The 132893-nt window shown below is 39.0% G+C and overlaps 4 protein-coding genes across 11 annotated transcripts; all 4 read left to right on the top strand.

Annotated features, from left to right (window-relative positions):
* The first annotated feature begins 15328 nt into the window (after window positions 1–15328).
* TLR3 (toll like receptor 3) lies at window positions 15329–27693 on the top strand. The gene is made up of 5 exons (XM_032110038.1): window positions 15329–15458; window positions 18809–19257; window positions 20455–20646; window positions 22233–24058; window positions 24844–27693. Exons 2-5 carry the CDS (start codon window positions 18814–18816, stop codon window positions 25070–25072), a joined length of 2691 nt encoding a protein of 896 aa, XP_031965929.1. The 5' UTR covers window positions 15329–15458; window positions 18809–18813; the 3' UTR covers window positions 25073–27693.
* A 1553-nt stretch (window positions 27694–29246) lies between these two features.
* Window positions 29247–55720, top strand: FAM149A (family with sequence similarity 149 member A). Of its 2 annotated transcripts, none has more exons than XM_032110048.1 (14): window positions 29247–29681; window positions 43485–43595; window positions 44548–44680; window positions 46183–46325; window positions 47108–47233; window positions 47391–47567; window positions 49003–49193; window positions 50607–50761; window positions 51872–51975; window positions 52182–52400; window positions 52714–52834; window positions 53510–53638; window positions 54024–54105; window positions 54953–55720. In XM_032110048.1, exons 1-14 carry the CDS (start codon window positions 29422–29424, stop codon window positions 55024–55026), a joined length of 2025 nt encoding a protein of 674 aa, XP_031965939.1. In that variant the 5' UTR covers window positions 29247–29421; the 3' UTR covers window positions 55027–55720. The 2 variants fall into 2 exon arrangements, with proteins under 2 accessions (XP_031965939.1, XP_031965938.1); XM_032110047.1 differs by lacking the exon at window positions 29247–29681 and adding an exon at window positions 41407–41507.
* A 7496-nt stretch (window positions 55721–63216) lies between these two features.
* LOC116444541 (cytochrome P450 4V2) lies at window positions 63217–76951 on the top strand. The gene is made up of 11 exons (XM_032110049.1): window positions 63217–63520; window positions 65814–65926; window positions 66491–66576; window positions 68086–68276; window positions 68681–68750; window positions 69738–69864; window positions 71646–71837; window positions 73601–73703; window positions 74042–74176; window positions 74341–74520; window positions 76088–76951. The coding sequence occupies exons 1-11, from the start codon at window positions 63307–63309 to the stop codon at window positions 76261–76263; spliced, it is 1587 nt and encodes a 528-aa protein (XP_031965940.1). The 5' UTR covers window positions 63217–63306; the 3' UTR covers window positions 76264–76951.
* A 447-nt stretch (window positions 76952–77398) lies between these two features.
* On the top strand, window positions 77399–99342 carry KLKB1 (kallikrein B1). 7 transcript variants are annotated; one of them, XM_032110039.1, is made up of 17 exons: window positions 82085–82176; window positions 82678–82771; window positions 82881–82926; window positions 83391–83449; window positions 86088–86250; window positions 86918–87021; window positions 88566–88725; window positions 89297–89406; window positions 92339–92498; window positions 93342–93451; window positions 93533–93692; window positions 93819–93937; window positions 94282–94456; window positions 94835–95010; window positions 95317–95412; window positions 96691–96830; window positions 98059–99342. In XM_032110039.1, the coding sequence occupies exons 1-17, from the start codon at window positions 82135–82137 to the stop codon at window positions 98212–98214; spliced, it is 2070 nt and encodes a 689-aa protein (XP_031965930.1). In that variant the 5' UTR covers window positions 82085–82134; the 3' UTR covers window positions 98215–99342. The 7 variants fall into 7 exon arrangements, with proteins under 7 accessions (XP_031965935.1, XP_031965930.1, XP_031965932.1 ...); XM_032110041.1 differs by having other exon boundaries at window positions 82087–82176; window positions 93822–93937; XM_032110040.1 differs by having other exon boundaries at window positions 82088–82176; window positions 82884–82926.
* The last annotated feature ends 33551 nt before the right edge of the window (window positions 99343–132893 follow it).

The raw sequence follows: 132893 nt of genomic DNA, 5'->3' as shown, positions 1-132893 counted from the left end.
GCATTCCCCACCACACTCGCCGGCACTAGAAAGGTTCCCTGCCCCTGGTGCGTGGCAGGTCAGTGCAGTGAGGCAGCACTGTGATGCACTCTGCAGTGTCCTGAACCTTCTTTCCATCAGGCATCCTCACTTGCCCTCCAGCTCAGGAGCCTATCATCCACTCTCTTTCCAAAGGATTCTGCTTCAGTCTGTGTAGAAGATACAAACATAATAGCTCATACAAGAAGTAAAGTATGTCAAAAGCAAAACATCCCCGTAAAATGTCAAACCCTGCAAGAAGATACATCTGTATGTGTAGGTTGAAGTAAATAAAAAAGGCTTATACCCAATCATGCCTTTAGTGCCTAGCTTGTTTGCTTGTTTCTTTTACTGAAACTGAATATCCACTGCATTACATTAGCTTTCCCATTCAATATCATTTGACTGGAGCTAAGTGAATACTTCTGCCATAATTTTTGTCCATTCTTTAAAGTAGCATTTGAAAGTAATTTCATAGGGATGAGTGATTTAAGCTACTAGCTTAATGACTTCCCATGACTAAATTAGTGAATTTATTATGCAGTGAAAAAAGGAACATTATGTGAATACTGAAGTATCACAGTCAAATTCTACTTTTGCTCAGTTCCAGTTACAAGAGTAGACTTTGTAGAAGAGTATGAATAGTAAGTTTGTGCTGGGGAATGCCCAGGGCTGCCCAGCATTCGGCGCAGTGTCATCACTATTTCCTATTTCACAGCTATAAGTCTGCCTTTTATCTTGGCACATAAACCTTTGGCAGACTTTCATTATTTATGTTTATCACAGCCCTTATGCCTTTGCATAAATCATTAAGATTGGTTTCTAATGTGACCTAGATAAACAGAATCTCATTGTACATCGTAAGAAATTTCAAGGTAGAATCCTGTTTCATGAATACCTGTATTCAGAAGCTACACAAATATAACATTGATGCTTGTCACACTCATTGCTTTCATGTTTCCAAAGACAAGTTTGGAAAGGTATGCATGAGAAACCTACTGCTGAGACCTGGGGTAGCAAGTTTCCCATAGCATTCCTAGAATAACAGAGGAAGAAATATGCAAATCACTTCAAACCCAGACACTTTGGACACAGCTTACAAATTAGTCTTTTTGGCATAAATCCTAGTTCAATAGCTTGATTATTCAACTGTAGTTTTGCACTCCTGCTACAAAAGGAAGGAATTTCAAGCACGTTGTTTGTGAGCTGCTTACAAGCCCTCCCCTGTGAACCCTGGACCTTTTTCTTAACTGCAGCAAAGCAGGCTGAGAACATACCACAGAGCAGTGTGCTGGAATAGTTTTTAAATGTTAATGAATAATATGATTACTTTATTAGAGAACCCTTCTGTGATGTGTTTCCAGGCACTGTTCAGGAATGTATTTATGCACATAATGTTTTATTTTATTAAGAGAACTAATCTTTTTTTTTTTATATCCTTTGACCTTCCCCCCCACTCACCCTTTTCAACTTTTCAAGTTGTTGATGTAAAACTTCTGTGAAACAAAGCGGGGTAACCAGAAGAGAACAGTGTTCTAATGTCTGCTATAAGTATTTTTGAAAAGTCACGATCTATTCTGTATCTAAATGATTAAGGAGATCCTGTCTATGCAACAGCATTAATCATTCCTTCAATTATGTCCCTGAACTGCTTCCAGAGCTCTTATATCTTATTTCTTTATCTCATATTACATGTGACAGGAATGAAAAGTGGTTGTAAAAAAGAAGTGGGCACTACTTCCTATTCTAGTTCCTGGTATACATAAAAACATAATCCTACTTATATCTGGCATTAAAAATCTAGATAACATTCTCTTTTGTGGAGAGAATACAACAAGATCGATGGGAATAATTCAGGCATATTTCTTTAAAGCAGGTTGACAACTTGAAAAACTGTGCTGTAAATTAAAACAGCTCATCCGAGCAGCTGTAAATTGCATGACTAGCACTTACTCAGCAAATGACTTCCTGTGGACCTCACTGACCTTGTCAATATTGTGAGGGGCATGGCTTCAGATGGAGAGAAATTGCTTTTGAATAGCTGCTCTGAGAATGTACAAACAAGTATCTCTGTAACAGGAGGCATGACATAACTTAAAAACACATGAGCATTGTTAAAGTGTAGAAAGAACATACAAACATTTTCTGTATATTTGATGCTCCTGATCCATAGCTTTCTTGCTTGTCTCACTGTTTGGTGCTTAAAGCTATAATTTTAAGAATAATTCTTAAAACAAAACAAAACAAAACAATTTCATCTTCTTTGGAGGGAAGGTTATTTATTAGCTGCCATATTTATGTAAGAGCTCCCAGTTGTCAACTTAATTGGAATAATATGCAAAATAAGGCTTTCTTAGCCCGAAGTTTTACTCCTGGTGTAAGGTCAATTTCAAGCCAAGCTAAGTTTTTCTGAGAATCTAAATTATGTGTGTGTCATGGTTGCAGTTGGCAATACTGGGGAGATGTGCTGCTCTGCACTAGATTAATTTTTGTACTTGTTTAACTTAAAGTAAATATTACCTATTGAAAAGACATTATTTCAAGGCATAGAACTCATGTTAGCTTTAAGACCCTGGATTCTGTGAAATTTATCCTTTTATTTTTTTTCTCCTAATAACTGTTTGTAGCAAAAATTTATCCAGGTAACTTAGTAGACAAAATAAGATTTAAACCACCTTATTTTTAAGTTTGTAAATATTTTGTCTCCCTCCATAATTTCTTTTTTTTTTTGCAGTTCACCTCTGAACTTGTCTACAAAGCAGACAAGTTACAGAACTGTACTGTGAACCGTCTTGCTTCTCGACAGAAGTGATTTTATTGGCAATCTGAAGGATTTGCTGTCTCTTACATATTGTTTCCTGAGTAGCTAGTGTAATGGCCTTGGTAGCAGAATTGATTTGGAAGTTAAACAGTATAGCTCAAGTGAGCACCATTTGACTCAAACAGTTTTGCTGTGTGCTAAGATATGTCCAGCTAAGATACGTGACTCAGGTAAGACAGCTCAATGCTGCTGCACACCCTGAAGTGTTCCTGGACTATAGAACTTGCAAGGACTGTAGAGCTTGCACTGTGGATCTTTTGCAGATTTTTTTGACATTTCAAATTTGAATCTTTCAACCAGCATTAACACTTTGGTAATGTCCAGAATTTAAGGATGTCAGGCACTCTGTAAATTCAGATACTCTCTGTGCTAAAGGACTTAATTCACACAATACCCAACTGTCTGTAACAGTCTTTTCAATGGAACAGGAGAGAATGGAGAAAAAAACAATATAATAATCTGCTTAAGGAAGCTGTTAAGGCCTCAGATTTCATGGTCAGTTCACTTTCAACACAGGTGGGAAAAATTTCATGGAAGGAACTGATTTGGAAAACTAGTTCAGTCCTAGGCTGCTCATTCCTGACTGCATGCACAAATACAGGTGATAATATGCAGTACATTCTATCTGCAGGTGCCCATACTTTCTCTAAAAATGAAAAATAAATTTTATCTCCACCTATAGGATAGAGAAAATGATAAAAAGGTAGTAAAATAGCCATCCCAGGCTTACACTGTAGGGGAGGATCAAAGGATAGAATTTCTTATGATCTGCATACTATTTGCAATACTCTTACCCTTATCTGCAACTAAACTAATAACATGACTTCCTACTGAGATTATTTGGAACTAAAGTATTAAATCAAAATTATTCATCACTTTTGCCTTCAATTTATGTCTTCTTAGATACAGTAACCTGTATTGAAATTCAAGTACAAAAATGTTCTACTACCTATACTACCAGTTCAAAACAATTTATCATTACCATGTATGAATAGATTTCATAGCTGGCTTTGATGAGCAGTGTAAAAGTCTAGATTCCAATACCAAGTGTTCCTACATTGTGAATTTTCACATTTGCTCTTCAGATCTGCTTGCTTCTACAAATTGGCACAATAATTCAGAAAGGAAAAACAGGTCAAAGCCATTTCAGTAATTCATATATCCTCATGGCAATAAGTAAAGTGAGCAGATAGAAGAGACACTTAGCTGAATCAGGAGAGAAATTGTCAGGCACTTTATTGCCAAAAAAACCCCCTCCCAAGTACTTGCAGATTTCTGGTTTGATGTTTTGTTGTTGTTTGTTTGCTTGTTTGTTTTTTCATAATTGTAATTAATCCACCACCAGAAAATCATATGAATAGTTTGTGGGCAGACTTGGGGAAGGTTAAGGCTTTTATCTTAGGAATAATAAGCCATGTATATTTTAGGTATCTCAGCACTGTCATAATGACGCACCTCTGAATTTTACAGGACATAGTCTGTTATAAAACTGTTAAAATGCTGTTATAAAACTGTCCATATGTTACTCCTTATGTTATTTGGATAAAATTCTGGTAAATTCACTAGCAGCAGCAGACGGCTTATGAGTAGTGATTGCAGTACATATATCAGATTCTATAGGCTGTGGTCCTGCCTTTTTTTTTTTTTTTTTTCTTGGGGTAGCTGAATAAAATGACTCATTCTAGGTATATTAAATGTTCAGTTATTAAGGACAAGATTGTGGAATTTCTCGTAATTCTAAATTTACAAATTGAGTTATGCCAGCCATGTAGCCCTGACTCTGAACCAGTTCCAGGATCAGTCTTTAAGTTACACATTTTCCGTAAAGAACTTTGGACTTAGTGAGTTACTTTAAGGGTTTGTACTGATTTCTAAATAGAAACCAACCGGCTCGTTTGCATTTTTCAGAAAGCTACTGCTGACATCTAGTGGTGTTCTTTAAGAGTACTAAACCCTGACAAATTTGACACCTTCATGAGTAAGGGCAACTGCTAACCTGATACATCTATGCTGCCTTTTCAAAATAATAAAATGTGACATTTCCTGTTATAAATAGCTTTCTTTGGGAGGGGTGGGGTGGAATAGTGCCAATAGCACCAATTGCAGCTCTATGCTTTTGAAATTATTTTACTCTCTTGTACAGAAAAAGTGATTCAATGCATTTCTCCTAACTTTCTTATAATTAAAATACCTAAAAAAATATATTTCTCATAGTGCCATTACTAGGTCAGTTGCTAAATAATGCAGTATAAAAACATTTAAAAACTATTCTGGATCCATTATTTTTGTATCTATCTATTTGTATTTCAACTATTAGCCATAATAAAGCAGTGACTAATAGTTTCAGGTCTCAAAATCTCAAGGAATTTCAAGAAACCTATTCAGTATTTGTATGAATGCTTATATATTTGGCCAGGTAGAACTATCTGGGATCAAATCTGCTGTCTTTACTGCCTCCTATGGTTTCTCCAAATGAAAAGCTCATTTTTTGTTTCAGAGCTTTAATTTAAGGTTTTGGTTTGTTTGGGCTTATTATTTTTTTTCCAATACTGGTAACACAAGGAATTCAGATCAGAAGAGATGCGCAGTATCCACTGTCTCTTTATAAAATACACTAAGGGATATCACTTTCAAAGTAGATTCTTAGAAGTTAGAGAAACTTCAGTTATGTAGTTTGGAGGATACAAGTAACTGTTTTGAGACACTCTGGCTGATGCTATATACACATGCTTTTATTTTCATTGCAGGTACAGATATTAGGTATACAGATTAAAGATGCTGAACTTCAATTGAAGAGAAATTAATTTGATTTATGGTCATATTTATGTAGATAGATGAACCTGATTTTACAAAGTGTTTCCCAGTGTGACCAGGAGCAGCCTGGCATGAGGAACATAGTACAACACCTAACATATGTGGTGTAATTTCAATGAAAAAATAATGTGAGGTCACCAAAGGCAACACAGCCTATATACTTTATTTCCCCAATATGGATTATACTTTATGCTTGACACAGCCATGCATGCTGAACTGAAGTAGGTTACTTAGATATACTGAGACTTCATTTCTCACCTAAATTCCAGGATGTCCAAAAGGTTGGAGCTATTAACTAGACAGGTGCATATGATGGCAAAATTATAATTGTAGACAATCTTTGGACAATTAATAAGAAATTCCTGATGGGTTTTGTTTATTCAGTTGGGTAGCATTAGGGCAAAGATGTAAGAACTCCTACTGCCTAATACATAACTGTCTTGGGGTGACCTTATGATGTGTATCCCATATCGCTGCCTATGCCCAGAAATTAATTTTTGGGCCTTTCTATGCCTCTAAACTGAGCCTGAGAGGGGGAAGGAAAGAAAAAAAACCTGAGCAAAAACTTTCTCAAAGCAGTTTGCAGCTTGTTCAAGGGCACAAAAAGATAGCAGGTTTTTTTTTTTCCCCAGCTGGGGCAGGGGAGCGAGGAAGCACCCGGCTTGCGGCTTTCCAGTCAGCTTTTGGCCAGTTTTTTTTCCAGTTTCTTGTTCTCCGGAGAGAGACTGAGAGTTGAACTTTTCCTTCTCTGGAATTTCGGATTTTCTCCCATTTTCTACTGGACTGCTTGATTGCTGTAACATCAGAGCACATCAGGAGGACTTTCTACCAGGCGCAGAGGGCCTGGCCCTGGGCCAAGCCCCAGCTCCAAGGAGACCAAGGACTCGAACACTTTCCCAGGTTTTTCCTCTACAGCGAAAGATTTTACCATTTAACATTATTTTCCTTTCCCGTGTGTTTGTTAAATAAATAGTTTTATCTTCTTCACTTTCCTTCCAGGAAAATTTATTTTTTCCTGAACCTGGTGGGGGGAGGGGTGGTTGTGCCTTCTCTCAGAGGATATATATTTCTAAATTTGGCCAAACCGGAACAATGACCTTCAGAAGGTCAGCCTATGTAGTAAATTTAAACTGTCAATGATATTTGTGTGCAAATCCTATTTTCACATGTGTACACGATCAGAAACAGTACAAACATGGGAGCGAAACATTGTAAAGAAATTGCACTAAGGCTGAGGCAGTCAAAAAAGGCAATATTCCAAAGGCAATGGCTCCAAGGAAGCTGGAACACAGGTATGGTGTTTTGGCTACATGTTCTGGGTTTACTTTCCTCATCTTCAGTAGTGATGTCAGGGCAACGAGCTGCAGGCTGGTGAAACCCATCAAATCTTTCTCAAAATTTTCAGCCTGCAAGACACATGCAGAAACTGCTGCTTCAGAAGCTTCTAGATAGTCCAGAAAGCACTGCCTGGCAAGTTGCCCTTTTCTTTTTTCACTGTCGTATTGCTTCTACAGACTGCAATGCTATAAAATTAATGTAACAGTTTTTCACAGAACTTTTTCATTCTCTTCTCATAATTTCCTGTTGCTGTCTGTCTTTTTACACTTGCTTTCTCCTTAAGCAACTTCCAAATGAGTAGCCTGGCATTTATCATCCAATAAGCAGAAGACAGAATTGAAACCTTAACAAAAAATACTAAACTAAATCAGTGGATAGAGAATTTTTTTCAGGCTATCTTCAGGCTATCTTCACATCCAGAAAAATATCAGACTGCTAGTTTTTGCTTGTTTTCTGTTGATCAAATGACAAGAAGCCTATAAACTTTTTTCTAAAAGACAGTTTTTGACTGTGCATAATGTGAATGACATAATTACAACCAATAGATTAACATGTTACATGCTTGCATTTTCCTTTTTGAAGAAATAGAATATAGGGATTCTAAAATCTCACATTCTTCTGTTAAAAATAGCTTTAGTTTCCTGGAAAAGTAATACTTCAATCTCTGTATTGTTGAGCAACCCAGAAATTCAAATAAGTGTATGGTGTAATATCTGTACACCATAAACAAGCTATCAATTGACAGGAGACAATGTCTTGCTTCATGTGACAATTTTTCTAATAATTCTATGCCTTGTATATATTATAGACAGGCCTATAACAAATTTTCTTACTGTAGGATGCTACTATGTATGTAAATGTATGTTCTCATTCCTGCACTCTTCCCCTGGAATATTCTCTTTGCTTTTAAATTTGTACTGCAGGTTTGGGGTTCCTTACACTGTGGGTAGTGTTTCACAGTCTGTGACAACGGCCTGTGCAGATGTTTTGCAGATCCTCCTGATCTAGACTGTAAAAGCAGGAAGCAGATCCCAATGACATGGACTGTCACTTACAGGTTTTATTTGGCTTTGTTGCTTGGCAAGATTTTTTGCAGAATATAAAATCATCTCTTGCCGAATCTTTCTAGCTCCCAGTATCTTTTTTTAATTAACAATGATCAGCAATTGGTTGCTGACAAGGTTTCACATGGATATTAAAAACTCATTATGCAGATTTAAGCAGTCTCTGTGGTGACCTTCAATTGTCAGATCATCTTGCATATTTCCTGTGTTACTAGCAGCGAATGATAAATCCTTATTTCTGGTAAATTAGGTCAGAATTGACCCAATGTATCCTGCTGTGGAGCAAGATGCCAGTCTTAGATGGAATTTTTCTATATGCTCTGTTCTGATCCCTGGTCCTTATGCTTCTTATGTTTCTGTGTGCCTGGGTGGCCTCATTACTACAGCAAGGACCCATATTTTAAGTGTATAAACTCTATCTCATTTTCTGTTGTCTGCACAGATGCACAACACACTGCAGGATTTCTTTTTGCCTTTTCTGCCCATTTATATTATCCTCAAGTACCTCCTGATACTTTAGAAAATAGAAACCTGGCAAATAACCAGTTTCCAATGTTACAGACATGCTGTTTTAGCTGTGCTGAACAGAGCAGTGACTCACACTTCCCTGACATGGTTCTGCAGTTTTACTTTCCCTAATGCAAATTAGACTGAATGTAATGCTGTTATTCCACTAAATTCCCCACTGGGTTGAAATTACAGCCAAGTTATTGGTGCATTAGGTAATTAAATCCCCTGATCAGGATGGCTAATGGAGAGCAGCACAGCTATTACCATGCATGGGAACATATTTATATGCAAATGCCTATTTGTATTTACAAACAAATGTTTTCAAACTTATTTTGTATGTTCAAAGCAATAAGCTTCAGGCAAGAGGAAACTGACCTTAAGGAATGCATTTTGTGCAATACAGAAAAAAAATTGTAAAAGTCTCTAGTTTCAAGGTATTGAATCAGGACCTGTGCTTTATAATTTGTTTTAAAAATGTTTTCCTGAATTTCACAAATTTTAATAGATAAATTGCTGTCCAAAATAGTCATATTTCCACTACTTACATAAAACTTGTCTTACTAATTAAATGAAATTTTAAATGTGTATCTACTGTTAAACCTAGTATTTTTTTTTTAGCCAGTTACAATAAGACACACTTCTCTATTTTTGTGCCTTTGTTATGGCTAGGAAAAGGAATTGAAAGATATTGTTCCATGATTTATTTATAGATAAAAGTTTTCACATTCTTAATCTTAGAAAAACAATAGATGTTTAAGATCTGTAGATGAATTTGGTAATAATCTAATGCACAATCTAACAAGATTATAGTTAAAGCCTGATATTTTTGCTAGAAGTTATGATTGACTATTACCGCAGGCCTGGGCCCTAGGGTATATCACCGTGTCCCGCAGCCATAGGGAGGAGGAGGAGAGAAGATCCAGCACGCAGGAATTGTGCAGCAAGATTGTTTTATTTAATTATTTTACAAACTCTTTTATAGACTTTTTTCTTCACAGTCTAATTGGACAAAGGATCAGCCACCCCTTGGGGGTAATTGACTAAAATCCTAAAACATCCATTATCAAAATATTTTTCTACTATACCATAAACAAGACGTCTCAAGGTTGCAGGTGTTTGGTTGTTTACATAACTCTGCTACCTCTTCTGTGAGAGAGAAAAGTCTCTCACGGACTTAGAAAATAGCAAGAAAATCCTTGCTAGCAGCATTTTTGTATCTACAATTGACCTTCCTTTTTTTCTTTGTGAACGATTTTCTAACTGTTTGTCTTGCAAAGAGTGGGCTACAATGGCGCTGTTGACAATGGACCTAAAAAAGCTGTTCATTGGGTTCAAATAGCTGCTGTGTTCTCTTGGATTCAGAATGAAAAATAGAAATTTTAAATACCTGTAGAACACAAGTTTTGTTTTAAGAACATTGAATCATGGTGCTTCATCCTATATTTTTACTGAATTCATAATTTTTGTGTTATATTTGTTACATTTAAGATTATATACATCACATTTACCACCACTAAAATAAATTCCAACATGTCAAAATTTAATGAGGAAGTTGAAATTATTTGGTATTTCTTCTTCAAAAACTTTGTCCAAATGGTGGTTCAGATACCAGAAAATATCTGGTTTTCTAAGGAGTGTTACAATTTCTTTGGCTATCCTGCTCAGCAACCTCAAAACTACAACTAAAATTGTATTATGTTGATTTTAGTAGTTAATCTAAGACAAAAAAAACCTATTGAGAGCAATGTGCAAGTGTTCTTCACAATAAAACAAGGCGTTGCCAAAAATCCCACACAGTTAGGTAGAATACACAGAAGAAGGATCATCTGTGTGAAGTCCATGTAAACAGTGATATTTGCAGAAGGCTCACAATCAATATTCACTGCATTTAAAAGCATGCTCATGATTTGCTTGCTACCTTCTAAGTGAAGTTAGATGCAGCAACTTGTGTATGTGTCTGTTGTGATACACCTTAGAAACTTTTTAATACCTAGCAGCTGATTGTGTCTCCTTTCATACCACTGAAATTTGATAGGGTATGAAATATATTTATTTTCATGAGAAAAAAAATCTAAAGAATAACTTCTTGCTACTGTTTCCATATTTTCATGAGACACATTAGAAAATAGGTGTGGACAAGACATGTACTTGGGCCATTTTAAAGAAGCAATTTTGGATTTGAAGTCAGCTGTCAGCCTGGGGGTGAGGAATTAAACAGTGTGGACAATCTGGCTGTGTTTGCACAGTTATTTACTTCTGTGCATCTTACCTTCTGGGAGCTCGAAGGGAATCTGAGCATTTAGGGCTTTGAGGCCACACCGACTCCTCAGGAAAAAAAATCAGTGCAAAAATATACTGGATATAACTGGATAGAGGTTTTAGTAAATGGAAAGCTAAAATGCAGCTGTGGCTCTTTTAAATACAGCTTACTTTCAGAAGACAGAGATTACATTGCCTTCAAAGCATAGTGGGAAAATATTTCTAAAAGTGGTAGGCTTGTCTTAATGTTTGCTATTTGTATTGCAAGTGTGAGTATAAATCAAATGATGGAATTTCTACTTTATTATTAAAGTTTCATGTGTTCACAGTGAAACCACTTGGCATGGCAGCCACTGTATATAACCTGCAATGGGATATAGATTTCCTGTTGGAAATATACTGTGAAAACATGCATGACAATGTGCCAGAAAAAGGAGGAACAGCAAAAAAAGGAAGGGATTCTGAAACCAGACAACTAAATACTGTGGGGAGATGCTGTTAAATAGAAACTATTGCAAATCAATGTTTAATATGCATGCTTAATTGAGAAATCTGGATAAGAACAAGATTTTAGGAAGGCTGTCACCTTTTAGTGAGAGTTCTTGGCGGTACAAAAATATTTCCACAACACAAGAATATCTAAGTCCTAAATTCTAGCTTCTTTACTACTTCCTTATGAAAAAAGGCTAAAACATTTAAGAGCAATTCATTTATGCAATGAATCCATTGTTGCAAACATGAAACATTGAGAGACCTCTTTTATAAAATGGTGACATAATGAAGTGAAATGTTTTGCCCTTCTTTAATCCTTTCGATCTTCTCTAATCTAAAGGGTTAACTTAAAAGTTACTGACTTCTCCTTTGTCCCGCTCCAGGGTTCTCTCTTTGGGATTAGAATGCACTAGATGGAAAGCAAAGGCATTGACATAATATGTGTGCTAGTATTGATGCATCCTTGCTGGAGCAGTGGAAGATGAAGAGAAAAGGGTTGCAAAGGTTGCTTTTGTAACTGTCCCAATAAAGAGAGGAGAGGTGGTGTTTGAACAGGAATCCATCCTAGAGCTGAATTCTCAGTTCTCTAATTTGCCTCCTGGCTAGGCTGGGCAAAGCAACCTAACTGTAGTGAAATGAGCTTTTGTGAATGCTCTTACAGGCCAGAATATTTCAGATACCTGTTCTGCTCAGGTAATGTGACCTATTCTGCAGTTGCAGTTGATCTTTTCAGTCAGTGCAACACATCAGAAAAGTGTACACCACAGTGTCAAAGCTGATGAGTCAATGCTGTACTTTATCTGTGCATGTTCACTAGCAGTTTGAATGTTGCTTCCAGGTGACAAACACTTTAGTCAGAGCCACTGCTCTTGGCTGGCTATGAGATAGTTTAAATCCCAAACAATGGGTGGAGTTCTCAGCTACCTGCCCAGGTCATGTGATTTTATTCACAAACTTTTTTTTTTTTATTCCACAAAAGGAATTTTAAAAAGAAATTCATGGAAGAAATTCTTCTGTCTTTGAGGTTTGGGAGAACGCTAATGAACACATTCTGTCTGTGAATCCTCACATACTCTTTTCCACTTTTGTGTCAACAAAAAGGTAATGAAATTTAATTCTTGCAACTCGTAAATTAGCAGTATTGACTGAGCAGCCTTAGAGGAACCATTGCAACTAAAAGTCATGTGACCTGCTAGATACTTCAACAGTAAGTTAACTTAGCCAAATTCATGTAATAACAAGAGAAGAAGCATCTATTCTTGTCTCGGGAGGCAGATCCAAGCTAAATCTGTCTGCCACACTGTCCTCCCTTCTAGCTGCCTTGCTGTTGCAGGAAGTCTCCTGTCAAGACTGTTCAGGTCTGCTCTTTCCTGCTTCCTTTCTCCTGGTAGCTGTGCTCACTTCCAGATGTCTCTAAATTCTGTTTCCATGAACCTGTCCATTGCTGCATAGGATGTCTGAATCCAACCACAATGCTTTCACCTTTTGAGTGGCTGACAGTCACTGGAAGAGTCGACATGGGTTCCCTCATTTTGGGTCTTCCTCCTGATGCTTGCAGCATGATTTGCAGTTTACAAAAACACTGAAGCCCCATCAGCCATGTGCTAAGCTAATACACTTTTTTTGTATCTGAAGATCAGGTAAGATCTGTAGACTTCCTTTTTTCCTCGGCTCAGTTTTGGAGGCATGTTAGCTCCGGGAGTGTTCTGTGAGACACTGCACATACGTCCCCACCCTTCTGTGTTTATAGCCCGAATAAGCTTAAGCTGAGTCTGTGCAGCTGCTGGTTACTCTGCTCTTAAACACCTAAGTGAAATGGCTACATCTCCAGTTGTTTGCCTGACTGTGTTTTGTCACTATTCAGAACCACCTCACTTAAGCTTACCGCGAGCACAATGTGAGAGCCTTGCCTAAGTTTTGTGCTGCTTTTGTATACTAAATTATTCTCTGGACATGTGAATTGCTTCACTATGCCCTTCACTATGTGATGTCTTGTTCTTTTCAGCACTTGAAAACATAAGTATGGGGTAAAGTAAGTTACGCGGGTGAGTTATGGCAACTTGGGAACCTGATGAGATTGCACACCACTGAAATAGGCACGGATGTATCCACTTTGTTGTCTGCCTCAGAACTGCCAACCATGCTTGCTGGATCTGTACTGGTTCCATATGCCCCAGAGTGTAACTTGCACAGTACTATCTGCTGGCTCTTGTAAACCACACTGCAAAATGTTTACAAGACCTTCATTGCTTTGAAATTTTCTGTACTAAAAATAAATGTTCTTACCCCCAGTGCAAGAGCTCCAAAAGAGTGGAGCTTTTGAACATCCATGTGCTGTTCTCTCCCTGAGCCACTGATATTTTTGTAAGGCTAGAGTGTTGAAAAGGCCTTACTGAAAAAATTAACAGCTTCATCAGCATTAGATGGTTTTCCTCCATTGTGCCTGGGACAACTGTAGCTTCCTAATAGTCTCCTATGTGTACAGGGAAGAGAGGTTTGAGAAGCAATAAACTGTGAGGTGAGATCAAAGAGTACATTTTATCTCTAGTATGAGTAGGGTGTAGGGAGAGATAAAATACCCGACAGTATTGCTATGCTGGAATAGTGATCTGAAAAGGCTGTTAATTATTATGTTTCTTACCATCAATGTGATCTTCTATGTTCTAAAGCAACAGAATTACAATACACAAAGCTAAAATCCTCTTCAGATTAACTTAATGTGACTTCAGGTGGCTGTGCTTCTGATCAAATGACCTTATCCTGACACAAGCCCACAGGACAGCATGGAACAGAAATTTACTCTTCCCACAGCAAGAGGAAAGAGAGGATCAAGGTTTACTCATGAAATGGGAATGAAAGGCTTTAGAGCCTTTCAGCTCCAAAGGAACTTGGTTCTGGTCTCAGTTTGCATCCCAACTCCAAGAATAAAAAATAATTTATATTTGGCAATTGCTGAAAGAATTCAGAGAAGAGAAGCAGGAAGTAAGGGCTGCAACCTCTTAGTCACCCAGCCTATCTCCCAGCCAGCCTCCTTCACAGCAAATCTGTTGATAGATAGATTTAATGGGATAAAGTGTAGAAACCAGCACAAGGTCCCTCCCTCCCCAGAGCTCCTGATGGGCAGGCAGTTAACACATTCCTGTAGGTTATAATTTCAAACACTTCCAATGAAGAATTAAAGCCCAAGTTTATTATTTTCTGGGTTAGTCTGCAGCTACTTGCTCTTCACTTAAAAGGGGACCATGTAACTACCTAAAAATGTAAGCTGACCTCAGGTGTTGGTGTGTCCTAAGTACAGCTGGATGAATTCGGCAGAATATTTATGAATACCAATGTAGTTGAAGCAATAGCACTTCTTGTCATGTCCAGAAGCTGGTACTGAGAAAGTCCCCGCCAGGAAACTGATGGTCAGGTCCTTGGGAAAGTAGGGACACACAAATTCACAAACAGTATGAAGACAACACACATCTGAAAGCTGAACCTGAAACTTTAACTTGAACTTTTAAAAACAATTTGTTGGTTTGATCTTTTTAAATACAAAATATTTTATTTTCTCTCTTGGAAAAGAAATATACTTCTCTCTCACATAATCAAATTCCCTTTTAAAAGGAATACTGTACATGGCTCTGTAGGAAACATTGGTGCTGCGTTTCTACTTTAAAAACTAATATTCCTATGTCAGTAATCTGTTGGTCAGGATATCTGCTTTCAGGATATGCCCTTGAGGATTTTCAGAGACACTGGAAATAGCCAGGAATAAATTGTAACTGAGTTTTAAATAGGATGGTGAGATGTGCTCACTTGTGCACATCTGCATGCTTAAATCGGTTTCCTTGTGGTCAGCAACCACAAGCAGCAGCCCAGCTCTGAGGTTAGGAGCCATCTCCCCCCTCAGCACCTCCGAAACCGTTCATGCCAGGACGGCTCGGGGCGGATGGGGGAGCCGCGGCTGCCGCTGCTCGGGGGATGCTCGTCCCGCCAGCTGCGGAGCCGCCCCCCCGCTCGCCCGCTGCCGACGTCGCGCCCGGCCACACTTTCGGTTTCACTTCTTCCGGCAGTGGGCAGAGTGTTTCCTCATGGTTTTCGTGTGCTGAGGAACTAGTGCAGATGCTTCCAGACAGAAGGAGATAAAGCCTGCAGAGGTGAGTCGGTAAAATTCTTCACTTCTTAGTAATAAATGTGAATATCGAGGTGCAAAGGCAAAGTGCTGCTCAGGAGTTTGGGTGATTTCCTTGATCCTGGATTTTAGCCAAGTCTGTGCCAGATTTTAAAGTTCTTGTTCGTAATGCTAAATCTGTAGTTCTTTCTTTTGCCCATCTGAAACGCTGTCCTTGAAGTTTGGTAACGGATGTGTGCTTTCTTCATTGGATCCCCAGCCAAAGCTAAACCACCGAAAGCTGATTCCAGATTTCTTGCAATGAAAAAAAACAGGAAAAGGCAACCCGTTGCTGGAAGTCAGCTAAAGAACCCGTTTTGTGATTGTGCAGTACATTTCTTCTGCCTTTCAAACTTAAAGATGAGCTGGCAACAACTGCTGCAGAACCCAGCAGCAATCACTTCTGGGTGATTCTCTGATCACCCTAAAACAAACCCTGAGAATTATGCAGATCAGGATGCAAGCTTCTGTCACAGACAAGCTTCTCTTTTGTTTTCCTTAGTGTTTCCAGCAGTTGGGGTGCAGAGGAAAGAGGTAGGACAACGGTCCTTTGTTTTCTTCAGCTACAGGGGCAGGGATGTTGTGTTTGGCAGCAGCTGTAGCAGGACTGAGAGTTTACTGCTCTTCCCCATTAGCCAGTGGCAGATGAGTGGAGAACCAGGCTGTAGGAGCTGCAGGATGTGGGTCACCCTGACATGCAGTACCCAGCAGGGAATTGTTTTTTCATTAAGGTTTATTTTAAACCATCTTTTGTAGTCCTTTGTGTGTGTGCCTTTGCAATGTTTCAGGTCCCTCTATCCCTTGCTTGTATCCCCATTCCCACTGGATTTTACAAATGTTTCTCCTTAGATGGCCAGGTTGCTCCCACAAAGGCAGTCATGTGGTTCCCCTCTGGCCACTATAATGTGACGTTTTGTCACCGGAGCAGTCCTAATGTGTCCCTTCTGAAAAGGCAGGTCAGCTATGGAGTCAAACTCTGCTGGGATCAGACCTGCTCAGCTCCTGCTTGGCTGCAGGTTACAGTGTCAATTCCTTAGAGTGTTTTGTTATGCTAGTGGAAATCCATCTCTTTAGAAAACATCAGTTATGAAGAATTTTTCTTTTTTTCTATACAAATGTGTTGGTTTAATTTCTCTTCTAATTTCTTGTTTCATTGTTTGCTAATGTGCAATACTCTGTCAAGGCTCGATCATATTAATTAAACACAGGTTCCTAGTGTTATAAACATATATTATAATGTTGGCTTCTCGCAAGTATAAAGGTAGATATTATATAATGTTAGAAATGCTTTTTGCTGTGTGGATGTAGTTTTCTCTCTTTTTAGCAAGAATGTTAGCAAGTGTGAGCAAGTAAGATAACCTCCAAGCGAGCAGAGGATGAGGCCCGAGAAGCTGCTAATCAACACTTTGTCCAGAGAACAAAAGGGCCCAAAGGCTGCTCCGCCAGGAGAACGGGCGGCCAGGAGAGTCTGAGAGCCCTTATCACCGCTCTGCCCGGGGGGCAAAGAGGCCAAAGCTGCAATCAGCCCTGACTGTCTGGGGAATTAAGAGATCCACCCTACCATCCACTTTTACCTAGCGAGCCCAACCCCAAGAATCAAAAGAAATAAAACCGCGAGGCAGAAGACTACGCATGCTCTAAAAAGGCGGAACCAAGGAGTGGCCATGCAGAACAGCTCCAGGAAAAGTTTGAATATGCATAAAGAACAGACAGTAAAAATGGTATAAAAAGGACTATCCCCGAGCATCAGGGGTGTTCTTGGCAGAGCGCCAAGGCACCCGGCCGTTATCCCTTTGCTTTATTTTATGTGTCTCTTATTGTCTTTATATTAAATCCTTTAAATTCTCACAGGAGAGTGAACCTAGTTTTTCACACTAGCAAAGGAAAATGGGAGTTGTAGAAGTAAGAAAGCTCACAATTCCTGTGAATTAGTCATTTGAGAAGCTCTTCTAGCTTCCTGTTAAGTCTAGGAAGGTTTATTCCCATCTATAGCCTGTTCTGTACTGGGGCACTAATGGCCTTCTCTGCCTGGGAGCCCATCCTGCTGAGACTGAACTCATTGGTAAACTGAGGTTGTTAGGTAGGTTCCAAGTTTATTGGCAGAAGGCCATACAGATATGTGTGTATCAAAATTGTGGAGACACTTAAAGCTTCCGAATTGAAATTATAGGCGTTTTATTTTTTAAAAAAGAAAAAATTGAAGACAGGAACCTAAGCTTACTGTGCTCTGCTAAAGCATGAAAAAACCATTCTGCAAAGCACTCACAAAATATGTTGTCCCTCTACTAAAGATTAATTCTGTAGAGAAAAATATGGAAAATACAGAGGACTCTTCTTTTGATTAGCAGAAATGCCATTTAATTAGACAAGCTCTATGACTCAGAAGGCTTGTCAAACCCTTCTGCGCTCTTACAGCTTCGTTCTGGTCAGAATTTATATGGAATTAATTTTCTTCCTTGTGCAGTAGTCTCGTTACAAGATTACCAGGTGAATTTAAATCTAATGGATACTAAATTGTCAGTGAACAAACTATGAAAAAGCCCAAGATTCATTAGAAATGTAATGACCAAACAGGTAGAGCCATTGAAAATTAGTTTCAATGTTGATGTAAATGACCAAAAGATATAGGGTGGAGTATATAAGTTCTCAAATGTGTAAGTTTTCCTGAAAGTATATGGATAAATGTATTGAACCTATGGGCAGTGTCTTCTCTACACCTTGGCTCTTCTCCATTTCTTTCTCTGATTAGGTTTGTACTGATTTATTTTGTGTGCTCTTACTGTCTCATACATGTTTCTATAGCCTGGTATTCCTTCTTTCTCTATAAGATGGAAAGACAGAATTTTGGGTGATTGACTTGTAAAATAAACACTGTCAAGAACAGTAAAAGAAATAAATGGTATACTATGTATTTTTACTGCATATAAGTATAAATATTTTACATGCAGTTAAGCTCAGCTCAATGGCTAACATTGAGAGGCTTGTGTAGAATTTGTCATACTTGTATTTTCTGCATGTTAAAGCAATGCAAAATTAATTAGAAAAGAGAAAGTGATTGGAAATTTTCATTGATAATAGATAAAGTTGGCAGCTTTCTGAACATACCTGTTTTTATGTAAGACTATATTATTGCTTTTAAATAAAAGTCATTATTTAGAGAGATTATTAAACATAACTCTTCTGCAGAAGTGAATGCGACTATATGGGTTAGAAACACCGAGTGTTTGCTCAGTGTGAAATTATATAGTTTTTAAGCCTTGCTTGCTTAGCTTTCAGTTTAAGATGCAAGTTGTGTCAAAATGATTGTAATTTGCAGTGTTCATTTTGCCTTTGCAGATAGAATGATGCGAAACACCATTCTTTGGTGGAGCAGCTTATATGTCAGACTGATGTTTGTCTTCTGGCCATGTGCATCAGTTGGAAAGCAATGTCATATCCAAAATGAAACAGCTGACTGCAGTCACCTAAAGCTGACTCAAATTCCCTCTGATCTTCCAAACAATATAACAATTTTGGACATCTCTCATAATCAGCTAAGACAGCTAGGTCCTGCAAATCTGACCAAGTACAGCCAGCTGGTTTACTTGAATGCAGGCTACAACAGCATCTCTAAACTGCAACCAGAATTATGCCAAAGTGTGCCCCTGCTGCAGATTCTGAAGTTACACCATAATGAATTGTATAAGCTCCCTGACAAAGTCTTTTCTTCCTGCACCAACCTGACTGAGCTCAATCTAGGATACAACAGACTAAATATAAATAATGATCCTTTCAAAACCCTGAAGGTAAGATCATGTAAATAAAATATAAATGGGGAATTTATGGTATTTTCCAATGTGTGTACAGAACTGCTGCCTTTGTATCTCAAAATACCCAACATATAAACTTCCACTGATTTTTTCTGAAGCAGAGGATTTGTGGCTTCTTCTGTTAAAGCACGTTGGAGTCTCAGTAATCTTTGTGAGTCAGTGCTCTCCATTCCCTTTTCCCTATTGCATCCTTTTGAGACACCTCTCCATACAGGATATGTGCTGAGAGAATAACAGCAGCATATGATAACAGCGAAGTGGATGGTGTGGAATCTCAGCTGCCTGGGTAGCTGGAAGCCTAAATTCTCAAGGTTGAGGTGTAATTATTCAAACCAGGAAGGCCAGTGCTTAGGCTGAATGTAGTATCTGTCAGGACTTCAAGAACTGAGAAAAAGTAAAAAGGTTTTTATTGTACCTTCATTTTCCCTGGTAGTTCATATGGGGTTAAATATTCTTGTCTGTAGCAGAGATTGGGGGACCACCACAGAAGGCAGGAAAGGACTATTCCACTGTCTTTGCACCAGGCAAGAAATCATGCAAAAGGAAGAGCCTAAGGACAAAAGAAAGTAAAGTAAAGACAATGTGTGGGTACTAATTGTCACTCAGTGTTCTAATGAGTGTGCATGTGATTTTGAGTAGTCTGAACTTTTCTGCTAAACTCAGTTCAGTTACATAAAGTGTACCTGCTTGCATTGTAGGACTGCTGACACAACTAAATACGATTGAGTGCAGCCAGCCTCCATGCTGGGAACTTCACCTTCCTCATGTCCATTTACTGGGCTGGACCACGCTGAAAAAGGGCGGAATGTAATGTTCAGTACTGCGGTAGTTATAACAGCAGCCAGCTGTAGGCTTCTGCATTTATCATTTTATCTGAGGCAGGAGGGCCTTCAGTGAATTAAGGAACTTTAGCTAAAGTAATTTTTTGGTTTCCAGTAGGTACTTTAACAGGTTAATACCGTGAATACCATGAAAGTTACTGGTGTGAAAGATACAGAATACTTCTTCGCAGGAGCTTGAAAGCTGCCATTTCTCTATTACAAATCTAGTTTAAGTGTAGTATTGCAACAAATTTCTGATCAGTTATACTCTAATGAAATATTTCTAAATTCGTTGCGTGTATTATATATATAAAAAAAAATTGTACTTTTTTTTCTTGCATCTTCTCTCCAGAACTTGAATATTTTGGACCTATCTCATAATTCTTTGAAGTCAGCCAATTTAGGATTGGAGCAACAGTTGGAGAAACTCCATGAGCTCATGCTGAGTAGCAACCAAATCACTGAGTTGAAAGAAGAAGACTTCAGTTTTCTTAGCAATACCTCATTGAATAGTCTTGATTTGTCATCAAATCCACTAAAAGAGGTAGGAAGCATGTTAACAGAAATTCAATAGGTGTAAGTATAAAATGAAACTATCCTGATTTACCCTGTATGGTTGTATGGCATTTACACTACAATTTTGATCCACTGAGGTCCAAAACCCATTCTATTTTATACAGCATTACTCCTAACCTCCAGTAGTGATTTAGAGAATTATTGTTTTGCCACTGAAATCATCACAGGCTAGTTTCATAGAGGCTTGTTCCATGTAGATCAGAGGTCTCAAGCAGACTTAGATGCTCTGAGAATCCTTACTGGGTGTTTTCTATGCAGAATTTTTTTTGCACGCGCTGAAGGTGAAGGGCTGACATACTCTCCAAGTGGGTAAAGATCTCACTTCCCTGTTAAACAAAGAGAGCATTCACTTGTATCTATAGGAACCCCAGAGAAATAATCACTCCAGAAAAGTATACTCACTCCTTTTAAAAAAACCCACAAGGGTGTTTATTTTCTCTTCCACCTACCTCACTGTGCTCTCTGATCTGCTTCTTGGTGTTATGATTCTTTGAAGAGTGATGGTAAGTATGACAATTCTAAATAGGTTGATTATCAGCATACAAATACTGAATATACATTGAATTTCCTCGGTTTGTTTGTTTTTTGTTTGTTTGTTTTGCTCTGTTTCCCAGTTGGCTGATCTCTAAAGAATATGTACATTGAACCTACAAGAATATTTTAAGGTAGTGTAAGTTTGTAGCAGTGCTAAGAGTGAATCGCACCATCCTCCTTCACTTGGCCGCTTCATCCCTCCCTCTCTGATACCAGCTTTTATGAAGCTATGCACTGGATCACTGGGGAAACTTTACAGATGTTTTGGCTCAGTTAGCTTGTAGTCACACTGGTTCTTACCTGGTTCACTGTGTGACTTCATGTAGGGCTGTTCTGGCACAAGGATACAGTGTGTGGGTAAGTAAATGGCAGTACTCCTTTCTTGGGCACTGCTACTTTGTGCCACTTTCAGCTGCTCTGGTTTTACAGTACTGCTATCTAAAAAGCAGCCTTTATGCATTTGAATCATTCTGACAAATGGAGTATTCAATCACTCAGCTGATCTCTTAATCAAGATGAGGGCTGAGCACTATGAGCGAAGCTTGTGATCCATATTGTGAAAGCAAGTGTGTAGTATTAGATTTCATAGTAGCTTCTGCTTGCAAAGAGAAAGTGGACTTCTTCTTGTCTGTCTGCTGACCTAATAACTAGTAAATTAGTATACCTAGCAGGTACCAATAAAAGAAGAATGATATCACAAATTTTAAGATACTTCTAGAGAAAGAGTTTCGGTAGTTGGATTCAAACTTGCATCTCACTAAGCCGCTTTCTATCTTCTTCTAAAATAATACTACTCAGATTTATGATAATCATGTTATAAGTGATAGAACTATTGTCACAAGAAGTGTAAACTCCAAAAAGTGTTTGTCTGAACTTGGGTGTGAAACAGTCTGGGTGTAGAAGTTCTATTCTGCTTGAAAATCTCATTTGAAAACCTTTTCAAACCAAATGTTTTGTTAGTCAACTTTTTTACATAATCCCTTTGTTTAGGCCAAGACTTTTTTTCTCTTGTCCTTTCAGTTTCACACAGGATGTTTACATACAATTGGAAATCTGTTTGGCCTCATACTGAACAATGTTGAACTTGGTGAAAATTGCACAAAGAAACTTTGTACAGAATTATCAAACACAACGATTCGGAACCTCTCACTGAGCCATGTGAAACTTTCCTACATTGGCAAGTCAACTTTCCAGGGTCTGCAAGGAACAAATCTTACAATTTTAAACCTTTCCCAAAATTCTTTCTCTGTCATAGAAAATGACTCATTTCAATGGCTTTCAAGTTTACAATACTTAAACCTGAAGCTTAATAATATTAATGTATCTTCACGTTTATTTTATGGATTATCTAGCCTTAAATATTTGAATCTCATGAACTCACTTACTGGGAAAATCGAAGATTTTTCTTTTCATTGGTTATACCACCTGGAGTACCTTATAATGGATAATAACAATTTTCCAGGAATTACTGCTAATATGTTCACAGGTCTGAACAACTTGAAATACCTGAGTCTCTCTAACTGCAACCTAAACTTACAAAGAATAACTAATAAAACATTTTCATCACTTGCTAATTCTAGCTTACAGGTTCTCAACCTCACAAAAACCAGAATCTCTACAATAGAAAGTGGGGCATTTTCTTCCTTGGGACACCTGAAAATTCTTCATATTGGTCTCAATGAAATTAATCAACAGCTCACAGGTCATGAGTTCAAAGGTCTCAATAATATACAAGATATTTATCTTTCCTATAATAAAAACTTGACTTTGCAAAGTGAATCATTCATTTTTGTCCCAAGCCTTAGAAAACTGATGCTGAGGAAGGTAGGGTGCAGTAATCTGGCACTTTCTCCTTCACCTTTTCATCCTCTACGAAACCTGACTATCCTGGACATCAGCAATAATAACATAGCAAACATAAAAGAAGACTTGTTTGATGGACTTGACAATCTTGACATACTGGATTTGCAGCACAATAATTTAGCCCGACTTTGGAAACATGCAAATCCAGGTGGCCCTGTTCTTTTTTTAAAAGGTCTTCCCAATTTGCGAATTCTTAATTTAAAATCAAATGGGCTGGATGAAATTCCAGTTCAGGCTTTCAAGGGTCTCTTTCAATTAAAACACTTGGATTTAGGATCGAATAATTTGAATTTGCTTCCAGCAACTCTGTTTGATGACCAAGCCTCTCTGAATTCGTTGAACCTTCAGAAAAATCTGATTACCTCAGTTGAAGAAAAAGTATTTGGCCCACCTTTCAAGAGCTTGAGAAAACTAGAGATGGATTCCAATCCTTTTGATTGCACCTGTGAAAGCATTGCTTGGTTTGCTGATTGGCTTAATGTAACCCAAGTAGATACACCTGGACTGAGGTCCCAGTACATTTGCAACACTCCACCTAAATATCATGGTTCTCTGGTTTTGTATTTTGATAGTTCAGCCTGCAAAGACAGTGCTCCATTTAAACTTCTTTTTGTGATCTCTGCCACTATTGTGACGCTACTCATTTTTATTGTCCTTACCATCCATTTTGAAGGGTGGAGAATAGCTTTCTACTGGAATATTTTAGTTAATCGAATGCTTGGTTTTAAAGAATTTGAGAGACAACAGGAAGAGTTTTATTATGATGCCTATGTTATTCATGCAAGAGAAGACAAGAATTGGGTGTCTAAAAATTTCGTGTCTCTGGAAAAAAATAACCACTTTGAAATTAGGTTTTGTTTAGAAGAACGGGACTTTGAAGCAGGTGTATCTGAATTTGAAGCCACAATTAACAGTATAAAAAAGAGCAGGAAGATTATTTTTGTTGTGACTGAACACCTCTTACAGGATCCCTGGTGTAAAAAGTGAGTAGGATATAAAATTTTATCTCTACGGGGGAAAATTTCTTAAGAGATAATTTAACAAGATCATTTTTTAACTGTAACTTAATTAAAAAATAGCATTTAATGAAATACACCCATGCAAAATCTACTTTAATACATTTACCTAATACATTGTAGCTTCAGAATAATTCCTAAATTAATAAAGTTGTTTCACACATACAGTAGTGGACATTTGAATACCTCAGTCAATGTTTTAGGCATTTTCTTGGGTGTTTTTTTGGGTAATTTTTGCTTGTTTGTTTGTTTTGGGGGGTTTGGTTTGGTTTTGTTTGGTAGTGTTGGGTTTTTTGTTGGTTTTCTTTTGTTTGGTTTCGTTTTGGTTTTTTTTTTGGGGGGGGGGGGGGTTGTTCTATTTTGTTTGGTTGGGGGTTTTTCCAAAAGTCAGGCTGCTACCTTTGCAGATTGCTTTCCTTAAAATTAAACATTTGAAGAAGAACAACAAGTGAGACCAGTAACATCGAATGATGATTTTTGTTTTCCTTTAAATTAGTCTTTTCACCATTCTTGTGTAGTGGTCTTGTAATGAAAGGAATTTTGCTAAAAAATCTGTATCAAGACAGTAGACTTAGGTTATATTTTTAGAGCATGAATTTATTGTTATTTAATTAGACACAACTAATTTAAGAAAAGTAATAACAATTGTATATAACAAAATAGACACTTAAGACCCCTGTTAAGAACTGCTTGACTTTCCTTTTTCCTTCACATAAAAGAAAATATTGATTTTTTTCTTATTTTTGCTTCAGTTTCAAGGTGTATCATGCTCTTCAGCAAGCTATTGAACAAAGTCGGGACTCCATCATACTGATCTTTCTTAATGATATCCAAGATTACAAGTTGTATCATGCACTTCACCTGAGAAGAGGAATGTTCAGATCTCGCTGCATCTTGAACTGGCCAGCCCAGAGAGAACGAGTCAGTGCATTTCATCAGCAATTAGTGATGGCACTTAAATCTAATAGTAAAGTGCACTGAATTTTCAACTACAGATTTGAATTATGGGGTCATTTTATTGTATATTTTCTACCATTGGAAAACTAGCAAGCCTTCATGAAAATCTGAAGAAGTTTGTCATTCTGTAAAGATATGTAAGAGTCACTACAATTTGAATTTATTTGTCTATATTCATGTTTTTGCTGATATTTTATTTCAGCTGTACTGAAGTGATGTTAAAAGGGATCATGGTTGATAGTGTATTAAAAATGTGGTAGAAATTCTGAAAAGCAATGAGAATGACTGATATTCTAGGAAATTATGTAGGGTAGAAAAGACAGACTCTCTAAGGGGATATACAAAAGAAAATGCATTAATGATAAAACAGCAAATTCTTTGTAGAAGGTAGAGTGGACACTACTGCTTGCTTTTGAAACATGGGGAGATTCAGTGCATCAAGCTGGAAAGCTTTCCTTTTGAAACACAGCAAGTAACATGGCAAATTACTTCTGTAATTCAAACCAAGAAACATAGCAGTTTCAAAGTGAGTTTTAAAACCTTCGTGGTTATGCCTTCTGGGGTGGCTTATACTGGTTTGCTATCAAAAAGTGACTTTCAGGCTGATGAGTCAACTGATTTAATAAATTTGGTATTTGGAAAAAAAACCTTTTTGCTATTCCCTGATGAAATTCAGAGAGCTGGCAGGACATTAATACTGAGACATGTATTTGATTCTTAGAATGCACATAAAACTGCATGTGGGCCTGTACATAGAACTTGAAATCAATGTGAAACATGGCTAAGGCACAGCTGCTGCACCTCTATAAATGAGAAAAGGCATAGATATTTTTATAATCAGAAGACAACTTTGTGGAGAAAGTGGTGCTACTGCAATTTAATTACAAAAAATTTTGTTACTGGTGAAACAACAACAACAAAAACAAAGTCTTCCCAAAGAAATAGTTTTAAATGGTATCAGAAACATTATTGTGACTACAGTTAGAGGGAGAGTGGGAAAAAATTTCAAAACTAGATTAATTTCAAATATTTTGTTTCCTTTTACACATAGTTTTGAATTTGATAGCTAAAAAGAAAACTGTAAAGAAATAGATAGAATTCTGTAGTTTAATTTCTTGTATATTAATGTAGTGTGATTATTTCCTGAAAATATTTTACAGAAATGTGGGCTCGTTGGCAATTGCCAGGACATAAAGGTTCAAACATACAGGCTAGCAGCTTGATCTGGAGAGAGAGCTGAGACTGAGCAAAATGTGCTTTGCAAGGGTGTTTATAATGTTTAGGACTGGCTAAAATGTTATGGTGAGTCTGAGCACAGGTTATTATAAATTAGACACGAGGCAGTCATTTGTATATTTTTGTTAATATTTAATTGCTGCTTCAAGGACCTTTTAAAACCGTCAGCTTTTAGTAGGTATGTGATCCTTCAATAGCTCAGTAATATTTTTAAATTGCTTTGTCCCCCTAGCATTTCCCTCATCAACTTCAATACCACTATTGCTACAAGAATGCTTTTTTACTGCTTTAGAAAACAACTTGCAAATTGTTCTATACTTAGCATTTTAAACAGCTTTTCTCATGATTTGCTATATGCATAGATGAGGTTTTAATAGGTTTCCTATGTCCCATGATGATATAAAACCTAAACAAGACAAATAATTAGTGAAATAGATTTTTCATGCACTGGAATAGCAAAGGGGATGCAGATGTCTTCACTTACTTGGGAAGTCCTGAGTGAAGACAAAATAGGCTTTGTTTACAGCTGAAGTGATAGGTGATGATTCCCTAATTACAGTAACAGGATTATCCCTATTGTGATGCCTTCCTCTCATCTTTCTGACCTTTTCAGGCAAAGTGACAAATTCTTTCTTCATGCTTAGGCCATGAAAGTTGAGGAGGCAAGTTGGTAATAATGGTGTACCAGGTATGCACCATGTCAGTTGTTCTTTTTCTTATTTAAAGACTAACCTGTGACAGAGTTCCTATGTTTCCTAAATCTGCAATGACACATAGCAGCAGAATTTCTCTTTCCACATCAATATAGATTGTTTAGAAAATGCTAGTAGTTCACATGGATATTAAAAATGACATAAAGGTGAAGAGAAAGCGTGGAGAAATGCTGGGGTGAAATGTGATGCAAGAGGTCAGATGAGATGATCAAACGGCCTTTTCTGACCCTAAGAGCCTGACAAATGACAGTATGTCTAAATTCCTAAAGATTTTTCTAGATACTATGAATGCCCCCAAAATTGGTTTCAGAACAGTGAAAAAAATGTTTTGAATGCTTAGTTTTGTAATATGGCTAAGAATACAAACAAGAAGTACTTGGTGATGAGTGAAAAATCACTTTAAATTATGAAAATATGATGAATACATTCCAAACAGTTATTTCAGTACCTAGATTCAGTTTAAAATAATTTACCACAGAAAAAGACATTATAAAGGTTCACAATGAATATTAGACTAATGTTTAAAAAAAAGCGCACAAAAGTAATAATCACAGGGCCAGTGGTAACCATCACTTATACCAGAAGTAAATTCTTCCTATAATTTTTCCCTCTTTTTCTGGAAGTTACCCACTTCTGCTCTGCTCCTGTACATTTGTTTGACAATTTTATTGAGAGTAAATAAATGGGCTTACCACAGCTGAGTTGTAAGTACTTTCAGGATTCACAGTCTATATCTGAGCTGGGCAGTCTCTTTGCAGTGGGCAGAATCAGATTTTATTATGCTGATTTGCTGATGAGTTGAACACCAAATAAATGAAAAGTAGTTCCAGACTCGTCATATCAAAGATATTACCTAGGACTAAAGAGGAGCCATTTGTATTGAAAGCAGAATATGTAAAGGACTTGAGAGAGGCAGAATGCTCAAGTCTGGAGGTTTGAAGTGGAACCCGACTGTTTCTGCAGATCTTGAATGACAGGGTGTCACGGTTTAGGAATAGTATTCCCCAATTTAGTGTTATAAACCATGTGCTGCTCACTCACTCCTCCCTCCCCCTGGCAGCCTGGAGAGCAGAACTGGAGGCACAAAAGGTAGAGATTGTGAATTCTCACCACGTGGAACACGACCAGAAAGGACCCCTGCTCCCTGAGCATGATGTGAGGTGATATAGAACAATCTCAAGGTCCTAGCCATGCCCCTCCTTGCTACTGCAAACATTAACCCCATCCTGGCCAGAACCAGGACACAGGGAGTAATGAACAAGTTACAGACAGTGATGTTCATACATAACTGAGATAAATATACTACCCACCGACGAGCTCAATTATGCTACCTTCACTGAGGCTCAGTCAGGGGTTTTTGCCATGGTAGGAATAAATGCAGATTGTGCTGCTGTTAGATTTAAGTGTACCTATTCCATAAGGTTTTTTCAGAACACATTTATTCCAGTTTGTGAGAAAAAGGCCAGGAATATCCCAATTTCAAATCTCAGTCCTCTACTTGGTGTTCTGTGTGCTGTCTCTGCCAGCTTATTGCACTCCTTGATGTGCTAGGAAAACAAGGATAAAATTCCTCACTTTGTACCCTTGGTTATTGGGGACCAGCAGCTGCCAACTTAAAATTGAGAGTACAACTAGTTGCTTGATGTGTGATCCTGGGGCTCATATGTATAGAGCAACCGGGCTAATCTTCAGCCTGTATTGTTCTTTGGGGCACTCCAAGGGCCACGTGACCGGTTGTATTCTGAGCTGGCACAATGTTTGCCTTGTCCATAATACCAAGCACTACAGTGTTCCCAAACTGCTGCTGGTGTGGTCACATTTCTCTTCACCCATGCAGACAACCCAATGTTGGAAAGCTAGGGCAAAGTTAATTATTCCCCACTCGTGTGCCTCCAGCTGTCTGGCTTGTGCCACTGACACCCTGTACTGCTCTCCAAACCGCCTAGGATGGTTGGGAGCATCTTCAAAAGCAGTGAGTTGTTGCTTCGACACAGCTCCTTTCTGCGTCTGCCTGGCGTGGTGATAAAGATGTGCTGGGTTGGGTCGCTCTCACTCCCCACTTCTGTTAAGCCCTTCCTATTCACAGATGTGTGAAGAGGGCCCTGCTGCCTTGGCAGGTGGCCTTCGTTTCTGTCCCTTAATATTAGATGGTATTCTAACTGGAGGGGAAATCCCACGCTGTATTTTGCCGGCTCGCCGGCCGCAGCAAGTTGCTGCCGGGCGCCCCGCAGGTGCGCAGGCTGACCGGGGCTGCTCTCGGGTCTTCCGCCGGCGCCGTGCTCCCCGCCCAGGGCGGTGCGTGCCCGGCGGGGTTTGTTTCGCTTAGCAACGCCTGCCGGGCCGCAGGCAGCGGGCAGCTCCCGCCCGAGGCCGCTGGTCCCTCGACAGGGCTTGCGGCGCCGGGAAGGGGGTCCCGCCCCTGCCATGAAGGTAGCGGCCCTGGGGGCGGGCGCGCTTCTCTCCAGGCTGCGCCGCGCCTCGCCGGCCCCCAGGCGGCGACCACCCTCCGGCGGGGGCCGCGCCGCGGGCAGCAGCGGCCGCACCCCGCGCCCGACGGCCGGCGCGGCGGACAAGGAGCCCGGGGGGCGGGCGGCGGGCAAGGGGCTGCTCATCACCCTGCCCGACATCGGGGAGGAGGCGGCGGCCGAGGGCGAGGAGGCGGCGGGTATCCCACGGCGCCCCGCGTGAGTGAGCGCCCCGCAAACCTGGGGGTACGGGGGAGGTGTGCGCCGCTCACTCCTGTGGCTTCCTTCCACCTGGCTTTTTTTGCCTTTGGGTGTCCTGAGAGGTACCGAACATCTCCCTGCGCAGGGTTTTCCTCCCCCGGGTGCATTCCATAGGTAGGGACGCGCACCTTCAGTGGCAGGAGCGATGGCTCGCGCGGGGCTGTGTGCAGCAAGGGGCGAAGAGCTGGAGAACGCTCGGGGTTCCGCGTGGAAGGGGACGGGAGTCCGAGCACGGCCCCGCATAGGCAGAGGAAAATTGCTCCGTCCTCACCTCGGGATGCGCAGGGAGAGAAGCCGAGGTCCAGAGAAAGCGCAGGGGATAGTGAGCTTGGGTAGGCATCGTAAAGATACCTCATGTAGGTGTGTGAGTTTTATCAAGTTCTGTCCCGAAGCTGCTGCTGCAAATTAAGGCAGACATTTCAGTCACTGCCTTGTGGAATTCTAAAATATCAATAACAGGTGTGATACTTGGTTTTGAATGTTTTTGTGTTTAATTTTAAAGTCTCACCTTGAAAAGTTTAGGGTTTGCTGCAGAAAAAAGAAAACTGTTAAATATGTGTGCTTCCGTTTGGTGATATTTTGCTACAGCAAAGGTATACTGAAGTGGTTTCTTAGCACATTTAAAGCAGAAGAGCTGATAAAAGTGAGCAATAGTTGCATTACTGTATTGGTGGAATTTTTCATACTATTACAAAAAAAAGAGAAGCTACTGTACATATTATATGAACATCTATTATTGCTGCTTCTGTAGTACTAAACTGTGCTAATCTCTATTACTGATGATCAGAAGAACAGTAATGTTTTGTTAGGTGTGATAGAAATGAATGTATATTTGAATTAAGTTTTTAACTCTTTAGGACTGAAATCTCTTTAGTACACTGTTGAATTTTCAGATGGATTTTGGAACCTCTGCTTTAAGTTCAGTTTCCATGTAGCATAATATTTAAAGTAGGACCACAAATCTTCCTTGATGTACTTCTTTTATTTCCTCCTACTCCAATCTAGAGCTTTTTATTTTGTTTCAGAATATATTGTAAGCTCTTTCAGGCTTAAACCTTTACTGTATTTGTCTAAAATAGTAGCCTTTTGGGAACAGGGAGGTTTATCTGCTTTAATATGCATTAACAGAGTTCTGTTTATAAGATGTTTGGTGCTTTATATAAACAATACCAGAACAAATCCGTGTTATGTCCCTGTAATTTCCCCCAGCTGCTTTTTTTTTCAGTACCAAAAATAAAGACAAGTAAAATGCCGATGACTTTTATCATTAAAAAAAATAAAGAACGGAGTTCACTCTCAAAACAACCTGATTGTATTGGGATGAAGAATAAACCAAATTACATTAAAACTGGTTGTGTCCAGCAAAATACTCATTTTGACTTGCTATTGAACCACTTCTAATTGATATCACCTAATTATCCCCTAACTTATTCTTTTGTATGCATGGTGGCATTTCAAACATTTTATTCATAGCAGTAAAGGTTATACTGATTAAGGTATTGTCTTCAAAAAACCAAAAGCAAACCAGAAAAATGTTGAAGAAGGAATAAGATACATCCTTTGACAAGGAAAGTCTATACCTCCACATTAGCATTTTTTTAATTAGATGGCTTCACTTAAGCTTTTAGAAGAAGCATCTTAATTAAACATTGAAAACTTTAGTATTCCTTGCATAGAGTTGAGATTAGAATTTGTGAGTTATAGAATATGATAATATATTATTGATAGTTACACACAGAAAGCTTTTGCTTACCTAAATAAAGTTCCTTCATGACAAATTTTATTGCTGTTCAAAATGTTTTAGAAGACATCAATGGCCAGTGTATTTTCACTGATAGCAATCTATGAGTACTTGGTTAATAAAAGAAAGTATCCATTTTATGTCTTAGTATTTTTTTCTTAGGTACTGACAAATTGATAGCAATGAAAATACTTGAAGAGTGCAGAACAGTGAAAATCTGGTACTGATTTCCTTCTATCTTTCCTGGATATGCTAAATTTTCTGATTTCCACAACTACCAACAACTTGTCCTAATAGTGTAGAGGGCTCAACTATGGCAGTACTTTGTGAGAGTTTACATTTACTATTTATTTACCTAGAAATTTCATATTTATTAAACAAATTGAAGGAGGATTTATAATGAAAAATATTTTTCTTCATATTTTAATGGAGAAAAAATTTCATTCTTTTTTACTCTTATTTGAAAGAAAATATATTCTGCTATAAAAGACCATGAAATTTCTTGAAAGGATAAGAAGATGCCTTATGCTACACTTACAACAATGTGCTAATGATACCAAGATACATAGATTCCTTTTCAAAGAAACATTATTATTGCTATTCTAACATTTTGCAATAGGAAGGGGAGATAACAACCCCTATCTGGTCTAAAGATAAACTGGGCAAGGCTTAACTTACGTTTTTTTGGGAGTGGGTAATAGTTTGTAGAAACTAATTTTACTGCTCCCCATTTTCAGGATGATTCTGACACATGGAAAAAAATGTTTGTGAACTTGGTATTAGAAGTATAGCTTTATCTGTGATGTACAGGTATCAAGCTTTGGGTTTCAAAATTATTAACTTTGAAAACATGGATATAAGTAACCTGATGAGCTGCAGAAGAGGGTGGAAAGTCTGATTCCCTGTCTCCTGTTTTACCCACTAAAAGCAATAGATCTCTTTCACACTGTAATGCATACGAACCTAGGTAGGGCATTGTAGTGTTACTAAGCTGGTCACTTCCACTATACTGATCTAAAAGAGTAAATATAGTAATGTGGTGGTCTGCCATGGTCTATTTTTTCATTGCAATTAAGTGTACCACAGCTCAGAAGTAAATTTGAATTTCACATGGTACTACACATTCATCTACACTCTCCAGATGGATGCAACAAAAACCAATTACTAACGTTTAGTAATATTATATATAAACTTTACGTTTTGCAAAACCTTATGGACTTTCAACAAGTCAGAGAATCATAGAATGGTTTGGGTTGGAAGGGATCTTAAAGGTCATCTAGTCCCAATCCCCATGGGCAGGGACACCTTCTGCTAGACCAGGTTTCTCAAAGCCCTGTCCAACGTGGTCTTGAACACTTCAAGGGATGGGTCATCCATAATGTCTCTAGGTAACCTGTTCCAGTGCCTCATCACCCTCACAGTAAAGAATTTCTTCCTCATATCTAATCTAAACCTACTCTCTTTCAGTTTAAAGCCTTCCTCCTTGTCCCATCACTACATGTCTTTGTAAAAAGTCCCTCTCCAGCTGTCCTGCAGGCCCCCTTGAGGTAACAGAAGCCTTCTCTAAGGTCTCCCCAGGCCCTTTTCTTCTCCAGGCTGAACAATCCCAGCACTCTCAGGCTGTCCTCATAGGAGAGGTGTTCCAGCTCTCTGACCATCTTCATGGCCTTCCTCTGGGATTGCTCCAAGAGGTTCACATCCTTCTTATGCTGGGGGTCCAAGAGCTAGATGCAGTGCAAGCCAATCAACTAGAGAATAAATGTAAAACAAAAGCAACCACAAAGCCCCTAAACCCAAAGAATCTCATTTAGCTCTAAGTCCTTTAATTGTTTTTAGAGGCAGAGGACTTGTGTTGTTTATAGGAAACTAAGAAGATATGTTTACAACCAGGCATTTTATTTCTGATCCTGTGCTCAATAAACAAGATTACTAAGTCAACCATGAAAAGAAGAGGAAGGGCCCTCAGTCTATGTTGTAACTCTCAACATGAACCCCTCTAAAATTTTGTGGGTTAGGGGACTATTTCTTTTTAGTTGTTTGTTAATGTAGAGTTCAGCATGCATTGTTCGTGGGGTCACACTTTCAGTTAAGGTTTGGGCCCATAATGGGCATTTTTTTTCTTCATCAATATTTTTGGTAAGAAAGAAGATTCTTGGATACTGCAGTAGCTTAGTGAAAATTTGTGACCTTTTCAGTGGCGAGATCATTCCTGTCAGTTTTTTCAAGTGCTAAAGGAATTAGAGATTTCTTGTCTCACAAAATACTGAACCTGAGACTGAATCAGTCAGTCTTTTCTCACTGTTGCTACAGTCTTGTTGGAAAAGTTTCGATGTGGTGTGGATGTGTACTTGTGCATGTATGTACACTATATGGATAACAAGAGTGGGGATTTCTGTGCTGTTTTGAGTCCATCACTTGAAAACATATGTTCATAATGTTCACAAGTTGACATGGGATAGTTTTTACATCCTTACTCTGATGATTTCTGTCTCCTGACTAGATGCTGTGTTTTTAATTCAGTATGAAAATGCTGTTGATAACACACTGGTGTTTGGTTGTTGCTAAGCAGTGCTTACCCCAAGTCAAGGACTTCTCAGTGTCCCAGGCTCTGATGGTGAGCAAGTGAGCAAGAAGCTGTGAGGGAGCATGGCCAGGACAGCTGACCTGAACTGGCCAAAGGGATATTCCACACACTAGTGTGGTGAGCAGTGGTACTGTGCAATTGCTTGTTTTTTGTCTTGCATTTTATTTCTCCCTCTCCCTCTCTCTCTGTCTCTCCCTCTTTCTCTCTAGTTTTTAGGAAAAGAGTTGTGGTTGTGGGATAAATAAAGGGTCATTACTTTGTTTTTCAGTAGTGCCTTTCTTCCAGTACACCACCATGGAAGTCACATTATAGCAAGAATAGAAGAAAATTTTCAGGTCCTCAAATCTGTTTGATTACAGAAGCTTTTAGCAATATGATGACACATCTTGACACCTCAAGCCAGGAGTGTTTATGGTTACAGAGGAAGGACAAAAGTATTTAGTATGCCTGAACATATGCAGACTAAGGTCTCCCCACACTTGCATTGCTTCACTCTGTACTATAGAATGGTTGCCACACAACATTTCAGATTATCTTTGGTTTTTCTTAAATTCACTGTTCAGAGAGGATCAAGTTCTGCACCTGCTCTCAGTGATTCATTATATATGCAATTTTCTTTAGAGATCAATGACCAGAAGGGAAAAAAGTCTCTATGACATTATGTTGCTGAAAGAAGTCTGTTTTTAAAAAAATATTTACTGGATTTCCAAATTTACAAAAAAGAATACACAGGGAAAGTCTTGTGGATCACTTCCAACTGTTTTGTTAGGGTGCTACTCCCTTCTACTCCCTTCCTGTCTGTTCAGACACTTGATCCTGCAGCAGTAAATGCCTCCTGTCAGATCCAAAGAAATAAAACACCTTCTCTAAGACACTAATTAGCATTCTTTACTATTGCAGTTAATTAAGATGATAGTATTTTTCTCAATGTTGATTCATAATTTATATTAAAAATTCAGATTTACTTCTATAGTATCTTGCACTCAGAAATTGTTTATATTTCCTATAAACAAAAATTATACTTGCAGTAACATTTTTACAGTGAATCAAAATTACAAATACATTTAAAATTATATATATAATACTTTGCAAGCTCATGCCATCTTGAATACCTTTCAAAATTATAAAGCCTTTAATATTTACAGAAGAATAAAATTATTATATACAAATAAGTCTGTCTTTAAAATTGGAACAGCTTATTCTTAAGTTGTTTTATAAAGATAGGAACAGAAATCAACACAGATCATGCTTGGAAAAACCTTAAATCTGTTTCAAGATTCAATATGAAAATGCCTAATAGTAGGCATTGCACTTATGTATATGTACTACAAATAGTCACCTGAGATGCTGTGCTGTATGTACACAGGTTGAGATTGTATTAAAAATGATGGCCTGCTTTTAAGTGTTGTCAGTGGTTTAAGAAAATAATTACATTCACTTCTTTATTAATTTTCTTCACTCCAGATGCAATAACAAGTGAAGACCTTAACCCTAAGGGGAAGTAGGTCTTGGGTAGAAGAGGTGATTTTGAGTGCACCTAGTGAGCACTCTGTGCAGGAGGCTGCCACAGGGGACTGACGAACTGTAGATGGTGATGCAGGCAAACACAGAGAAACTTTCATGCTTTAGAATTCAGCTTCTGAGAGAACCTACTGGTACTTGCAAGCAAAGACGAGTGGCAGTTCTGAGCTGCAGTGGGCCCTACTCTTAACATACTGCTGACCAAGATTTTTTTTTCTTTTTTTAGCCATTGTGCAATTGTTCCCCCAAAACTGAGACAGAGGATCAAATCCTAGTCTTGGAGGCCATTTGCCTACATAAATCATAGTCAGTGCAGTGTTACCATGGGATAATGAGTATGTATATTAACCAGCAGCATTGCTCTGATGAGCAATGATATTCCATTGGCAAAGTCTTTCAAGATTACCTTCTCTCTGGAGCTTAAGACAATGTATTCCAATGGTACCTACTTTTTGAACCAAGTGAGACTTTCATGTTTATTTAGGAATAGAATTTTAGCAATATATGGATAAAACTGGCATTGTGGCAAATTATGGTAATTTGGTCAGATCAAAAAGACAGTCACCTGAAAAACTGACCAAGAGTTCAACTGTATGAATGCTCCCCAGGTAGTTTGATCATCAAAGCATCAGTAATCCATACATAGCTTCAAAGACAGTAAGTGACATTTTTGTAAAAGGAAAGGGCCAATCAGGTGGTATGATTAAACATTGTCAGTGGAAAAACTCAGATAAAGATTTGTATTTTCATGCTTCAGATATAGTAAGTACTTCATTGACCAACAACCACGTGACTGAAAGCACTGAAACACTTCTGGCAGTGCTCATGAATAGAGATGAGAGCAAAATGAAAATTATCTCCAAGTCTGGAGTGACACTTACCAACGGAGACGTGCTATCCGTTTTGGAGTGTATTTTTGCTAGCTGTCAAGCCTCTGGCATGTTCAGTAACAGTAATGGTAAATATGATGTGTTGCTAGAAGCTAAGAATGTCAACATTTACTATATGACCTTTCAAGGCAGGTTTTCTTTTTCCTTCTCCTTACTGAGCCATGTCATTTCTAAGCGAAGAAGCCAAACATATTATAGCTGCCCTAAAATAATTTTCTGCAGAAAGCTAGATGAAAGTTCTATTAAATTTCTCATGATTCTGCTTCATTTACAATGCACCTACTGGAGTTACGTCAGCTAAACTATTTCAGGGATGCCTTTTTAAGATATGCCACAATCATCTTGACTTTGAGAAAGCTGAGGCAGAGAGGCTATAAGCAGGGACAGGCATTGTTTTCAACTACCTGGATTTTCTTTGTATTGCTGCAGTAAGTGCTTAAATGGTGAGCCAAACTAACTGCTTTCATGAGCTGTAAAAGTCACTGGATATGTCTCATAAAAGGTCCAGACTACTGAAGGAAGAATTTGGTGCTGCTGTATTAACCAAGTGTAAGAATGCTCAACCCTGAGCACAGATCAGGGTTACATAAGAGTCTTCAGAAAGTACGACCTCCTCTAGGATCTGCCAATGACATTCAATACTGTCTGTTATACTTGGCAGTTTGTGGTCACTGAAGCTGTTAGAAGAGAGTAAAAGTGCTCTTATCTTCCTAAAGATCCTATCAATCTTGAAAAAAAAGTGTTTTGTCAAGCAATAGAGGGAGATCTTACCATGGTTGACTGCAAACAAGTTGGACAGATGACTACCTGACCTAGAGGGAAAAGGATGTGTGTATTTCTTATGAATTTAGGCTTTTCTGTGGTATAAATATTCAACTACAATACTGCGATGCATGCCTGGAATGTCGTACATCATGGATGTGGAAAGTAGTCATGTCACGTCTGCTTCTTGCTTGCTCCAAAGATGGAGCAGCATTAGCTGGTGAACATGTGGAAGGACCATTTTGTGCAGTGATGGTTTTTCAGTGTTGCTTGTAACAAAGTTTGTACATTCTGCTCAGTGAACAAGACACTGACCAGGAGTGGTCTATTCACTTCCATGAAAACGCCCCTGACAGGTGGGCACTGTGTTGAGAGTAACCCTTTACGGAGGAATATTTGAGCAGGCTGGATTTGTGGAGTGACAGCTTCTGTTCACTATACCACATCAAAGAAGAATAAGAAATAGACTTCCATGGTAATTGTCCCAGACCAGCGTAGGAAAGGTTGGTGGGATTTCAAAATCTATTTTTTCCCACAGATGTATTCCCACATTTATGCTAGAGAGGCTAGAGAAAGCTTATAGTTTGATTTTTTTTTAATATTCTCACTCATATCAAAACTTTATAGAAATCTGGCATAAAAATAATAGTTATCTCTCGGTTTTACAAACCAAGTGTGTGTCTTGATTTGAAAGACAGGTGTCTGCTAAGGAAGGCAGAAGCCTCCCTTGGAATGGCAGATGCAACCCCCTTCCCTCTGAGTTATTATAATTTGAAATCAAGGGGCTTTTAGGCAAAGATGTGGGAAATAGGAATAACAGTTCTTTACTATTATATATATAACCAGTCAAACAAACAGCAACAACTCTGGCAGTAACAGCAAACAATCACAAACCCAGTGCCGGCCTTCTCGGCTGTCAGGCCCTTTCCCCTCGGGTGCAGTTCCGCTCGCAGCCGGCAGGGGCGCTGGCGGCTCCCGGTGAGCAGGGCAGGTGCGATGGTTCCCCCGCGGCTGCAGGGGGCGCTCCGGAGCGAGCTCGGGGAGCACGCGGCAATGGCGCCCTGGGATCCCGGGAAGGGATGGGACAAAGGCTTCACAAACCCCAGATGGCTGGCCCCGGTGTCCGGCTGTACCCTCGGGAACAGCAGGCTGGAACGGCAGGCTGGAGTGGCAGGGACGAGCACAAATCCCGGGTGGCAGACGCAATGTATCCAAACGGAGAACCCCGCCCCGGAGGTCTGGGCAGGCAGAGCGAGCAGGGCTATAACGTAACGAAGGCTCGAAGCAACAGCGGGGCAGGGCGGCCACAGCCCGGCTTCTAGCGGGGCAGGGAAGGCGGGCTTTGAGATCGCAGGGCTTCTCCCGCAGAAGGACAAGCAGCTGAAGAAAAAGCAGCTTCCCTCTCTGTCCAAATGCTGAGACCGACTGCCCCCACACACTCAGGTGAAAACAAAAGAGTAGCCAGATGCGCCCCACTCTGTAGCCAGCTCTTTTGTTTTTCTTAACTACCCAGCCATTTGCTCCCCATGCAACCTGCATGGGCAAAATTCCTTTAACAGAAGAAGAAAACCAGGAGAGCTCCTAACACCCCAACTGTGTGGAATAGAACAGCAAGCGGATGAACATAAAATCATTGAGGTTGGAAAAGACCTCTAAATCATTAAGTCCAACCATTAACCCAGCACTTATGTGCTCACCATTAAACCATGTCTGCAAGTGCCACATCTACACTTCTAGGGATGGTGTGATTCCACCGCGTTCCTGGGCAGCCAATTGCAATGCTTGGGCACCCTTCCAGTGAAAAATTTTTCCTAATATCCAATCTAAACCTCCTCTGGCACAACTTGAGGCTATTTCTGCTCATCCTGTCACTTGCTACTTGGGAGGAGAGACCAACCACCACGTGGCTACAAACTGCTTTCATGTAGTTGTAGAGAGCAATAAGGTCCCCTCTGAGCCTTCTTTTTCTCCAGGTTTAACTGCCCCGGCTATAAATGGTAGGTTAAAAGATAAAGCATGTCTCATGTTATGAGAGCATGATGTGGTTAATATGTTTACATTTGTTACAAATCATGCTTCCAAAATAGTAAAGAACATATAAAGATGTGAAATCTGAGAAAATGAATTATTTCAGAAAACAAGGCAGCAACTTTATTAGAGATCAGGATATTATACATTGTTGGCAAGGGAGCCAAGCATAGTAAATATTTTCTATCAGAGGCTGTGGCTACAAAATAGACTTTGAACCATCTGTTAAAGAGGTCTCATAGAATGTATGACAGATAATAAAGTTAGCATTTTTCTCTGTTAATTTATTTTTCTAAACTCCTCTGGTTGAATGCTTTTTGGCATGTCCTTTGATAGTTCTCTCCAGTTTCGAGTTAGAGTGATGGGAGTAGTATTAGTACTAATAATATACTCCTTCACAATTATTTATCCATGTAATTATCATTGTGTTGATGGAAAGGAGGAAGAAAGGACTTGGTTTAGAGAAATGCAAATGATATTGTGGGTTTTTGTGGTGGTAAGGTGTGGGGGGTGACCAATGGCTGAATCTTGTTACTGCAATGACAAAAAAGCCTTCCAACAGGGTTGCACTAAATTTAACTCTTGGTCTCAGTCTTTACACTGTGGAAATGTAGGAGAAGGTAGAAGGTTAAAATAGCATTTTCTTAACCAGGACATAACTTGCTATTCTAGATTTCATCTGCTTGGATAAGTTTTGCTTGACAAAGGACTCTATTTTCCTATGTGGTGCACATGTGTCTGAAATGTTGGACAAACCTGCTCCTGTAGAAGAAGGATTGCTAAGGATGGTAAGATTGGTCAATAGTTAACTCATGTAAGCACAGTTAACTATTGGGAGACAGCAAATGTTGATCACAAAACCTAAGAAGAAGGATTCACCTTAATCTTGTCAAGATAAGAGGATCAAGAATTTACTTGAAACCAACACAAACTGCTGAATCATTCTACAAAGGACTGCACATGCTCCAGAAATAAAAGTGAAAAGTGCATTGTGATGAAGACTACTGACCTTCATCAGAAAGACCCCTGAGGAAGAAGAGGAGCCTTCCCCAGTGCGACCACCAGGACACACCACGCACGTGTGACACATATGCTAATAATATTAATGACTTCCAAGAACTAATTTGTATAACCACTCCTATCCCAAGGAACGTGATGACTATTCATGAATTTTACCCATAGTATTGTGTTGTAGGAAGTGCCGTGTGTGTTTGTTAGGAGGGGCGATTCCCCACGCACCCAGCGCCGAATAAAGCAAATATCCGCTTTCTTGGACTCTGTGTCCGAAGTGTCTCTTGGCCCGGTTTGGGCTATTCAAGGAGGAGGAAAGTTGTTTTTACACATGCATGATTTACTGACACAGAAGAATGGGGCTTTGAAGAATGTGGAACTTTTCTTACCAAACATAGGTTAAAAAAAAATGTTTTATTATCAGACAACAAATGCATAGTCATTTTCTGTATACCTTCCTTAGTGAGTAATGTTTTGTTTGGTTATGAAACTTTAAATGTCATTTAAATGCTGCTCTTTGTTTTCCTGTAAGGCAAGGCTTCATATGCCATGCTTTTTCAGTCTTAATTTTCAGCATATTTAATGTTGCTTTTCTTTTCTTTTATTTTGTCTTTCTTTTGTTTTCTACTTATTGGCAGATCTGCTTCCTCCTTTAAGAGAGGCTTTCCGCAAAATATGCAGACGGCAGAGTTTTATGTACTGGAGCTAGAGATGAATGGAGGTAGTGGATTACTGGAGCTAGTGTAAATCTGCAGCTGACAGCCTATGCTGTGCGCTGGCACATGTGCTGAGGAAGATCGGTGATGTGCAAACGGGTAGTTCAGAGGAGAACTCGATTAACAAGGAAAAAATCTTTATTTAAGTTGGCCAGCACTGCATAACCCTGCTCATCTACGAAGCCGAGGGAAACCTCGGGTCGGAAAGACCAAGCTCGGCGTTCTTTGGCTGCGTGTTGCGAGGAGAGAAATGGGGGAGATTGCACCGCTCCCGCCCAGGCTGAGGCTTTAGCTTTTTGGGGGGAGGCCCGGAGGGATGCGAGGCCTTGCCGCGGCGCGGGGAGCCCCGCGGGCGGGCGGGCGCTGGGTGCGGGCGGGCGGGCGCTGGGTGCGGGCGGGCGGGCTCTCGCCGCGCTGCCGCCGCCGCCGGGGCGGTGCGAGGGGCGTCCGCGGCTCCCGCCGCGCCCCCATGCGCAGGGTGCGGGGACCCGGCCCGCCGGGGGGCTGCGGCCGGGGGCTGCTCGTCCTGGGGTGAGTGTGGCGGCGGGGCCCGGGGCTGCTCGTCCTGGGGTGAGTGTGGCGGCGGGGCCCGGGGCTGCTCGTCCTGGGGTGAGTGTGGCGGTGGGCGGGGCGGGGAGAATGTGGTGGCGGGGCGGGGGCTGCTGGTCCCGGAGGGAGTGTGGCGGCGGGGCCGGGCGCTGTGGCGGGGCCGGGGGCTGCTGGTCCCGGGGAGAGTGTGGCGGCGGGGCCGGGCGCTGTGGCGGGGCCGGGGGCTGCGGCCCGCAGCGGGGCGGTGTCCGTGGCCCGCCTGCCGTCCTCATTTAATGCCCGTCACTGCGGAGCTTTCGGTAAGCAGCCGGGAGCTGCTCCAGTTCCTGGCGTTCGCTTACCAGGGCAGGGGAAGTGATGCTATAGATATGATGGGAGGGGTTTTTATTTTCGTTTTATTTTATTGCAATAATTTCCTGGCACACCTAATGGCATGTGATCCAAGGAGTCAGGAGATATAGTACAACATGCAGTGGAAAAACGTGGCAGAAACACTATATTGCTCCATCTCACATCAAGACAAGAAGACACAGCCTCAAGTTGCACCTGGGGAGCTTTAGCTTGGATATTAGTAAGCAGAAAAGTAACAGTAAATGGTTTCCTCCTCCAGTGGTGTTTCATGGGAATCTGACCTGGGCGGTTTGAGCAGGAAAAGTCATGAGCAGTGAAGTGTGAAACCTTGGTGGTGGTATTAAGCTGTGGAAAAATACTGAGAACAAGGGTCAGCTATGAAAAAAGTTGAAAGATCTTATAAGGCTGCCTGAACAGTAACATGACAAATAAAGACAGAGAGGGATGTACAGGAACAGAAGAAAACATGTAGAAGGTGGATTGTGAGCTCACTGTTACTTCGTGGGAGATAGATCTTGGTATTACCACAAAATGAGACTCAAGTCATGGGACTGGACTGCATGAATATTCATAGAGCCTCCTGGTGCTTACTGGCCAAAAGCAGATGCTCAGGGAATAGATAGGATATGTAGTGCAAACACATGGAAATGCTTTCCACTGCTGTTGTACCAGCCTCCAAGAAATTGAAATTTAAGGTCTTCCCTGATAAGAAGTTCAAACTTACGGTAGGTTTTTGGTGTCTTCATAACCAAGACATAGGAGTTGGATGTGTGATTGGTCCATTTGAGTGGGGAGTTAGATTTTGACATATGTGTAATGGCAAGATAAATATCACAAAGGATAGAAAGAAGACAGAGCAATCCTAACTGTTGCAGGGCCGCTCTACAGTTCTTGTCTAAAGAAATGAAGAAAATTCCTGAACTGTGAGCTGTCTTCTTGTAGTTACTCATTCATGAATGTACTTCGATGGAATCATGCTACTGTGAGAGTTTTATGGCATGAAAATAGGTGAAGCAATCTATTGTTGTAGAAGTATTTCCAAGGAACGCTCACACATCTGTGTATGTTCTGAAGAGGTGGGTTTAGCGTATTAATGACCCAGCTCCACATATCAAATGTAATATGTAATTATAAGCAGTTGTGTAATTATAAACAGTTTCCATCTAAAAAAAAACCCAACAAAAAGCCCACCCCAAACAAAGTAAAAACCATTCCTTCATTAAACTGCTGTATGGGCAATTACTGGTTTGTGCCTTTGCTGTTGCAGTAGTGAGGTGCTGCTTCAGTTGTGTGTGTGCTTCTCGCAAAGTTTGAACTGCAAAATCTAAGGAGTATGCCAGTGGAGTAAAAAAAGTCTCAAAGTAAAAGTACTTTGTTTTTTTTGGAACATACCTTTGTAAGTAAGGTAAATAAAAGCTATTTTAAAACAAGGTAGTTTGTTTCAAGCAAATGTTTGTCTTGATGGATAGGATTGAAAAATTGAAAAATTCAACAGAGTAGCTGTCTTCCTCCTCTCCTCCTCTCCCCTGCCCACCCCAGCCCCTCTTCCAGTGAGATGTGAATTAACTTTATTTAAAATTATAGAATATTGTGTTTCTGTATTTATAGGAAAGGACTGTCCAGAGGTTCCCCAAATCGGTGTTTCTCTGGAAAAAGTGGAGTGTCTCTTCCATCAGTTTTTGCAAGAAATGTGCAAGAAGCCATTGACAATTATACTTGGTATGCATGTACTTCTGAAATAATAATTAACTCACTTTTGACTTAGATATTTTCAGATTGGAATTAATTTTCACTAATCATTCTTTTAGTCATTCTTATGGATAATAACTATTGTACAATATAATGCAGGATACAAATGGACCTAACCTGCTGTTTAAAGGGTTTGAACTTTACTCCCGGTTTGTGGTATGGATTTGAGTATTTTTAGACTGTAGTAGAGGACACTCATTAGCTCTGGAAGGGAAATCAAACTTCTTGATTAAATTGAAATCATGCTCACTAATGTTGCAGGTTAGTTAACTTTCAAGAAGTTTCAATCCAGATGACACTGGTTAGGATTTGCCTGGCCTGCACACCCAATTGCCATTGCTTTCCTGGCATCCCGGGGTGGGTTGTAGCTGGAAGGGACCATCTAGAACTTTGGGGGCTTGAATTGCTGGAGATCAAATTTTAAAGTGCACATAAAAAACACTGCATAGAGACATATAACTCAGTGCTATTTGAAACATTTGTAGAGATCTTGTGCTTAGTTTTGCAAAAGTTTTCTTGTGATAGCTTTTAATGTTAAAGAGTTAAAGAAAGCTTATGTTATCTTTAATGTGTTTTTCATGTGATCACTTGCTGCTGTGGAGAAACCAAAATAATTGTTAGAGCTGGAAATATAGATACATGTGTATATATATATTCAAATACATACATACACTTTAGGGTATGCCCATACAGTTACAATGGTGTATATACATACAAAAGCTTAGTAGTGTAAAAGGAATCGCCTTTATGTAAATGGTACTAATAGGAGCATGTATTCACTCTGCTTGAAAATATATGCTTGCACCTCTTCCCCTCAACAGGAATACATATTACTGGACATTTATTTGATTGGTTGCTTTATTTAAAAAATGCTTATACAGCAAATAATTGTATTCTTCATTTTAATTTCTCATCTTTTCAGTGAAACACTCTCACCACTTTCATGTAGTGGTTGTACAACACCCACGGAGTTGAATAATTCTTGGTCTGGAATAAACAGCTATACTACTAGTTTGTCTATTGAAAGAAGTTCGGTTTACTCCTGGAGAGATGATGTATGTCATAGAAACTTTTACAGTACTCTTTTTCTAAATATTGTAGAAAAAATTAGTTTTTAGTGATATTGGACAAATAGCACCTCATCCATAATAGCCTTATGATTAAGTGCATTAATTGAATATTTAAAAAAATAGTTTTGGTTGCGAGTTGGTATTGGTGCAGCTAATGTGTAGCAAAGGAAAACAGAATAAAATGATAAATGATGAAGTTTGGGGAAAACAAACCTGTTTCACTGAAGAAGGTAGGCTTAGGTTTCTGAGTCCAAGTGAATGATAAAGCATGCCTTTTCAAACACTGCATAGTGCAGGCAATGTCTAAATTGAACTGTTCTCAATGTTTTCAGTTATAAAGCACATTCATGAACATACATATAAATTTCCCAGTCTTGGTAAATATTTAGCTCTTACGTAAACTCAGTTCTTTTTTGTAGATGATGCAGAGAGAGGTCGTACCTGTTATAAAGGCTGACCTCTGAGGCATACCTGGTGCAGGCTGGCAGTGTTGAATAAATCCAAAAGCATTGCAGTTGTTGCCACTTTCATTTTAGAAAGCCTTCTGTGGCTTGTAGCGGTAGTTCTGCCGTTCTTTTTGCATAATGTCCTAACTTTTAGGGTACTGACCCCATCTGTCACTGTCAATCCTACAGGAGAAAGTCTGACTGGATTATACAGTAACCTGTGTGAGAGTTATTTTCTCATTCCTTTTCAGTGTGATCCTTTCTGTAGCTTGAAGTGCTTTAAGGCATTCAGCTGGAAGTGAACAAGCATAATTTGGGCCTTGAGTATTACCAGGTTTTTTGGTGTATGATATTATCTAATGTAAGTGGCAAATGTCATTACGAACAGTGCCCCAGCTGAGGAACCCTCAGCCAAGTGCTTGTCTCCTCATTACTGGATAAAATCAGGCACTTCTCTACTATTTTCATTTGCCTCTGTGTTAACCTAGTCTCTAGTTGCACTGAGTTGTAGGTTCAGTGAAGAAGTATGGAAGAGTCTTTCTCACACTGACAGCTGTTTCCTAAGCACCAGACTGAGTGACACAGGCATAAGGCGCCTCCTCTTTGCCCTCTTAGCTGTGGTACTCAGAAAGGAAGAGCGCTTCTTGAAAGAGCCGGGAGCTTTGGTGTCCTGGGTCCCAGAGATACAGTGTGTGTGCTTCACATTGGCACAGGGAACAAGCTCAGAGTTCAAACACCTTATAACTGTTTCTTTTTTTTTAATGTGGGCTAATCCTAGGCAGCTGTATATGTTAATGTCATAGAAATGTAGTCTTGTAGTTCCTTCTTGCCAAATCAACTTGCTCAGGCCAGCTATATGGGATCTTTTTGGGGCTTTTTTTTTGGCATTGTGGTATATAAATTGTGTCCAAAATATATAGTCTGAACATGCATTCTGATACTCTCAGCCAAGTTGATTCAAGTTGTTCTGTTCTTTAAATATCATGGAATTTTTAGTATACATGCATATTTGCTAACACCTATTAACTTTATAAAACATAGGAATTTGATAAAGCTAACACACAGAGAGTGCATCAGTTATTTTGGGAGATTGATGAAATGCTGTTTGAAGGAAAAGTGACCTCCCAAACAGAGAACCTGCAGGCAGAATGTGCAGATTGGAGTGAGCAATTTCCTCATATAAGGTAAGGAAATTTTTGCTAATACTAGTTTTAATCAGTTACCATTCTAATTTGAATTTTTGGGGTACCCTCGTATGATTTGGGCATCAGCAATACTTGTGCTTTCGGATCTCTATCTCTGGGGCTGAGCTGTGCCATAGGTGTTCAGTAAATCTGGGCAGTGGTGCTTTAGCAACCGATGCCCCTTATTTTGCTTAATAAAATGATTTCAGGCAAAGGTGTTTACAAATTATTTTATAGCATAATTTTGTGTATATTTATTAGAGTTGCTTTCACCTTTTCTCTGTTCCTCTCTACATCATGCATGTTGGAGTTTGCGCATTTTCTGAACTTTAACTGTAGCCTTAACATTCCATGTAAACATTTTTGATTCGCCCTTTTTACTCACACTGATGGATACTCGAGTTGGATAAGTGATGTCACAGCAGGCGATATTTGTCTTCTGCATCCATTTTTAAATGTATCCTACAGAGTTTTTTGATAAGAAAGGAAGTGTGTTTACTTTTGTCTGCCTTTAGAACAATCTAACAAGTTTTACTATTTGCTCTTAAAATTTATAAACTAGAATCTCATTCTTGTGTAAATCAGCTTAACTTTAATGACTTAAATACTAGGTGATGTTAAGGTAGTACATGAGGCTCTGGCCCCTCCATGAGTTGCTTTTCAAAGCAGATGTAAGGCGTGCTTTTGCATTGCCTCCCATTTGTAGGTGTTTGTATTCTGGATATTTGCATATGGCTTAGGTTTTCATCTAAGATACTGCTTGTTCTCTCCTTTTTATTCAGGGTTCTAGGAAAGCAGCTCCTAGTGCCAAAGGATGAAGGCTTTCAGCATTTTCAAAGCAGAAGTGATGCCCATGTTGATACTAAGTGTGTGCCTGGCCTCCTTGAATGCACTGGTAATACAAAAGAGTATGTTAATTTTTTTCAGTTTTCTTTTTGGTCTTCCCCCTTCAGAAACACGTACAAATATTACTTTTGTATTACTGAAATGTGTCAGTATAATTAAATATGCACTTTCTTTTTTCTTTGAATGTTTAATTCTCATTTTCTTGATGTTTTTTTTCAGGCTCTGCATCTCAGGCTCTAAACTGATCCCAACAGCGTCTCCAATACATAAAACATTGGATTCAAGTTCCACTAGGATTTCTGCTTCAGACTCAGCCGTGTATTCCTTCCTGGAAGAAGAAGTTTATGATGAGGATGGAAAAATAGAGGAATATCTTGCCTTTGACAACAAGGAACTGTAAATAACAGATATATGTATTTTTTAAGAATGTAATGAAGAATTATCAGTGAACTGAGTCAGGGTTCATAAACTGTGTTTCTCTTCTGTAAGATACAGTTCCTTCTGTCCCTGTGTTCGGTAGCACAGTGGTCAGAACTCTTACTGGGCATGAATGTTCCAGGAGCTAGGCTTCTGGGTGGATGAAAGATCATAATGTGCTGTTTTCTAAAAGGCTTGTCTATAAGGGGAAAACTTTGGTAGGACTAGTTGAGCACAAAGCACAGCTTTTTGTGCTAAGGCCTTATGCACACTCAGAACAAAGACATGGTTGTTCTGAAAACCTGAGGAACCAGACAGAGACCCTTTCAGTGCTCTTTTGGAAAGAGAAGGCTGGGGTTGCTGTATTTTTGGGAAGCGTCTAAGTGTAAGAATGCTCTCAAGTAGTCCTCTCTCTTTGTTTTACTGAGTAAGCGAACTTAATTTGGGAGGGAGACTTGTGTGAAGGTGTGTTTCTCTCTTTTGTGTCCCTCATATGCTTCTTGTTTCCTAAAATTCTGAAAAATCTTGTTTTCCATAACTAAAACATTAGGTTTTAGTTCAGTCCTGACAGGTTTAGTTTAGTCCTGACAGGAGAACAGCTTCGTCATTTTGTCAGTTGGAACCACTCACTCAGCCACATCTCACTTAGAGTTAAGAATTATGCAGTTTGGTTTGAGGAGGAAGTGAAGAAGTGACAGAGAAGAGAAAGGGAGTAGAAACTGGTAGGAATTTGAAATCATCTTTGTGATCACAAAAAAAAGAAAAAAAAAACATTCCTTAGAAAAAGATATGATGGCATTAAAAAAAGAAAAAGGTTAAAACTTTCTTATTGAGAGGGTGTATTAGGAGACCAAGCTAGGAAATGTTGCTAAAACATGCTTCCCTAGATAAACAGAAAAAAAATTAAAAAGCATAACTGTCCTAGCTGTAGTGGAGAGGAAGAATGTATGTGTAAGGCTATGGGCTCTATTATTCTTGTCAAGCTGAAGAAATCCTTTAAAGTTATTTCATCTTCGATCAGTGGTGGAAACTTGCAGATGTGTGCAGGTACACAGGGCGTGCTAAGAAAGAAATTTTCTATGTGAGAATCCTCTTGACAAATACAACAGTTGTTACCTATGTTATTGTAAAAAGCAGAGGATTTAGTCTCAAATAGAAAACTTTTTCCTAGACCTGCAGATCTTTCTGTTGTAATGCCCTGTTGGGATTTTTAAATTTTTCAGCGGCAAGCAAATGAAAGAGAAAATCATTATATGTATTTGATAAGTTCTCTTCCCTTAGGTGAATTTGAGTTTGAATTTTTTGGTAATCTCCAACTGACTGCCTTTTCTTCCATATGTATGTTTCTGTATTGAAGGAGAGGGGGAGAAGTCAAACCCCATGGGAATTCTTTTGAATTTGTTTCCTTTATTAGTGACGATGAGATTTGGGAACAAAAGAAAATGCGTCTTTCTGAGAAGAGGTGTAAGCGTGGCATTCCCCCTGTTTCTCCCAATGCCTGTATCAAAGATGCTGTGGCTTCTGAAGTATTTGATCATATCTGGAGTAACGTCATTGGAATATTGGAGGAACTGATTAAAAAAATTTGGGAAACTAGTGTCCCAGGTATTTGATATTTTCATTTGAAAATATGGTATTTGTTGAATCTAATTCAGAAAAGTCGTCTTCTCCTATCCCCTTAAATTAAGCAAATTTTCCAAGCTTTAGTTAAGAGAACCATTGCTGTAGAATGGTAACATATGTAATGACTTGCCATGAGAATGTGTGCACACACATGCACCTAAAATGAAACTTTCTTTAAGATTTTCAGGGAGTTTTGTATGAGAGGTGTAAAAAGAAGAATACTGACTGAAATAGCTTCATTGCAAGAGAACATGTTTAAAAAAAAATTAATCACTGGCTTGAAGATGCAAATTGATGCTGTTAGCAGGATATCACTGACAATGTGATCTGAATTTGGAACCTAGGAATCAAAAAGTCTCCTAGTCCTCATTGTTTAAGCTTTATTAATAAAAAGAACCCTTGGGTAGTCAGACTGTTGAAGTGAGATAGACAGTCTTGCTGATGTGCCAGACTTCATGAGTTTACCATAGGATGAAGAAAAGGTGATGGATGTAATTTTATTTTATGTTTTCATATTCTAACAGACTGTAGTGAGGAAAAGAAAAAGCTAGGAAAATTAACTAGAAGTGAAAACCTATTCAGTGGGTATGTGTTATCTTTGGAAGCTGAGGGAAATTTCAGTTCTTTCAATGTATTTTAGAGGGACAGAAGTAACAGAAGAATACCTGAGGGTGGGTTTTGGAAGTTACCTCAAATGTAAGGCACACTCAGGCTCAAATATAAGAATTCAACAAAGTGAGAAATGGCAAAATTTCTCTGAATGGTTGCAGCATCAGAACTTAACATTTCAGGTTTTAGTGTAATTTAAAAGTTCTTTTTACACCGCAGGTGGATTGTTTAGCTTTCAGTATTATAGTTTAGGGAGGATTGTTTAGCAGTATTATGATAGGTTTGCTCTTTTATCCTTTTGGAGGTCATAAGCTTATGACAAATAACTAGTATTTCAACTAGGAAGGAAAAGAATTTGGGTTTATAATAGAAATAAGATGGTAGCATATACCCAAAATGAAACAGTATACAGCTGCTGTCAGACAAGGATAGTATCAATAGACTTTTTATTAATACATATTTTTAATTTTTTTTTAATACTTAAAAAAAATGTCTGGGGATTTTTAGACAGCATTTCTAGGGTCTCAGCTGTATTTTTTTTAAAGAGGCACCTCAAAATCTACCTGTATTGGCTAGCTTGTATGTCAGTGTCAGAGAAAACATAGACGCAAAAGGAAATGTTTTCAAAAGCCCATAATTTATTTAGATTTTTAAATATCATGGAAACTTAAAGCTATATGAAAGTCTTTATTTACTGTGTAATATTGTTTGAATCCCAACAAATGATGGCTGGTAAACATATAAAAAATACTTCTTATTCCCTCTACTTTTTTTGCTCTTGTGCAGAGTGTGACAAACAAATAGAAAAACTGAAAACTGTTACAGCAAAACTGCCGCATTTGCCTGTCATTCATATTACAACAGATGCTGGGAGCATTCCTCTTTCCAGAGGCTCTGAAGTACGAAGTGTATCTTTTGGGGCTCATTCTATTTCATCACAGGTAAAAATAAAACAAACCTTTCTGTCAAATGCTATTCTTTTTTTCTTCAAACCTTGGACAGTCTTAGTTGAAACATGAAAAGGCTCCTTGTCTTTATTTCCTCTTTTTCTTCTTTATACCAATTAGGTGTACTTAAAGTCATCTGATTTAAAATAAGGTTTAATTAAATGTTCTTTATTTTTTTTATTGTCACTTGTTTTTCTTTGGTGGTCCTTAAAGGTACAATTTATCACTCAGGCATTGCTCCCATTGATTTGCAAAGTCTTGTTAAATTCTATTCTGTCCTTAAAAACTAATTTGCTTTTATTGTGGTCCAGTCATTTCTTCATGGTAAAATTAAGAAGACTAACTGGGATGTGGAGTTGCAACTTGAATTGCTTTAATCCCAATCCTGCGAGTTTCAGACTCTCCCATTCCTTTTCTTTTCCTTTGCCTCTCGTGAAAGGGGATTCTGCAGTACATCCACCAGCACATTGGCACAACGCATTACCTGTCTTTGTGGAAGCTCATGCTTATATTGATAAAATGTCCTATTTTGTCCTGCTTGCTGTCTCCTCCCTCTGTCTCCTGATTCTTGTTTAGCACATTTGATTCCTTTTTCAGCCACTGCTTCTGTTTGTTTTTTTTTCTCCTGTCTCTTTCTATTGAGTTCAAGCAACTTCATTCTCTTCCATTGGCTCTTTTTCCATGCTTGCTAAACAGTGAGATAAGGAACACAGAAAAGATAGCACAGCAGTCTTGGTTCTCCCCATTGGCGTGCTTTGTTCTGTAGCGGTCTCAGCAGCCAGAAGAAGTAAAATGCTTCGATAAATCATGCCCCTGTGCTGAGGGAGAATGGGGAGTTTGAAGAATCAAACTCTGGCTTCAGCTGAAACTTATATTGTAAATCGAGTTGCAAGTCAGTAACTAAATTACGCAAGTTGTGTTTATAAAACCTGTTTAAAATAAGCAAAAGAAAAAAGGATAGTTATCCCGTCTACTCCTGAGAATTGTACTGAACCATCTTAAAAGGAACTTTTGTAAACAAGTAAAACACCTCTTAACTATGTGCTTTTTGAGGTTTTCCTTCTAAAAAAGTAAAGCTTAACACACAGTTGTTTCTTTTAATAGGGTCACCATTTCTTCAGCAACTTCTGTAATGATTTGGATGGTGTGATGACAATTCAAGCAAAACCACTCCAACAGAGGCATGCTGCCACAGCAGAAAAAATACCGTGGGTGCTGATATTGACATTTTAAAAATGTGACATAATTCACATTATATAAAAAATGTTTTGCAATTAGAAAAAGGCAATAAAAAGGCAGTGATCTTGTTTGTGTGGATCACTGATATGACAGTGATTTGCAGAGGTTGAAATGATGCACTGTTAAAGCCTTGCTTTTCTTGATCCTAATTCCTTATTTCTTTCTCTTTTCCTAGGAATGAGCAAGAAGACAAACAGCATAGCATTACCTCCAGTGCTCCAAATTCAGCACATGCTAGGCTGGGAAGAATTTCTGATAACAGTGTTCTTTCATCATCTCCGGCACTGCTGGCATCTTCTAGGAAACTACCAAGGTTACCTTCTCTCACCTCTGACCAGCCCTGCTCAGAAGTTCCTAATATGTACAATGATGAAATCCATAAGGGGATGAAATTGTGAGTTTTTCATTTTATTATTTTCTTTTCTCAAACTTTACTGAAATTTCACCACTGAAGGATTTTGCAAAATACTTGAGAACTAACCCATGATTTATTACTAATTGTAGAATTCAGAGGGAAGAAGAAAGCAAGCAGAGCCCTGATATTTTGAGGAAAAGCATTTGTTTTTTTTTTATTGCTGTATTAGGTGCTGTTACTTTCTGTAGCTGAGCTTTATACAGAAATGTGCTACTTAATAATTTCATGTTACTTCAATGAAGAAGTCTGTAATGTGAATTCTTCTAAAAGAGGAACCCTTAAAATTCTGTAGGGTTGGTGGCTGGGATCGTTTATCTTCTGCTCGTGTGCCTGCAACCCGGAACAAGTTACCACCCATAAACTCTGAGGCTGTTGAACAGTATGTTTCAGTACCTCGAATGCAACCCAGCTCTGTAAGTTGTGTTCATGTTTTTTACTGGTGAAGAACTTCAAGCTATTTAGAAATAAATTACTCTATGTCACTGCTTGATGTGAGTAATTTTACAGCTTGTGTTGGCTTGTATTTAATACATAGATTTAACGTGCTAATGTGTGTTACATTGGGGTACAATTACAATGCAGGAGAAGGCAGTGTAAAACCTCACGTCACAGACAGATCACAGTGGAAAGACTTCTCTGACAACAGAAAAATCTGATTAGAAAAAAAAAAGATAAAAAGAACCAACCAACAAGATAGTAACCTTGCACTTCTGTGCATCTGGATTTAAATAACTCTTTTCAGTGTTTTATTCACTAATGTTAGATTATAAGAATTAGAAAATTATGCTAACTGAAGTAGAAAAGGATACCAGCTGAAAAAAACAGATCTTATATTGGCCTATTTTTGAAGGTTGGGGAATTAATGAATCACCAGAATGAAAGTAAATTGGCATGTTGATATGTGAATGTGCCAACATAGAAACAGTCTAACAGCTGTTTAAGAAACAGGCAAACCCTTAAATTGGTGCTTTTGGTTATTGAAAATGTGTTTTTCTTTCCTTCTTGTGAACTTTTGTATGTCAACAGAAAAAAATATTTTAATTTATTCAATTGCTGCATTCTCTTAATGTTCTTTTTAATTCTCTCAGCGTCAAGAACGATATGCTCATAGCAGAGTGTCAAGTGCAGTGGCTGGCAGGACAGAGCAACATCCACTTAGAGAAAGAACTGTTACTGTTGATCAATTTTCAAGGCCCAACACAACTCATACATTCAGGGTATGTTACAGTATATGTAGAGACATGGAAAAGGGAAGAGGTTTTCATTCATGCCTGCTGTTGGTCTACAGAAGGTCTCATTTCTGGGTCTCTCCTGATTTCTGATATACAGGGATTCCTGCTCCCTATAGAGAGGAGGTTCTTAAAAGTCTTGGGGAGGGTGTGGGACTATTGTATGAGGAAGATTTTTTTTTCAGGTCTAATGCATCAAAGTTTTCCTTTGAGGATGTCTGTGTGCTAGAAGTGTGCACTTTTCGTGCTGGTTGGAGCTTTGTACTTTGGTAGGATTCAGTCTGCTGGACTAGATAATAAAAACCATAACCAAGCCATTTCAGTAGATAAGTGTATCACACACTAGCTAAGAGTATATGTTTCTTTTTTACAGAGAGACACACCTCAGAAGAAGTCACTGACTCCCACGAATTTTGCTAACCACAGAAGGACGGGTCAAGGATTTTTGATAACAGGTAGGTAAAGTACAAATCACTTGGAAGGTAAAAGGCCAACAGAACCTATTAACCCATCATACCATCAAAAAGTGCAGTGCTTAGGGAGAGCTATCTCAGCATAAAAGAAGAATAGATTTTTCTTGGCAGGATCTTTTGAGTTTGGTTCTGAAGTTTCTTCTCACTTGTTCTGAGGTTGTCCTAACTCTTATGGGTAGGAATCCTGTGAAGCTTCTTTTTCTTGTTATGACATGGGAGGAAAAGAATTCCGTCTCATCTCATCTCATCTCATCTCATCTCATCTCATCTCATCTCATCATCTTTTTTTTTTTCCCCAGTGTTTTGACATATTTACAACTACAGCAAGGGTATGTGGTGTACAGGCTAGATATTTCTGCAGTTGCTAGAGTGGTAACACAATTGCATGCTTGTGAGCTGCTCATAACAAATTTTATTTTAGCTCTGAAATTAATCAACTTTTTGTGTGAAGAAAAAGTAGATTTGAATATGTGCGTTTTTCACAAAAATATAAAGCTCTCATAAAAAAAAAGCCCCAGCATTAATTTGCAGCTCTGTCTTGAATTTGCAACACCAAAAAAGAGAGCAACCCTATGTGGCTCATTTTGTTCCATTTTTACAATAAAGCTGACTGGCTAGTTCCTGATGTATATGAATCCTTATATGTAACCTTTACTTGTTTGGAAGTTCCTTGAGTTTAAATAATTATGTAATTGACATATAACAGGTGATGTAAGAATAAGGGCAGGTTAGCAAATATTGATCTGAGCACATTGGTGGAAGTAACTCATACATAATCCTGGAGTGTCTTTCAGAAACTACAACAATTAACAACGTTTCTATTTTCCAGGTTCACAGAATTTCTCCAGATCCTTTCAGAGAAATCCTCCAACTTCAAGGAAGAAATTTCAGATTGCTTCTTAACCTGTTTTAGGAAGAAATAGAAACCCTCTGCACTGAATGAAAGACTGAAGCACTAAATTGGCCACTTAGTATCTTGTGTAACAAAGAAGGTGTGCATTATGCCGGTGTCTGCTGAGCCTTGCAATCCTCAGGATGCCTGCATTACCTTCTTTTAAAATTATTTGACCAGAGGTTAGATTAAAATTTGGAGCAAAATGAAATAAATGGTTGAGGTGTCGGCTCTGTTGGCAGTATCAAGAGACTGCGGCTGCACTTTCTTCTCAGGCATTCCTCCTTTTTCTGCCTTTCCCAGGGAATTATTTTTCTACCTATCAAATAAGATATGTTTAGAACATAAAGTGCTGTTCCCACTTTTTTTGTTTCCTTAAAGATGTTCTAGTCTATGTAAATATCAGTCATATATAGAATTTATACTTTTAAACAGGAGTTTGCAATACTTCCCCTTTAACTGCTGTTTTAACAATTCTTCATTTTTCAGTCTGTCTGCTTATTATTATAATAATATTTGATCTCTTAATACTGTCTGCACCTACTTTTTCTTCTTCCTTTAATTCTTTTGAAATCTCATTCATTGCCTTTACTTATGCTGTTTTAATCATTAGTAGCTGTAGGAACTGCTGGGATAAACTTTGTTTACAGCATGTAATGTTTTCTCTGCCAAGCTAAACATGTTTATAGATGCTGAGCAATTGAACCAGCGTGCTGACAAGTCTTTTAAGACCATTCCCACTTTTTGAGATTCCTTGTACAAATGAAGAGAAGAGCAGAACAGTAGGCATCTGCTTCTGCAGCTTAAAAGGAAAGATTTGCTAATTACTAGAGCAGCAATGGATCACTCTCAGGTGGCAAGAGAGAGGGAAGAGGGATGTTTGCTGTCTACCAGAAGTATTTTAACACTTCTCTCTTTTGGTCAGTTTCTGGGCACCTGACAGAATCACTGGTCATCTTACATCCTGATAATCATTATAGACTCCTTCCAGTTTGGAAGGGACCTCAAGGATCATCTGGTCCCTGTTGGCAAAAGCACAGTCTGGACGAGATGGCCTATCATCCTGTCCAGCTGAATCTTAAGTGTCCAATGTTGGGGAAGCCACCACTTCCCACATAATGGAGAGATTATTCCAATGGCTAAATATTCTCATTGTGAAAAGTTTTCCTCTTGTGTCCAATTGGAATCTTTCCAGGCATAACTTGCACACATCACTCACTTTTCCATAAGATTCCTTATGAAAAGGGAATCTCCCATCTTCTTAGCAGCCATCCTTCAAATACAGGAACATGGTGATACGGTGTGCCTAAGCTTCTTTTCTCCAAGCTGGCAAATCCAATTTTCTCAGCCTTTCCTCACATGACAGGCTACCCAGTTCTTTGGTCATCTTTGTTGCCCTTTACTGCACCTTCTCCACCCTATCCACATCTTTCTTGTATAGCTGGGACCAAAACTGAACACAGCATTCCAGATGTGGCCTGACCAGAACTGAGTAGAGTGGGATAGTGCCTTAACTCTCCTGGTGTTGATGCAGCCAAGTCTCATTTTGGCTTTCTTTGCTGCAGCAACAAACTTCACTCACACTGAGCTGCTTGTCCACCAGGACCCCCAGGTCCCTTTCCATAGAGCTGTTCCCTAGCCTAGATCCCCAGCCTGTGCTGCTCTCCTGGATTATGTTTTTCCATGTGCAAGACCTTACACTTGTCCTCATTGAACTTCATAAGGTTCTTGTCAGCCTAATTTTTCAGCCTGTCCAGGTGCTCCTGCAGGGTGTCTCTCCCTTCCAAAGTGTCCTCTGCCCCACTCAGTTTGGTGTCACTGACAAACTCCATCCAGGTACACTTGATCCCATAATCCAAACCACTGATGAAGATACTAAACAGCATTGGGCCCAGTATCATTCCCTGGGGGACTCCACTTGTGACAGCTGCCAGTGTGAAAGGGAGCAATTTACCACCACCCTGCAGGTGTGGCCGGTCAGCCGATTCCCCACCCACCTCATGGATCACACACCCACACCATCACATGCACATTTCTGTAGGAGGAGGCTGTGGGAAACCATATCAAAAGCCTTGGAGATATCCAGGTAGACAATGTTCACTGCTTGCCCCACATCAACCAAGCAGGTTCCTTTGTCATGAGAGGCAGTCAGGTTTGTCAAGCACAATTTGTCCTTGGTCAGTCTGTCCTGGCTTTTCCTAAACATGGGCTTCATTTGACTTGTAACAGCCCCCAGGAAAATTAGTTCCATAGGTTTCCCAGGGACTGAAGTAAGACTGATGGGCCTATAATTTTGTGGATCCCCTCTTAAGTCCTTCAAGTAGATAGGAGTGACATTGGCCTTCTTTCGGTCTTCTCGGATGTCCCCCGAATTCCACAACTCGAAGATTATGGAGAGTGGCCTCGCAGTTATATCAGCCAGCTGTCTTTGGTTGGATACTGCCAGAGCCCATCAATCTGTAGAGATCAAGCTCCTGTAATAGTTCACATACCAACTCTTCCTTCACAGATGATAGGTCTGTGTTTGCATCAGCCAGAATTTTTGTTCCCAAGGCCTGGTGCTGGTGAAGGGACACAGGTGAAGAAAGTGTTGGGTATGATGCCATGAAGATTTTTGCCTTTTCTTTTTTACCCCTGTTATACCCCTGTTATACCTTTTTACAGCTTCTGTATTCCTAGTGCTTTTTGCCTACATTCTTGGACTTGTTTGTCAAGCTAAGAGACTAAACATTTTAGAGGCTTCGTAGCTAGGGATCAGTGTGCCCCAGACCCCAAGGTCCTCTCCAGAACACATTCTGTAAACCAAGATAGAACCATCCAGGGGAAGATTCCTTGGGGAGGGGGGGCTCACTTGAACCTCTCATTGGGGAATCTTTGATAGATATGCTAATTAGTAAAGCCTATAATGTTATACCCAATATTGGGGGAGGATTAGGATACACACGAGGGGACACACACGGAAGAAGAGAGACACAGAGACACAGGGAAAGACTCGGTGGGGTACATCTCGATGCATATGACCTGGACGTGTACACCTAAGGATCCTTAAGAATAAATACCAAGGTAAAATCCCTTTTCCCCTTCTAACCGTGTATGTCTCTTGATTTTAAGACCAGGAAAAGGCATCAGGTACCTCTGCCTTTTCAGCCTTGTTGGTGACTAATTAATCTCTCCTGTTAAACAGCAGGAAAATACTTTCCTTCTGTCTCTGCTTGCTTACATACCTGCATTGGTTTCAACTGGCATAGAATTTATTTTCATCCTAGTACCTGGCACAGTGCTGTGTTTTAAATTGGTATGAGAATGATGTTGATTACACCCTAATGTTTTAGTTGTTGATGCGTTGTGTTTGCCCTACATCAAAGACTTTTCAGTGTCCCGTACTCTGCCAGTGAGAAGGTCCATAAGAAGCTGTGATAGAGCATGGCCAGGACAGCTGACCCCAACTGGTCAAAGGGATATTCCATACCACAGAAGGCCCTGCTCAGTATATGAACTGGGAGGGGCCTATTGCTGCTCAGGGGTGGATTGGGGTCAGTGGGTGGTAAGCAATTGTTTTGTGTAATTGCTCGTGTTTATTGGGTTTTATTCCTCTCTCTTCTTTTCCTATTTCCATTTTACTTTACTATATTTCAATCATTAAACTTTTCTTACTTCAACTCATGGGTTTTATCTTTGTTCTGATACTCTGCTCTGTCCCACTAGGGTGGGGTGTATATGCATGGTACTTCGTCGTGGTCTGGGGCTAAACCATGACAGTATCTGAAGAACCCTTTCTTGTAGTTTTTGATATCTCTGACAGATTTCTGTTTGAGCTGAGCTTTTACTTTTCTAACTGCATCTCAGCACACCCTCTCAATGCCCTTGTGCTTACTTGGATGTAATCCTGAAGCTCAGAAGAAGGTTCAGAGAGAACTGGACGAGGTGTTTGGTAAGTTTTCCATTCCTTTATCAAGATTGAAGAAATGGAGATAGGAATGTGGCATGTGGCCATTCTAGGGTTTTAAGTGGCTAGAGGTGGTTGGGATGGGTGCTGGAATGTCTGCAGGATAGAGTACTGAGAAGGCTTCCCAAGTAAAGTGTAGGGTTTTTCTCTTTTTTTTCCTACGGTGAAGCAGTTATAGACAGCTACTTATTTGCTGTTGTTTTCTCCCTTTCCCTTTCCTCCTCAGGAAGATATCAAGTATTGAAAGGCACAAATATTCTTGTTATAATTTATGCCCTACTGAGATTTTCCCTGACCTGGAGAAGTTTAGTCCTGAGCGATTCTTCCCTGAACATTGTAAGGAAAAGCACCTGTATGGTTTCCAAATATTTAATGTTATTGATTGCATGCATCCATCATTTTGGAACTGACATTTCTGGTCTCACTAGGGGGTGATGTGAAGGGCATTTCACCCCTGTTTTCCCTTTCAGTCTTGTGATTGTTTCATGGTAGGCTTTTCAGCTGAGTCTAGGTGTCTTTGGTGTCAGCAGGAGGGCTGCTGCTGTGGTGGCCTCTCTGAGAAAAGGCTAGAGAGGAGAATACAGTTCCTCCTGGCTCCACACTGGATCCACTGCAGGACATAGCAGTGGAGCAGTGGCACCTCTGTGAAAAAGTATTTACAAGTGTACAAAAAAATTCTTAATAGACAGCAGAGTGGGGCAGAGCTGGGGGGGAGGAGGGGAAAAAGGGGAAACAGCAGTGCAAACACCAAGGTCAGTGAAGGGGAAGGAAACAGTGCTCCAGGCTCCAGAGCAGAGATTCCTCAGCAGCCTGTGGAGAAACCAGCAGCTGGAGCAGGAGAAAAGTGTGAAGAGGGAGCACTAGAGAGGAACTTTTGCCTTTGTTTCTAACTTCCTCATTATCTGTTTTTAATTTTCTACAAATTAATTTGAATTTCCGAAGTTGAGTCTGTTTTGCCCATGATGGTAACCAATAAGCAATCTTCCAGTCTTTATTTTGACTCATAAGCTTTTGCGTCCTGTTGAGGAGGGGAATGAATGGGTGGGTGTCGGAATGCTAGCCAAGGCTAACCCACCACACCTTCTAACAGGCTGTACTTTTCTGACTGTGTTATGTGCAGGCACATCAAATGTGGACAAAGAACCTCATAGAGAAAATACTGGTACCAAATCTTCCATGCTGCAAGAATGCAGGTAGCAATTTGCAGCACTGTGCTTCTGTGACCTACAGGTTTTCCCTGATCTTAAACTGCTCTGTTTATTCATTCTTCATGACCTCTGGCTTACTTCATGTGGTGTGTTGCATGCTGCTAAATGCTTTCTTTTAACTTGCTGGAGTTTAGCAAGGAGGAGGCTGTGTAGAATCTAGCCAAATCACAGAGAAGTAGGTGGAATCTTCACTTATGACCTTGGATGAGTTGTGATCATTCATCTTGGGAGCGTGCATTTTCCTTGACACGTTGATGAATGAATATAGGTGTGGTGCTTTGGTGGCTACTTAGTGTTAATGTCTATTAGTTATTACAACATCACTGATTTTCTGTTATTGAAAGACATATTATCCTGGTAGGGAAGATTATGGTTTCTTAGGGGGCAGGCTTTGTATTCCATTTGGGATAATTCATTCATGCAAAATGTCTTGTAGTGAAGGATCCCAAATGATGGCTGTGGAACAAAGCAGTTGTTGCTGTTTAGTGAACACTAGGTTGCAGAAACCAAGCAAGGTATGCTTGATAGAGGTGGCATCAAAGCAATCGGTCTGTCTCTGAAAAACAGCTATGGTCTCTGTCTCACAAATGCTGTTAATCTTCTATACCTGTGTGAGAAAGAGTCCACAGAAGGATTTTAAGCTGGAGTCTTCCTCAGGATTTGTTCTTGGAAGCCTAGATTTTGGGCATGAAGCTATAGTAGCCTAGTTTGGGCATGAAATTTAGTATCAGGCCCTAAAATTCCTCTGTGATGACTGGGGAGATCTCTGAGCTCTGCAGCTGTCCAGCTGATGATATATTTTGAAATTGAGACATACTGTGTTATATTTTTTTTGTGTAGATGAGGGCTGTTGGGGACTACAAATAGCCTGTTTTTTTTTCAGAATAGTTTTCTGCATAAAGGTTAATCATGTTGTGATGGTGTGTGTTTAGAAAGAGAGAAGCTCTTGCTAAGAAAAGCCTTTCTTAAGAAAAACAGTTTTTCAGAATGAGTTGTGTACTTCTTTATTGTCCTTCTGTTGCATCAGATCCACTTTAGCCTTGTTTTGCTTTTTGGTTTTTTTTTCTTGCTGTAATTGATGATTTTATTGAAGAATCCAAGCTGCATTCTATGGACTATCAGAAGCCTGTCTTGTCATTGTGTCTCTTGGCTGACGTAGCTGCCGAACATGTTGTGTGTCTTCTGTCAGCACAGGCAGATAGGCTTCCACTTAGGCAAGAGACTGAATAAAAGTGGGTTTTCACTGTTACAAGCATTTGTAAAAACAAAGATTCACTAACCAGTGGAGTGCTCACAGAAATCCAATACTGAACACATAGCTCGCTGGGTGAAAAGGAAATGCTAATCACAATCTGGTAGAAAACTAATTTCCTAGAGAACATCCTCCAAAGTTTGTTATGATGCTAAGTCTCGGTGACATAATTAGGCCTCAAAGATGCTAGACCTCTAATTTCTTCTTTCTTGGGTATATATCTTTCTGTCTCACTGCAATGTTTCTGCTGCCTTTTATTAACATCATCACTATTGCCAGCTGCTGGCAGGATGTTGCAATGTTTGTTTTGCAGTGTTCCCTACTGCTTTCCCAATGGCTTTTCATCTTCTCCTTGGTGTCTCACAGGTGTTTTTGGCATTTGTTTTTTTCCTGTAGAAGGAGTAATCAGCAGTTAGAAGTACAGATTTTTGACTCAGAATCACAAATAGTCACTTCATCTAATTATTGGTCCAATAAAGGCAACAAACTGCAAGACTTTTTGTAAATATGAGGGTATAATTTTTCAGCTGATTTCCATTTTAAAAAGACAAAAGGTGAGTCTTCATCCTACGTGCTTGCCTCCTTCCTAGGATGTCACCTGAACAAAAGAGGGGACTGATGATTGTATAATTTTCCTATGTGTTTGCAAGACTGGTTATATATCTGCTGCTTTCTGTCACAAACCATTACAAACATTAGCAAGAGTGACAAAGTTCATTTCCAGTTGTTTACTGTGCAGAAAGATGTAAGTCAGCATTTATGATAAAGTCTCTGCTGGGAGATTGCAGGAACAAAGTGCCGAAATTTACCCCCCTTGATGCCAAGGGTCACAAAAACCTTACTTTTGATGTTCTGAGCTTTCTGTGTTTTTTATATTAGTTGTTTTATTTATGCTGTTTGTTGATTTACTAAAAATGTTTGTGCAGTCAGTGCAGTCGTTTTTGGTACAAAGCAAAGAGGACAAATATGACTATGGCCGTAAAAACCATTTGTGCTTTATTCAGGGGGTGAAGTTTCATGAATTGGCGTGAACCATGCTGCCTCTACCAAAACTCTGACCAAAAGGTTTCTGTGCACCCACTTTGAGAAACAGATGCTCAGTAGCCCTGCAGAAGTGAGAAGAGACCCTGGATCCTCCCGAGGCAGGACGGGAAGCAGTGTTTGTGGTGGGTTTGGTACTGTGTCTACCCAAGCACTTTACCAGCTGGGGCACAAGTACTGGCGCTGCCAGTTGTGTTATTGGCACCCTTTAGCCTGTGCCTGAGCATTCAACAGTGAGATCAGTAAAGGCCATTTGAGCTGAGAAGTGTCAGTGTGCTTTGCAGTGCTGCTGTTGATCAGACGTCTGTATGGGCTCTGGTTTTTGTAAGCCCTTGAAGCCATCAACCCAGCTGAAAAAAGGTATTCTCTACCTGGCCCTTCAGTTGTCATGTTGGACAACACTGGAGCAGTTCTCTGTGGCAAAATGGTGTTGAGCACCTGAAAACAGATTGAGAAAGATGATACTGAGAAAATCCATCTATCCCAAATCAGCAAAAAGGTGTTTTTTCTCTTGATGGTGCTTTGTCTTTTCCTTCTAAGGTGTGCAAAGAAGGTTCTCACTCCTCACTTGGTTTGAGCCAAGTGAGGGCAGAAAAGTAGCACTGTTTCCTCTGGCTGGCCTGCCATCAGGAAATGCTAGCAGGCAGCCTCTCCATATGAGTGTTTTTGACTCTGTGTATTTTCTTGGCAGGAAGCTATGTCAGTGGCCTGTGTGGCAGCTCCGCCTCCTGCTCTTTCCGGCCAACTTTTCTGCGCACTCGGCTTACTGCAACTGCAGTGCCGGGTACAGGCAGCGCCAGTTCCGCAGCAGGGATCAAAGCTCAGAGCAGGAGGCTGAGAGGCGATGATGGAGGTCATGGAAGTACTCTCAGGGAGACCCCAGCTGCTTCCCTGGGGAGTTGGGGTCATCGCTCTGCTGTTGACAATTGTGACTGTGTGCTCCCTGCCTTCCCTGATGGAATACTGGAGGCGATGGCGGATGATGAACCCAATGCCGGGTATCAGCCCCTGCTATCCTGTGCTGGGAAATGCCCTGCTCTTAGACGGGACAGGAGAAGGTAATGCCAACTTACACTGTAGCCCAGCTGTGAGGGCCCTGCACTGCTTGGGCTTGCTGGAGGAGCCAGTGGTGGTGAGGTGCTTGTTTGGCTGAGTTGTGGCTGGCTGGAGAAGGGAAGTGGGGTGTCAGAGGATATGCTGTTGCCTTTAAGTCTCTGTGGGCCTGTGGGCAATCTGCAGAGGGGAACAGTGTGAGGAGTGGGCAGTGAAGAGGAAAGGAGAGGAACTGTGTAAATGTGGCATTATTATTGGTCTCAAAGATTAACTAGAGGTTAAATCTGACAGCAGCTGCTGCTGGGCTCAGACCATTAAGTTGTTGGTAGGGTGGAGCATGAATGCTGCGGAATGTGTTTTTGTGAGAGGGAGGTGTGCTGGGGGCTCTTGCAGGAAGTGCTGTTTCACAAAATTAAACACTGTGTCCTCATGACTCTTTGCTGTGATCCAAACAAAACTTGAAACAATTATCTTCCCCCAAGGGAACATGTGCAAGGGACTTCAGCATGCCAAGTTGCTTTTACCCAGACTCATTTCCAAATCATCTGTGACTTAGATTTATGTGTTAGATGCAAAAGAACTTGCTGAGTATTTACAGTACATCCCTCAAAGGCAAATCTTTTTTGTTCTGGTACTGATTAATGGGACCTTCTTTTTGCCAGGTGCTTGAGAGAGCACTAATGTGCTAGATGTTCCCTTTCCATTTGGTACTCATTTTTTAACAGGAACATATTTCTTAAGGAGTTTGTGGTATGAAAGCATTTCTGGGTCTGCTGTCAGTGGCCCACACTCTTCTGTGTGTGTTTGTGATGCCTGTGTAAGTCAGTTCTGCTCTGTGCACATGTGTTGCTGGCTGCTGGCTGTGCTGCCATGTATGCTGCCAGAAAAGAGAATAATGGGCCATGGGGGCATGGTGGAGTCAAGTGTGAGTACAGCATTGGCAAACAAATTGCCCAGTGCTGACCCATGCTGAGACAAAGTGCCTCTGTTCACAAGGCACACTGTCATATCTGTCCTCTGGATCCAATCCCATATCTAAGTACAAATATGAGAGATCTGTGGTAGATGTGAGGACAAGCAGCTTTCCACAAAGTTGATTTTGAGGAAGCAGTAGGAGGATCATAGGATGTACATACGAGCTGGACTGAGAGATGAATCTTTTTTTATTTTTTTCCTCTTTTTTAAAAATCTTCTTAAAAAAACCAAACCAGAACATTGCTCTCTCTCCAGAAAGCGTGGGAACTCTGACGTTCTGTGTAGTCTCCAATCTCATTTGTTAGCAGGAATTGCATAGCTCCTATGCTTTAATTAAGGAATCACAAAGCTCCCATGTCCAGCCATCTTTGTTCTTGTTTATTTATGTAGAAGTGAGTGAAGTTTGGGGTTTGTAGTCTTTTTCATTAAAAATATGACAAAAAAACCTTTAAAAAAGGGTAAGGTTTTATAACAGAAAGGAAAATAACTTTTCCCATGGTGGGGATTTTTTTGTTGGTATTGGTAGACAGTTTCTGGAAAATGTGCTATTTTAATCATGGCAATGTTAGGAAAAATATTTTAAAAATAGCAAAATAATCTGACACTCTTAATCGTGTTGGATGAGGTGTCATTAGAACTTTTCCTAAGACTAGGGAATAAGCTGTATGTGGGCATCTGTTAGGAAACTTCTTTTTTTTCTCCTTTTTTTTTTCTTCTTTGATTTGGGGACCTTTGAATTTTCAGCTCTGCAGAGGTTTGTAAAGGTATCATTTGTTGTTTAAGCTTGTTTCTGAAAGGGCAAAGAAGTGTTTAATCCTTGAACATTCAGAGAGTGGCCCCCACCTCTAATATTGCAGAATGAACCTGAATTGTCCTCTGTGATGAGATAGTATCAAAGGCCTTTTTGAATCAAATAAAGCACCATCTACTACTCTTCCCTTGCCAACAGATTCAGTTATCTCCCATGCTTTCTGTATAGCTAAACTGACAAGACATGGAATGGATAAGTGTATAATAATGTGGGAGGAGAATTCGCTGGGTTGCTGAGCTCACTGGTATGAAGTCCAACAGGCAGCTGGACAGCAGTGGTATCCCTTGGGTTGATCTGTGGCAGAAATGATGCTGTGAGTCTGTCCCCTAAGAGATTAGGATACCTGGATGGTAAAATCCACATTTGCAAAATATGATGCTGCTTGGTCATAGCAGCAGGTTAAAACTACAACAAAATCAAATTGCAAGGCATGTGGTATAAAAGAGTTCATTACAGAAGCCTTATTTTATAAACCCCCCTTGTTGAAGCTCTACTCTGATTTTCTATTCCAGGTTTTTTTAAACAGCTTCAATTTTATTCTGAAGAGTTCAGAAGTTGGCCATTGTTCAAACTTTGGATAGGACCATTGCCTGTCATGGTTTTGTATCACCCTGACAGTGTGGAGGTGAGTGTGCTGGTCTCCTGTCTGTTCCACTGTCATGCAGAGCGGTGTCCAAGCTGTTAGTTTCTGTTAACATAATTTTTGTTAAAAAGGGCTTGGACTGATTTGCTTTGGGGTGGTCCTCTGAGTTAGTGCTAAAGAAAGGCATAAAGGGAAGGAATATAAGAAGGCCTAGTCAGAGAGGATTGGGGGAATACTGAAGATGACCAGCACCAAAGCAGCATCTCCTTTAGCTTTGTTTTCACATGTGTGAAAGCTTCTGCTTGCGAGATCAGACCAAACAAACAGATAGCAGGGAAGATGGGACCACTGAAATAAGGATAGAACATCATGAAATTCAGGTTGCTATGCTTGTGTCTCTTTGACAGACTTCTGCATTAGAACTTGGTGGGTCTGTTTTGATGCCATGAAATGTAGTCATTAGTTTTGCTGCTGACAGTGATTGTCCTTGCACTAGGAAGACAGTATTGTTTCTCTGCTGGAGTGTTTATTGAAGAAATAATGAAGAAATCTCTCTCCATCTAACAAGTGATATTTTTTCCTCTCCGTTCATTTTTTTTCTGACAGGTTATTCTGAACAGTTCAAAACATATAGAAAAATCGTACCTGTATGACTTCCTGCATCCATGGCTGGGCACTGGACTTCTGACAAGGTATAATGTACAATGAAATGCAGGGGCACTGCTGTCTTTTTGAAATGTTCAGGATATATGATAGGAAGAGGTCTTGGTGGCAGGAATGCTGTGTGTATTTCTGAACAAAGAGATCGTGTGCGTTGCTTATCTCAGCTGGTCATTCTGCAGACCAGTAGGATGGGCCTGAGGTTGGTGATGCTTTGGGTTAGGATCAGAGAGTGCACCCTTTCCTTCATTTCATTCATGAAGTGGAGGATCATGAGAAGTGAGACTGAGTAAGAGCATAAGTCAGGAGTGGAGAGATGGAGGAGCAGTGGTGTAAGGGTTTGGTGTCCTCCAGTCTTGGAAGAGTAAAGGAAGGATTGGTCTGGATGATGGAGATATTCAAGAGTCAGAGCAAGGTGAGTATAGAGTGGCATTGGTGCCTTTGAACCTTGTCTGAGTTTTTGCAAAAAGGTCAAGGTCTCCATGTTAGTAGTGAAGCTTTGTTGCTTGTTTGGAGCCCTCAGAGATGGATTCCTCTCTTTTTACAATACCGTGGTATTGTAAAAGCCAGCCGTGATCATGTGGTGTGGGAAGTGCAACTTCCTGTGCGAGGATGAGGCATGCGTTTATCCTGAGTTTTGTTTACAGCCTTTAGGAAGGCAGTAAGTAATCAGTAGCAATGTGCAGAGGTGAGGTCCACAGGCATTAGGCATGGTTTATCCTCACTGTTCTTCCTTAGTCGTTGTTTTTTCTTCCATAGACTTACAGAGGTATTTTGGCTTCCTTGTGCTTGCAAAAATGTAATGCAGGAGAATGTTCCAGCCTCTGCTGGTTAGGGGCAGCAGTGGCAGACAGCAAGCAAATAAGCTGGCCTGTGGAGTGCCTCAATAGCAAGTTAACAGGGGCAGTGGTGTGATGGTTTTACCATGTAAGCAGAAGTGCCAGCTGTGTGCCTGTGGGGCAAGTGATTTAGAAAAAGTGAACAAGGACCCCAAGGAAGCTGGTGTCACTCACTGTGGCTCCATGCTTGTCAGTGGCATGTGGGAAGTGATCGCTTGTCTCCAGGAAGTAGATTTTAGCCAGGCCTTGAGGCAGTCATTTTCACAACTTCCCTAGGCCCTAGTTCTCTGCAGGCCTCATTTCATGGTCAGCAGATAAAGACAAGCACAACTATTGATTCAGAGAGATGGTGGGGTGGGTTGAGGCCTTGATGCTGAATAGCTCTTTTGGCCTCTGGCTGGCTTCTGCTTGGTCCCTCTGAGCCTGTACACTGGCCAACAAGGATGTATTGTCTGGAGGCTTGTTGGCATCTCTGTTTGTTGAGACCAGCTGGAGAAATGGTGGCTTTTGCTTCCAAGAGATCTGAAACAAGAAATATTTACATTTGCTTCTTCTGTGGAGTGCTATGAACAGCTTGAAGAGACATCTACAGTGTGTCCACCTCTTCCAGGCTGCAGTATTTACTGTGTACTTCCTGTAATGATGAGGGTTTTATTTTTGACTCGGAGTTTTTTGGCCTTCCTTCTCCCCATTAATTTACAGCACTGGAGACAAGTGGCGGTCACGGAGGAAGATGATAACTCCCACATTCCACTTTGCAATCTTGAATGACTTTCTAGAGGTCATGAATGAACAAGGAAATATTTTGGTGAAGAAACTTGAGAAGCATATTGACAAGGAACCATTTGATGTCTTTATGGACATCACTCTGTGTGCCCTTGATATCATCTGTGGTAAGTCCTGTTCAGTTATTGTGGTGGGACTGTGAATGATGCAGAAGGTCATGAGTTCAGCTGTGCCAGTTTGTGTAAGATGATTGAAGAGGAATGTCCCTGCATATATGCTAAATGCATTTCCATCCTTCCCAGCCTTTTTCCCAGGGTTTATTAAGTGCATCTGAGCAGGTGAGTTCGTGGGATTGGCAGGATAGAGGTTGCAGTCCAAAGTAAAGTTGTCTTGAGGAGCAGGATTCCTGGATATAGAAATACAAAAAAAGTTCATTCCCTGCAAAGGGATATGTGTATTCACTTGTCGAAGGGATGGTGTGATGATAGATAGAAGCTGGGAGTAGTAGTAGCTTACTGTTTATGCTTGCATTCCGTTTTGCACTTGTGAGATGTTGTTGTTTTCCTCCTAGAAACAGCAATGGGCAGGAATGTGGGTGCTCAGAAGAATAAGGATTCTAACTATGTTTCTGCTATTTACAGGTAAAGGCAAGTTTTCCTTAGTTTGTAGCTGAGCTGGAGTTGATGCTGCTGGTGTCAGGAGGGAAGGCCAGGGGGTCAGAGAGGGAGGGGTGTAAAGCACTGGAACAGACTAACCCTGAGTCACTAAATACCCTGGAGGTGTTTGAAAGACGTACCTGTGGCACTTAGGGTTATGGTGTAGCAATGGACTATTCTGGCTTAACACTAGGTTAATAGTTGGACTCAATGATCTAAAAGGTCTTTTCCAACCTAAATTCTATGGTCTCAATGCTGACTTTTGATGGAGCTTGTTGAGACAGGTATGATACAAAACGGGAGTAGACCTGGAGGGTTTGATTATCATCGGTTCCTTGGCCTTTTCCAAATTGTACCACAAGTGGTCTTGAAGTTGGTAATAATTACTCCTCTGCAGCTAAAGCATGTGCAAGAGCTGAATAGCAATGACAATCAGCCCTTCCAAATATACTCCAGTTGTGTTTGAGCATTCTTGAAGTCTCATATTGTTCATTTTAAATACATTTTAAGTGCTTTTACATGTGGTCTGGTATCTGGACATTCAACTAGGAATGCAATGCTCTCAGAAACTGTTTGAGTTCTTGGGGCAGATATTTTGGAAGCCTGTCATGAGTAGTCTTTACAACGCGGCCAGTGCTTTACTGAAGTGGGGTGTGACTGGACTGGATGACTTAATAGGACTGTTTCAAGAGGATTCCAACTAAATGAGAATATGCTGTCCTTCTCAGAAATCAATGCTTAAAGATATAAAACATGGTGATGCTGGGACAAGTAATATAAATTTTGAGATGGTGTAAAATCAAGAAACAATTGTGAATGGCCTTCCTTTCAAATTAGGGGTTTAAACCTACACAATATGTTAAGTTCTGCTTCATTAGGGTGGGTAGAAGTTTTTTTTTTCTTCTTGAAATGTGCTATAATTTGGGGGCTTTTGTCAAGTAATGTTACATGATATAATTGTTTTGCCTCTAGGATGAGTGATCTAATCCAACAGCGACAGAAGAGCCCTTGGCTTTGGCCTGAATTTTTGTATATATTGTTCAAAGAAGGAAGAGAGCACAAGAGGAACCTCAACATCCTTCACAATTTCACAGATAAAGTATAAAGTCCTTTTTTAAAATTTTTTTTATAATGATAATTTTCATTGTTGGAGCAAAGTTTTGCAGTCAGAGCTTCCAAATGAGGGTGAGGTTCAGCCTCCTTGTTATGCTCTCTCTCTATTGGGATGCTGAGGAGTTCCCTGAAAAGAAGGCAAGAGCTGACTTCCCTTTCAAGATTTCTGTTGAATTTAAACAAGGAATTAGACTACTCCAAGGAAGTGTCAGAACTTGCAGGTCCTTTGCAACTGAAACGAACAAGAGAAATTCGTGGAACTCTTGTGCTGCCCCAAAAGCTCCACATCTGGATCACCCACAACAGCTCACTGCCAGGTTTGGAGCAGTAAGCATAGGGCTCTGCATGGTAGTGCCATTTAGTCCAGCCCTCAGAAACTGAAGCCTGTATTCATTTTCCCCTGTTCAGAACAGAACTGCTGAGACTAGCAAACACATGCAGGTTCCCACATCAGCAGTAAGGCACTTTGACACAGAAATCATTAAGCATGCATCACTCACTTGGCATGAAATGAAGTTTTCTCTCACCTTGTTAGACTGTGGAAGTAACAGCCCTTTCTCTCTCCAAATAATTCCTATGTTATTCTTGCCAAAGTTTGCCCTCCCAAATCTACTACTAGGATGTTACCAGAGAGGCTGCTTTCCCTATGCATGTACCCCATGATGTCATTGTATCAATGTCTATGACAAAGGAAAGAATCTCTGAGCTTTGACTACATATAATCAGCCACATTGACTGTGTTGTTTTTAAGTACTTCATGTTTTGCTTCCTTTTATTGGAAGTTGCAGCAGTGAGGCATGAGAGAGGCTCTTAAGAGGACCTAAGGTAACACTTGCACTCCTCCCATGCTGGGCTGGTGAACTGAATATAAGAAGCCAAATCTTAGAAGATGACAAAGGACCGTAAATAGTAATGTCACGTGGTGTAGGAGCCGACAGCAAGCACTGAAGGATGGGTCAATACGTGATACATGTGCAAGTTCAGTCAGGAAAACAGTGTGTGTATATGGAACTGTATTTTTTTTCTTCCATTCAGTGATTGCTCCAAACAGAATTGCATACTCCACACCCTTTTAAAATATTTTGTTGGTTTTAAGAGCAATGCCAGTTTATTGAAGGGTTCTGTTTTGGTTTTGCAACAACAGTGGCAACAATAAGAAATTTATGTCTGTTATTCGGTCTGTACTTTGACATAAAAAAGGGAAATTCATCCATTTTTCTCATACTGGAGAAAATTTGGGAAGCTTTAGTGTAGTGGGTTCAGCGATACTGTGTGTGGCCTTGATGCAAGGTTATGGGATACCCTGTCTTCTCTTCTGAGTTTTTCAGAGGTTGGAAGTGAGATCTTTCCTTAGTTATCAGATAGGATAGAGAGGATCTTATTGCTAATTAGCATGTTCACACTGTGGTGATTTTTTTGATATGCTGTTGCCATTGTTGGCATTCATGATTGGCATGTTCCAGATACTCTGGACATGTTTACACTTCTTGATGAGCCCCAAGTTGTTTATGTAGTTTGGCTATCTATTTTCTTGATCACACGAAGGCTGTTCAAGGTTTATTCTGTTGCTTGGGGCAAGAGATATTCATTACTGATACAAAAAGTCAGTTAAATTTCATGACCTAATGCTGACAGCTGCGCTAACTAGCTCATGTAGATTGCTACAGATGGATGTTGTTGTTTTGATAAGTTAGGACAAAACTGCATGAGGCAGATAGCACGCTTGTGCTGAATTTGTCATATCTCATGTAATGGTTCTATTCTCAGGTCATTGCAGAAAAAGCTGAAGAACTTAAAAGCACCAGGCAAAACAAACATGATAATGATGGCAGCTCTGAAGAAAGTGGTCCCAAAAAGAGAAAAGCATTTTTGGACATGCTGCTGAATGCCACAGATGATGAAGGAAACAAGTTGAGCTACAGGGACATTCGTGAGGAAGTGGATACTTTCATGTTTGAGGTAACCAAGGAACTCATTGGTTTATTGCTCTTTTTTTTTTTTTTTTTTGTTTTGGATGTTTTTGTCTGTTGGGGTTTTTGTTTGTTTTTCTAACCTCCAAACCCGAGATTCTGAATTTGCAGGGGGTCACTCTTGTCTTAGTTCAGGAGGTTGCTTTTAGCATGATTTTATTTTAGCCCTGGAAGCCTAAGAGGAAATCTGAATGATAGAAACATTGATGTGCCCTGGGAAAATGTTGGACAATGCATATGTGGCAGGCCCTGCCTATGTGAGCAGGTTCTACTCATGAAAGCAGGTGAGAAATAAAAGCTTAGTGGCTGACATGGACCGTGGGCTCTTGGCTTTTGTTGCAAACCTCATTAACACTGAAGAGAGCTCTAAATAGTTTCATTTTTTTGACTTGCATTTTGTCATGTTTCCTCACATTTTTCCCTTGCTACATTTGCTGCACTCTTCTGGTTCTGTTGTCCACCGTGCATCAGTGCTTTGTCTTCTTGTAGAATCTTGTCATAGAATGGCTTGGGTTGGAAGGGACCTTAAAGATCATCTAGTTCCAACCCTCCTGCCATGGGCAGGGATGTCATCAACTAGATTAGGTTGCCCAGGGCCCCATCCCACCTGGCCCTGGACACCTTGAGAGATAGGACATTAAAAATTTCTCTAGGCAACATGTTCCTCACTAATCTCTGAGTAAAGAATTTCTTCTTAACATCTAATCTAAATCTCTTCTCTTTTAGTTGAAAATCATTCCCTCTTGTTCTATCATTATCTGCCCATGCAAAATGTCACACTCTCTCTTTTTTTTTTATAAGTCCTCTCTAAGTACTGAAAAGCCACAATTAGGTCTTCCTGGAGCCTTGTTGTCTCCAGGCTGAACAACCAAGTCTCTCAACCTGTCTTCATAGGAGATGTGTTCCATCCCTCTGATCATCTTTGAGGCTCTTCTTCTTGTCTGATTTCCTGTCTAATGAAGGATCTAAAGAAGATTTTTGAGTTTTCCACACACTTCCATTAGATGGACCTGAATTCTATCTCAGAAGAGCTTAATTCATAGAACTGTATTATTGCTGTTGTAACCTAGAGAAACTCTCTTCTCATTTTGCCATTTCTGTACTACAGCTGCATCCTGAACTTCACAAGTGTGCTTTTTAGTATCAAAATCCTTTTTTGGTCAACTTTTCCCTTTTCTGTTTCCCCCTTTTTTTGTTTTTTTTCCCCCCTTCTTTTGTTCACCTTTCATCTCCCCTTTCCTTTCCCCTCCTTCCCACAGGGCTGGGAACTAGTAGTTGATTCCCTTCTCATAGAAAACCAAGTATTTTCTCCTATGGCTGCTGTACTATATATCATTTGACCATTTTTAGATAGTTCTGTAAAGGTTGTGTCCATTGTATCTCTCCTGTGATAGTCACTGGCCCCCCCCAGATGTTGACTGGACAGTAACCAAAAAGATGAATATGCATCCGATTCATTGTGTAGATAATTATAGTTCATGCAGCTCCTGAGAATCAGAAGAGAGGGATTTTGCTTAGGTTATTTCAATACTTTTCCCTTTTGGTCTGTTTTCAGCACAATTGTGGATCACCTTTTACCTTGATAGTTAGTGTGTTGAATAGAGTTATTCATTCTTGATTCTTGTTTTTCTCATGGTCATGGGACTAGTAAGTCTCACTTTTCATACTACCTGCACACCTAAGTATTTACGAAGCCCACTGGTGCATGGGAATAGAGTTGAAGTGAATGTCATTGTAAATCTGGACCTGTAGGGCCATGATACAACAGCAGCTGCTATGAACTGGGTCCTGTACTTGCTTGGACATAATCCGGAAGTTCAGAAGAAGGTTCACAGGGAATTGGACGAGGTGTTTGGTAAGTTTCCATTCCCCCTTCACTGGGATTTTGCTGCATTTGTGAGTGCAAATGTGTTAAAAGCCTAGAAGTAGAAGGGAATTTAAGAGCATGCCTTGTGGCCCTTCTGGAGCTTTCAGCAGCTAGAGGTGGTTGAGATGGTTGCGGGAAGGTCTGTAGGGGTGTACAACCAACCTTATGTCTTTGGGGCAAGATATGCATGTTCAATATATTTGTAGCACCTTCTTGTATGTAGTCTTGGTTCATGATGAGAGTTTCTCAGGAGATCCAGGATGAGTTTGTTTAGCCAAAGATGGGGAGTTTTGTTCTTGGTCATCCCTCTATTTGTTTTTGGACAGACAACACTGAGCGTTCTGTGACAATAGATGATTTGAAGAATCTTCGATACCTTGAATGTGTCGTGAAAGAAGCTCTTCGTCTCTTCCCTTCAGTTCCCATGTTTGCCCGTACCTTGAGAGAGGATTGCTGTATTCGTAAGTAGTGTTCTGTGTTTGCCATTTCCCCTCCTGTTAGCATTTCTGCATTGTTTCCCAAATAAAGGGCAGCGTTGGTTTTTTTTTACTGTTCTGCTGTGTATAGGAAGTCACTTGTTTGCTGTTGTTTTGACTCTTCTTCTCCCTTTCTCTCTTCTCTTTAGAGGGATACCAAGTACCGAGAGGTGCAAATGTCCTTATTTTAACTTATGCCCTGCACAGAAACCCTGAGATCTTCCCTGAACCAGAGGAGTTCAGGCCTGAGCGGTTCTTCCCTGAAAATTGTAAGGGAAGGCACCCATATGCTTATGTGCCCTTCTCAGCTGGTCCCAGGAACTGCATTGGTGCGTATCTGAAGAGGAAGCCCTTGTAACAGTTCTGCTTTTGGATGTGGTAACTGAGACAGCAACAAGTACTGTTGGTATAGTGTTCTTCCTCACTCCCCATCCCTGAATTCTGGGCACTGTGTGCCCTGCAAGCCTAGTATTTTAACTACCAGATTTGTTTCTTCCAAGAGATTTCCTTTCTTCCTAGGGACCAGTGTCTATCTTGCTGATATTTCTTCCTCACTGCCTCTGCAGCCTGGAAGCATGTTATTGGGCTCCTGTGTTAGGACATGATTGCTTCCAAATTTCTCATCCTTAGTGTCAGCAACACAGAATGAGAGAAGACACATGTCCTGCACCTGCTTTGCTCTGGAAACACCTCATCTGTCTCTCTCATGATCTTGGATGTCCCACGCATGCAATCTGCAACTGATGTAGTCTTTCCCTATTTCTGACACTGTAGTTGGTTTGGTGTTTTCACGGTCATCCTAGAACTCGTTAGCACTTCAGATGCCACTGAGACACTTGGCATTTATGTGCGCTCCAAGTAGAGGCATTGTTGTTTATATTGTAGAACTTGTGAAAAGACTGTTCCATACGCTGATTTTAAATGCAGATGGGGAACATCCAAAGGTTATCATGCCACGTACAAGAATGGGAAATATTACTTCTTTTGGTTTCTTTGGTTTTGTTTGTTTGGTTTCGTTTCTGTTTTTGAGGGATGAGATTGATTTGTTTTGTTTTGTCTCATTGGTAGCAGGTGCCCTTTTCCATAAGAGCGGTAAACTAGGTCTTTCCTTGTTCTAAAGAGAAATCTAATTTAATATACCATGTCTAGCTAGTTCCTGAGTATGCAGGATGATGTGCAGGAGAGGTGGCTCATTAATATCATTGCAGAAGTGCATCGTGTATTTGTGTGTACGGACTTCCATCTGTGTATATGATACAGAGGGGAGAACATAAAAACTTCTGAGCACTGCATTTGTGTCCTGTCTCCATTTTTTAGTTTTTGTGAACTGTCTGGGTTGTGGCACTTGGTTTGGTTTCCCTCACATTTCTCTGTTCTCATGTTTCCTCCTTCACCTATGCTGAAGTGCAAATCGAACTTTGCCCTCTGTGCTACCAGTCTGTGTGAGGCTTAATGAGCATTGAAGGAAGGTCTGTCTGTCATTCTGTTGCAACTGCATTTCCTTTGCTCCTCTCTACATATATAGAACCATGAGATTTTTCTCTCCCCACTGTCCCTGTGCTACATCTTCTGCTCTGGTGTGCCATCCATGCCCCCTGCGTAGTCCATCCAAGAGACATGACAAGGCTGTGTTTTGTAGTAGTTCCATATGAAGTGTTGACTCTTTCCACGTTGCTGTTTGAGTTCTTTGTACTATGGGAAAGAGGATGTACTGTGGATCCTTCCAAGAAGGCCAGAGTTTTCAGGCAGAGAAAACTGCTAGTGTTAGTTGTGTCCATATGAACTCGATTTTGGCCTAAAGCTAGTTCTGTTCTTAAGTCCTGTGAGCATGCAGGTGTAGCAACAGTTGATGCAGCCTGACAATAACTATTTTTTTGTCTGCCCTGTAACTCATAGGTCAGCGCTTTGCACAAATGGAGGAGAAAACTATTCTAGCCCTCATCCTGAGGCGCTTTTGGGTGGAATCATGTCAAAAGCCAGAAGAGCTTGGTTTATCTGGAGAATTGATTCTTCGTCCAAATAATGGCATCTGGATTAAACTGAAGAGGAGACCAAATGCTGGATCAGAATGAAAGGAATTTCAGGAGTTTACTTCTGAAAGTTTTCAATCTATTTAGGCTGAGACATATTTTAAAATCAAATATTTTGAAATCAGTCCAGCAATTTGTTAAAACTATTTGTTACTGTTTCATTAAAGATGTATTAATAGTCCTAATTGCTCTAGTTTTTTAGTGCTTGTGAACGTCATGTTAACCTTTGAAATGCAAGTCTTCAAACCTTAAATTTTTGTGCCTTATCTGCTCAGATGAAACAATTCTATTGCCACAGGGCCCCAAAAACTTAAACTGTGGTAATAACAACAGCAATGCCTGGGGTGAAGTGATTAGCTTACATGCCGTAGCATTTTCCAGGTAACTGGAAGTCTCAAGTATTTGTAAGATTTTCAGGTTTCTTTGGATCTGAAAGATACAAGTGATCATTCTTCCTCTTGGCACAATATTTTTTCTTGTTTTGGTGATGACTGCCTCTGTAAAGACCAAGCAAAAAATCTCTGATAATTTCACTCTTCCTTGGTAAACATTTACAGTAATTCTTAAGAAGGGAGCACTCTGAATTATTTTTTAGCAAACTGTACCAAAAGCATTAATCTGTATAACCATAGCAGGAACTAGACAGTGTGCAAATTACACACAGGATTTCATAATGACAGAAGCACTGTATTATTACATACTTTAAGAATAAACATCTACTATGCCTCAATGTGGACTGAAATTGTATCTGTTGAAATTGCGTGCCTGTGTGCAGGTGAATTACTGATAGATAATTATTTCTTAGCATCAGTTCCTCTACGGTGATCAATCAACTAGATTTTACTGTGCTAAAGCTGACATGATGAGCCAATGTTCTCTTGCCTTCTACTGCCCTGAAGGCAACATACAGAGTTTTTTGATAATTGATGTTGAAGAGGAATTACAGTGATGGAATGAGGTGCCTGTGAAAGTTTCTGTCTGATTGTACCTTCAGGACTGGTAAAAATCTGCTACAGGCCATCTGGAGAAGGGACTCTCCATGATTTTTGCAAGCTCTGAAGAAAAAGGTGGTGCTAAACCAAGCTGAGGTCCTCTAGCTGGTCTGGCCTTTACTTGTGCCCTATGCTTTGGGGCTCCTTTTGGCTGGTAATGAGTTGCTCCAGCACGATGCCTGGTGCTGTACAGAGAGGGGTGCCCACCGATAACCACACTTGTGTCTTTAGCTGTTCTTGCCACTTGGTGGTGAGGGCTTTTCGTGTGTTGTTGTTTTCAGGTTGTTCTTGGGCAACCTGCATAGGGCAACCTGCATAGGGGAACTGGATGAGAAACTGGAGGTCAGAGCTGATACAACTAACATGGACTGGCCCACTCTAATGATTAATGTGTTACAAAATAAGAAAGGAGTAATCTGTCCTTACTAGTTTTGCTGAAATTTACAGATTCTTTCTTTTGTCTGTTTCCATGTGCCCTTTTAACAACACTTAGTCATTTAATACCTGGGATACTGCTGTACTTTGTAGAATATCTTAATAAAGAGAAAATAATTTCTATGTTTCACAAGTAAATTAGAGGTTTCCTTGAACCTGACCAATTCTTTGTATTCTGATAAGCCTATTTTTTACCATTTTCTGAGGATCTTCTAAAAAGAAACTATTTAACTGATTAGTTTACGTAAATGAAATCACAGAGCTTGCAAATAGTCTATAATTGCTACCTTTATTTTACCATTAAGAAAAAAATGTCTTTAACAATAGTAATACTTGCATTCTTCAGCCTTCTTTTTCAAAGGTAGGTTTCATTGCTGTATAATAACAAGAATTTCAGTTTACAGGGCTGAATGTAAACATTGTCTTCTTTATAATGAGATAACTTTTGAGATCATCTTCATATGTTAATGCATACAATACAAATGACATGTTTTCCAAAGGGACTCTAAGTTAAGGAATTATTTCATGCTTTTGGGTACTTGGCAGTGTGAACTTTCAAGGTAAAAAAGATTGGCATCCAGAATATGTTTGCCAGGAGATTTGGCATGTAGTTGAAACCTGGAGAGGTACCTCATGTCGTAAGCTATGTTCTTAAGTTGAGGACTTTCAAGACAAATGAAAACTAATATTACTTCCTTTTCTTCTGTGGGGTATGTTTTGTGGAAAAGGTTTGTAAATAGACCAAATGGAAACAATTTTTTCCATAAGATAATTTTTATGACTTCTATCTACACTGACCAATATTTTTTCTTGCACTTTGCTTTTGTACCATGTTCTTCTCACCTAATGTGTGTATATCTCATATAACTTCCTTATACTCTCCAAAATGAGCAAGAAAATAATTGAGACAGAAACTGGATGAAACTATAATAAGAAACTCATTATGAAAAGTGCATGGGCTCAACTGCTGGCACAGGGTTGCCAAAGTGAAAAGTCCCTCTTTAGTGATGCACAAAGTATCTCTGCCAAGATGAGCACTAATGTAATCCTGTAATCTTTGTATTCTGAAATGGCAGTGATCTCTTATCTTCTGTTGTGAAAATTTGTTCTGAAGCAATCTGAGGCTGCTAAGGAAATAAATATTGGGGAAAACAGTACCAAACATACAGGGAACTTTGTGCCTGCAGGGTAGCTGTTAAATACCTAGCATTGTGTAGTGTGCTTTTATTAGGTTAAATCATGTGGTATGTAGTAATCATTTGGTAGTGGTCAGCAACAACCCTCTGGGTGTGGGGCTTTATTTTGTTATTTTTTTCTGGGTTTTTGTTTCTCTGTTTTGGGGTTTTGTGTGTGTGTGTGTGTGTGTGGGTTTCCTGTAGGACTGAGGAATGTAGCACAGCCTTGCCAGGTTTCCTGATAAAATAATGGGACAATAAAATATTGTGTAATAAAAACTGTGCATAATAAAAAATGTGCATATTAGCTGTTTGTGATTTTTTTTCCTGTGTTTTAGGTATCTGCTGATGGTATTAACATAGCAGCTGAACTCTAAAGCAAAATATTGCACCTTCTGTAAAGATCCCTTTTGTATGGTGCCAGAAAGGACACAGCTTTCTACTGGGATAACAGAAATGGAGTGTGTGAGTGTTTCTGGATCATGGTTTACAGCTGTTAGGAGGTACAGTGACAACAAACAATGTGTGACCTCCCTCTGGTGGGAGGTTCTGCTTGAGAGCACCTGTGGGTGCCTCAGAGGCAGTAGAAGTTTCCAGCTACCTTGACACAAACTGCTTTTTGGCCTCTGAAATCTGCATGTTTGGGATACATGCAGGAGGTGGAATAGTGGTGCTTACTAAGTATCCACCTGCCTTCCTGAATTTAATCCTCATGTTGAAAAAGACAAAACCTCATATATATAAATGTTAGTACACTGCTACAAACAGATCATTTTGCCGTATTTGAGCTCACATCATGTCCTCTTCCAGCAGCTAAAAGACTCAAAGAGCCTTCAGAGAATCTTACCCCAATTTTCTTCCTAAAAGAGTATCAGTGCCACTCCCTGGCAAAACTCCCAGTATAGAAGTACCTCAGTTTATACTCAGGTCATATTTAGAAGATGACCTTAATAGTCTATGGATTAAAAGATTAAAAACTAAATTAACTCACTTTCTAAACCAAACCAATACATACATCTGAGATTCTTCTTAAAATGGGAGTCTCTTAGGTATACTCTGCTAAGTGTAACTCCATCTTTTGTTCAACAAATGGACTTTTCTATTTGATGCCTGGAGTATAACTTGTGGAGATATAAAGTGTTCATTGAAATTGCAAAATATTTTGAGCAAAGAAAGGCAAAAGTTATCAGTTAGCAAAAGACTCAGCATTTGGCATATGCTCAAATGACTTCACTCCAGGCTAGTAATTGAGGGACACATACAACTTACTCAAGGGTTACTGTCTGACAGTTTACAAGCCTTGATCAAGATACTGGGACCCTTCAGTATACGTTGAAACATTCTGTCTTCTCTAATATCTAATGATAACCAGCATCAGGTGGTTTAGCTACAGAAAGTAAGGCCATGGGCAGTAATGTGATTCTCCATCTATTAAAAAAAAAGGCAAATCTGATTATAAGAGAAAAATCAAAGAAGACCTCTGAAATAACAAACTTAGCAGCTATTTGTTGTTTAGTATTTGCAACTGTCTTCTATTTTTTTTAATATGATCCTGAATTTGGTTTGCATTGATTTCTTATTTGACATCTGATTTGCAGTTTTTTCTGGGCTGCATTTCCAGGAAGACTATTGTTGACATGTAATTGCAGGATATGAAACTAGTAAACTGTTTTATTTTGATACAATACACAATGCTGCACTTTTCACAAATCAGTAAATTATTCTATCCATCTTTTTGCAGACATTTTGATGGTATCAAGTCAAACAGAACATTCTGCCCTAGTGAGATAGTGGATTCTTCACTCAGATAATGGCATTGTGACTCAGATGAAAAAGCTGTAGATTGTTGACTGTAAGAAGAAAATATCAAGATTTAGATTTAGAGTTTGTTTTAGCAGCATTTGGTATTTTATTTCTCTCTGTCCTTTGTCATATACATAATGATAGCCATGAACTTCTTCAGCATATTTTTTGGTTGGTTGTTTTTTTCCTACTGGAGCATTCAGGTTCATTAAATTATTATAGAATCCTCATTCAGATGGAAAGGTGTCCACGAAGCCAAATCAAAATGAGAATGTGGGTTGTTCCCACCATACTGGTGCCTTCCTTCCCTCATTTCCTCCGAGAAACTTCTCCTCTTGCTCCACATCACAACCAGCAGGTGTTGTCTCATCACAGAGTAGATCCTCTTCCATGCTGAAGCTGTTTTTTGAATAGAATTGCCATAAGAAACGTGGGATTTGGTTCTGCCAGGCAGAATTAGAACCTCAATCAGGCTAGAATCCAGTCATTCATTTCCTGAGGTGAAACAGTTCAGTAAGTCCTGCCACCTTTGCGGATGAAAGAGATTAATGCATGGATCACAGAGGAAATCAGCAGAAAGCAGTATCAAGAGAGTAGGCAATTGCACTGCCAGGGAGATGTAATCATAAAGAACTTGCTTAGGCTGAAGCAGGTTTTGGTTCTTTTCACTACCAAGTCAAAATGAAGCAGAGTCAAACAGAAGCAAGCTCTCCATTGTATTTTAGACGATTCAAATAAACTTTGAACTTGGATCATCAAAAATGTTTCCATTTATAAAAATGTTTTATTTCTGGTATACGAATTACTGACTTACCTAAATACAACATCCTGATTTAGCTAATATTTGAAATATTGATAGCTAAATTGATACAATGAAGGAATTAAGACCAACAGTAACCTTATATGTGGAGCCCTCATGAGCCTAAGGAGCATTAGATAGTTTTGGCATTCTATGCACTTTAAATTTCTACCTCTACTACTAGTTTAAATCATATAATCTCTGGACTTCAGAGGGGCTCAGGAAACTTATACCAGCTGAGAATTTATCTCAGCATATTTTGTAATTTCTCCTATAATAAATATGTCCTATAATAAACAATAACTCATCAACATAGAGTCCATAATACATTTTTTTCTCTGTACAGAAGTACATTTTTGTTGGTTTGAGCAACAGCACAACAGTGTTAATGGGAGCACATCATGTGAGTAGCAGGCCCAGTGAAAGAAAATGTGTTTATTTTCCAAAGTGAGCATGCTCATTATGATTCTCTTTGAATAGCATTTCTGCCTTATTTCTGAGCTTCACCATCAAATCCAACTGATGCCCTTACAGATGTAATTAAAATGATGTTTGCTTTTAGAAAGAGTATGATATCTAAATTTGAGAACTGCCAGTTTAAGGAAGTATTTTTTTCTTTTTTTTTTTCCCCACTAGTTTGCTTTGGAAACATACACTCATCACCAGAAGATACCCCTTCCTGAGAAAAAATTCTAAAATATAGATAATAATGGATTATAGAAATGAAATCTTACAAAAGCTTCTGATGAATGTGGGTATGAATACATGTTGCATGAATGACACACATGATCTTGACACATAAAATTTATGGTCAATCTGTTCTGTTTTTCTGCTTTTTTGAATGGTATACATTATTTTTCCAAAAGTGCATGATTGGAGATTTTTTTTTTTTGGTTTGTTTGCTTGTGTTTTTCTTAAAACAGTAACAGATTGGAATAACTGCCCAATATCTGAAATGGAAAGCCCAAATGAGAAACAAAAAGTGAAGAAACTAAGTTCTTGGACAAATGTTCTAATCCCTTTGTCCCACCAATTGAAATGCACACACACACACAGAGGCAAAACAATTATTTTAATTGAATGCTAGTACATGCTGAGCAACACAAAAAATGCTAAGTTCAGCTTGCTTTGTTTGTAAATATTCAGATATGGGTAGGTTTTGTGGTTGCTTTCAGGAACGATGAAAATTCTGCAAATTGACATAAAGGTGAAAATTTTCCCAGGGGTTTAAAATATTATCATCATTTTATAGGGGAGAAAAGAGAGACTGTGTTGCAGACGCGTAGCTATACAGGACCAGTTCCAGCGCAGTGTGGATGATGGATGTTCTGAAAATGTGTCCCAAGGTCAGTAACAATATTGACAAAAAGAGCACTCATTCAAAGTAAACATTAGAGATGAGTTAGCATTGCAGGCAGTAATATTTAACACAAAGTGTTGACTTTTTTTTTTTAGTAGAGTGCAAACCTTATCCATGCATCCAGACCTACTATGTGTTCAGGTATGTAATCATTATTGCGACTGGTATTCAGTGAAAGGTTTTCATAGCAACAAGACAGTGTAAGTTTGAGTATTTATGGCTTGTGTATTGTGGTTAATTTAGTTCACAGCTTAAGTTTTTGCATGTGAAAAATAGTTTAGAATTCATATAGCATATGAAGTAGTGAGTGTGAGTCATTTGTTTGCTATATTGATAACAGCATCTACTAAACGGTATGGAGAGTCAGTATTAGTAATGTCGTTTCAATGGAATATTGTTCCCAGTCTGAGCAAGAATGAATTTTCTGCTGTTAAAAGGTATGCCAAAACAGCATATGACAGCTGCAATCATAATTTTCAATGTAATTTTGAATTAATGGTGAAACAGTACAAGTGTAAATCAGCGTTAGGCTTAGCAGTGCTTCATAAAACTAATTATGCACCCTTTATTAAACTTATTCTAAAGAACGATTTTGTGGCTTTTAGGATGCATTGGATTTATCGGACTTTTTATTCCATTTTCTTACTTGCTTCAGTTTACAGCGGTAAGTTAATGTATAATTCCTGTGATTTACACACAGTGTAAAGCAACTCTTGTAGAAGGGGAGAAGATTAGTAACTGCAGTCTGCTCCTGAGAGAGCTGTTTGTTCTGCTTATTGAGCTTAGTTAAGTTCGGGTAACTGGCATAACCCTGTTGTCTGACAGGGAACTTTCTAATGGGGCTTTGCTGGCACTGTCCTGCCACGCCCCATGCTGTCACCTCCCCCAGCACACATGGGACCATGCCACAGGAAGTTTTCTCTATAGGACTGAGACTGCATCCACGTTGTAACCGTGAAATTGGTGTGATGTTCCATGTTCTCTGCCCAGTGGCAAGATTAGTAGCCCAAGTAGCAGCTGGGGAAGGAAGCCCTTTATGGCTGATTGGGGTGCAGGAGGTCGAGTAGTGTATGTCTTTCATTCTGTGTTAATGATTTACTTTGTTCTGCTAGCACAAGTTAAACTACAAAAATTGCATTGCACTTCTCTGAAATTCCCTTTCCTGATAAATTATAACTAAGGCCTAACACAGGTATAAGTTCAGTAATGTTTCAACTGTTTTCTCAGAGAACAATTAGGTAACAGCTTTTGAGCAAAATCTAATAGATAAATGTAGTATTATTTATGAAAATATTTTACCTGGCTTTAAATCTCAGCAAAACTAAAATCTTGGAAAATTTCTGAGGCCTAGAAAATATTTTTTATTAAATTAAAATGTTCAGAAGTGGCACAGTTTTACATGGTGCATAGTTTTACAGAATAAGTAATTTTTTTTGTTAATTTATGCTAGAAGAAGATAAATAGGATCCAAAATATCTGATACAGCAAATAATTGCAATATTCTTTTCTTTTAGCTTTAGAATTCGCTTAGAATATTCTAAGAATAGAAATTTTTTTTCTGTTAATGACAAAGTTGGACAAAGAAATGCCTCTGAGAATAATAAATAAAATTTTTTAGAGAAAGAGCTTGAAAGTATATATATACCAGAGAACTTACATGTTTATAAAGTCTAATTTTTTACTAATAAGAAATTAACCTTTGAAAGATATTAGCACATCTAGCAGATATGCCTAGTAATTCCTTACTTAGTCCTTTAAACAACAACAAAAAAATTATATATTATACCTGTATGCAGGAAGCATTGAATTGCCAAAGTATAGTTTATAATCATATTAACAAATAAAATCCACTCGTAGTATTTTAAAACTGTAAAATGAATTCCATCCAGAAAAATCATATTTCCATTTGTTTTTATTTTAAATATCACTTGATACAGGATGATCACTCTATAGTAACAGATTAAGCCACTACATACAATGTTTTCAGTTGGGTTTCCTCCCAGTCTGTAAAAATACATTATTTTCTCTTTATCTTTCTTCCAAGAAAAAGCACTTTTGTAGATGCAGGGATAAAAGTAGCCATTTTACTGGTTTGCTACTCCTTTTGGAAGGCAAGTTCAAGATGAGAGAGGGTCTCCTGTGTAAAGACAGCTCTCTTGTATGTTTTAATATAGAGATCTTATTAAAGTCCTTTGACAAACTACCCTGCTTCTCTACTACAACGGATATTCAAAACCCCTTGGAGCCTTGAGACTGACAGGACCAAAAGCCTGAAGCTGTGTCACGGGAGGTTTAGGTCAGATATTAGAGAAAGGTTCTTCACCCAGAGAGTGGTTGGGCACTGGAACAGGCTCCCCAGGGAAGTGGTCACAGCACCAAGCCTGACAAAGTTCAAAAAGTGTTTGAACAACACTCTTGGGCACATGGTCTTGGGGATGGTCCTGTGCAGGGCCAGGTGTTAGACTCAATAATCCTTGTGGATCCCTTCCAACTCAGCATATTCTGTGATTCTGTGATCTTACAAGTGCCTTCATTTTGAAAGATGGGAGCAGGTTGCTGCTTAGGTACCTCTGATGCACAGCTCTGCAGCGTGAGTGGTTGCCATTACAGAGTTCAGTATGTCATTCAGAGCCAAGAATTCCTGCAGATGCAAGGTAGTAGTAGAACTCATTTTTATTCTAGACTGTTCCTGAGATGTTATTCCTGTAACAGTGTTTTCTTCATTTTGAAGAAGGTTTGGGGGGTTCAAGGTGCAGTGTGAGAGAGCTGAAGGTCTATGAAATGCTGGGAGCCATTGAGGCTGTGCAGAGTGGCACCACCTGTGACTCTGACCTCAGAGCATCCCTAAAAAATAGGATTGTCTTTACATAAAACTTTCTAACTCCTTTCGGTCTCTGCACTTCCTCTTCCTGATTTTCCTCATAAGGATGGTCTATATTGGTCTCTCTCAGAAGAGGCTTCTGCTGTTCCTGAGATCTTCCATGAGAACGTACCTTCCCTCTCTGCTTTGCAGATCTGCCTTGTGGCCCATCCAGCTTCTTGGGTTTCTACCTTGGTTCAGCATTGGGTATGAGACGGGGAACAGAGGGAGACACCCTAGACAGTATTATTTCTGCTAGAGTGAAAAGATGAGGCTCTCAGAAGAACTGTGCTACTGACCCTCCCTTATCCACCTTTCCTGAAAAAAGCCCGTTTTAAAAGCAAGGTCAATGACAAAGAGGAGCAGTGGCTTCATCATCGTCTCCTGGTGAACTGGGTGTTCCTATCTCTAACAATTGACACACTTTGTTATTCCATGTCAGAATGTGTGACTCAGATCTACGAAAATACATTCTTCCAAGGAGGTGACCTCACTACAGTTTTTACACCGACTGCCAATTACTGCCAAGTAGTGTGTACTTACCATCCTACCTGTCTGCTCTTCACCTACTTGCCAGCAACATGGACTAAAGATCCTGCAAAAAGGTAGAAGGTTAATGTACTTGTGTCTTTTGCTGGTCTCCTGTGATAATTTAGAAACCTGGTAACATTTTGACAGAACACAGGCATGCAGGGAAAGGTACAGGGTTGCCATGGAAAACAATGTCATGTATGTCTAAAACTGGTGATCTAAGAGTAATTGCTTGAATTCAAAAGGTTAAATTTGACAATGCCCAAATTTTCACACTCACACACCAGCCCTTTCAAGGAAAGAGAACTGACTCTGCACTCCCTCCTCTATGCCACGTATTTATTGTTGAGGGACAATGTGAATAATTTCGCATCTCCGATGGTCTCCCGTACTGTTCCCCATCCTTTCTATTTAGCATATTTTTCTCACAATTTAGAATTTCAGTAGCCTGAGAGAATGAGGCTGTATTTCCTCTCTATGCCCAGTGCATTTCTATCCTCCAAGCCCGGTCTCTGTTTCTCATTTTATTGAGACCTCTTGGAGCTCCCACAAACACGAAGTATTGTCACCTGTCACCAATGCCAACCAAGCGTGTAAGGCTTGACCCTATTTTTCTTCCAATCGCACTTGTCAAAAAGTTCATGTTGAGGTGTATTGGACAGCTGCATTTCACCTGAGAAACAATTATGAAAGTCTGTGTTGTACTGCAAAAGCTGTGAATTGCTGCATTTTAAAACACAGGTTCTCCTGCTATTTAAAAGACAGCGATACAGAAATGCTGCCGAAAGTGAATATGGAAGGAGCTATCTCTGGACATTCCTTAAAACAGTGTAACCAAATTAGTGGTAAGATACGGTTATTCACATGCCTGTATTTTATGCTCTGCATTGTGTAGCAGCTGTTAAAAAATTAGCATTTTAAAAAGAGGAATAGAATCAGGGAAGCAGCCAAGAAGTGACTTGTGTGCTCTTTGTCAGACTGCTTTCAAACACAGGTGACAAAAACTCTACTGGTTTTACTCTTCAGGCCCACCTATCCACCATCCAGGTTCGCCACATGAAGTAACAGGGAAATCATGCTCCTGCAGTCACTGTTTCTTTTGCTAGAGGCAGATGGCAGCCCATGCTTTAACTGCTGACTCCAGTTCTAAAGATTAATTTACTACTACAATTCCACTCCAGAAAGTGGCTCATATAAGTGGCATGTGTGACCCCTGAGGTGCAGATGCTCAACACAGCAAAAGTGCATTGTCACAAAGTGATGCTAGTACTTTTGTGATTCTGTGTAATAATTTTTTAGCAGCTGCGTTTTTAGGGTATGTGTGCTTTACATGAAGCCTTAATGTCAGCATGCCATACCTGCAAATTATCACCAGGCGTATTAAAAGCCCATTAAATGTGTTAATTTATATATGTTTTAAACTTGCACTGTCATGATGATGTCATTAAGAGGAGATCAACTTTAAGCATAGCATGGTACTTTAGAAAAATAGAATAAGGAAGAATATAGTATTTGCTTCCTGCCTTTGAGGACAAATAGTGTCTTATGGATGTCAGACTAGTTCTTCAGTTGTATTGGTATAGCATCTCAACATGGCAGGACTAAATGGGTTTTTTTGCAGGTTCTCCACTGTAGCTATTATCAAGTAAGCAGTGCTTGCTTTTGCTTGCCACTTGCCCTTCAGAGCAGTCTGGCCCTTTCAAAGCTCTTTCCTGCCAATAAACCTTCATGTTTGTATTTCTGAGTATCTTGGACTAAAAAGAGATTTCAGTGGAATGTTATTCTTTATGCTGTTTAGACTAATTAATATCACTGGAATTACACTAGAATCAGACTAAAATGAAAATCTATCCACACATGTTTAAAAATGCCTCCAATCATTGGCTGACTCTTGTTCTGTGGAGACCCCAATGACCTGCATTTCAACCCCCACAGTTGCAATCCTCCCTCTGTGGAGTGTAAATGTAATATTCTGACTCAAATGGGACACGTCTGTAGCTTATGAGAACAGACTTTGCCATTTAAACTGCTCTATGAATTTGGAACTGGGAAAATATATTTTAGTATTGATTCTGAGTTCTTGCTTTGGTGAATGTCATTCTGGTCTCAGTCAGCCACAGTGGTCAGAGCCCCTCTCTCATGTAGGCAGAGGCATTGACAAAGTCTGCCAGTTGTTCCCCTTGCCATGAGGTACTACACCAGGCCTGCATTTCTGATTTGGTGCTAGATCTATGTATAAAGTATGATGTAACTGAAGTGAGTGTGGGACATGGCATCTGGATTATGAGGGCTGTGTCATACAAACTGCTATCTTTTGGGCAATTTGGGGCATGGGATGGAGAAAAGAATAGAAGCACATTTTTAGAACTTGGTCTCTCTTTCTCCACAGCTTGCAGCCCAGATGTCCATGTAGGACTGGATATGGAAGGGAATATTTTTGATATCTCAATGGCTGACAGCTATCAAGAGTGTCAAAAAAGATGTACCAATAACAACCGTTGTCATTTTTTTACATATGCCTCTGAAACATTTCACAATGCAAGCTTTTGGTAAATACAGGTTGGATTCATTTCTCTGGACAACCCTATGCCTAAGTAGAATAAATCTCAGAGCAGTCTAAGGTGCAAGAATTTACTCAAGAATATTCAATTTATTCTTCCTTGCAATGTTTGTTCACACTTGCAGGTGGGAAAATATCAATAGTAAATTGACTTTCATTTGTCCATTGGTGAGAAAGACAAACTTGATTATTACAGCCTTGAAAAAAACTAAAATCCTCTGAAGAGACTGAAATGCAAATTATATTGGTAGCTGTGCTGCATTTTTGCTCTGTTCAATCTTGCTCTGATTATTGTTCTGAAAATAGCATCATCAGAGCATCCACAGAAATGATTTCATTTTATGAGACCTATTTTTGAGCTCTTAATCTCCTCAATTTTGCAAGTTAAACATTGTTCAGCTAGCTCTGTTCATAATTTGAAGTTTGCTCTGGAGGTTGGAGATTGTTCTGGCCCATGGCCAGATCATGCACAATGGTAGGATTTCTGGGCTCAGGAAGGTGATTTAATCCAAGGAAGAAGACCTGTTTTCTTACCACTTTCTTTACTTTTTGTCATTCAGGAAAAAATGCTTCTTGAAACATACCAGTATTGGAACTCCAGCCAGCATAAAGATGCTTGATGAGGTTGTGTCTGGATTCTCTTTAAAGCCATGCCAGCTTTCTGAATTAGGTAACTATTTAAAATCTCTGATTCTGTTTAGTTTTAAGGGTCATGTATCCTGAAATGCAGTCTATCACTGACATGTATAAATGTTTCATTATGTAGAATAATTCTAATATAATCTTTTCCTTAAAATATAGTTAGTACACTCAGGGACAAAGAAGGTTCATCTATTTTTGATTTTTTCATGTTATCATTTGTCTTACAGAAATAGTTCCCTTCTTTAAAGATCTAAAGAATTCTTTCATAAGATTAGCTTGGTGATATTGTACGTTATCTTTGTATCATGGATACAAAACTGGAAGATAAAAGCCCATCAGATTCAAAGATCAGGGGAAATATAAAGCTTTCTACACTCTGTTTGTATACTGTGTATGCACTTGAAAATTTTTAATGGAGATCTGCAGCTTTCTAATACAGCTGGCTAATAGGAAGGGATATATTATGCATTTTGTGGGTGATTTGCGATGAAAGCAAAAAGTCAGTGCTTGTTCCTGCAATCATTACTCAGACAAAATTCTCAAGAGTCTAGAATCAAACAGTGTGTATTAAACCTTCTTATTCTCAGTTGAAACATCTTTCACTTTTTTCTAGTTTTTTCTTTTTTCTTAAATCTATCTCCACTTTGTCTTACTGTGTGATATGTTCCCTTCTTAATGATGATGATGTTATTCTGCTTTCATATAGCCTTATTTTATCTCACAGATAATCTAGGTTTCCTTTATAAATCACTTTTTGTAGAGACTATATCAATATATTTCTTTCTCAAATCCGTGCTTGGGTTTACTGCTGGGCAGCACTGGCAGTGCTCTCTCCCCAGCATTCCTCCCATCAATAGTCTGGGGGTGGGCAAGATCCTGTGAGCGAATACAACCAGGTCAACTGACCCAAATTTCCCACAGGGACATTCCATATCACATGATGACAGCTCAGCTATAAAAGCTAAGGAAAGGAGGAGGAAGGAGGGGCATTTATTATTTATGGTGTTTGCCTTCTGGAGCAACCACTATGCATGCTGATGCCCTACTTCCCAGGAAGTGGATGGATATCACTTGCTGATGGGAAGTAGAGAATAAAATTACTGGGTTTTTCCTCTTGGCTTATGTGTGTGCAAGCTTTTGCTTTTGCCTTATTTCAGCCTATGAATCATTTTCCATCTCATTTTCCCTCACCTGTCCAGCTGGGAAGGAGGAATGATAGAGCGAGTTGCTGGACACCTGGCAGCTAGCCAAGGTCAACCCACCAAAGTCCTTTTTGGTGCCCAACATGGGATTTTCCTATAAAACTGTCTTTACCTGAAACCACAAGTTCTCTGTTTTTACCTTTCTGATTCTCTCTCTGATCTTACTGGTGGGGGAGTGAATGAGTGGCTGCATGAGGCTTGGTTGTTGGCTGGGGTTAAACCATGACAGCATGAGAAAATCAATCTTGTTCCTGCCTGTTTCCCTACTTTCCGTGTCTTGTGAAAGAGGCAAGAGCAGGCAAGAGAGAGAAGAAATAAATTTTGTGATCATAGAAGCCTCGACAGCACTAGTGGATCAAGAGGTCATCTAGGGAGGTCACCTGTCCTAATCTAAAACAGATCAGCTATACCTGTCCAGACAGAGATCTGTAGAATGTAGTCATAAAAACTCAGTAACATCTTCTGCCTTGTTTTGTCAATATCTGAAATGGGTTTATTTCAACATTTGTTCGAAGTTTTTTTCTGGCTTTGTTTAGTTTATTCCTTTCTATGTGGCCTTTCATTTTGTGCCTTTGCCTCTCTGACTTCATCCTTGTGCACATATGCTATTACACATTCATAGCAATTTGTCTATTTTTCTGCCCTTTGCAAAGTACCTTCCTTGGGATCACTGGATATTGAGCAAATGATCTCTGAACATGATCCTTGAGATTATAGGTTTGCTTCCCTAAAGTTTCAGATCCACATTTATGCTTTAAATATAATTTCCTTTAGGAACTATCCATTCTCCTGAATGCTATTTCCTCTTAACATAGGATCTTACCTACTAATTGCCAGAGTTAATTTACTCTAATTTTCCAGATTTCTGATTATATTTTTTTACTGTTCTTATTGTATAATTACTGCCCAGTATTGTACTTTTTGCCTATGTTTTTTGAAAACCTCATCAGATTAACAGGAGTCACATTTAGCTCTGCCTCTTGTTAGTTTCCCTTTCGTAGTAAGATATTCCCTGTATGTTTCTATAACACACTGGGCAGTACTGATTCGGTTGCTGTACTTTCTCAAGAGCTCACATTCTCTGCTGCCACCAAATCCTATCTTTTGGATCATTTCACTATTTTTTACTATCTCTGCAGCTTGGTAAGTTCAGGAAACATCCTCTGTACTGGTGCTTCCATTTTTTTTTTTTTAAGTTCTTGCAGTAGGATTCGAACCAGGACTTCAAGTATATCTTTGGAGAAGGAAACTCATTTGTCTCTTTTTAAACATGCTAATACTTCCTGTAACTTCTATATCCATAGTCTGGTTGTGTGAAATATCCTGACAAGCCTCTGTTGTGTTATTTTGGCCATGTCAGGGGGCAGCATTCGTACTTACTGTGCCTACTTTTCAAATAGTAAAAGAAATGTTAAGAAGAACATCACCTTATATTTTTTCTAGTCTTCCTATGAACCTGATATACCCATTAAAAATTAATTTAAATCTTTCCCTATTAGATTAACAAATCTCTATTGTAACATGTAGATTTTCCTCTATATGAACCTTATCCCTCTTCAGTAGTTCTCTCTATGACTTTACATATTCAAAAATATTCTTGAGAAATAGTTTTTGGTTAAAATGTTGTGTTATCTTTCCAACTGATCAATCAGAGAAGGAAAACAGGAATAAAGATAGAAATGAGTAATCTGTAAATCTCAGTATTCTGATGGCATACTAAAGTCTGGAATTTTGTTATTTTGTTCTTGTTTTATACAGATTGTCAAATGGACATTTTTGAAGATCACGAGTTTTCAGGAATTAATATTACAAGTTTTTTCACTCCTGATATTTCTGTCTGCCAAACTATTTGTACATATTTTCCAAAGTGCTTGTTCTTTACATTTTTTACCAGGAAATGGCAAATAGAATCTCAAAGGTGACTATGACAATTAAATGCAATTATCTATATAGATTTTTTAAAATTTGTTTTTTAAAAACACAGTCTTTTTTTTAAACACAGATTTCTTATAAGTATGTAAATTTATGTTGAAAAGGTATTTTCAGTAAAACACAGGTTTCTATGGTTTTTGCTCATAAATTTATAATTTCCTGTGGGCATTTCAACTGTTTTCCAATGTGATCAGGGCTTTTGTATTGTGGTTGTGTATCTGGTCTTAATCTGAAAAGAATTATACACGTCAAAAGTACAGTGAGCCTCCAGATTGTTTTAAAGACTTAAAGCTGAATTTTATCAAAATTTTATGAAAATATTATCAAATTTATCAAAATATTATCAAAAGAGCCATCTGGTTTCCTGGCAGGGTGAACTTATTTACCTGAAAAGATTTTTCAATTAGGTTAATGGGTTTAAAAATATTTCTATTTGGCTTCCTTCTTTCATACACAGTAGTGAGAATAGTTAAAAATCAATATTCCACACAAATGAGAAGAATAAAATTTCACATCAATTTCAGGGAAAAGCAAAGCTGAGATGGCACGCATCATCTAAAATCACCTCTTCTCTATATGTATGAATACTGTAAAACCTTTAGTAGGTTTGGTATGCTGTATGGCATTTCACAGCACTATAAAAACTGCCTCAATTTTGTGTGAACTAGTGAACTTAGTGAATACATTTTCATATGAAATATTTCTGCAGATTGAGACTTGGGAGAAAAGAGTGTATTTAGGAAAGAATCTTCTTTTACCTGTACCTAAACAATTATTTTTATGGTGTTATATAACAGGTTTAGTTATTTTAAAAAATATTTAATTTTAGAAATCTTTGCCTTCTGAAGACATCAACAAGTGGAATTCCAGAAGCACTCGTATCACAAGAAAATGCCATATCAGGCTTTGGCCTCCTAAATTGCAGAAGATCTTTACCTGGTAAACAATAAATTACAATTAGAAAAAAAAATTAATCTGATTAATAACTTTCTGATGCTTTGAATGCAATCATTCTTACAGCCTGCAATTCTCGCACTTACACGCATATGGATTTTTTGGGAGATGAACTTAATGTCACTTATACTAAAGGACACAGAGCCTGTCAGCACGTTTGCACAGACATGATCCGCTGCCAATTTTTTTCCTATTCTCTCCTCCAAGGTTCATGCAATGAGGAAGGGTGAGATATATTTTTTAAAATGTTCAAAGATTGCTGAAATAATGATTCCAGAGATGTGGTGAGGGAGTAATGTATGTGCTCTTCAGTGAAAAAAATACAAACTAAGTGTTTGCATTAATTCATTAGCAGAAAGTGTGAGTGTCACCTAAGAATGTCCTCAAATGGATCTCCAGTAAAAATAGTACATGGGCCAGGAAGTATCTCTGGATACTCACTAAGATTATGCAAAAAAAAAGCCAGTACTGGTAAGTAAAACTTCTTTCATGAAAAATAGCCAGTGCTTCCCTGATTTCAGTAGGAGGCCAAACCATGTTTTTTTAAAGTGGTTGCATTGTCCCAGTAGGTGATCTTGTAAAGTTAGAGTGTTCTGGAAAAGTGAAGTCAGTCAGATCTTCACATTGTAAACCCCAGAACAGCACTGTGAATTTGGTTTTAATAGACTTTATGATCATAAACCATGAAAAATATATCATGTATCACCTTCTTCACAATGGGTGGTACATATTCAGTGGTCACCAGTAGTCTCGTCTTCATTTTTCATTGGTGAGTGCAAGTTGTCTTTGAGCTCTGTTTTAGATTATTTCTGTAGTGTGTATGCAGCATTCTGCAAGAACTATTAGGATTGTTGGTGGGACAGACTCTTCCCCCGGTGAATGGCCGTGGCAGGTCAGCTTGCATGCCAAGTTGTCTCGACAGAGACACCTATGTGGGGGCTCCATCATCAGCAACCGGTGGATCCTCACAGCTGCTCACTGTGTCACGAGGTGAGGCCTAAATGTAAATGTACAAATAAGCCCTAAAAGGTTAACCCAGCATGCAAGATAAATTGAGATGTACCTTTCAGGATAATAACAATGAGAACTAGAATTAGATGAACTGCTTTAATGTAACAAAAAAGGTGAAATTTTCAGGTAGACTATTCAGTTTCCTAGTGTAACTGGAACTCCATACTTTATCCCTTTGTAGCATAGTATTGTACTGCTGATGCTAAATTATTTTAATGAATCTAGAAGGTGAAATTCTAAAGCAGACAAGTTACTTACAGAACCCTAGACATTCTCATGCGATATGAGCTATTTTCTTACTGTAATAGTGCATTAGGCTATTTAGTCACAGACTGACTGTTTGTCTTTTTCTTTCAGTCTAGAGAATCCCAACATTTGGCGTGTTTATGCTGGTATTTTAAGACAATCAGAAATAAATGAGGATACGCCCTTCTTCAAAGTGGAAGAGATTATTGTTCACTCTCAGTATGAATACGCACAGACTGGATATGACATTGCTTTGTTGAAACTTGATAAGCCTATGAATTTTACTGGTATGTAGTGTATTGAAGAGGAATTCTGAAAACGTGCAGGATGACATAGGGCTGGCAGTGCTGTGGCAGTGTGTGACACCTGGGCTAGCTTCCTTTTATATGCAGTTACTGGGGTTTGAGGAGAATCTATTCTGTTGGCTTCGAAAATAAAATGGGTGGCTTTAATTTAGGTAATGGGAATGATACATAGTGTAAGGGACAAAGCATAACATGGAGGCTGTCATCAGGGCTCATGTGGGTGCCCACAAAACCTTACTGTTGTGGTTGTCTCTGCTGGTCAAACTAATATTTTCTCTCATACTTTAGATCTTCAGCTACCTATCTGCCTGCCATCAAAAGAAGACACTAACACATTTTATACTGACTGTTGGGTAATTGGATGGGGTTACAGAAAAGAAAAAGGTACAGACAAATATTTTTTTAAACAGTGAAATTTTGTATTTTTAAAATTAATGTGTTTGACAAAAGAAACCTCCTCTTTAAAAAGAGAAAATTCTGCTCTGTTCTAAGCTACCATTATTCTTTCTAGACAGTACTTTAATATAATTTTTTATTAGAATTGATTTCTATTAAGACATCATAAAACATAAATGAAAGATGTATGAAATTATCCTTAAATAACTCAGTGCTCTGATACAATAATTAATTTTATAAATTGGTTCAATAGTTTGAAATACCTGACAATTCAATCTTAAATATATCTTGTACAACACTCAAATACTTTTCCTTAGATTCTAGCTTAATCTACTAGCAAACCCCAGTACATATCTGGGTTTTGCACACTCTTTTTTATTTTGCCTAAGAAAGGCAATAAACCTACCACTGAACTGTTTTGAATTATAGTCTGCACATAACCCATGATTTTTTTTATGTGATTGTATTCATATGACTTTATAAATTGGAGATTGAAGTATATTGCTTTTATTATTCTGAAGATTGATTATAGACCATGCCAATGACCTGTGTTTTGATAGTAGATGAGATTTGAACTCCTCTGATTTTATATGGAGGTAGGCCAAAAAGCTCTTAATTATCAAGCTCTGGTTTTACACCTATTTATTTGTTTATATTTTTGTGTGTAATTTTTATATGTTAATATAGATGTATATACACCTTTTCCTTTATACACTTGCCTATCTGAAAGTTATAGTTCAATGTGAAGTCTAACAGACTTAGGCAGATACTGTATAGAAAAATTTCTTCTGTTAATTACTAGAGAAAAGGCTGCCCTCAAATACTCTTGTTTAGTCTATGTGCAAATTTCTCCATCTTAAAAACAACTAGGATAGAGAGCAGCACAGATTTGGCAGCTGGGAGATTCCAAACCTATTGCAACAATTCACTAGGAAATAATAGTTACTAACACAAAGCAATGCTCCAAGGGCCAATGTGCTGAGAGCCGTTCGTATATGACGATTCACTGTAAATCACAAGGGAGTTTTGAAGCTTTTCCAGTCATGAAAAAGAAGATGGCATTATAAAAGCATTTAAATTAGAAGACAATTCACATTGTTTGCTAACACAAAGAAAGGAAAATCGGTGTCATGAACACCTATTAACACTCTAGAAACAGTTACCTCACACTTTGTAGTATCAGCATATGGGGATTTCCAGAGTCGAATTTTAACCTTTATTTTGTTAGAATCAAACATTTCTCTGCTCATATTGACTTTTATATAGGTCGGGTACAAGATATTCTTCAGAAGGCTCCTGTTCCCTTCATGTCAAAAGAGGAATGCCAGGCAAGGTACCGGAAGCGCAGAATAGGTGATAAAGTGATCTGTGCTGGCTATGATGAAGGTGGAAGGGATGCTTGTAAGGTAATGACAAACAGTAGTGCATAGTTGTATATTCCAACCATATGTTCAAATATATAAATGAATAGTATAATTATTATTAATTACTATTATTAGAAAAGTATGATTATCAACAGAGCTCTTGATTAACTTGTCCCTTTAGGTTGTCAAAAGCACAGAAAACCAGGAATATGGAAAATATTTCTTAAATGACATTGAAGTCTTTAGGGGTAGATTCCATGGATAGGAAACTCTGAGTGTGGATATATAGATATCCATTTAGGGAGTAAAACAGTGTTCCTTCAGACTATCAGAAATCCAGAGAGTGCAAGTATAGTATCTTGAAGCATTTCTCCAATAAGAGCAGATTTCCTTTTTTTTTTTTTTTTATTTCTTGGCATGAAATACAGTACATAAAATCTTATTTTAAAGCATCCACTGTGTACAAACCAGAAGGGAGGGTGCTAGCAATGCTATTAAAATGCATGGGGAATAGAAGGCTAAAAACAAACTGTCCAAACTGTTCTGTTCGTAATTAGAATTGAAAATGTCACAATAGCATTAATATTTGTATGCTGAAATATTATTATTGCTATGAGTGGTTAGGAATAAAAATACTTGGAGTTGGGAAGTAATTTTTCCTCTATGCCAATTATGCTTTCTTTATTTGATACAGCATAACAGAACATGGAGATGTTCTTTTAAAAAATAATACACTTCCTATTGTCCTAACAACCCATAACAGCTTCTCTAAAGAATCTTATGTTCAGAAAGATTGCTTAGGAATAGGAAAAGAAAACACAAAGGTGTTTTATCCTGAGTGTGACAGAGTCACTCAAACAAGATAAGGCATGTAGAGAACTGAGATACTAAAAACAAGGTCATAAGAAAAAATGCTGCCAAATTGGCTGTTTTTCTTACTTGCACACATAGTTTTCATTGGATTTTAAATCACTGTATTTAGATAAGTTAATAATAATAATAAAAAGAAAACAAAAAAAGCCAGTAGTTTTGAACCTTCAAGGGAAGTGGAAATTGTTTGCAATGACTATTTAGAAATCAATTTACTGGTAGATCAGAAAACCTGCTTCAGTCCTCTCTTAATTAGTCAGAAGTGAAAGTGATTGAAGTATAGACTGTTATGCTGGTGGTAACATTGAATGATGCTGATTTTATTCAAGGCTTTCTTTGTGATAGAAATACTGATGAGGCCTCTTCCTTGCATGCTCTGTCTTTTTTTCCTGTGACACAGGGAGATTCAGGAGGGCCACTGTCATGCAGGCACGAGGAGGTGTGGTATCTGGTGGGCATCACCAGCTGGGGCGAAGGGTGTGCTCGCCCCAGGCAGCCAGGAGTCTACACCAAAGTTGCTGAGTATTCAGACTGGATTCTGGAAAAAACTACATAGTATGAGCATTAACTGACTCACTCAACATGATGCTATGGAATAACAACCCTCAGAGCAATGTGATAAAGTGTATTAGTGTTTTTTAAAGGGTGTTTTTTGTTAGCCTGGAGTGTAAAATACTTGTTTTAAAATGCAGAAAAGCAGGAATGAGAGTTTTCCTACTACTAAATAAAAAACAGTAATAACAATAAATTCTGTGATCACTGATTTGGCAGGAAAAAATACAGCTGAGCCATGGACGACTTCTGTCCTTGCTAGCACAAAATGGGAGTGAAGGAGGTCGCAGGACATGTATGGACCTGGAAGCTGGGTACTACTTCTTGTCTTAGGAGGCTGCAACACAGCAAAAAGAAATCTCCCTCCCTTGTCTGAATGTAGTTAAAATGGGCAAACCACTTAAAAGCTTACTAAAGGGCTGGGGGAAGGGAAGCTGAGGCATGGAGGTGCATACACAGTTGCATAAACCTAGTTTCCTTAGGGAATTAACCAAAGAAGTGTCAGTACTAACCAAGAAAATAAACCCAGAGGTCTTGGCAGAGGGAGACACGCGGATGCAGACACCACCACGCCCAGTTCATGCTCGAAGATCCTGCCCTGCTGCTCCCAGCGGCCTGCCTAGGGTTTGCACGTGCGTGCTTTACCATCATGCTGTGATCTTCACTGGGCTTTGATCTTCTCAGGACCAAGGCAGGGAGCTCACACCTGTCCCTTAAGGTGCGTCCAAGTTACCAAGCACCTATGTTATCTATACACATAGATAGTTCTCAATGCACACAGAACGTAAACAGCAGAAGGCATAAAGTATATCTTTTTCTATGTTGTTACTGTCCAGACTTTTTGCATTTCCCAGCTGCAAGGTCACTTGAGTGTGTTTACAATCCCCAGCATTCTTCTGCTTTTAACCCATTGCTCCCAATGAGCTGTCTTTCACTAACATTATTCTAATTGCTGTGGAAAATTTTGTGATAAGAACGATAATGGGGGTCTACTTCTCTTGAGGAAGAATACCCAGGAAATAAAAAAAAGGAATTCCCCTTTTAGAGACATCATACCATTGGTCTGTAACACAATATATTTTTAATTCCAAATACCTAAATCTCCTTGATTAAAGAAACAACTTTATCCTTTTCCTATTTCTCCTTATTTCCTTTTATCATTTCTTGTTACTTTGTGTCAGGTAGCAAACATATTTCACGGCTAAAATTAATACTAGTGTGAGAAACAGGAGTCAAAAATTAATTACTTTCCCATAATAAGAAGCAGCATTTCAGACTGCATCAGAAAGGAGAGTAGAGTAGTAGCACCATCTTTGCCAAACTTTATGAACTTGTTTCCTAATAATCTACATTACCATAATTGCTGCAAATATGTTCCAGAGTGCTATTCATAATTACCCTACACCACACTGGGAGGTAAACAGCAGGAGCAGCTCTGCAAGTAAATGAGGTCATGAAACTTAAGAATTAAACATCAAATTTATGGGAGAAAAGAATCAAGCTGCTGAAAATTACTTTTGTCTTTAATTTTTTTATGCGTTCTTTGTAAATAATACTGAGGAAAAAAATATAATTCCACACTACAAGCTTATACTCCTATCTGCGTCAGGGTGTGCAGTACTAAACTGACTGCAGTCAACAAACCTGAAATCCCAAAGCTGTATTCAAAGGTTGGGGAGTTGATTTAGTAAGTTTGTTTATTTGTAGAGAATCAGAATTCAGAGAAGGAATGAAAACAGTGCAAACTTAACAGTAGGGTAGAGGTAATGCTGCTGTTGCAGGTACATCTGGGGAAAGAGAGGTTCTACCTTCCCTCTGCCCCATAGTGGACTCCTGGTGACCTGGGCTTGAGTCACTGGGGGTGTACAGTACCAAAGTTCTCATGCATTGGGAGTCCTTAATGCAGGCCATGGCTGTTCAGAGAGCCAACAGGAAAAGTCTGGTGTGTGTTGGGGGAATTGGGCCAAGGGTGAGAGGGAAGGCATATCACTGTGCTGGGATTTTTGCCAACACTGCAGAAGCAAAACAGGACATAAAGGTGGGGGCCGATGTCCTTTTCAAGCTCTGTTTAATCCACAGCTGGTTTAAAATAACAGCAAACCTCAGATATGCTGTCAAAAACCTAGAGACTTAAATAAGGGACTGAGAAAGAAAAAATAGAAAACGGATAAAAAGAGAAAGATTCTTGGCATTCAAGTGTGGTTCTGTCCCCATGGGAAAGGAATGAAGACAGCTGGAAAAGAGTTGCTGAAGGAAAAAAGGAATTGCTTCAGTACGAAAGCAGAGGCTGAAGCTCTCTAAATAAGAATCATCAGGAGACCGTCCAAAATACTTGTCTGCCAATACTCAAACTGTGTAGGCTAAAGAGTATATGTAATGTCAATCTGACAACCTTTAATACTTTCTCATAATAATGCTGTCATCTGCTTTTTGAAATGCACAAAAAATATGTTGTGGATTTTTTTTTTTTTCTTTTTTCCTTCCCTCCTTTTTGTTTGTTTGTTTTTTTGTGCTATAACTTTTCAGGTTGTAAGTATTGCAGTAACAAAGAGGAATGGCAGCTGAGCAGTGCTCTGTAGACCTCTGTAGCTCCATGTTTTTTTTCTCAGAGGTATGCCAGGTGACAGCAATATGCCAAAGGAAACTCAGCTGTTCCTTTGGAAAGGATAAGTGATCTTAATGGCTGCAGACATCCTTAATGAGTAGCTGTTGACCAGATAAAATACCTTATTCCAATATATTTTCACCTAGAGCAGGTATTCTTCAGTGATGTTTTGCATTAGTTGTTGGTCCATCTGTAATAAATTCCTGATGGCTAAAAGTGAGTACCAGGAGTATGTGGAGAATTCAGGAGTTCATGGTGCCTATGTGAAGTCCTTATGACTTTGTTTAAGATGAACTACATGAGGGAATGTCTGACCTTTATGTGGGTTTATACACCTGTGTGATATGTAATTCATTGAGACCTTTAGACTCATACATAGAAGTGTGTTGGTATTATTGAGTGTTATGTTGCTTGGATTTTCTGGTATCAAGAGGTAACTTGCACTAAATGAGAGGCAGTTTATGACCTTTATTGATTCTCACTTCTCCTCTATCTCCCTGGGGAAAAGTAATTTTTAAAAAGCCAACAACCAAAAAACCTATCATTTAAGAAAAGCCTTGTCTTATACTTTAAATCTTCCTCATTTTGTTTTGGAACAGAAGATATACATCAGTGCTTTAGTTATTATTTTGATTGATGGCAAGTGTCTCTGGTTGTCCTGAATGTCAATAAATCTCATAATCTTACTTGCAATAGATAGGTAGAAATTTTGGTAGGGGCAAGTGCCATTATTGATGTATTGAATGGCAGCATTAGTCTGGTGTGATTTTTTTTGTACAAACAAGATCCCTGATCCCAGAAATTTTCAGGCTTGTTCAGGCACCGATGAAACACTTCATATATGCTGTGACAGTCTGGAGAACAACTAATTTGTCATAAAATAAAGTCATATTCTTTTGCTGCTCAAGTGGACTCTTCTAACTTGTAATAGCCTTCTCTGTAATAATTTTAATAGAATTGTAAACAAAAGAACCACCCAGTTTTCCATTAAACTAGCAATGCAGTGTTTCCTACCACTACTGGTGCTTTGCCTAAGGTCTGAGGTTGAAGTATGACTTCTTGAAAGTGACCTGAGCTGTGAACAAGAAGTAAAGCCTCTCATTTCTTCTTGCTGGGAGAATTCAAAACCCTTGCAGTGGAGATCTAGAGAGGTCACCTAGTAAGTCCATTTGCTCTGCTTTCCCAGCAGATGGGAGTGGAACAATTTGGTGTAACCTCTTAGTGTAAATTTAATTTGTTCTGTGAAAAATTATTATTCTGCTGTAATGAAAAATGAATCTCCAATGCTGAAAAATAGAAAACTGGATGGAATTAAAATAACTCACAGTGGCACTCCTCATAGTAGGAGAACTCTGAATTCTTATTCTCTGCCTAATTTCCAGTATGTATGGAGGATTCTTTGAAAAATTATTGCTAGGTGCTTTTTTTTTTTTAAGTGCAATATCTGCATAAAATACATTCAAAACGCATTTCTACTTCAAATAGGAGGCAACATTATTTTGCTTCTGAGCAATAATAGCAGATATGCAATACAACATATTTATAGTGAAGCATTTCTTGGAGTAGTAAATTGATTGTTTTTCCTGTGGTCTTTGTGTTGTAAATCACATTACAGATATGTATAGACGTGTTAGAATTACTGTGGATTGTTGCACACCACAAGAAATTTTTTCATGTCATATGCAGTGGAGTTCGGGGTTTCCTTGATATTGTGATGGGTTTTGGTTTTGGTTGGTTGGTTGGTTGGTTGGTTGGTTGTTGTTGGTTTTTTTTTTTTTTTTTTAATTTTCTGCAGTTACTCTTTAAGTTTTTGATACTCTTTTCCCATCACAATGTGATGTCAGCAAATAATGAGTCAGTTCCCATATTTTTGTTGGCTTGTTTATTTGTAAGGGTTAGAGAAGTGTGTGGGGGGGAACAATAATACCAAAGGAAGAGGACTGAATGCACAGGGCATGCAAGAGATTAAGGGGAGTTGATAGGAACTAAAAAAGAGTTGGAACAAACAAAACAAGAATCAGTTTCTTGAAGAAAGACCAACCTAAACAGTAGATACGCATCTGGGCACCTGGAACTGAAAATATGATGGAACACCTAGACATCCTTTCCATGCCCACAAAACTGTACCTCAGGACCTGAAAATTAAATGATGTGTGTGGTACAGGAAGTCTTTCTGTGCTAGGAAGTTGTAGAATCATCTGAAATGCAGCATTGCCCTAACATGACTGTACTGTGCTCAGATCTGAGCTTATCATCACTCAACTGTGCTATGATTTGCTGCTCTACTTTGAGGTACCAGATTCAATTGTCAGCCCCATATCTGTACTTCCACTCCCATTTCTGCTGACTGTACCATCTGGTAGATTTTGTCTCCCAATAACCTCTTTGCTTATTTTTGTCCCTGAAGTCAAATACAGTGATTTGGAGGATGGTATGGTTTTAATTATCACAGGAGATCTAAACAAATCTGTTCTGAGGTGTTATTGGGTGATGTAGCCTTCCTGAAGTTTACTGTGTTGCCTGTCCCTAGCACAGCATCATTTTTTGAATGATTCCTGTTAGTTGAGTGCTGCTAATGGAAAGGTGCTTCTTAAGGAAACATCATCCGTAACATGTCTGAATCTTCTATGTTTCTCTGCTGTGATTTCCTTTTCCTGTGCATGGTTCACTATTTAAGAAATTTAGGCACGAGTATTTTGGTTTTGACCTTGTGCCCAACATGTTGAGTAGGGAACAAGTCACACTCAACATATCGCCCAGTGTGACTGGGGAAGGAGGGAGGAGCAGTGTCATCCCATGGAGAACAGGGGGAAAATGTACAAGGGGAGTGACAAAGGAGCTGCTTCTCTCTTCTTGCCTTCCTCGGATGTGGCTGTTTTGACAGATGACTTGGAGCCATAGTATTGACTGATCCCAACTAGTTTTCTGAACCCTATTGTTGGAAGAACTCAGCCGAACAGTTAATAAAACATTTATTTGATAAATAATGAATGAATCCACACAATCCAAAACTTTGAACTTCAAACTTTAAGATTGGCAGAATGGACAGGTGTAAGCACTAGAATTACGATAAACACAGGAAAGAAATGGAATAAAGAGGTTGTATACTTATTTCCAGTAAGTTTATATACTTTATATATATAAACTTCTTTTATATACTTATTTCCAGAAATGTTTTTATGGCTCTCAGTAAACCTCTGATTTCTTTAACTTTCACAAAAATTTCAGGGAAAAAGAGCAACTTTTTCATGTCTTCTAAAATAACTTTCAATAACTTGTCACTAGGTGGCGCTTTAGCTTTAATTTGTCTTCTGTTTAATGGCTATGATGAGAAAATGAACATCTAAAAGGATATTTTTATTTCTATAGCTGATAAGTAAAAATAAATAATTAAATTTCCATCTTCATTTGTGGAACTTGTAGAATTCAAAGGCAGCAGACATGTTTAGTTCCACATTTCTTCATGGCACAGGAACATTAAAAGACAGTAGGACACGAAGGCTGACAAAATCAAGTTAAAAAAAAGCCATTTGCCCGCAGCTCCCTGCCAATGGAACCCCACAGTATTTCACATGTTAATAAATATGCATAAAACCACTGAAAGAAAGAGTCAGGGCCCTGAGCACATCTGCTTTCTCTGGGGGGCTTGGCTTGAGGCCAACTTGGGCTCAGTGCAGTTGTCTGGCCCTGAATCAAGGAGCTTGGGCGACGGGGTTGAGGGAAATAGCTGGGGGAACTTTGTGTGAGCCTGGCCCTCACACACTACTGTGCCTTATAAACTTGAAACAAATATAGACTGAACTTTAATAATGTATGAATGGTTCTTACCACCAAAACCATACCCATCTGTTAAAAATTTCTTTGTCTGATTTTCATATCTGGAAAAACCTGTAGTGAGATATTCTGAAATGGATAAATTGCTCAGTATTGGGAAGAGATGATAATCTGAATTATTAGTGTCCAGCATTACCTCTGAGCACAACCAAAGGGAACCATGCAGAACAATGTCCCAGGTACTACATGTTCTCGAGCAGAAGAATAAATAATATCTTGCTCTTCTACTACAGCTCTATCATTTCAAAGTGGCTGTTCATCTTAGTAAAACTTAGACTGCTCACGCAGGAAGAAAGAAATGCTCTTTCTATGCATCAATGAACAAACCAAAGATTTAGAGCTATTTGTGAATTAAAGAACATGTGAATTCAAGTTATACCAAGAAGGATGCTGAGAAAAACTGTTTGGGGTAAAGAGAATGAAGCAGTGGATAGGGGGAAGTTGAGGATATTGTGGAGCTTCCATCACTGGAAGTATTTAGGGCTAGGTTACACCATGGTGTAGCTGGCCCTGCCTTGCACAGGTGGTGGACAGGACCTTCCATCTGCCGCCTATGATTGTGAACAGCAATACAAAATCATGGGTTTCATTTTTTTTCTGTACATATGTCTTTTTGAATATTTGTCTATTTGTTTTGCTTGCCCATTCTTTAACTGGTTCTCATTCTCCTCCAAGCAACAGAATTTTTTATTATGGACTTCATTTTCTTCCCTGCTTCAAGAGTTGTTGTTTTTGTTTAGAAGACTCAAGTCCATATAAAATCATAACAAAGTGAAAGGAACAAAGGCAAATGAGAAGATAAAATAGGCCTAAATATGACTAATATAAAGATATGAGTTAATTGTCCATTCAATGTGATTTTTGCCACTAGCATGAGGAAGCACCAGGCTTTGCACTGACCTGGTTATCCAGCACTTGTCTGTGCCTCAGCCTGAGCTGGCTGGGGCTTAGTTTAACACTGTGAAGTGCTAAACTAAGCAGTGACTGCTGCCTGACCTGTTTTTGGCTTGAGTGATGGGAAACTGAGTGTGGTAAAGGCCAAAGAGAACCACTGTTAAACAAACAACAGCATGCTGGGGTATCAGGGCTGGGGGGGCATTGTTCAAACTTGACTGGTAAGCGAAGAGAAACACACCATGATAAAATGCATAAAAGATAATTTCAAGAGGATCTTTGGAATACCCAGCATCAACATCGTACTTCGCTCAGTTAAGGATTGAGTATGTGATAGTTGCTGTATGTACAACGTCCCTCCATCCAGCGGAAACCTCACAGGGAAGCCAGAAACCATCGACCTCTGGATGCAAGGGAGCATAGGAAGGGTAAGCACACATCAGAGAAAAGGGGTATGTAGCTGGAAGGGCTACTTTCTTCCTAAAGCAATTATTCCTGTATTATTAACATAGACTTTCTGTGTTAATTGAACAATATGGATTATTAAGCTATTAAAACATTAGCTGGACTGGCAATACATTTTGAACCTGCATGTGTGGTGCATTCCCTTTCATGCAAATGAAGATTTTAGTGGAACATAAAGTAAACAGAGATTTACTTTAGGTTATGGAGGCATACAAGGGAAAAATAGAGAACATTCTTAAGGTAGTAGCAGAACTTCAGTTTGGAGTATTGTTATCTGTTGATTGGAAAAAAAAGAAAATTACTCCTTTTGCAACCTTTTCTGTTGCTTCTGAACTCCTATATTACTCTGCATAATACAACAGAAGCTCATCTTGGTTAGCCTCCAGGCACTACCTAATGAGAAAACACTGGTAAAATAAATAACTTATAGTGTCCTCATAAATACAGTTGATACTGACATATAAAGATTTTATACTCGGTTTTGGTTATTTTTTTATTTCTACAGAATGTTCTGTATTTGATATTCCCTTTTAAAGCTGCAGCAGTGAGGTTCATTGGACTGTGGGAAGGTCATATTTATACATAGAAAGCACATTTCTGTCTCTTGTGGCAGCAGGGAAAAAAGCTGAAAAACATAACCTATAGCCATTCTAGAGGCTTACAAGCTCCCACTAGTATTTGTAAGCAGTTTTTCTGAACAAAAATCCTCCTGATGTTAAAGTTTTTTTCCTTATTTTCAAAAATCTGACTCACAGCTGTCATGTGTGCGGCCTGGCAATACTATGTAAATGTCCAGACAAGATCAAGGGAAATCTCCTGAAGTAAAAATGTAGGCCAAATCTTCCACCAGAACTTAAGTACAGCAAATCTGACCTGAATTTCTTGCATTCCCTTTTATCTATAGCACAGACTTTAAAAAGATATTTAGATCGCTGTCACTGGTTCCTCAAAGGTCAACAAGCTCTGCTGGAGCACTCCAAACCTGAGAGCAGCCTTGGTAGACAGGGGATATGCCATGACTTGGTGCACTCCTCCATTCCAGAAGTGAACCCTGTATCAACATTATCCAGACCTACAGATATAGATAAATTACGCCGGGAGAAGCACACTTGGAAAGGAGATGGGTAGGGTAATCTTGTAGTTGAAACTGGGATTTGACAGAGCTGATTATTTGAAGCATGTCATTTACCATTTTGTCGCTTCAAGACTATCACTTATGATCCCTCTCTGCACTTCTGTGCTCTGGCATGACTTGTGGAAGTTTCTGGAGTAAATACTACTGCTACTACTGCTATTATTGCTTATCATTAGGAAATTGTCCTCATTTGAGTCAGGACAGGGTTAGTTTTCTGGTGGTAGCCATGAGGGGGTGGAACCTGGAGCCATATTTGTTATTCTAGTGTAGGTTTTTCTTCTATACTGCCAATCACTAGTGGGTGTGGAAGTACTGGATTCTTGTTTCTGAGGAGGAAGGAGGCTCAGGAGGAAGAAAAAGGGGACATGCAGACTCTCACAGTGATTTTGTCCTTTTCTGGGGGAGCAGGTGGTGAGCAGAGAAGCGGGGTGGCACTGGTCCCAACTGGATGGTTTGTCCATCATTGCTTTTCATTGTCTCAGGCTTGGGAAAAAAAATGTGGTGGAGGGAGTAGTGGGGAGGCACCAGCTGAGGTCACATTGCGTTGGACTTGGTGAGCATTTTCTGCATGAAAATCACCCTCTTTTTGGTATACTTTTGTAATTAATATTTTTGATGCTACTATGTTATCTCATGGCTTTTCCAGTAAATTGTTATCTCAACCTGTAATCTCTGCCTTTTGTCTTTCTCACTGGAGGGGACTGGGGAGAGGGTAGTGGCTGTGTGGGGCTTAAACCATGACAGAAATTAGAGCAATATTTTCAGCTGCTGTATCTGTGTTTGCATTGATGGGGAGACTCCATCAGTGTTTGCTGGGTGCACTTACAATGCTATACATCATACATACTTTCGGGCAGACAAGGTTATAGAGAGATAACCCATGTTTTCTACATGCATTGTTTGAACACAAGGAATACCCAGAGCAGAATGACTCAGGTCTGCCTGATAGTGAGACACTTAATTTTCAGTGAATTTCTTTCAGTACCTTATTACTCACAATTGTATGTGGCATCAAAGCAGCCTATTTTTGGGTGTAGGTTTTGATGCAGTGCAAAAGGTTAATTTGCAAAATGTCTAACACATGATGTTTCATTTATTCAAGCAAAAATCTAGATTATATCCTATGAATTTAACGGAAAGGATTGAGTAAATATGCTGTTAAGAACAAAAATTCTCTAGTAGCCCTAAGTATTACAGGATAACCAGTCATTATAAATGGACTCAGCTTATCTGTTTGACTTGAGCTAGTATTAGGGGCATTTCTCCAACCTAAAGCAATCTATGTCTGGCTTGCGTTCTCCATGAGCTGAGCTCACTTCACTAACTCTTATAACTTTGATTCTTGTTTTATTCATCTCTGGTTACAGCATAGCAAAACATTTTAAGGCCAGCTGGATGGGGAGAAAGCCTTTTAATGAGATAATTACATTTTGTATAGAGGTGCAATTACACTTCCTTAATGAAGATTGCGGGAACAAACAACACAAGTAAGTTTCTAGACTATGGTACATGGGTGATTCTGTACTAAAATTAATTATTTCTATGCAGATGAGAGGGAAGTGACAGATGAATATAGAGGATAAATGAACAAGTTTTTCATGTGCACACACTTATTGCTTTCTTTTTCAGAAAATGAAATAACTAGTCTTTTTTTTTTTAGGAAAAAATAAAATGTATGATAAGAATGTGCAATAAACTATCAATATTAAAATCATTTGCTGGCACTTTACTGAAATATATGCTTCAGATGCTATGATCAGTTCTGTAAATAATAGATCTGCTGTTTTGTTCAGTGTTGCTTATGCATCTTCTGTCCAGTCACCAGACATTTTTGATTGGTTTGGATAATTCCATTTTCCATTTCATTAATGTTCAGTGCGTGAAAAGTTCCCCATGAAGGCTTTAAGTGTGGTAGAGACAGAAAAAGGGCTTGTGTCAATCTGTAGAAAGGAGTCATATCTCAGACAGTTTAACAGCTACAGATCAATTTTTTGTTGTGAAGGTACCTATCAAATTTATAAGCACATATAGAGTTCAAAGAAAAAACTAAGACTAAGTGACTAAGACTAAGTATCCAGAGAGACTTTAGTCAAATTAGGGTGCCTGATATCTCTTCCAGACATTGTATTGAAGGGCTTTTGCTTCTGTGCTCTGCAATTAGGCTAGCAAGGCAGAAAGTAAAACAGCATAAAACAAAGTGGATTTTCAGATGTTCTTTATTTTTAGACTGAAAAGATTTCTCATGAATATTATGATAGTTTCATTAGGTATATCATGAAGTTGGTTTCCCTAACATTTGAGGTCAGTTTTATTTTTTTCAGGCCACTGGGAAAATCAAACCATTGAAAAAACATTATGATATTTTTGGCACAAATTAAATATTTTTGAAAATTTTTATGGCATTTATTCATTTATCATAATTAAATGCAATTGTACTTGTACAAAGACTCTAAGTTAAAAGAAAGGAACACCTGACTGTATTTTCTAGAGCACCTGATTGCATACTTTCTAGTGTAGGAAACACTTGACATTTTGAAAATGCCATCCAAATCTTGCTTCAAATCCCCCTTGGCAAGTTTCCACGATCACTTGAATGTTTATTTTTCTGTTTGCATCTTTAATTAGAAAACCACAGAATGGTTTGGGTTGGAAGGGACCTTAGAGATCACCTCGTCCAATCCCCCTGCAATGTGCGGGGGCTCACATTGCTCAGAACCCGACCCAACCTGGCCTTGAACATTTCCAGGGATGGGGCATCCACATCTTCTCTGGGCAACCCGTGCCAGTGCTTCACTGCCCTCTTTGTAAGGAATTTCTTCCTAATATCTAGTATACAACTCTCCTCTATAAGTTTAGAACTGTTCCTCCCTGTGCTCTCACTCTCTGCCCATGTAAAAAGTCACTTTCTCAGCAAGCTCAGATGAGCACATCTGGCACACACATGAGCCTTCTAAGCAGTAACAAGAAATACTGCATTTTCTATCACAACAGGTCTGATTTAAATGCCAAAAGATTCTGGAGGCCATACCTTGAAGCAGCTAGGCACTGGTGGGGTTAGGCTTGCTGGTTGTCTCACAGCCCACATGAGAACAGCTCTCACCCAAGGTGCAGATGGTGACGCTGTTGGCAGCTGATTTGCATAAAAAGGAAAAACTTTCACACCACACCTGGGTGATATATGTGGAAAGTCAGGTTCTCAGTGTGCCCATCAGGCCTGAACTTTTTATTCGGTGAGTAGGATTCTTAAGCCATCGTGGTCTCTGATGAATTCCCTTCACTATATATTGCATACAGTTGTAAGAATACAAGCCTAAATAACCACATTAAATAACTCTTCAATTTTGCCCACTTTTATTTATCATTACTTCTTCTCCTGGCACGAGCACCCTCACCTCAAAGACCATTTTTTGTGATTTCAAAAATATTCTTTATACCAGAAGGGCTAAGTTGCTTTCCCCCTACTGTGTAAGTTTACTATGAAAGCAAACATCATAGCAAAAACCTTTGTGTGAGGTAATTAATTGAGTATCTGCTGGAATAATTGTTTGTTGAAGATAAAATGGGAGGTCAGCAGACTTCATTGACATCAGAGAAGGAGTTAGAAGAAACTGGATTATGTGTTGGTGTTAAGCAGTACGTGTACAAAGACTGGACCTTCCATGGCCATTTTAAGCCATAGAAAAAGACTAAAATTTATGACTCAGGGGAAGATTAATGAAAGACCTTAAGTAAAAAAAAAATTACTGTTGAGAAAAAACAGGGATGGACTGAGAGAGCTAAATATACTTTGGCAATTGAAGCATGCAAATATATAATAAAGCAAGCAAGAGAAGAAAATGAAGTATTCTTAGCTTTTGGACTTTATTCCATAAACACAACCCTCAAATACTAAAGTATTGGAAAAGAGAGGAAATACAAAGGGCCATTCTGCCCATCAGCACTATAAGGTAATATAAATGAATATATAATACAGAAAGAAAATGAAAGAGTAGCAGTACAAATTACAGTTTGCTGATGGATGTTCAAAGTCCAAGGAAGCACATTAAGGATTCACCACCATTTGTGGTTATTCTGGCACTTTTTTGAAAACTACAGAAGCCAGCTTGAACTGTCCCAGCTATATTTCAGGGCAACATTTACATTCTCCTCATCTACCTTTTACTTGCAGTTTCTTTTGAAAAATCATCCTTTTCTTTCCTGTCTCAAACCCAGCCTTGTTATGTTGCAAAAATAAAACAGATGTCATGGACTTTTGACCCTGAGGGTCAGAGCACTTCAGACGCGGCTGAGACAATCCATACACATTAAGCAGAAAATTCCAGCTGAAGTGAACTCAGAGGTAAAGTCTTACGATTATAAAAGTAGCTGATGCTTAGTAGAACAGCTCAGGACTCACACCAAGGAAAGGGAAATGCTGGCCCCATTCAAGTTGGAGAGTAGTTCACCTCTCCCTTTCGTGAGGGCAGGGCTTCCCTCTGCGGGATATCATCCTATGTCTTCTCTATTCTGTATTCTCTGTTCCTGTAGGTGATCCCTGAGCCAGAGTCTGTGTGACCTGGCATGTCCAGGTGGTGCCATGGGCTGCCCAGTGTGCTGCAAAAGCCCAGTGGGGTCCAGAAGCAATTAGTGTTCTTCCAGAGTGAATTAGCTCTGCTCATAGAGCTCAGAGATCTGCTCTGCTAATTAGCCTGGATTCAGCACAGTCATGATGCAATGGTGTTCTTGCTCTCTTTGGGTTTTTTTTGTGCTTATTTGGCACTGGGGTGCTTATTAATGGTGCTAAATTGCCCTGTACAGATGTCTACAAAGCAGAACATTCCCCACTACCTGCATGAGTAACCAGGAACTTCACCTGGTAAGTGTCTCTCTACATTCCTCGGTGGTGTTATGAATTGTTTGTCTCAGCCCAAGAGCTTTTATCATTAGTGGTGACTATTGTCTGAAGATCGTTCTGGTAACAGACTGTTACTTTGGTTGCTTCACTGGGCTGAAACTCTGTTATTTATAAGGCTTAGTCACTGTGTAAAACAGATGTAACTTATTATCCTGGGAACCATTCAGGATTCAAAGACATGCATGTTTCTCGTGAAATGTGGAGGTTATGTCAGGTCTTCAGAACCAAGGGAAAAAATACTTGTTTTTTATTTTTGGAAAGTTAATCATGCATTAGGGTGCTAACAGTAAAGCTGTATGAATAATTGTTTTTATCCCTTGGCAGATGAATGAAATCTAAAAGATTATTCAGGTCAAACTTCAAAGCAAGTCTATTTGGTGAATCAAATATGTTTCATTCTCATGCTGTCCATTTTTCACCAAATAAGGGAGCCAAAAGGATAAGTTGCTGAGAGAAGCTGCTGACCTCTCACAGAACAGAGAGAAGCCGAGATCTGATCTTCTTGGAAGTCTCCCATATCATTAGACAGTCATCAGAGAAGGGCTGTCTCTGTCACCTCAAGCATATGCTACCTAAAAAAATCAGGGAAGAGTTGGAAAACTTGATTATGGCTCTTGCTTGTGACCTGACCTTCTATGCATTTTATCTTCTTATCGCTGAGCTTGAATAGATAACAACACTGCACTCAGATATTTTGTTATGTCATTATCCCCCACTGGCTTTTGTGCAAGTGTTCTATTCTAATGAATTAAGCTTAGAGAGGTATTGAAAATAAACTGGGGAGGAATTTAGGGTAAGATTTTTTTCATCTTATGGTGTATATGGCTTATGGTCTTCCTACTTGCTTTCAAGTTCAGTATTAATAAGCTTATAAGCATTCCTACGGGCATTTAAACACCTAAATCTGCAGAATTTATAAATTCTTCTGATGAAACTGAGGGAATGTTGTTCTAACAGTCTCAGATAATTCTTTTACAGTGTTTTCCTGAAGTGAAAGAAACATGGTGCTATTTTTCACCAGCTTTATAAATGCGTTTACCTTAAACTGTGTCATCTTCAGAATTCTTTTGTGACCAGTTTCAATTCCCTGGCAATCATACACTCAGTATAGTAGCAAGTTTTGTAATTTGTGAAGTCTTTAGTTAATATTTGAGCTGAAAGAATGCTTTTCATTTTTTAATAAGAATTTTCACTTGCTCTGTTGGGAAAAAAAAAATCTTGTGTTAATCCTGAAAATCCTGATTCTGTTTATAGTCTGCTGAAAAGGCCTCAGATTTATTTCATACCTCGCAGGCACAACAGAAATGTTAAGAGCAGAGGACCTACCATCTTACTCATTTGGACTCAGCCTGTCTCTTCTGCTACACCAGGAATGCAAAGTGGCTGCTACTTGGACTGCCTGTGTTGGGTCTGAGTAAATAACACATTTCCTCAAGCAAACGCAGTAGTGTTTGTAAGGAATGGCTCTATATTTGAGAGGGACTTAAAATACTAGTTTTACAGTAAAGGTTTTTTTGGATAGGAAAGGTGATTATTAAAACATACATTGTCTCTTTTATTGGATTTTAGATGGAATACCAGATTCTGTCTCATTGCATATTTAATTTTTCTCATGGCATAGGAAAAGAGAGGAAAAAGTGAATCTCACAGATTTTACTTTAGCAGTCTTGAGAAGCCATAACCCGGAGATTTTAGGAAAAACAAATTTTAAGACTCTTAGCCACTCAGCCAACAAATCTAAAATTGTCTGGACTACTCTCACACTTTCCAGTCCAATTGCTTTCAGGACTGATCACACAGTTTAGTTTCAGAGTGAGTGCAGCTTAGACCTTTGGGAACAGCACAGCTCAAAGCACAGAGGTCTCTGACCTTTTTCTTGTTGCATCAGACACTTGTTCTCATCAACTGTCTAAGACTTTGGATTCAGGAGCTTTCTGCTCTATTTTATTCCTTGCTACTATACTTCCAGCTTTGAAATAGAGAGGAGAGAGTTCTAACCTTTGAGGACACCTTTGTGCTACTATGCCCTGTTAGTAAAATTTATGTTAAATAATACAAAGTTCCATATTGAGTGCACCTGGATTGCTAGTCCCTGACTGGAAATAATGTTACACAAAAGGTAATAAAGGAAATACGTTTGTACACAGTTTGAAGTATGAGGAAGGACTTGAAGATATTAGCATTTACAGGATTTCTTCTGTGACAAGGGAAAGATAATCATGCTAGAGGTGTAATCCTACCTTCTTCCAGACCTGGGATTTTGACTCAGGACTTTACCTGGGGAAACAGAGCTCTCTTTGTTGACTTGTTCACTGTAACACCAGGTCAAACAGAGCTCTGACTTCCAGCTGGATAGAGAGAGGTGAGGATCAAAGGAAATGGAAGGATTTGCAACAAAATGTACAGGGTCTAGGAGACAAAGCTGACATAAAGTCGGGATCAAGAGAAACCTTAGGCTTGACACTTTGAAATTCTTGTTTTATCTGACTATTTTTAAGGCTTGCATGGTCTAAAACCAGCTTTAGTTGACTTTCTGGAAAAAGAAGCTTCTTGATTTGATCCCTAGGTGGCCAGAATGCTACTTGCTGGATATTAAGGAGGAAACCAAAGGTGATATTTTGCTGTGAAGATAAAAGCATTTTCAGTAAAAAATCCAACACTGACAAAAACTGGCAGAACGCATTACTTTCTAGCCAGGACTTTTTCTGTCCCTACATCAAAGAGAAAAGAATGGAAAGTGTTATGGTGCTGCCTCTTTTTCCTACATGAGAATTGACTGAAATCTCCTCCCTGAAGAAGCATCATGCTGTTTTATCAGTTACAGGCGCAATGCATGAAAGCACAAAGGATTTAACAATGACACATTTAGCACTTTAGGTAATTTCTGCTATGAATACTCTGAAATTCGTAAAGTACTGAGGAAGACTTTCTTTTAGTGCTAATTTGAACCATCAATAAATGAAATATTCAAAATGTGTGTAACAATTAAGACTGTATGTGTTGACTTGAATGATTAAAATCCCTAAAGCAACTATAATTAATGTTAATTAATTAATTCATAGGTGGCAATATAAAATGGCAAGTTCTTTCATTTTGTAGTTTTGCTGTTAGAGCGTGGTAAGTAAAGAGGGTTCCCAAAAACTTAAGTACATGGAATCACAGGCAGTACCAATACATGCGCTTGGAATTCATCTCAAGTAGCTAAGAATATTTATGCAAGGGTAGGACAGTGAAGAATCAATTTAGGTAAAGTGCTCTGTTGAATAACTGTGTGCTTAAGGTTGAGCAGATGCCTGAATGATTGCTGCATCCAGTCTAAAGGACATAAGGAGATATTTGCTGCTGGTTTTCAGTGTAAAATCTACTATTGCTGCATGAAGAAAAAAAAGGGGGATTATTTTTGCGGTACCTTTCACTTCTCCAGCAGCTGCATTTTGTTCAGTGCAAGTCACTTTGCAATGCAGACTGTTCCCTGCAGAATTTTTGGAATTGTGACGCTCATGCTCTCTATCCTGATTAAAAGGTGGCAAGGCCACACAAAGTTTAAATCAAAGCAGATCAGTAAAATTTATCCCAAAAACAGTATAAGACAAAGGAAAAGAGAAATACTGGGAAGGAGAAGAGATAAATATAAAAAGAGAGAAGGAAGATGGGGGTGGGTTTTGTAGGTCCTTATTTGGGAAATAGAAAGTCTTTTGTATTAGAAAAAAATTCAGTAGAAAATACTGTTTCTTTAAACCTTTTTTTTCATTTTAAAATGAATCTTCAATTTCTAGTCTGTGTTTCTGTGGAAAGAATCAAGGAGAATTTTTGTTTTAGAGGTGGATAACAGATTAATGTTACAGATGTTTATCTTCTTTTCTGGAGAATTAAAAATGGGCACGACTCTAAGAATTTAGATATGCAATATACATAATTGCATAGTTCTGGCCACAGAGAGGAAATTTTATTCTGTGATCAAAGGACTACTTTCTATCCAGTGAGATACAGATGATGCAAAAACCCAAAAAGATTGATAACCTTTAATTCTGGTGAATGAATAAGTGAGGGTATGTCTTGCAAGGCAAAGGATAACTACAGAGTACATTCACTCTACTTCATGAGTGGATGGAGACACTTTGGTCCTTGGTAGCACTGTAATGTTCATTTTCCCTTTGTTTTAGTATTAAGTGCAAAAAAAGCAACTGAATACTATATAGCTTTGGAATGAAAAACAGACAAAAAAATTTCTTATGAGAGGAAATACATTTTAGTGTATTGCACAGGGTGAATGCTCAGCAAAACAGAGCTGGAATCACTGAATCAGACCTCTCTGTGAAAGTGCAATGAAGGTCAGCATTGTAATGATGGGAAATGCAGCTGATTATTCCCTTGTATTTCACTTCTGGAACTTAGGGCTGTGTATCCTAGAGAGGCTGAAGAAAAACGTAATTTGCAGAATGACTCACTGAAGAGTCACTTAGATATTTCAAGTAAATGTCACATTCCAATGTGTTCAGAGGTTTGCAAAGTGAAAAGAAACTCTAAGAAACAGGAGGTTGATTGTAAAGCCTCTGCTGGTGGAAATGGAGTCAGTCAAATTCTTAAGACAACTCTCCCTGCCCCCATTTTGAGTTGTAAGTATCCACTACAAAATGAATCTTTTCAACAGCTCAGTTTTCTCAGTGGAATATTATGGAGAGCAGCCTGTGTGTATGTGTAAGGGCTGTGTGTGTGAAGCAGTCAGTTTTCTCCCACATGATTATCACAGATCTTAATTACCAAGTTTCCCAAATCTGGCTGACGAGGTGGTTTAGTTCGTTGTGTATCCATCTGAAAAATGTTTTTAGGTGGTCAATTTTTTCATTAGAGTTCTATTTTCTGTGTTCTTTTACATATTTTTACAGTGTTTTGCCTTTCAGATGCTGTAGCAAGAGATAGTGTACACTGTGGGTATCACTACAGTTGGAACTCAAAATTCTGACCAGTCCTGATAAAGGTAAAGTATGCACCATGTACTTACTTACTGTGATTTTTAATAATTATTAAAAAAATGAATTGACTTTCAATAAGCAAATTCTTACTGCTTTCTAAATACCTTTGTATTCCTACAATATATTCAGAAGCATGCCTACATCTGGATATATGTAAAAAAATACATGTATTCATTTTTTTTAATGTATGTGTTTATGTAACCTTTGTGCTATTTTATCCAGGAGATCTATATATAATTATCTACACAGAGTATTCAGTTTCTCATCTCTAGCAGATTAAAAGAGGATCCATTTAGGTACAAGTGGCCCAGTAGGACCTACAAGGAGATGAAGTGCATTAACACTTCCAGGCAATATCACAGAGAATGGAATTAATGTGGTCAGCCAAACATAACTTTTCACTTGTTTCATTGATGTAACAGGTGAAAATTAACATAGCTGTGGTTTTCTATTTAGATATGGATTGTAAAAAAAGTATGAATTGTATAAAGGAGAGATGTCAGGTGACCTTAGTCTCATTCTAGTAAAAAGTGCAACATTGATTCAGCAAAGAAGTGACAATTTAAAACATATAAATACACAAGTTAATTCCACTTCCGGTTTCATTGCCTCAATTATGCTAGAAAGAATTTAATCTAAAGTAAACATATGAATTTTGACTACCCTATCCCACATTTGCCTAGGAGACTGGTATTTACATGTGATATCTCCATTTGATACACTCTTTTGAGAAAAGAGTAGGATCTAGACTTTAGCTGAAGGAAACAGAAATCTAATAGTGAACATTTATTCCTATTTAAAGTGACTTGGTTGGCTCATGCCCTGAAGAGTGATGTTTTGTATTAGATAACAATAATTGGTTTTAACAGGTCATTCTTTTTTTAATTTTCATGCCAGCCAAAACCATTCACTGTATCGAAGTCTGACAGCAGACCTTAAACTTTTATGCTTTGAAAATCTATTTTATGGGCTGCATGGAATTTTTTTTCTCTTAGATGAAAATGTGTAACAGAAAGTAATTGCTCATACCTCTTGTCATAGAGATATTGGCCCAACCACTAGAAATGTAAGTCACAGACAGGTTGGGAGTTTCACTGTAGTATCATTCACCCTTCACCACTGATCACAGCATTCAGCTTTTATGTTTAGATGCCTTCACAAAACAGCAATATGTTTTGAGATATTGATACTGTTGGATGTATTTAGAACTTGGTTTGCTAACAGAAATGAGGAAGAGTGAGAACGGCAGCTAGGTAGGAGGTTGTTACATCTGAAATAACTTGCAAATTTCCTCAGGCTTTTGATCTGTAGAGAGGGCTCCTCTCTAGGGCAGAAGCAATTTCAAATGGATTAGCAACAGAAATTCAAAATGAGCAGAACCGAGATTCTAACCTGTGAATTCAAAGCACAAGTATATTTATTTGCAAGTTCTGGTCCTGAATGAAACAAATAAAAAGAAATACCAAAATAATTACAAGATTTTTAAACTTATAATACACATATTTTCATCAATATATAAATGTAAAATGTATAGAAAACAGGGTTTTGGACAGAGTTTTTGGACCTAAGAAGCAGGGCTATGTATTTTTTGTTAAGAATCAAGAAACAGACCCCTTCCAATTCCCACAGCCTGTGCTCTAAGAAGCCTGAGAGTTTACCAGAACAGAAAAATATGATTTTATTTTTAGCTTTCAACATACATACAAGATATGTATCCATAATTAACAGCAGTACTATTCAATATGAATTACAGATGTGCAGCATTCATTTTGACTTCTATTGCTGCTACTGTTCTTCTCAAATGTTATGTTCAGGTCAATACAGAATATCTTTTATGCTTTGGTGCTCCAGACGTGGAGCTGAAATTGTAGCTGTTTTCTTCCCTTCCCATCCCATTCTCCATTGCTTCTTCTTCTCCTCATTCCCTTGAAAAGAGAAATAAGGCAGAAACCTGGGTTTGGGATATTTCAGTTAGGATGCCTACATTGTACCATCATATATCTTGTCACCAGAATTAGATGTCAAACCTGCAGCAAACTACAGAATTTTGTCTTTTAACTTACTTATTTTTTGGAATAGGCTCTGTGGTTGGTGTTTGTCCATCTCTGTTCATGTTCTGACTACCACTAGTCTTCACCCTCACAGTTTGCTGGTGCAGGCATGCATTTGTACCCCAGTTAATTTTCCACAGTCTGAAAAGCTGTGAAAAGTAAGGTCATTTATCATGTTACCATTGCTACATTCTAGTAAACCTTATGCAGGTGCTTTAATGTTCTTAATGGCATCTTTCTGTAACAGAAATTAAAACATACTGTCTGGTAGCTCTGTGAAGAATGTTGGCAAGAACCCTTCAGCAGTTTGTCATTTAAAGACATTATTTTCTTTTAGTCATATGAAGGTTATGAATTCTCACAGCACATACAATTAGAAAACTATAGTTGGCCATAATAATTTCAACTACGATTAATGTTTAGTTCTAGAATTATAATGCAAAATACATTTGAAGGCTTATTTAGACCACAACAAATAGCTTTTTTAATGGAAAACACATTGAAAGTAGTTTTATTTCTGGACTGTAGAAATAAAACAGTGGACTGATGATATACTTGATATATATGAATGATGCAAAGTTGGCTTGCAAGTAAATCTAAGGAAGCTTGACCTAAAAAGTCCCTTATGGTCTTGTGCTGAAAAGTACTTTGATATGTTTTTGGGGGACCTGAAACAAATTCTCAGGTGTTTTTAAGAAAGAAAAAGCAAAATTATTTCTGAGATGCTGTTGAGCTTTCATTAAAATACTTGCATACTATGTTACTTCTGAGGTCCTTATTTTTTTTCCAAAAGAACAAGCACACCATGCAGGATGAAATATCAATTTGTTTTGTTTCCCTCCTGCATATTTTTAGCAATGCAAGTCACTCTTGAGGAAAAAAAACTTAACTATAATGGCACATCATCCGCAGACTCTGAATGAGCAGAGTATAATGAATGATTAATTGTGAGGGCTCACTGCTGTGGAGGGAAGTTCCGCAAACCAAAATATTAAAAATTATCGTCTCATTTTTGCAGATTTCTAATTAATAAGTGAAAGTCGTAAGTGAAATATTTCTCCAGCACAAAAAGCCCTTTGCAGTTCCTGGTAGACAGGAGAGAAACAGAAGTCATGATTTCAAATTTACTTGAAGTCTGCACACCTCTGGGCAGTGTGATAATAATGTTTGTACCCCCATCTATCTTGAAGCTGATCTAACTACCTGCAGAAAACCTGGGGCACATTAAAGGCTCTGTCACTGAAGGTCTTTGAAATCCAAACAGACTTGGTGAGGAGTGTGTTACTGGCGTAGCAAGGAAACATGCACAGAAGAAACACTTGAGTGCATCTGCAGATTCAAAAGAGAACACGGCTTATAGTGCTGCAGAAGAAAACTGTCGAGTGAAATCACTGAAAGGCAAGGCCTAAGAAAATGGGAAGATTTGACAAAACAGTTCATGTATCTTGTAGCTGAGGATACCTAGAACAGACCTCCAAGAGTCACACCCTTCCCCTTCACTCTAAATTGCTAGCAATTAATCCACTTTATTTGGAATTAATGTTTTTCCTAAAATTTAATATATAATGACTTTCAATATTATTAAGTGATTTTTCTGCATTAATTTAACTGCAGAAAGAGATATGATAAAATTTCCACTGTCATCCAAATATATCCTCTTTACTATTCTACCAAGGATGGGCAAAGAACAAGAGCTCTACTATTTTTTGTTTTATCTGAATTGCAGTTATTATAATTGGGTATCTTCTACCCAGTGCCAGATATTTTTGTGTTTACACTGTGATATTTTGGATTGTTTCTGAAGATAATGTTTGGCATTTTTTACATTGTGACATCTAGTTTGACTCTTCAGACCTCATTTGTAAAAAGCAAGATTGTCTTTACAGTCCCAGGAATATTTTGTACTTGAAGGTACTCAGATATTTTTCTTTTGGCCATCTGTCTACAACTGCTTACTCAAATCAGTGCAGCCAAGGTCATCTTGCGTTTATTGTCTAAGGCTGTCAAACTCATTTTCAGCCTTGTCAAGTTCAGCCTTTGCTTTTCATCATTGTGCAAAGGGGACATTTAGTGTAAGTGTGGTTCTGTTGGCATTTCTTTCAGTCCCCTTTTTGACTTACTGCTTTTTGTGCCATTTATTGCTCTGTGACCATTCTTGGTTTATTTTAAAATATAAATTATGTTCTTTCTCTTCTTCACTGTTTCTTACAACCTCCAATGCAACCTTAAACCGCTTTCAGCAAAGCAAATAGTTACAGTATTTGATTTGCTGGTTACTGTTTCATATGAACAGAATTCAGAAATCTGATCAGAGTACTTTGAAAAGCAAATGTCATAGTTCAGGCTCAGAAGGTGGGAGCAGTTCTCTAACATCTCTGAATGCTTGTTTTATCTCTGATTATTCTTGGATTTTGAACAACAATAAAAAGTCACTGAGAAAAAAATACTTTACTCTTAAGCATCATAGTTAGGATATTTAAAAACGCTCTACAAAAAATATAAACAAACCAACAGTTTGTGCATCATGATGTAAACATGCATAATTTGTCTAGTTCATCACTGTCATGCTTGTATTATGCTATTTGTGCTGGTTACCCGGAGACAAACTAATCTAAGCTTATCTATAGCACAGTGGAAGTGACTTACCGCAATTTTTTCTCTGGATCTCTGGATCCAAAATAAGGTTGAGCCCAGGTGCCATGTAGAACTGCAATGACTGGCACACAGTGCTTGGCTGCTTCTTGAGTAACTCTTAAGGACACATGGTGGTTGCTGCAGTTCAAGCCATGCAACAAATTACTAATCAGAGAGTATTTTTTTCTCCTTGCTTTGGGGAATTTTTCAGGAACATCTTCCGGGATGCTGTTTCACCCTGAAACTTTCAAATGGTGCATTCAACTGAAAAGTACTTATCATTTTGTAGAGCTTATTAACCCCCTTGTCATAGATTTCAATAAAAAGTTTTGTCCTTGTTGACACAGAGTCAATTGTACATACTGCTACATCTGTCTTTTTCACTTCATTTTCATAATATAACATTCTGAAACTTCATCAATGACCTTGAAAATATGGTTCTGCACTGATGTGGTTTTTTTCTCCTCTAGGGAGCTTTTGTCACTACCTGAGCAGACCATTCTGGAGGTGAAAATGTGGAGCTGTTTCAGCTGCTCCCTCCCTTGTTTGCACTGCCAGCAAGGTCAGATGCTACTTATTGCTGATGCATTTCCTATACAAGACCATGAAATGGAGGAGGGACACCCAGGCAGCCGAGTTTTCAGGATTTGAAGGCACAACATGGGTCCTCACTGCACCAAAGGGTTTTGCCCCTCTTTCACTGCACTAGGTAGTCCAACCCAACATGTCTGTGCTCCAGGGCAACTGCCATCCCGTCCCACCCCATTCCCTCATGGGGATACTTTGATTTCCTACAACTTTGGGAGGCTGCACAAATGAGGGATGAAAAACAGAGATGTACTGAAGGGGCGGCAAGGCAAGACACTTACGCTGTTCCCAGAGGAAAACAAAAGCCATGCAATGGATTGATCATGTGAACAGCTTGCAGATCCCTGAAGAGCAGAAGAGGGAAGGAAGGCAGGAAAGGGATGACTTTGAAACGAGTCTGGATTTTGCTCGTGGAGCCACTTGGGAGCCGTTTCCTGGTGACAGGCAGCCCCATGAGGCAGATAAACAGCTGCAGCACTTTGCTCAGTTACGCCTCTCCTGGGCCTCTCTTCCCTACCCTTCTGGGCTGTCAGGGCAGGGAAAGAAAGGCTGTGTGTGCGCCCTGGAGTACTCTCGTGAGGGTCAGACTTGTGCTCTTAGGAACCAGCACCAAGGTGGGCTGGTGTGTTGGTGCTCTTGGAGACAGAAACCTCATGCCTAATTCCTCTTTTGCTTGACAGAACTGATGTCTACTGTCACACTTTCCTAAAGTGGTATTTTGAATGTTTGAGATCAAAGAACCAGAAGGAAGCAAGGAGCCTGTGTGCCTGACTCATCCAGACTGAGGAAGTCAGGGGACATCCCAAGTGTCATTCGGGGGCTGGGTGACAGAAAATTGCCTGGGACAGGGACTGCTTCAATGTTTTGCACCAGTGAAGAGCTTGAATGTAACTGATCAGGTGTCCAGGCAGCAAAGACTCAAGTTTGGGATTGCCTTCTCCCAGCCAAATGCCCTAAAAACTAGAATTCTGGGTCTGATTCACATTGCTTTTCCAAATTGCCTTTTGGGATTCTTTCTGGTGTGGTACAATGGCCTTAAAGGAAACCTCCTTTACTTGAATAATCTGTAAGGATTTGCTTATTTCCTAAGAGGAGGTTTGAGGGGGTTCAGAGATCCTACCCAAGGCCAGGTGTCCCTTCGTACTCATTGGTCTTTTTACCTCCCAGGGCTGCAGGATTTCCTGGCTGCTGTTCCAGGATGTAAAGAGCACCCCAAGTTGATTTTCCAGTCACTAGGTAATAGGGATTTGGTTTTTGGTTTCATTTTTTTGAGTGAATTGGAGGCTGCTATAGGATGTTGTGAGTTTTGCACTTGTTTTCCTTGCCTTGATTGTCTCTTGAGAGACAATCTCAGTCTCCTGGGATTTTGTTGTAGGCAACACTGGATTTTTATATCTAGGCATGTATGTTTTTGTAACTAATTTTGTGGAGAGACTGTTCCTTGGGTCTTCAGGTAATTAGAACTATTTTTAGTGTCTTCTTCAAAGCAGGATAGCCAAGTCCAAATTGGGTGTTGGTAAGAACCACCAGATCTGCTTTTCCTTGAACCATGCCCAAGCATTGTCATGGGCCAAAATGATACCAAAGAATATGCCAACAATTAAATAATGTGGATAATTATGGCCAAATGTCTTGATGCTGTTTAATATACTAGCACAAAGTTAGAGGTATCTGTGTGACTTTGTGACTGAGCTACTTAACTGGTATTTAATTGTTCCTGCTTAGGTTCTCTGTTTGTGAAGAACATCATTGCTTTTGGAAAAAAAAACCAAAACCAAACAAACCAAAAACAACAGGACAGCTTCTAGGTAAATTGAAATAAAAATATTTGCAAATTTTATGCTTTGGTGTAGACAATAGACAAATATTACCTTAGAAGAACGGAAGCATACCTATTGTTTCAAGAGGAGTTTCTGAAATTGCAAGGGGAGTTTGAAACGTGGTGCTCTTCTCTTAATGCAAAAATGGACTTATTGGTTCTACATCTTTTCATTCAGTTACTTTAAAATTAATTAAATTGTGGAAGGCTTAAGATATTTACACCTGGTTCATCCCATAAGTTAGCTGAATTTTTAACTTAATTACAGTCATATGTGCATTCACTCACTGATCAAAAGCTAATGATCTTTTTCGTAAGGTAGAGCAATTTGGGGCTCACTACCTGTGGTTAAACACCTGTATCATTTTAGCAGAGAAAGCTTGTCAAAGTCAGAAGGCCATGGAATAGCACATCAAGAAAACAAAATGGAAATTGTAGCAATTTGCTCCAGAAATTCAGTGGTGACTGTCAACCTGCATAAAGCCATTCAAACTCTGTCCTCTTGGTAATTTCCTATTTTAACTAAAGAATGTGTGCAGGCACTGCTAATTCATTCTGAAATCATTCTCTGCTTTCTGAGCTGAAATGGGATCCAAAGCTGAGAAATTGTATCTGAAGCACATCCTTGTTTTTGCTGTGAGTTCTATAGTGTCTGCAGCACAGCTTGAAGATTGCCACCTGGTTTATTTAAAGCAACACGGAATTTATTTAAATTATAAACAAACTCTCTAAGATAGTCTTCTTTTTAATATCACATCCACTGGATATTTTGATTATAATAATCACTTTACTTCACCATTGTAAAGAGCTTCCTTTCCTTCTATTTATATATAACATCCAAAAATTGATCTAGAGGGTAAAATTGCGTAGTCTGATGCTTGCTTGTTTCTGTGGAGACTTACTGATTTTTCACGTATGCATTGGAAAGCACTGAGCCCACCTGTGGCATTTAAATTACCTAATGAATGTAGTGCTAACGAGTGAAACATTATTCACTTATGTTTCTGCCAGACAGAGTCAGATCTTCAAAATCTGGAGTAATTTCTGTCAGATAGAGCTGACAACAGCCTTTTTCTGTCGATCTGCTGTGTTTGCCATCCTTTAGACGTCTGTATATTTCTCAGGTATGTGGAAACCAGTCTCAAAAATAAGAGGGCTTAGATCATCCATGAGCAGAATTTGCAGCTGTGTCAAACCATGTTCCTGGAGCAGATGGATCAAGAACCAAATTGTAGATGGTGATTTATTTAATACCTTTGTCAAAATGAATATTCTGGAGCCTGGGCAAATTTTTTTGTAGGCAATCCTGAAATTTATAGATACAAGTGAGATGACTTTTCACACATCTTTCAGTATAGTTAAGAATTGAATACATAGTTCATCATTCAGGGGTATTTATAGTTCTCCCTGGAATTGCTGTTTTTCCAAACAGCCATTTCTGCTACATTTCTGTCCTGCTACTGTACTCCTTACTGTCAGTATGTAATGAACTGTGTAAATAACCCAAATCTGCAGTGACAAATAAAAGTCACTTCTTGGAGATACTTGTGATCGAGTCAGATACTTTGCCTCTTTTCAAAAATACAACTAAAGAGACTTGTTGTCATTAAGCTTTCATTAAGGGAGTGGGAAGTGTGACCCTTCTGCAAATGAATGAACATCTGGTTTGGAACATTTATAGATTTGATTTTTCCATACTGTTATCAAATTCTTTCTCCATTCCCATTTTATTCTGCGGTTCTGAAAGATCTGCCAGTAATTCCATAGTCATCACCTTAAAACTTCTTGTAGTGAGAGCCTGCAAAATTGATGGGCCTTCACAAGCCTCTCCTTGTACGTTTGACTTGAGAATGAAGGTGTTTTCACACTGTTCTCTCAGCCCTGATTGTCCCATATTTGCTGAATCTCCCTGGAGACTCAGTCATTTTGTAGCTGTACAAAGCTGACAGCTGACCTTTCTTTCTTAACCATGGAAAAGATACTCATTATTTCACAGGAGATAAGAATGCATGTACAGATCCACATGTTCACAGTGTTATGTCACTCCCATATTTCTACTTGTACAAGGCTCAGGACTTCCTTATTATTTTGAGCTGTTTATTTCCAGGAATGCAAACCAAAACTGTAAAAGACCTGGCTGTTGCTGTACATGACATGTTTTTATATGCCTGGAAAAAAGTGTTTAATGAGGTTGGACTAGATGATCAAGGTGACAAGATTATGTCAAAAGGGAACTGCAGTAATTTCCCTACCCTCTGTGTCACTGACAGAGAGAGGTAGAGAATTTGGGAGTGATGATTGGCCTGGGAAGAAGGAAGAGGTAGGGGGAAGGGTTGTTAAGATTTGGGCTCATTTATCATTATTCTACTCTGATTTGATTGGTAATAAAGTCTATTTTGCCCATGACCATAATCAGTGGGTGAAACCTCCCTGCCCTTATACTGACCCATGAACCTTTTGTTATATTTTTTCTCCCCTGTCCAGATGAGGAGGGGAGTGATAGAGCAGCTTTGGTGGGTACCTCACATCCCTCTTTGAAATTTATTTTAGCAGAGCTTTGTTCAGAATGCTGTAATGGTTAAAAGACATAATACTGCAGCTAATAACCTTGCTTTCTCCTCTCCAAAATCTGGATTACAGGGAATAAGAATCCTTCAAGGGATGCCATAAATAAATGGTTGATACATAAACTGCTCCTAGCTCAGCACTTCCATGAATACTTTTCACTGTGAATTGATGTCTTGGTTTTCTAGTACTGAAAGCAGCACTTACTGAAACATACCTAGTCATAGCCCAAAAATGGCACCAACAATTTGCAATGGCAAAGTTGTAGAATTAAATAATTCATTGTCAAGGGATTATCAAAACACTTGAACATAAAATACTTGAAACTTGAAAAACTGAATAGTAGTCTAAAACTAGAATTTTTCCAGGTAAGCTGATAGTTTTTATATTAATACTGTGTTCAGAGTGTTGACATTATTAACATGTTACACATACACACAGTGCTATTACCTGTTGCCTTGGTAACCATATGTATTACACTGGTAGCATAGCAACATAAGTGAACATGCATGGCTTTGAAGAATCTAAAACAAATATATAAGTAAGTGGAGGGAGTCGAGTCTGAAGGAAAGATGTTTTTTGTGCATCAACAAGAACTGAATATTGTACTTTCTGGAACTATTTCAGGGAGAATAGATTTTTTTTTCTCTATGTTAATGCCCTCTATATTGACTTCCTAGTTGGAATCGCAAATTTGAAATGCAATTATTTTTGTCATTCATTGCTTGCACCTCTTCCTTCTAGGATGGAAGTGCATCATCAAAAGGTAAACTTTCCTGAATACTTTCTAAAGGAACAGTGTGGAAAAATAATTGAAACATGATAGCAAGCTATGTTTTGGGTAGTTTTATCTATGGTTTCTTGTTTCTAGTAGTCAAACTGCAGGATCAGGATGTTGAACGAGAACTATGTGAGAGGGGAATAGTCCGTAAAAGGCTGACTTTACAAAGCATTAGGTAACTTCAGTCAGTTTTGGGTGATAAAGTAGCAAGAAAAAATAAATAGCTTCCTACAGAATATGAACTTGTGTTTCTACAAGACTGTGCACTTGAGCTTTGTGGTGTGAGCAGTGCGTGACTTAGTCATGGACAGTCTGTGAGCTGTTTCTTATTTTATAGACTTGGGACTAGAGCTGGGAAATCGTCTCTGTTTAGGACCAGGCAAATTAAATTTTGCAAATTCAGTATTACTCAAGTGTATGCTTAAAGCTAAATGCATTCTTAAATGCTGATCAGAATGAATCAGTTATGAACTTAAGAATACAGGGATGTCACTTCATGAACCAAGGGCAAAGACAAGCAAGTCCTCTGCTCTGAAGTGCACTTTTTCTCATTGGTGCATCTCCTGTCCATGTGAGGCTGATTAAATGAGAAAGATTAGAAGACTGCAAATAGATGCAAAAGACTAAGGAACGGTAAAATATCTATACCATCCTATTTCTTAAGCAAATTTTTATTGCTCAGTATTTTAGTGATTTAATTTCTGTACATGTAAATCACACTATGCTTCTTTTGTTCCTCATGACATCACTTCTATGGAGCTGTTCTTTATTAAACTTCAACAAATTTCCATCTGTGTAAAATTACACATTCAAGTAGGTGCGAATTCCAAAGGAAGTTACTTACTTTTACTGCAGTCCCTTTTTGACACAATGTTCTCATTTAATTCTCTTCAGTCTATTTTAATTCTTGATGCGGAGTGGGGTTATATGTGTGCTAGAGACAATATGTGAAACTTGTTATCTGGATAGGTGTGAAAAGTATCTGCGTAGCTACATCCAATTTCTACTTTACTAGAAAAAGATTGTACCTGACTTTAAAGCCCTGACCACATCCAGTATCCCCATGTGATGAAGTGTACCCATCTGAAAAAACTTTTCATATAAATGTTAATTCAGTGTTAGTATTCTCAATTATTTGCATTTTTGATGAATCTTTGTTTCATACATATAAATGAGAAATCACAGAAAGTTGTCAGCTTCTCTCCCTATACTAGGTTTGTGGTTGCTATGAGTTCTTGTGGCTGTGGCTATAGTAGCCAGAGAAATAAAAGACAAACAGTTTGTGATACACACTTTCTCACTGTGTGCCCTATATTTATACATTAATGCTGACAGTCAAGCTTTAGAGTCTTTGCTCATCTCTCTCCCCCGACCTTAGCTGGTGTGCCATGTGTTCTTGGTGTGTACAGTTCACTACAGCTTTGTTGGGTGGGGGAATTTTCACCTTAGTGGGGGCAGACCCAGGAGTCAGGAACATGCCAATGCTACAATGAGTTCAAGATATCCACTCCTGAGAAGAGGAGGAAATTAGTTTCTGAGCTTTGCAGAACACTTCAAAAGCTCACATTGCTCAGTGACTTTTGCTCAAAAGATCTCTTGTTTCAGGAATCGCCATGCTATTGCCAGAAATGTGAGCAAAGGGTGTTTTGATAATAAGGAATGTCAGCCCAAATTGTTTGGAAGACCTTATAGCCTATCCTGGCTTATAAAAGCTAATGATGACTTATCCTATGGAACAGGACCCATTACCTGTGCAGACTTCACAAGATGAGGTGAAGTCAGCTGTCTCTTAGAGACGTGTTAAAGTTTAAACTACTCAGAAACCTTTCTCTCGCACCAAAGAGCATCACTCAGGATGCTGGTACTGAATGTCTCATTTTTAGAAAAGCAAGCAAGTGATATGATATAGCTGCATAACACCAGGGGCAGCATCCATTACAAGGTTACTCTCATGTCTTCCTGTACTTTAAAGAGGAACAGAGATAACAAGCTAGAGCAATGCAAATTTTGAGTGGTTTCCTGTCCTCAATATCCTTCAAGCTGTGTCTTCTGTCACTTTTTGAAATGAGCATGATTCCTCCATATACATCAGTGATTTCCAATATAACCCTTAGGTAAAACTAAATTTATTTGAGTTACATGAAGAGAAAACAGTCCTCATTAAATCACGGCGATCCAACCTGTCAAAGCATCATAGAATGGCTTGGGTTGGAGGGGACCTTGAAGCTCATCTCATTCCAACCCCACTTCCATGGTCAGGAACACCTTCTACTGGACCAGGTTGCTGAGAGCCCCATCCAGCCTGGCCTTGAACACTTCTGGACATGGGACATCCACAACCTTCCTGGGCAACCAGTTTCAGTGCTCCATCACCCTCACAGTAAATAATTTCTTCCTGATATCTAATCTAAACTTACTCTCAGTTTGAAGATATTCCCACTTGTCCTGTTACTACATGCCTTGATGAGTTTTTACTGCTGGAGTGGTATTCAACTAAAGGAAGGAAACAAAGTGGGAAATTTTCAAAATGTGGTAACTAGCACCTCTGAGCAGCAGTTGAAAGATCAATAGTTGTATCATGATTAGTAAATTCATTAAATGGTACATGGTTATTAGGGCTTGAAAGACGTGGGTTCAGTTCATCCTTTCTATGTGACCTTGGACAAGCTGTTTATGCTGTTGCATAGTTGAGAATGTAAGACTTGCCTGCATACCTCTTTCAATTTAATTACAGGGAGATGTTTTCCAAAAAAGTTATCTAATAAGGCAGGTAGAGCTTTATGTGGAGTGAATTCTTTCTTTCAGCCAGTCTGGCTGTTTTTATGCTTATCTCTTGATGTGCATATCTTGCAGTGCTGCATCCTATAATCCCAGAGCTCTGAATAGCTCACCCTCATTTTGCCTGATAACTTTGGAGAGAAAACGGTTGCATCTGAATTGTACTTAGATTTTCCTTCAGTAAAACAAGGGCATTCCAGGGTCTTCTCTGGGCCTATGAAGGCCATGGAGCTTCCTTCTCCTGACTATATGGTTTGCCTGGGGTTATTTTTACATGCTTTCTTAACACAGTTTGTTCTTTCTTGTTGCTTCCCAGCTGATGTTTGAAAGTTGCCCCCGGCCTCTCCCAGTTGTGTTGCCCCAGGTGACTGTTGTTCATTGCACACTGGTTCCTTGGGGCTCTCAGGTCTTAAACACATATGGTTTCCTGTCACTCAAACTCAAACAGGGCAGGCAGCGGCCACTGACCTCTGTACAGCTGTTAAAACAAGCCTCAGCCAGCTCAGGCTGAGTCACAGTGTGCTTGGTGCTTTCTCCTGCTAGTGTCAAAGATCAAGTTTGCAGTCTATATGGTTCTGATGCAGACCTGGGACTGCTCCTGAGTTTTAGCTCTGATCAGAAACTGGAAAATATTCTTGGCTGTTGTAGGTTGCCCATAACCCCTCTGCTAGCCTTTCTCCTCCTGTCTTGAGTTACTTGCAGTAAGTTAAAAGGCAAATGTTCAAAGACTCACATCTTTTTAAATTGCATTTAGCTAATCGTTGCTAACAATTCATAAGAGCAGATCTACCAAAGTCTGCTGTAACTAGCCATAATTATCTGTTAGATACATTAGGTAATTTCTGATATACTGAATATTAAACATCAGGTACTGGAACTTCTCCTGCCAAATAGTGTTCTACCAAGGAAAACATGACAATTTAAGATGTTTTGGGTCCAGTGGATGTCACTATAATAATGTGTGTCAACATCCATACCTAAATAGATGACCCTGAATTAGTAAAATTGCTAGGGATTGGATTCTATTATTGTATTATGTAGTGTATGATTTCTATAAATTTGTATGCCTTTGTAAGGGTTCTTGTGGATGTCAAGGTATTTAAAATAGTAAAATTTATCTAAAATTTGATTGCAAGATAACTTGCTCTCTTTTTTTAGTCTAACAGTTAACATAAGGGGACAGTCCTTATCATTATTAAATTGACTCTTTATTTCGAGTTATATTACATCTCAATTTTTCATTTATTTCTGAAGAGCAGCCAAGAGAAATCTGTTTAATATTGCAGTGTTTTATGGCAGAGCTCCTAACTTGTGCCCAGGCAATCCACTGACTCATGCTCATGATGGCTGAAGCAGCCAAAGCTGCAATATATTAGAATCAGAATTTAGGGATACTGTGATCTGTGTATCTCATTGAATGCTGGGATCTTAACGTATGCATTCACTACTCACTCTTGACCTTAGACAGTCCAAATATCTAAGCACCATTTGAACTAATTTCCACAGATGAATTTAATTTTCACATTGGTCCCAGTATATGTGTGGCACTTAGTCACACCCCAAAGCCCTACACCTGACACACAGCTGTGCTTCACTCAGAAGGGAAAATGTATGATTTCATACTTAGAAGGTACAAATGATGTAATCAGCTTCAAGATAAAGCAAAGCTTCCAGATATGTTTTATATTATTATTATAAATGGAAAATGAAATTGAACCTAAAATAAACAGCCCTTCAGACACCTCGTGGTAATCTACCACTGAAATACATGGTGTTAATAACATTTCATTATGAGAACAGTATTGGGCTTGACATGCTACTAACAGTGTTAGAAGGAGCTCCCTGGAAGGTGCCTAAAGGAACCAGGATAGTGCCAATCTCTTTTAACTCCATTTAATAAAAGAAAATTGTCTAGTGTTTCAGACACCAGAGATGCATCAATACAGATGCCACTACAGAATGAGCTGTCACTGATTATCACTGCTTTTAATCTATTTTGTTAATGAAATCATTAGTTATTTTCATGTCAGCTAAGACAGAACTATGGCAACCTTTATTATTTGACATTGATCAAGCGAATGTTCATGTTCCAGAAATCGATGAGTAATGAGGTATCTTTGAAAAATCCTGGGTAGCACTAAGAGAAACGATGTATATCAAGTTATTTATAGGCACTTTTAATGTCTGGGTAAAAAGGAAAATGAAGTAACATGCACAGAGAAGTTTGGAAAAAGTTGTCATTTCCCACTTTATGTTCTTTGCTATAATTTTTCATATATTCAAATATTACACTAGGAACTCCTAAGCCCAAATGCACCATAACTTGTGAATCCCTCAACCTGAACAATTATGCAGTCTCTATGGGAGCAAGTTAGTAAAAGAGCAGGTGCCTGAAGAGTTGGAGCAGCAAACTGGTTACAAGTCTTTACTACTAGCTGTTCTTATCTAAAATAGAATAAATGGTCTCCAAAGTAACATCACTTACAAAGATTATGGCTTCTTAGCACATAACTGTGTATGATGACCTCTACACATGTACTGCTCTCTCAGTAGGTAGAATTTTTGCGTGCCATTGATATATAACCCGTTTCACAGAATACTCTGCATTTCCATTTTCTAGGCAAAAAAAGCCTTGTCTTTGCTCTGCTTAACCTGATTTGGCAAAAA

Source organism: Corvus moneduloides, chromosome 5, assembly GCF_009650955.1.
Source record: "Corvus moneduloides isolate bCorMon1 chromosome 5, bCorMon1.pri, whole genome shotgun sequence".
NCBI classification, from domain to species: Eukaryota; Metazoa; Chordata; class Aves; order Passeriformes; family Corvidae; genus Corvus; species Corvus moneduloides.
Note: the sequence above shows the minus strand (reverse complement) of the source record. Positions and strands in the feature narration are given on the sequence as shown.

Bases quoted from the DNA above. Each gene is read 5' to 3' on its own strand.
- TLR3 (XM_032110038.1), top strand. From the start codon at position 18,814: ATGATGCGAAACACCATTCTTTGGTGGAGCAGCTTATATGTCAGACTG. The intron at 19,258-20,454 runs GTAAGATCATGT...TCTTCTCTCCAG, and splicing joins ATCCTTTCAAAACCCTGAAG to AACTTGAATATTTTGGACCT. The intron at 24,059-24,843 runs GTGAGTAGGATA...TTTTTGCTTCAG, and splicing joins CAGGATCCCTGGTGTAAAAA to TTTCAAGGTGTATCATGCTC.
- FAM149A (XM_032110048.1), top strand. From the start codon at position 29,422: ATGAAGGTAGCGGCCCTGGGGGCGGGCGCGCTTCTCTCCAGGCTGCGC. The intron at 29,682-43,484 runs GTGAGTGAGCGC...CTGTATTTATAG, and splicing joins GGTATCCCACGGCGCCCCGC to GAAAGGACTGTCCAGAGGTT. The intron at 43,596-44,547 runs GTATGCATGTAC...TCATCTTTTCAG, and splicing joins GCCATTGACAATTATACTTG to TGAAACACTCTCACCACTTT.
- LOC116444541 (XM_032110049.1), top strand. From the start codon at position 63,307: ATGATGGAGGTCATGGAAGTACTCTCAGGGAGACCCCAGCTGCTTCCC. The intron at 68,277-68,680 runs GTAAGTCCTGTT...TTTTCCTCCTAG, and splicing joins TGCCCTTGATATCATCTGTG to AAACAGCAATGGGCAGGAAT. The intron at 73,704-74,041 runs GTAAGTTTCCAT...GTTTTTGGACAG, and splicing joins GGAATTGGACGAGGTGTTTG to ACAACACTGAGCGTTCTGTG.
- KLKB1 (XM_032110039.1), top strand. From the start codon at position 82,135: ATGGATTATAGAAATGAAATCTTACAAAAGCTTCTGATGAAT. The intron at 86,251-86,917 runs GTAGAAGGTTAA...TTTAAAACACAG, and splicing joins ACTAAAGATCCTGCAAAAAG to GTTCTCCTGCTATTTAAAAG. The intron at 96,831-98,058 runs GTAATGACAAAC...CCTGTGACACAG, and splicing joins GTGGAAGGGATGCTTGTAAG to GGAGATTCAGGAGGGCCACT.